The sequence below is a fragment of the Ictalurus furcatus genome, chromosome 13 (assembly GCF_023375685.1).
Source record: "Ictalurus furcatus strain D&B chromosome 13, Billie_1.0, whole genome shotgun sequence".
Taxonomy (NCBI): Eukaryota; Metazoa; Chordata; class Actinopteri; order Siluriformes; family Ictaluridae; genus Ictalurus; species Ictalurus furcatus.
Genome location: NC_071267.1, coordinates 1759057 through 1903235, shown reverse-complemented (window position 1 = coordinate 1903235; position 144179 = coordinate 1759057). Strand labels below are relative to the sequence as shown.

The following is a 144179-nucleotide window of genomic DNA, read 5'->3' as shown; positions in this document are numbered from 1 at the left end:
GGGCAAAATTTCTAAATCCTACATACAGCAGCTTTAATAAGAGAATGAACAATCACCTTTTGCTTTGTCACTGGCTAGTGTGATCTTAGTGTGACTAGATACAGTGCATCCGGAAAGTATTCACAGCGCTTCACTTTTCCCACATTTTGTTATGTTACAGCCTTATTCCAAAATGGATTCAATTCATTATTTTCCTCAAAATTCTACAAACCATACCCCATAATGATAACGTGAAAGAAGTTTGTTTGAAATCTTTGCAAATTTATTAAAAATAAAAAACAAAAAAGCACATGTACATAAGTATTCACAGCCTTTGCTCAATACTTTGTTGAAGCACCTTTGGCACCAATTACAGCCTCAAGTCTTTTTGAGAATGATGCTACAAGCTTGGCACAAATATTTTTGGGCAGTTTCTCCCATTCTTCTTTGCAGGACCTCTCAAGCTCCATCGGGTTGGATGGGGAGCGTTGGTGCACAGCCATTTTCAGACCTCTCCAGAGATGTTCAATCGGGTTCAAGTCTGGGCTCTGGCTGGGCCACTCAAGGACATTCACAGAGTTGTCCTGTAGCCACTCTTTTGTTATCTTGGCTGTGTGCTTAGGGTCGTTGTCCTGTTGGAAGATGAACCTTCACCCCAGTCTGAGATCCAGAGTGCTCTGGAGCAGGTTTTCATCAAGGATGTCTCTGTACATTAATACATTCATCTTTCCCTAGATCCTGACTAGTCTCCCAGTTCCTGCCGCTGAAAAACATCCCCACAGCATGATGCTGCCACCACCATTCTTCACTGTAGGGATGGTATTGGCCAGGTGATGAGTGGTACCTGGTTTCTTCCAGACATGACGCTTGCCATTCAGGCCAAAGAGTTCAATCTTTGTCTTGGTCATGGTCTGAGAGTCCTTCAGGTGACTTTTGGCAAATTCCAGGCAGGCTGTCATGTGCCTTTTACTGAGGAGCGGCTTCCGTCTGGCCACTCTACCATACAGGCCTGATTGGTGGAGTGCTGCAGAGATGGTTCTTCTTCTGGAAGGTTCTCTTCTCTCCACAGAGACACACTGGAGCTCCATCAGGTTTTTGGTCACCTCCCTGACTAAGGCCCTCCTCCCCCAATCGCTCAGTTTGGCCGGGCGGCCAGCTCTAGGAAGAGTCCTGCTGGTTCCAAACTTCTTCCATTTACGGATGATGGAGGCCACTGTGCTCATTGGGACCTTCAATGCTGCAGAAATGTTTCTGTACCCTTCCCCAGATCTGTGCCTCGATACAATCCTGTCTCGGAGATCTACAGACAATTCCTTGGACTTCATGGCTTGGTTTGTGCTCTGACATGCATTGTTAACTGTGGGACCTTATATAGACAGGTGTGTGCCTTTCCAAATCATGTCCAATCAACTGAATTTACCACAGGTGGACTCCAATCAAGTTGTAGAAACATCTCAAGGATGATCAGTGGAAACAGGATGCACCCGAGCTCAATTTTGAGTGTCATGGCAAAGGCTGTGAATATTTATGTACATGTGCTTTTTTGTTTTTTATTTTTAATAAATTTGCAAAGATTTCAAACAAACTTCTTTCACGTTATCATTATGGGGTATTGTTTGTAGCATTTTGAGGAAAATAATGAATTTAATCCATTTTGGAATAAGGCTGTAACATAACAAAATGTGGAAAAAGTGAAGCGCTGTGAATACTTTCCGGATGCACTGTAAACATTTCACAACTGGCCATCGCTCATGAGGAATGGGATAAGATTCTTAAGGAATGCTGCCAGAAGCTCTGCATCTTGTTTGCAGCAGGACATAACAGCAAAATTGTGCTCTACTAAGTACTAAAGATGCTTGCAATGAAGGGGTTGAATAATTCTGAGACTGGAGAAGTCATTATACGTTGCATTTTCACTTTAATTTGGTGAAACCACCTGAAGCATTCGTTGTATTGAACTATTTCAATTGCTTTTGTTTGATTTGTTCATTGCAAACAACTGAAAATCTACAAGTTTTGATAATAAACCTGATTTGCAATGTGGATTGAAAATTTTTGATTGCCATTATATAATTGTTAATATTTAAGCATTCTATGTAGTGTGTAGTATGAGGTTTGTGGAGAAGGTGTGGAAACCCAAATAAAATATTGTTATTTTCCAGTAGTATTGTACAATTGCATTGTTCTACCAGAGAGGGCAACTTTTTAAAATCTTACATTCAGCAGCTTTAATAAGACAAAATTATGATTATCTCCACAATATTATAAATGTATCTGTGGATATTAAAAGTGGAAGTAATGTTCATACACACTGTCAGTGAAACTTTACCTTGTGTTGTGTATGGGACTTGTCATTTCAAGGAAGATACAGAGAAGAGCAGAGAGGGAGAAAGAACAATACAAATGAATGATTCACCTCTACATTGTCCCAATTATTATGAAATATATTGGCGTGCATTTAAAAATGTATCCAATCTCATATGTTGATGGATGATATAATGGGTGGATGCAATGTTTGCACATTTATACATACACATGCTTTCTGATGTTGTAGTAGTTTGTCCTGTTGCCGTTCCACCTAATATTAGAAAGAGAGAGAGAATGAGAGAGAGATGAATGAATTGATGAAGGAATAGGAATATTCATGAATTACCTTTTCCTCACTTTTAAGGAGGCCTTTGTGCCATGTGAAGAGAGCATCATTTAAGAACTCAACTGATTTCTTAGTTGTAGGCTCTGATTGGTATTTCAGCAGATAGGTCCCATGGACTCCCCAAACCACTACTACCATGGGCTGTGCTGCTCACCAGCTGGAGGGACATTTGGACTAAGTGGGATAGACGGTATGAGGAGAGTGCATAAGTCTAGAAGGAGACTCTTTGTTTCCCTCCCACCCTGATCCCACTGAGAACAGCGCCCCTACCCTTCCCTGCTGAGGACCTCACTCGGCTTTCGTGCTCCGCTGAGGACAACGCTTTGCTTCTGTCTTCTGCTGGGGATTCTGCTTGGCTTCTGTTTTCTGCTGAGGACATGGCTTCACTTCTATGTTCCGCTGAGAATCTTGCTCCGCTTCTGTGTTCTGCTGAGGATGTTGCTCCACTTTCCTGTTCTGCTGAGGATGTTGCTCAGCTTTCCTGCTCTGCTGAGGATGTTGCTCCGTTTCCCTATTCCGCTGAGGACATCGCTCTGCGTCCTTGTACTGCTAAGGACCTCACTCTGCCTACTTGCTCGTCTTGGGATGTCTCACTGCTTCCGTGCCTTGCTGAGGACATCATTCCTCCCCTTTGCTCAGCTGAGGATGTTGCTCCACCTCCTTGTTTTACCGTCACTGTTGCTCCCCACTCTGACCTCACCATAGTCATCGCTCCCCCCTGGCCTTGCCATAGTCATCACACCCCCCTCTGTCCTCGCCGTGATCGTCACTTCCCCCCGGCCTTGCTGTAGTCATTGCTTCCACCCTGGCCTTACTATAGTCATCACTCCCTCCCAACCTCACTGTAGTTGTTGCTTCCCCTCTGGCCTTGCTGTAGTTGTCGCTTTCCCTTTGGCCTCACCATAGTCATCGCTTCGCCCCTGGCCTTGCCGTGGCTGTCACTCACCCCCAGCCTCAGTTGCTGATTAAAAAAAACAACTTTGATTGCACAGGTGCAAGTGAATGTTTATCAATGCACCAACTTATTTGTAATCGCAAATGTGAACAGAATTGTCAAAATGTACTGCCCTGTCCAGAACCCCAGTTGGTGGGAATGGAGATGCAGAAATGTAACACCTGTAAAACTATTTAACACCGCTTTTTGCACATTTTCATATGACAGCCCAGCCTGGGTGCATCTTCAGCTAGACTGTCTTTAGCTACCAGAGGGAGGCACAGTACACCGCTGAAGTAATCAGGAGCAAAGAGGTACACCTGTCCGCCTGGCTACTTGTGGCAAGCAGTCTGGGTTTTCCCGCAAATGCTCCTAATTTAAACACTTCCTGGTTAAGCTTGTGCTGTTATTTTCTTCTTGTTTTTTGTTTTTATGAGTTCCCCTGGTTTTGGCTTTAGTTGCCATAAGGCAGGTGTCAGGCTGCATACCTTTTAAGCCATTTCTGATTGCACCCCTCCCCATGGCATACTGGTAACCTGCTTGCTTCTCAATCCAGAGGTTGCAAGTTTGAGGTTTCCCAAACACAGGGGCATGGGTTCGATTCCAACGTAGAGTGAGTCATCACATTACAGAAAGACTGTGTTAACATCATGGACTCAACAGAGCAAGGAAAATGTTCTATAACTAACCAGGTTACTGCTATCAGAAGGCATGAGCAGATATCATCTCAGCTGCAAGGAACTGCTGCAGGTTGTTCAGTCAGTCAGGCCCCACCATTGTCTTCTCAAGCTGCTGGGGTGTTCCACAGTGTTTTATTGATGCGATATTTTATTGATGCTGCCTGGGCCACTTAAGCTACCACTTGTTCTCCTGGAGCATCTGCTACACTTATCAATTATCGATGGGTGATCTCTTCAGCCTTTGCTGGTCTCCCAACAGACCCAAAACCTCACACTCCAAATTGGGCAGTATTCTGAGCCAATCACCCTGTTCCTTACTAGTGCCTCTGATCTGCAGTTGGCGCTGAGGTTCCGCTGGCTGCAGAGAAACAACTCCCATGTGAACTAGTTGACACGGTCAGTAGTAGTCTGGGAGCCCCATGACAGGGTGTCTGTTTTTAGGCTTCCAATCCCCATGCCAGAGCTTCCTCACCCTCCTCTGTGTAGCCCTGACAAGTCTTGGGTCTGTTACCCCTTACCCCTCATGTCCTCCACCTTGACGCATGGCAGCTGGCTTCTGTTTTTACCAACCTGGAACTGCACAGTTCCTACAATCTCATCCAGGTTTAGAGGGGTGATGAATGGAATTTTTCTGTCAGGCCATATTGAGTACCTTATGATGACCTTTGGGTTGATGAATGCACTGGCTGCCTTCCTGTGTTACATCAATAGGTCCTGAGGGAGGCCTTTGACTGCTATGTGTTTGTCTCTCTAGATGACATTCTCATTTATAGTCAGTCAATGGATGAATATATAGTTTATGTCAGGATTGTTCTCCAGTTTCTCCAAGAGAATCATGTCTATGTTAAATTGGAGAAATCACTTTTCAATGCTCAGTCAGTCACTTTTCAAGGGGCTTCTGAGCATGAATCCAGCCATGATTAAACCAGTTGTGGGCTGGTGGGTACTCTTGGGCACTGGTGGGCCTGACCCAGGTGGAGGGCCTCTAAGTAGACTCTATGTTCCCACCTCCATCAGGGCTAAAGTGCTGCATTGGGCAACATGCCTCACCATGTGCAGCTCATCCAGGGGACACATGTATGTAAATAAATTTGTGCCAAAACAAATAAATCTACCATTTCGCAAACAAACACAATCTGCTTTGCAAAGGAAAACTCAAAGCAAACAGATTCTGGTGCAAATCTGCCGCAGATTTTCTCACAAATGCAGCTGAGCAACTTCCTCTTCCAAACCAACAGATGTCAATTTACACCAGTCTCCTGGGGAGAAGCACACATTACATTACATTACACCAGGGATACAGTCGTTGAAATGAGAGCCGAACAGTTTCTTTCTCAGTTAATCAAAAATGAAACCTTTTTTTTTTTTTGCAAAAATGTTAATTCCGTATCTAGACAGCCAGCCACATGTTACCCCCATCACCACTTGCTACCCCCCATCATTAGGCTGGAGCCTATAGGGAAATATAGTGTTACTGCTAGGGCTGCAACTAACAATTATTTTCATAATCGATTAGTTGGCCGATTATTTTTTCGATCAATCGGATGGGGCTCGGCAAACTTTCCATGCCTTTTTTTTTTGGTTATTTAAAATAAAATCCACAAACTGAGTGTTACAAATATAAATTCAGACTAAAACTGTAGACAACTGCTTGTCCAGAACAGAAAAGAATCCAACACACACACACACACACACAAGATTATACATTATTAATTTAGGACTTTAGTTTAATTCGGTGCTTTTTATGAATCCATAAAAAATAATGCATCTTTTTAAGTACTATTTAAGTACTTGTATATAATATAAATATAAACTAAGTAAATAAGATATATATATATATATATATATATATATATATATATATATATATATATATGGGATGCACCGAATGTTCGGCAACTGAAATTATTTGGCCGAAAATAGCAAAAAAAAGCATTTTCGTTGTTTGACCGGATAAGTGAAAAGGCCGAATAAATTTGACCGAACAATGACGTGTTTGATGACATGACCAAATAGCCTAGCAACCAGAGTGAGACGCGCAAATGTCACGACCTCGACGAGGGGGCGCGCGCATGCACGAGCTACGTGCTCTTCGGATGTTTACTGTGGACACGTGCACGTTTGTTTTGTTTCTGTCACGTCGCGAGACGTAAGGGAGTAGAGTACAGAAGCAGGTAAAGACGTATTTATTTAAGGGCAGGCAGACAAATCCTATATCTACTATAATACTCCGCGAGGTGTACAGGGACGCAAGCGGTATAAATCCTCAATATGATCAGCCGTATAGAACCGAATAGAACCATTTATCGCACTCTTGTCAATGCACTTTTTAATGCACTTTTTTGTTGTAGGTTACAGAGTGTTCCATTCTTTCAGCAGTCAGTTATAGGCCTAACATCGGCTATTCAAGGGGCTCAAAGATGACCACACAAAAATATTTTTATTTTACTCATTTATTTATTTAAAGTTATATTGTGCCTTGTTGGTAGCCTATGCCTGCTGGAATGAAAAAAAAATGTTCAGTGTTAAATAAATATTTTTAAATTGTAGTTTTTGTAATTGATTTTTTCTTTGAAAAGCAAGACAAAATAGTAAAAAGCACATTTTGACTATTTAATTTATGCAATGGTGAAAAAATGGCAAAATAAATGGAAAAAACGCAAAAAAAGGTGTTCGGTATTCGGCCTTCGGCCAAGTTTTTCATTATATTCGGTTTTGGCTTTGACCAAGAATTTTCATTTCGGTGCATCCCTAATAAATATCTATATATCTATATATCTATATCTATATCTATCGATCTATCTATCTATCTATCTATCTATCTATATATATATATATATATAGATAGATAGATAGATAGATAGATAGATAGATATAGAAAAATATATAGATAGATAGATAGATAGACAGACAGACAGACAGACAGACAGACAGATAGATAGATAGATAGATAGATAGATAGCATTATTTTTTATGGATGCACAAAACGCACTGAATTAAACTCCAGTCCTAAATTAATAATAAAAACTCCCTTTCACTGCACCTTGTGGTTTCTGTTACTCGCTGCTTTTAGACATATTATTTTACTTTTGATCATAATGTTTTAGACATTACAGATCTTACTCGCGCTACACTCAGTATCACCGCGTTTGCATCGTGTGTGAGGAGCAACGTGGGCTCGTTACTAATACATCACTTCCGTTATAATAAACAACAGAATTTACACTACAAGCGTGCAAATACAGCACATAATGACAATAAACTGGAATTCAATGAAACCTTTTAAGCAACTCGCGACTGCATCACTGTCATACTTCCGTGCTGCAGAAACTCTTCTTTATAAAGTTTATAAATGTTCTCGGCGGTGTTTAATATAAAATGCACCCCTGCCTTAGAGGACTTAGAAGGTCACACACTTTCTTCCTCAGTCACGTGATGATTATGCCTCCGTCTGATGAGGACTGAGGTCATGTTGGGAATAAAAGATAACACTGACAGAAAGTAAACTGAAGAAGGTCAGTGTCGGTGACTCTGAGGCTAAAGCTAGCAGTGTCGTATTACGTGCGTGTGACGTCAAGCTCCGTCGACTAGGAAGCGGATTATACTTCCAGTTAGTAAAAAACCCGCTAGTGTTCCATTTGAGATGATATTATCTTTCTAAAATTCATACACTAGATGGTAGAGTTCTCCGTCCACAGTGTAAGTGTACAGTACTTCATTTGGGACACAACTTTAGTTTTTACTCTCCGAAGCGTGTTTTCAGAACAGAAGTAACGTAATGAGTAAACATGCCCCGTGCCGCGCAGACCAACTAATCCATAATGAGATTCGTTGACAACGATTTTCATAATCGATTATTATCGATTAGTTGTTGCAGCTCTAGTTACCACTAGAGAAAGGCTTCATTTTAATTAACTGCAGTAGTCTTAATGTGCTGCCGTGTAGCACCTTCTTAATTTTTTTACAAACTGAGCATGCATGAAGTTCATGGTACAGGTTTTTTTACAATTCTCTTTGCTGTGGGAGACAGCTGTACTCTAAGTTTAATTAATTGTGCTTACTTTATTTGAAGCTTTCAGATTCTCTTTAACTGCACACTTGCATAATTCCAAGATGGCTACAAGTTACTACACAAGTTTGAAATAACTTGATGACAGCATGTTTTTGTAGACAGAATGTAAACATGAAAACAACATTTCATTACATTGAAAGTATCTTGTCAACTCCCCTATAAACCAGAAACTCAACTCAAAGGGTCACTGGTGTTACAGTGTTTTGGAAGCATGTATGATCTGATGCACATTAAATGATTAATCCATTTTAAAATGTTCTGCTTCTGTTTACAAACTGTACCATCAGGAGCTTGACTGGGAGGATTGTGTGCTTCCCACTGACCCACAACATATAATTATCATTGTTCCCACAGCTGACAACCTATTGAGCCCTGAAGAACTAGCAGCACTACAAGCAGCCATTGATCCCAAGGGACCCTCACCTTCACAGAAGTCTACCTGGCTACCAATCAGTACATACAGCACATACTGGGCCAACAGTAAAGAACAGTTTCATTTATCTTCTTTTTAATCTGTCTATTTGAAAAAAAAAAATTCAAATAAACCAAGTGAAAAAGAAAAGAGGGGAAATTATATCAACATGTCCATCACAATATCCATTAACTTATAATTGAGTGCTGCAGGGAAGATGTATTTTTGTAGGCCAACCCAGAAGTTAGCAACACCCTGGTTTCCTCGACAAAAAGCCAATAGATTTTTCCTCTGGATTAAAAATTTTATGATTCTTACATGTTTTGTTCAAGGTAATCTTCACAAATGAACATAATTTTTTATGTAGTTTGAAGCATTAATATAATCACCATTTTATGTATTTTATGTCATAGAATAAAATATGAAACTATTTTGAGCTTGTGCTAACCATAGACCTTATTTCAGGCGTTTAACCAAATAAACTATTTACTGCACTCTATTGTGGTGTAATGTAATGCTTGTTGTAATGCTTGTTGTAATGCTTGCTGTAATGCTTTGCCCGGGAGACTAGCGTAAATTGACCGATAGTGCCATCTGCCGGTTTGGAAGAGGAAGTTGCTCAGCTGCATTTGTGAGAAAATCAAGCCAAGAAAAATGAAGTCATGTTTCTCACAAACATAACAGAGAGGTATGTGTTTGTATAGATTGGATCTTTTATTTGCTCAGAGATTTGTAGAATGGCTTGTATTCATTTGTGAAATATGATGTAGGCTCATACTATATATATATATATATATATATATATATATATATATATATATATATATATATATATATGTGTGTGTGTGTGTGTGTGTGTGTGTCTGTGTGTGTGTGTGTGTGTATTAGAGATGCTAAAGTACTATAGATACTAAATTTCTCAGCCGGTACCGATAATCGGTTATTCAGAGTGCTATCAGCCGATACTGATAACCGATACTGATAGTTCTGCCTTTTATGCCTTCTTATATATTAATAATGATTAATTTAAAAGAATTTTGAAAGAAATGCAAATAAAAACTTTATTCTCTCCATTTCAACAAGTTGTTTCACAGTAAGTGGTCTCATGAACAGAAAACACATTACTCAAATTAACATTAACACATGATCTAAATTCTGAAGATTAAAGTAAGATTTCTAAACTTATTGAATGTTATTAATTCATATTAACATTGACTGATTTTTTTTTTTAAAAAAACCTCCTGTTAGTCTCACATTCACTCTCCACAAACACAAGCATTTCTACTTCATCATTAACATCAAACTGGTAATATATAGGCCTAATATAAATCTTTTTTTGATGATATTAAAACTTTTTTATATTAACATTAATTTGATATGAAATATACTTTTCTACATATATATTTTTCTGTGCAATATGTACTTTTTTGTCAACTCATCTTCATTTAAATCTTTCAACGGTGTACTGGCCCTTTAATTCAGCACGAGGGCGAGGGGGCAGCATCATAAAATTTACATCCAGTGTAAAATTTTAGTGGTGAAGAGGTTACAGAGATTACAAACTGCAGTTTTGTCACATTCGTCATGTGTTTTCCCGCTCTCTTTTGATTGACAAGATACAATCGGCCCTGGTCAACGGATGTTTTTAAACTTAAGACTTACTCATAAAGAGCAGGACGGCCAAACACAGAAGTAGACACCCCATGAAGAACAGTGAATCTATGGATCTGAGAAAAAAAGACATTAACAGACATATTCTCTCTCTCTCTCAGGAGAAAATACACACAAGAACACATTAACACATTTTGCTTCTGATATTTACACAAACATTTTGATAATAACCCAAACGAGTGCCACGTAATAAAAGCACTCAGGTTTGCCTCATTTTTAGTGCATAAATATTGACTTTTTTTGCACAGCTGTAGGAATATTAGCCATTTGAGTACCTTTTAATCCGCCGTAGCCAAATAAAGAGAAACTCAAGGGAAAAGTTTCAAAAATGCACATCCATTGTTACCATTTATCCGTGATTAAATTATGTTGTTGTTGTTCCATGTACAACAAAATTGAGCCTTTAAATATATATGTAATTAATAAAATAACTTAATTCTATTCAAATAACAATATCCTTTACAATTTTAATAACATTTTAAAAACAGCAGTAAAAAACCTTTTTAGAAGTAATGTTGCATATTTCAGCACTAAATCTGTCAATCTTTTATTTAAAACAGAAAATTACATTTTCATTTACTTTGCGTCTTTATGTACTCGTAATTGTAGCTGCATTGTAACCTAACCAAACAGACATTTATTTTTAAATGTCTGGGTTGTTTTTTTTTTGTTTGTTTGTTTGTTGTTGTTGTTGTTGTTTTGTGTGTGTGTAGATATTTCCTTTTAAATGTATGATATTTTTCTACAGACATTTTCATCTTTTCTACTAAAATGCAAGAGTGCAAGGACAAAGCATCATTTAAGGCACTGAGTGGAATATGTGGAAGCTGTACTATGAATGCACATTCATTTTTCTCCATAAACAGGAAAAATGTTAAAGATAATAAAAAAAACTGAGAATTCTTCACAAAAGCCTGATTATATATATATATATATATATATATATATATATATATATATATATATATATATATATATATATATATATATATATATGTAGACGCACAATAAAAATTTCTTAAATTAAATGAAATTACATTTACAGCTTACCAGTATGTAGACCACTTTAATTGTTTCTGCAGGACGTCTGTGCAGCAGTGTATCTGACAATTGTATCACTGGGAATCTATATAGACACCATAACAGGAAATCAATGCTGAAATATGCAGCTGTCAAACGTGATTGTTCTCATTCTTGTCGTGAGAATACTTTCTGTTTTGATAATAGACATTGTCCGTGTCTCTACCAACAAAGAATAATCAAGTTTCTGTTTCGACAGAGAATATTTTAAATCTGACTCACCAGTGTATTGCTGTGGAATGATTAAGATGATAAATACTTTTACATTTGAAAGTTATACTGTACAATTTTATTTTAATAGTGGCATATCTAAATTATTAGTGTTGTGTTCCGCAACATTAAATGCAATTATGAATGCATAAAATTGAATGGTGTGAAATAATAATAATAATAATAATAATAATAATAAAAAAATTGGCAAATTGGTTTGTCATGAGAGGAATAAAACACTTGGGGATGTGCTGGCATAGAATAAAAGGTGTTGTGATCCTTTGATGATCTGTGATGATGTGATTGTCATTTAATTAATTTTAAAGAATTACTCTCACAGTAAGGTGATTCGATTCTGTTCATGCCCGTTTGCCATTTGCCTGACCTTTTGCCTGTTCTGGCCACGCCTATGTTTCACGATATGGATTTGTTTGTTTATCTCTCATATAATACAGCTCTTATCTGCATTTGCATCTGTCCTAACCTCCATTCGTGACAGTTGGGGAATTCAAACATGATTTATTGCTAATGGACAGGACAAACACACAATAGATTTAATGATAATGATAATGATAATGAGTCTTTATTGGGCACGTACAGCACAGTGAAATTCTTTTCTTCACATATCCCAGCATGCCAGGAAGTTGGGGTCAGAGCACAGGGTCAGCCATGATACATTGCCCCTGGAGCAGAGAGGGTTAAGGGCCTTGCTCGAGGGTGAAACAGTGGCAGCTTGGCAGGGCTTTTACCACCTCAACCTCAACCTTGGTGTTGATTATTAAAAAAAGTTTAGGATTAGTTGTATGGAAGTTCTCGGTTTGACAGAACATTTTAAAACCTTGGAAAAGTGTTTCTGAAGTCTCTGGCCTGCTATCCTGTCTCAGTAACATTACAATATCATTTATACATTTTCTCTTTGAATGCACTGCTTAAATATGAGTGAGTGTGCATTTAAAGAGTCCTTCAGGGTGTGGTCAATGTAGAACCAGACTGAGAATGGACTCAAATTATTTAACAGCCGTGATGTTTGATGTTTTATATAATTAATTTCAGTGGTAGCATAAAGTGTCTTGTTTGCTTCTCAGGATGTAAATGTAAAGTATGCACAACTGTAGTCATATGACAGTGGCATGCACTCCTGTAGGTTTTGTTGAAAGTTCCTCATGACTTGAACATCATGCAAGATTTCTCAAAGAAACATTTTGAGCTAAAACTTTGATCACTTTTCAAAAGTGCCACATACCTCACCTCTGTGGACATTTACAGGGATCAAGGAAATTCCAAATTGAAAAATGTGTTCTGCAAATTTGGCATGCAAGCATATCTTCACTTATCATGGACCCAATTTGGACATTTTCACTTAGGGGTGTACTCACTTTTGTTGCCAGCGGTTTAGACATTAATGGCTATGTGTTGAGTTATTTTGAGGGGACAGCAAATTTACACTGTTACACAAGCTGTACACTCACCACTTTACATTGTAGCAAAGTGTCATTTGTTCAGTGTTGTCACGTGAAAAGATATAATCAAATATTTACAAAAATGTACTCACTTTTGTGAGATACTGTATGTCTTTGCTGAGAGTCTCACTTACAGATCTACTGTGGATGCATTCTGAGTCTGTCTCTTTCTCTCTGTGCAGAAATCCTGACCTCTCAAGTTTCTCCATCATCTCGTGCCTTCATGAAGGCTTCAGTAGCCTCTACCTGAGAACTAAATAAGAAGAAATAAGTGTTTTTCAACTACAGCATAGTAATAAACTGTCTTCAGGTAAAATAGCTGAAACTAAACAGTATCTATCTATCTCAGTAAATTAAAAAAAAAAAATCCAACCACTGTTTAGTAAATATCAGCTAGCTCGCAAGATAATTAGCTGCATTACTGTACATAAACAAGTTTTGTTAGTTCGAACCAACTTCTGACAATCTAAACGGACAAGTCACTCTTACGGTTGCACTCAAAATTATTCGACCCCAATTGCAAATTAGATTTATTGTCAAAATTTACAGACTATCAACTGTTTGCAATGAACAAATCAAACAAAAGCAATTGAAATAGTTCACGCAATGAATGCTTCAAGTGGTTTCCCCAAATTCAACCTAAAATGCAACTTGATTTCTCCAGTTTCAAAATTATTCAACCTATTCATGGCAAGCATCTTTAGTACTTTAGTACATCTCTAGTATTTCTCATGAGCAGTGGCCTCCAGTTCAGTAATATTATTTGGTTTGCGTGCTGCAACCACCTTCTTCAAATCCCACCACAGATTTTTTGTGGGGTTCACGTCTTCAAGAAGAATCTTCCAAGAGTTCTTCTGCAACCAAGCCTTGGTGGAATTTGAGATATGCTTAGGATCACTGTCCTGTTGGAGGTCCAGGGACCCAAGCTTCAGCTTCCACACAGACGGCATGAGGTTTTCTCCTAGGATTTCCTGATTCTTCAAGTAATCCATCTTGTATTCCACATACTGCTGGTTTCCAGTGCCAGAGGATGCAAAGCGGCCACAGACCATCACAGAGCCACCACCACGCTTTACTGTGGACAGAGTGTTCTTTTTACATTTACATTTACATTTATTCACTTAGCAGACGCTTTTATCCAAAGCGACTTACAAATGAGAAAGATACAAGCAAAGCGATATATCAAGCAGAGAACAATACAAGTAGTGCTACCATACAAGATCCATTAATTGAATTCCAGAAGAAGCAAAGTGCAGAGTAGAGGTGTAAGTGCAATTTTTTATTTTATTTATTTTTTTTTATTATGAGTTGGTTAGGTGTTCATGGAAGAGGTGGGTCTTTAGCTGTTTTTTGAAGATGGTGAGAGATTCTGCGGTCCGGATTGAGATTGGAAGTGCATTCCACCACTGAGGAACAGTTAGTGTGAAGGTTCTGGAAAGGGACCTTGCGCCACGCTGAGTTGGAACTACTAAACGTCGGTCGCTAATCGATCGCAGATTGCGAGAGGGAACGTAAGCCTTCGGGAGAGAGTTGAGGTAGGAGGGTGCTGTTCCTGACAAGGTCTTGTAGGTGAGCATCAAGGCCTTGAACTTGATGCGGGCAGCTTCAGGAAGCCAGTGGAGGGAGATGACGAGAGGTGTGACATGGGTTCTCTTGGGCTGGTTGAAGACGAGGCATGCTGCAGCATTCTGAATCATCTCAAGGGGTTTGATGGAGCTGGCTGGGAGTCCTGAAAGCAGTGAGTTGCAGTAGTCCAATTTAGAGATAACAAGAGCCTGGACTAGTATCTGTGTAGCCTGTCCGGTGATGTAGGGTCAGATTTTCTTGATGTTGTAAAGGATGAACCTACAGGACCTTGCAGTTGCTGAGATATGGTCTGTAAAGGTCAAGCTGTCATCAAGAATCACCCCAAGGTTCCTGGCCGTCCTGGTTGGCGTGAGTGTGAGTGAGCCGAGCTGTACAGTGAGGTTGTGGTTGATTGAGGGACAGGCTGGGATCACGAGAAGCTCAGATTTTGCCAGGTTAAGCTTAAGATGGTTTTCCTTCATCCAGACCGAGATGTCCGAAAGGCAAGCAGAGATGCGTGCAGAGACGGATGGATCATCAGGCTGGAAGGACAAATGGAGCTGGGTGTCATCAGCATAGCAATGACATGAGAAGCCATGACACTCAATCACCTTCATTCTTCTTTCTTCAGACATACCGCTGTCATGCCAAAAAGCTTCAGTTTAGTTTCATCGCACCACAGAACAGAATCCCAAAACTTCCGTGGCTTGTTTATATGATTTTGAGCCAAATTTTCTTGTGCTTTTCAGACAGTAGTGGTGTACGTCTTGGAGTTCTGGCATGGAAACCTTCTGCGTTTACTGTGCTGACTGAAACCTCAGTGCCTATTGCCACCAAGCTTTGCTGCAGGTCTTTTGCAGTCACTCGAGGGTTTTTCACAACCTGCCTTTGAGACTGGAGAAATCATTAAAAGTTGCATTTTCAGTTGAATTTGGGTAAACCACTTGAAGCATTCGTTGTGCTGAACTATTTCAACTGCTTTAGTTTTATTTGTTCATTGCAAACAGCTGAAAGTCTGTAAATGTTGACAATAAACCTGATTTGCAATGGGGGTTGAATAATTTTGATTGCAACTGTGTATCTTTTAAAAATAATGCGGAAAAACAAACTTCAAAGCAAATGTTTTACTTACATTTGTAGATTGAGTGATGGAACGGCAGCCTTCTCTGCCAGGTTTTTGGCCAATTTAAAAAGAAACAGGTTGAGTAAAATGTAATTCACTACAAAAGCTTGAAAAGTTCAAGGGGGTGAATACATATGCACAGCACTGTAAATGTAATTATATAGTCAATACTTGTAGTTTAAAGTAAAGTGATCCAGTACAGAATTTCTATATCCTATAGATACTATAGACAAATACATGAATACTATAATATATAGTATGTACTACAGCAGAGGTTCACAACATTTTTGCTAGCTAAACCCCCTTTTCAACATAAATTATCTGCTTTATGTCCCCTCTGAGAATTTACACGGGCTAATGTGAAAAAGGTGAACACTTTGCAATATGGCAAGGTAGTCTTAAACATTTCCTTATTTAATGAAACTATACACACCACTTCAAATATGGGAGTGAGATGAGCATGAGGAGCTGTAACGAATGTTCAACATTGAGCAGGGAAGGTTTATACTATGCATTCTCCCCAGACACTGACACCTTACTGAGCTTATACAGATTATCACATTGTCCAGAGAAACTTACATTTATCTCATTTATACAACTGAGCAATTGAGGGTTAAGGGTGTTGCTCAGGGACCCAGCAGTAACAGCTTAGTGGTGCTGGGATTTGAACTCATGACCTTCTATTCAGTAGTCCAACACATTAACCATTACCACTGCCCTCCTAAGACTAAGCCACTGAGGAAAGTAAATAGGCCTTTTCTTCTTGACAAACTGGGAGTTAGTAAGTGTAAAGGTTTCTATTTTTCTGTACTGGTTATTTAGTAAAAATGAAACCATGTTAAAGGATCCTGTCAAGAACAATAGCAAGTTAGACTAGTTTGACAACAGCATATTTAAGCTTTAAGATGTTGTCTAAGTAGGTAATGCATTTTTAGTTTTGTTCTTATTCTTCTACTTCTTTTTGTTATGTTGACAGAGCAAACACACCTGTTCTGTGAGAATAGGGCAAGCACCACTCACTTGATTTCCAAATACTTTTTCTTGATTGTATTGCATTTACTTTTCCTTTTGGCTGATGTACAGCATTAGGCGCTCCTCCCCCTCCATCACTTGGGACAAAATCCAGAGGAAAGAAAAAAAAAAAGTAATCTCCTAGCCAAATGTTTCTCCTAGCAAGAAACGAGGTTACATGAACACCAAATGGAGACTTATTCTTAAGTCTCCTGTTTCTCAAGCTTTTCTCCAGAGAGAAAAAAAAACTTACACTCTCACATTTGTCTCCTCTTAAGTTTCAGAAGAGACTTCAACAACATCACACACTGTGCATGGCAAAGGTCTCAATATGAACTCAAACATTTTTTAATATTGCTGTATAATATTAATTAGTTATAATTATTAATAATCAATAATATTCATGGACCGAGTCATAAGTCATCATCATTGTCCCTTTCAGCTAAAAAACCTCCAGGGTGATTGTTCCTCTAATAAGACTTCTGTACATCACTTTAAATAAAGGCATCTGGTACACATCTACTGTCTTACTTCCAAGTACAAAGTAGCTGCCCTATGCATATAAACTGGCCCAATTTTATTACTGTATGTCAACATTTATGCTTAACTTTAACCCTATATCCTCCAACCCCACACTAAGAGTTCCATCAAGGTTAGTTCCTTTCACCCAGGACTGGAGAATGAGACTCCATCTTGGCAGGAATCTCCAGTTCCCTAGTGAGTTCACCAACACTAGTCTGTGCTCTGATACTGATATAGTGACATGGTCCAGCAGCATCAAGACAGTGCTCTTCACTGAGCTAACTGTCCCATGGGAGGAAGGAGTAAAAGCTGCCTTTGAGAGGAAGAGGCTGAAGTACTCAGATCTCGTCACTGAATACAAGGAGGCTGGCTGGAGGACCATCATCTACCCAGTAGAAATAAGATGCCATGGCTTTGTTAGAACATCAACTGTTCGCCTCCTGAAGGATATGGGAGTAACTGGAGCAAGCCAGATGAAGGCCCTGATAGACCTGGCTGAAGAGGCCGAGAAGAGCAGCTTTTGGCTTTTAGTTGCAGGGGTGGCAGGGAAACATTAAAAGAGCAAAACGTCATTGAGCAGTGGTACCCGGCTGACAACTCTGCACCTAACCTATGCCAGGTGCAGGGTCCTAGTCCATAATAACTGTTTAAAAAGTAAAGTGATCCAGTACAAAATTTCTATATCCTATAGATACTATATACAAATACATGAATACTATAATGTACTACAACAGAGGTTCACAACATTTTTGCTAGCTAAACCCATTTTTCAACATAAATTGTCTGCTTTATGCCCCCTCTGAGAATTTACATGGGCTAATGTGAAAAAAGGGAACACTTTGCAGTATGTCAAGGTGGTCTTGCACATTTCCTTATTTAGTGAAACTATACACACCACTTCAAATGTGGCAGTGAGATGAGCATGAGGAGCAAGAGGGGCTGTAAGGAAGATGTGTGTTAAATGTGTGTGTTTCAATATAGAGCAGGGAAGATTTATACAATGTATGCTCCCCAGAGACTGATACCTTACTGAGCTTATACAGATTATCATATTATACTGCTTCATCGGTATTATAGATATGGGGAGATGATGTACCACTCTAACCTTGTATGTGTAATTTATGATTTATCCACAAATCCTGAGATTGAACTACATATCCTGAGATTTTCTAAGCTAGTGTTACAGTAGTAAAACACTGAGAAAAGTAAATAGGCCTTTTCTTCTTGACAAACTGGGAGTTAGTAAGTGTAAAGGTTTCTAATTCTCTGTACTGTTACTCAATAAATTCCCACTGGTTATTTAGTAAAAATGAAACCATGTTAAAGGTTCCTGACAAGAATGACAGCAAGTTAGACTAGTTTGACAACAGCATATTTAAGCTTTCCTATGTTGGCTAAGTAGGTAACATATTCTTAATTCTGTTCTTCTTATTCTTCTACTTCTTTTTGTTATATTGACAGAGCCAACACACGTGTTCTGTGAGAAATGGTGCAAGGACCGCCCACTTGATTTACAAAATCTCTTTCTCGATTGTATTGCACTTACTTTTCCTTTTGGCTGATGTACGGCACTGGGCGCTCCTCTCCCTCCACCATCTGGGATAAAACCCAGAGGAAAGAAAAATGAAAATAGATAAATATTTATTTATTTATTTATTTATCTCTGTTGCCCCTTCCTGCCTTGACTTTACCCCTGGATTAGCCAAGGCCTTCCTGTATCCTAGGCTGGATTAAATTCCTAAGGTGCCTACATCTGCTGCCCATCCTTTGGAGAATGCACCTGCTGTGTCCAGTAAGGGCTCTCTGTACTTACGTGCACCGCTCCGGCCAGTGGCATAAGTTAGAGCAGCTGCTGGTCTGCTTGGTGGTGAAGGTAGAGGTGATGCTGGGTCAAAGCAACGCATCTCTAATTGGACAGTGGAAGCAATCTCACTACAACGCTGGGCATAAGGGCTCATTCCACTAGGGGGGGTCACCTCCTCGAAGGCTTTGTCCATCGGGGTATCCTTACAGGAAGTGTGTGCTGCTGCAGGGAGGTCTACGCCACACACATTCATTCATTATTACAGCCTGGATATTCATTCCACCCCGGGCTCGAGTGTCTTGCAGCGACCCTCCGGCTTGGGTCTTTTGGAATAGGCCGTACCCTCGGTATGACGGAGTGGGTATTCTCGTTCTCATAGAGTTATGCAAAAAGCAACATGGAGTTCCCTTTAAAAGGGAACGTCTGGGTTACGCATGTAACCCTGTTCCCTGAGAAGGGAGCAAAATGTTGCTTAGCTCTGTCATACTGGGGTATGCATATGAATTGTGTCTTCGCTTCAGATAATAGAGGCTGATGGTGCGGTTCACAGGTGCCATATATATATCACGCGACGTGCTTAATTGCCACGTCACCGAATCATGTCAGGCCTATAAGTAGGCATGATTTTACAGAAGCTTCAGATGCCGGTCGCATGCAAGGGGCGCTCCCAAAGTGTTATGCTAAATTCAAAGTCTCGTTCCCTTCTCAGGGAACAGGGTTACATGCGTAACCCAGACACTTTCAGTATACTTCACTAAAACCCACAGTATGAAAAAAGAGCTAAATAACTCATATAAGAATCATATAACACTCAGTAAACCTTGAGATTATCACTTGTCACATTACAAAATATAGCTATAATATGAGAACATGTATAAAACTAAACAACCTAATTTTTATTTTATTTTGTTCATTTCATTAAGATTTTTATTAACCAAGGACCTTTGCTTTCATTAAATAGACTTATTATTTATTGTAGGCTCATTTAGTAAATTATGATTATGATATGAATTTAGGTCGCACAGTGGCTTAGTGGTTAGCACGTTTGCTTCACACCTCCTGGGTCGGGGATTTGATTCCCACCGTGGCCCTGTGTGTCCGGAGTTTGCATGTTCTCCCCGTGCTGTGGGGGTTTTCTCCAGGTACTCCGGTTTCCTCCCCAATTCAAACACATGCATGGTAGGCTGATTGGCATGTCCAAAGTGTATGTGAATATGTATGAATGTGTATGTGATTGTGCCTGGATTGGCAATGTGCGATGGATTGGCACCCTGTCCAGGGTGTACCCCAATGCTTCCTGGGATAGACTCCAGGTTTCCCCGTGACCCTGAAAAGGATAAGTGGTATAGAAGATGGATGGATATGAATTTTAAAAAAAAAATTTTAAAAAATCATGAATTTCCATGAATTTTGTGCCATCTGGCTATCTCTATGGTCCCGCATAGATGGATCATAAAGAAGCCTGTACAATCGTACCTTTAAGCAAGAGTCGCCATGAAGTCATTCATTTTCGGATGTGGCGGTCTCGTGTACACTGCCATGTGAAATGAGGCCTCGCGCACTCAACGTGCTCGACCGCAATGAGATCATTTTTGCCGCACGCTCCCTCGCGCTATTGCGGACGCGTCGAGTATAAACCAGGCTTAATGCTGCCTAGCATTAGTGTTTGTGTAGGGTGCAGGTGTGTAGGTTTTCTCAATCTTCAAAGGGTGCCAGGACTGAAAAAAGGTTGGGAAGTGCTGCAGTAGTGTATTTTTAATACACATTAAAATCTGACATCACTGTAAATTACATTTACTTAGACACAAAGCATGTCTTGTTATGCCCCAGGCAAAAACTGACAAGACACTATTATTTGTTTAACCTTGTTTATTTGTCTTTGGTGCTCACACTTGGCTCATTAAAGTAGGAATCCTGTCTGACAGGTATTTATGTTCAAGTTCACAACAATACATTATGCCATCTTTGTCACATATCCATGTAATGAAGATTAGGACGGATGCAAATGTAGATAAGAGTTTATTAGGAGAGAGGCAGGAAGACAAATCCAAATCATGAGACGATAGTGTGGTCGAAAAAACAAGCAATGGGTCAGGCGATCAACAAACAGGCATAAATGAAGCAAGGCAAGAATCGAGAACAAGTAACAAGAAGCTAGATTTAAAAAACCCACACATCAATAAGAGGACCACAGCACAACCACTTGGTATGGCGATAACACTCAATACTGTGCACATCCATGGTGTTAAAAAGTCTCTTTTATAGCGTGGCGTGAGTGAGCGTGAGATTGGCAACAGGTGTGTGTGATTACAATTGTGGTGAATGTGAATGAATTGAAGGTGAATGTGTCTCTGTGTGTTTGTGTGGGTGGGTGGGTGGATGGGTGGGTGTAGTCCCTGACAGCCATGTTTGTAGGCCTCAGTGCAGGATGGGAAATGTAGTCACTGATTTGCTGTGATATAACAATTTTACTTCTCATGATGTGTTCATAAGACATTCTCTCACAAGAGAATCTCATGCTATTGAAGCAGAAGTGCATTAAACAGCTACTAAATACATTGTGTTTCATGTCATCATTTATATTCTTACTGTTCTGATTTTTTTTTAGATCAAAGGTGGCTATGGATATAAACTTTCTGTCTGTAGCGTCCTGCCTTACCAACAGCCTAAAACAGCTTAAATCAGATTTAGATTTACAATACTTACTGGGGTCAATTTCAGGATATTTTCTGTGTGGGGTTTCCTCCAGGTTTTCTAGTATCTTCCCACCTCCAAGAAACATGCCAGTAGAAACATGAAAGAAACATGCCAGTAAGTGGAACTGCTAGGGTAAATTGCCCCTAGGTGAGAATGTGTGTCTGGTGCTCTGTGATGGACTGGCATCCTATTCAGTGTGGGAACAGTGTGCCAGTGGTATAGCCCCTAAGATATTTCTTTTACAGTCCTGCCATAAACCATATCAATGAAGGTGGACACAGGTTTGAAAGGATCCTGGTAGTAAAGCACTAAAATATACTTTGTTTATATAACTCAACTTTCTGCCTGCCACATATGTAGGATAGTCATAAAATAATGTTTGAACCTTCTTGCAAGATACGAGTCAACCAGAATAGCAGCATAGCCAGCCATCTACAACACACAAGACTCCATGTCACTCTGCCCCAAGCGTGCAAAGCTACAAAGATAAGACTGTATCTTCAATAAAACTTGGACAATGAGATAGAATGTTATCCAAGACCACAAATTATTATTTTGGTAGCCAAATATTTCATGAAAAACATTGTATTTTTATGCAAAAAGTTGTCCATGAAGTTTTGAGATTTGCTGGGGGGGAGAGTAAGATATGGCTGAAGGATTTGAGTCCAATGCAGGACTCAATACCCAGTCTCAAGACACTTTCTGTATTGACTTGGACTTGTCACAGACTTGCTGGCATTTGTACTCAGACCAAGGTTTGTAAAATAATGTTTTGTTGTTATTGTTGTAATTAAAGTTTTACTAGGGATTTAATTTTTACTTAAATTCTTAGTGTGGCTTTTGTTCCATGGAGCACACTACTGACTGTTAACAAGACATAGGGTATTGTGGCTATGTAGATGTTTGATGCTAAGCTGGTGGCATTGTGTTTCTTTTACTGCTGTAAAAAATTTTGACACATTTGGGAGTATCTGGCCAACAGGGCATGAATTATTTGAATGTGACATTGACCCCTTTGTCAGTCACGTCTGACCAGAAGAGAGGGCACTGGAAACGGTGTGCGAGTCTGCGGAAGCGCAGAAAGAGAGCTGGCGTTCGTGATACGCTAAAGGCTAATCTAAGCCATCCATCTGTACCATCCAGAGTTTGCTCTCCTGACAATAAATTGGACTTACTCAGTCTACAGCCAACTGCCCAGTGTGAAATCAGGGACTGCTGTGTTTTCATTTTTGTGAAAACATGGCTCAACGACCGCATTCCGGATGCAGCCATTCAGCTAGCCAGGCAAACCACACATCACGCCAACAGGATAGAAACACTGTCCAGTAAGACTCGTGGTAGTTGTGGTCTCAAGCTACTGTTCGTTGCTGGTGGAGTTTATGACTGTGAAATGCTGACCATATTACCTGAAGAGAGTTTACCACCGTGTTCATTGTCGCAGTGTACATTCCACCTGGTGCTAATGCTAGGGAAGCACTTAGTGAACTGTGCAGGGCTGTAACGTATAGACACCCCAATGGATTTTTCATTGTCACCAGAGTTTTTAACCACTCGAATCTGAAATCACTGCTACCAATACTCCACCAGGATGTTTTTGTAACCCATGGTACAGCCACTTTAGACACTTTTTAAACACTTTAAACGAACATTCACGGTGCTTACAAGGCTGCACCCCACCCCCACCTTGGCCACATCTCTGTTATGCTAATCCCAGCAAACAGACCACTTCTGAAATGTGCCAAACCGGTTCTGAAACAGGTGAGAATCTGGTCTGAGGGGGTCATCTCACCACTTCAGGACTGTTTTGAGCGCACAGACTAGAATATGTTCAGAGAGATTGCTAAATACCGGATAAGTTTTATGGCATGATCTGTGTTTCAATTCTGAAAGGCTCCTGTTTGTGTCATGATGTACAAGAACAGATTTCTGTCTTCTGTTCTTGGAATGTGTTGTTTTGTGCATTCCTAATCGCCCCCCACCTTTCGTCCTCATTCTTTCTCTGCTCTTATTATTATTATATGGTAGAATAGACGTCTTTAGTATCACTCGAACCTACGTAATAGATGTTTTGAGCCTATCTATGACCTGTTTCAATTGACATTTATGATTCTTTATCAATATTTTCTGTGTGTATATACAGGTGCATCTCAAAAAATTTGAATATTGTGTACAAGTTAATTTTTTTTTGTAATTTAATTCAAAAAGTTGAACTTTCATATATTCATTACATATAAAGTGAAATATTTCAAGCCTTTTTTTTTTGTTTTAATCTTGATGCTTACAGCTTATGACTCCTGGAAATCAAAAATCAAACATCTCAAAATATTAGAATAAAGAATTTATAATATAGAAATGTCGACCTGGGAATCATCTAATTACCTCAAAACACTTGCAAAGGTTTCCTGAGCCTTTAATCTCTCAGTCTGGTTGAGTACACACACCCACCTGAATGCCAACTGGCCTGCTGCACTCACACCCACAGTGCCCTCCATTAATATTAGCACCCTTGGTAAACATGAGCAAAGAAGGCTGTGAAAAATTGTCTTTATTGTTTAACCTTTTGATCTTTTGCTTAAAAATATATTTTTTAAATATAGATGTGCAAGAATTATTGGCATCCTTTTTAGTCAATACTTTGTGCTACCTCCCTTTGCCAAGATACACTGCATGAAGAGAGCTGTAATCGGACCAGTAGACTCCTTTGTATGCCACTGAATTTCAGACGTATTCAAAAATGTACTGGCTGGGAGTGTCACATTGCACACGTATGTGTACACCCGATTATATCCCATTTCGGGTGTATAGAGACTGACGTAACCTTCCATACTATGTCCATGTGTTGCCATGGAAGTTAATCCTGTCAGGGGAGGTTATCACACAAGTGATAATTAATTTCTCACCTATTGTTCATTCATCTCAAACTGGATTAGTTGCCCTTAGGTCCTGTTTACACTAGTGCATTTTCATTTTAAAACGCTTAACTTTTGCTATGGTTATGCCTGTCGTCTACACTACTCTGGCATTTTCGACCGCTGAAAACGGAAACTTTTGGAAACACCAAAGACCCTGTTTTAGTTTGAAAACACTGGGCTCGCGTTTCAGTGTAAACAGACCAAAACGAAGACTTTTCAAAATGAAGGCGTGGCTGCCCACATTTGCCCCCTGATTGAGCCTTCTGGATCATTGCATACCCTTCCCTGATTCATCAAGCCCCTACCATATGACCATAACGCTACCTTGATCGTATACACAACAACATGGAGACTGAACCAGCTTTGCTGGCTTTGTTGTCATTCTTAGCGGCCATATGCTAAGATTATGCAGTTAAATTCAGTATTTTATAATACTACAGCTGCTTAAATGCGCAAAAGGCAAGCTATGATTACAGTTATTGGCAACAAATCTCATTTCAAGCGGCGTAAGTCCTACATGGAACGCCGGCAATCATGCTCATTGTTGTGCCTGCCTGTGACTAGCAATCAACTTCCTGTTTACACTTGTATGCGCATGCCCAGTGTGCATGAATAGTCATGTGACATGCTTTTTCGGTCGTGTAGTGTGGACGGAGATCGTTCGGAAACACAGTGGAAACACCAGTGTGGACTAGGATCATTTTCATTTTTAAATGCCGTTTTAAAACAAAAAAGCACTAGTGTAAACAGCGTCTTAACCTTAACCTACCCTAAAATCTTGATAGCTATTGGGCCACTGTATGCACTGGCATTCATTTAATTGGTTACACTCAATTTAGCCCATACCAAATTCTTGACAGATCACTGCATGCATTGGTTCAAATTTTATCGGTTAGACTTAAAATTCAGCCTACCCACAGCCTTAGCTTATACACCCTAAAATCAATATTGTTCACAATATAAACTGGGCCTTAAATATCTTAAAAGAATATACAAAATAATAAGAATAGCATGGAATGTCCAAAATATAACAAGAATAATATATGAAATAATAACAACAATAAAACTGGGCATCATGTCCAAAGTTGCTGTATCCCACAGTTCTCTTTCCAAATTTGTCTGCAGGACCTTAGACCTGGACTCCAGCCACTGCATAACATAACAGTAACTTAACCACTGACAACCACTGAAAGGCTAATAGCATTTTGATCTACATCAATCAAATTATTTAAATTACTCTTCTCTTTCTTTGCTTGTTTTTTTTTTTTGCCACAGTTTTAACAGAGTTTCTCAGCACTGCTTTTTCATCCTGGGTCATCGATGGTTTCCTCCTTAGAGTTTCATAATATGTCTTGCAGGATGTTGAACAGAACAAAAATATATTATTAGTAACAGAAGACACTTTATTAAATGTGCAATCCAATGTCTAAAAAATATTTTTTTAAAGAATAGTTTAAATTGCTACATTTTATAACTTCTGGGTCAGCATTAACAAAACTACTCGTACACAACACCTGCAAAAGGTGTCTAGTCAATTTACCCTGTAAAGAGGAGAATTCAAAAATGAGTTTGTAAAAATACACTATTGGTCTTTAGGGCGCATGGTGGCTTAGTGGTTAGGACGTTTGCCTGCGATGGATTGGCACCCTGTCCAGGGTGTACCTCGCCTTGTGCTTGATGCTCCTTGGGATAGGCTCCAGGTTTCCCCATGAACCTGAGAAGGATAAAGCGGTATAGAAGAAGGATGGATGGATGGACTATTGATATTTAGTGCACAATACCAAAAAGTCATTACATAATATTTGTATTAACAGTCTTACCCAGTTTGTGCATCATATTTGTGATGGTTGTTGTCTGAATTGCGTAGGCGTCGTACTGCTCTCTGTAAAAGGTGAAATTTAAAAAGGTTTGAATGGATTTTGCCAACTTTTCCAGCAAGAGAAAACTCAATAAATAGCAATGTCTGTTAGTTAGTTTCCTTATGGGATTACCACACTCCATCACATTACTTTTTTTTTTAATGAAAATTGTGTCACTGTCCAAATACTTATGGACCTGACTATATAATGTAAATGGTGCTTTTTGCACTTTGGAGAGAGCTACTTCCAGCTCAGAGATTTTAGAGTAATGGAAACTCTCAGTGGTTTTCCTTCAAATAATCTATTTTTCAAACTGTCATTGTATTAGCAACAATTCATGTTAGCACGTAAATACATAAAAGTGGTCATAAATGTTTGTAAATTAACATTAAATGATTTAGTAAGCCAATTTTTTTATATTTTAGAAATTAAATGCTTAGGTGACACACAACTTTTGTACATGTGAATAGTAAACTTTCATTAAAAAAAATAGTCATACTGTATGTTTCAAGGTAAAGTTGCATAGTTTGAAACAGCTGCAAAAGCTGATGAATAAAAAAAAGTCTTCATAAATTATCAGGAGGTGCTTAATTTGGGTTTTTTTTTAGCTGGGGTTCAAGATAGCAAAGAACTTGGAAACACCTAGTGTAGTACATACTGCATATTTATAGTAGTCATGTCTAAAGTGTCTATACGATATGGAAATTTTGTATTCAGGTATTTTACTTGTTAAACAATTATTATAGACTACTACAGCATAAACTATATAATGTCGACTATGTAATTACAGGTACAGTGCCTTGGATAAGTATTGACCCCCTTGAAGTTTTCAACTTTTCGCAGTGCATTTTACATTTTACTCAACCTGTTGAGTTTTAAATTTGGACAAAAACATGGTGGAACAGGCTGTCACTCCAACAGAGGATTTCGTCTACAAATGTATGTTATACACTCCTTCTAATTTTTAAAAGACATGAGTGACTTCTGTAGATTGTCAGAACTCAGTCCAAGCTAGCACAGCCACAGTTTAGGTAGCTAGCTCATGCAGCTACTTAATATCTTGCGAGTTAGCAGATATTTACTGAACAGTGGTCAGATTTTTATTTGAATTTAAGACAGTTACTGTTTAATTTAATTTATTTTGCAGTTTATTCCTATGCTGTAGCTGAAAGACATGAAGCCGTCATGAATGCACAGGCTGAGGGAGAATAATGAAATCAAAGGTCAGGATTTCTGCACAGAGACTCACATGAATTTGTGACATATGATAACTGAAGATATGGTTGTGTACCAAATGTGCAGAACAACCTGTTTAATCTGGAATTTCCTTGCAAGTCCTTTGATTCCTGTATGTGATGTTCACAGAGGTAAGGTATGTGACTTTTGTTTTCTTTGTGTTTTTGTTCTCAAAGTGTTTCTTGAAAAAGTCTTGAGTAATGTTCGTCATGCGGAAGTTTCAACAGAACCAACAGGTGTACGGACTACTGTCATATGGCTGCAGTTGTTTATACATTAACATCCTGACAAGCAAACAAGCCGCTTTACGGTACCACTGACGGGATTTGTCTAAAACATTAGACATCACTGCTGTTGAATAATGCGAAAAGTCCATTCTCAGTCTAGTTGGCCCCACACTGAATTACTCTTTAACTTCACACTCAGTAATCAGTCATATTTAATTTAATTCAATTGAGACAGGACAGCAGGCCAGAGTCTTCAGAAAGACTTTCCCAAATATTTTAAATGTTTTTTTTTTTTTAGTTAATCCTAACTTTGTTTCCATTCAACACCAAGCTTTTGTTTTGTGTCATCATTAGCTATTTTGACCAGTGCACAGCAAGATGTTTTCTTTCTTTAGTTCCTTAATTTCTACCAAAAAACGCCACTGAACAATTGTACTTCTCATATGTAGAATGATCCAAGTTGATACAGTACCTTCTACATTTGTAAAAAGTTCAAAATAATAATAATTAATAAAATATAATATACTGCCATCCCCAAGAACTGACTCATCTTATGACTTAGCCCTGTCTACCTTATGGACTCACAGACTGCCCAAATATACTGCATATGCTGCTGCTAATGGTTATTATAGACTATCATGTCATACGTTGTCAACTGTCTAAAAAGGCTGAATAAAACGCAATTTTTCCTTTGGATTTTTGTGATTTAGACATTTGCCCTCGGTCAGATCCAGGGGTGAAAAAAATAATTGTGGCACCTAACACCGCCAGAAGTACTGCAAATTGCAGACATTTATGCAGAAATTAACTGTCCATCCAGCTGGGGTATAAGCACAATGGTGCTGTTCTGACTGTGTGTCTGTATTCCTCTCTTGTCTAGCATTTTACCCAATTCCTCCTAAACCACATTTCTTTTGAGTTCAGGAAAGTGTATTTACTTATCCGTTAAGAATGGCCATATGTTTCTTTAAGTAATCAGTCTCATAAAATTGCTTGGATGTTAATATTCAAGCCTTTAGTTATCAGTAAAATAGTCAACTACAATTGTATTATTATTAATAAATTTGATAAATATGAATTGCGTGTGTGTGGGGGGGTGCAATGTAAGTGCATGTGTTGTCTTGGTATGTGACCAAGCATGAACAAAGGGCATGCTCGTGCTTGGCATTAAAAAGGAAATAAATGCTCCAACATGATTTGTGATCTGAGGAATTATACGTGTCAGTGGGATTTGAATCTGTTCAGTCAACTGAAAAAAAGTCAAGATCTCGACTGAAATCTTGGTGGCCGTTGGGTTTAAACAGAGGGTGTCTCTTTTCAAGTCACGTGGCTTTTTAACATTTCTCTATATAGCTTGTACACATTGGAACAAAATGTTGTTTCTCTAGCACCATGGTGCAACACATAATACGTAAGCATGTGTAGTGGAGGACAATAAATACATAGAACAGAAAATAGGGCTAGGGTAAGCCTTTAGCTTAGCATGGATGCTGGTTCGCTCATCGTGCTTACACTGACCGCCCACCATTTTCAGCACTCTCCATCCCAGCTGGCAGCATTGGCCAATACTGCAGTCCAGGGCCTGGTTTATGTAGCAGCCCTAGTTCCATAGTGCATCATTTATTTCTCCTCAGCCTTGTTTTTCAATGTTCAGCAAAAGTTTCAGATGATAGACATGTTCACCAGACATGCTACCACATCTCTGGTAAAAGTTTTCTAATTGGTGTAGACTACACGTAACATGCACCTTATATGTGGACCCAAAGTGGCTGCTGCTTGCTACCACACCCCCATCTTCAATAGGTCTAAAAAAAAAAAACAACAACAAAAAAAAACTATCTTTTCAGAAAACCTATTATTTTCATTTATTCATTAAGATGCTGGACATGAGAGAGTGTGAGAAACTGTCTCTTGGGGGCTTTTTCACAGCAGGTCTCAGGTGGATCTTCTACTTTCTTCCATAAAATGTAGGTATGGGTGGCACCTAATAGTGGTTAGTGGCAGCTTCTTCAGTTTAATTAATTTCAATTTTATTTGTAGAGCACTTTTAACAATGGACATTGTCACAAAGCAGCATTACTGAAATAAATACATCCCAGATATAAATTTTAAATGTATGAATTTATCCTTATTTGACAAATTTGAACTTAGGTACCTACAAAGGTAATATGCTGCACACAACCATTTCACACAAGTTTGAAAATTTTGCTTGCCAATGATTTTCACTATTTGCACAAGGACTATATACAATTTTGCACAAGGGCTACTTGCACTATTCTACACAATGGTACACACTAATCTACACAATAAATATATTTATATTTATATACTATTTTGCACAAGTATTGTTTACATTATTTATTGCACAAGGATTATTTATTTACACAAGTATTGTTTATACTATTGCACTATCTGAAAAACTGTTACAGTTTACAAGTGCGACTGCTGTCCATAATCGTGCACCTTACGTCTACTGTAAATACTTTATTTAAATTGTCATATTTATTGCTATTTGAATTTCTGATTAGAGGCTAACTTCAGTTCATCGTGTCTGTACATGTACACTCATCTCATCTCTGCCACTATTTTAAAAGAGTGTACAGAGTAACTTCTGACTTTTTTTTTTTTTTTTTAAGTTGAATGGTCATGCCAAAAGAAACAGGTCAATCAGAGTCAAAATATTCTTTTTCAGAACAGAAGCCTGAATGACTTGTCAAAAAGAATGTAGTTTCCTGGCAATTAGGACAAGTAAATCTGCTGCATATTTCAGTTTTGTTTCCTGTTGCGATGTCTATATAGATACCTGGTGATTCTTTCCTCACATAGACAGTTGCAGTGTCATTCTGCAGACACAATACTATTGAGGTACAGCCTGGTAAGATTGTAATTAACTTAAATTAATTACAGGGGGCAGTAGTGGCTTGGCGGTTAAGGCAAGGGTTACTGATTGGAAGGTTGGGGGTTCAAGCCTTAGCACTGCCAAGCTGCCACTGTTGGGTCCTTGAGCAAGGCCCTTAACCCTCTCTGCTCCAGGGGGGGCTGTATCATGGCTGACCCTGCACTCTGACCAGCTGGGGTATGTGAAGAAAACAATTTCACTGTGCTCTACTGTATATGTAATCAATAAAGACTCATTATCATTAAGTCATCATTGAATTTATCTGTCTATTAATTTATGAATGTATTAAATTGTTAATGAATTTATTTTAAAATATGCAAATTATAAGGAAGTAAGATTGATAAAATCAGGATTTGGGGAAGAATTCTGGACATATTCAACTAAACATTCTCTGTTATTTTTACTTAATATAATCAAGTGGGTCAGCAGCTAGATTAATCATCTTTATCTTTACTTCTGTTTATGAAGACAAATAAATCTGCCGTTGCACTAGAGCCTACACAGTGCATTTTCCACCCAGTACCTTAAACAATGCAGTTGTTAAGCTGCCGAGAAAGGAGAAAAAAATATTGAGTAAATTTTAAAGCTGTGAAATCATTTAAATATTCCTTATGAATTATGAGTAAATCTAAGTAAACAAATTAAGTAGATCTGAATAACTACATTTAGTGCATGACATATAAAACTGAGTAGATATAATTAAAATCCTAAGTCAGTGCAATAGTAACCCTAACTGGAAAAAAACTAATATGATTATGTAATTTTTGAAAAAATTAAAATTAAATAAAAATTAAAGCAGTGTCTTAAAGGGGGAAAAAAGTAAATATATTTGGTCTGTAATGTGTGACAAAAATATTTTAAGTCATTTTTGTTCCAACAGTAGGCTAATTCATACGCATCAGTAGGTGCACAGGCAACATATCTGTCTTATTTCCACGGACACCTGTTTTGAGGGTGTTATTCTGCACCATGTATGTTTCATCCATGCATTTACAAATCCCGTCTGGTTAGATACAAAAGCTTACTGTAACGTTACCTAGCAGGGAGACAAGCACGGGCAAACAGCAGCAGGAAAACGAGGAACACAGCGGAGAACACGGTCCAAAGCAACAGACGATGAACAAACAATGCAACGAGATAATCCAAAGGGGTGTTCGGGAAATCATGAATCAGAGACGAAGTGTACATCTGTAAACCAGAAAAGTCCAACATGTAGACAACGGCTTGGTAGAACGACAGCGTTTGGGATACTGAGCGTTTACTTCGCGCCGCGCTGTCAACCTTAGATGGAACACAGGTGTTGGCACTCAGTACTCCGGCGAACTCGAGCGCGGCTGGGAAGTGTAGTTCTTGTCGGCTCTGTGGCCGCGAGTTCGCCGTGGCATAACATTGCCCCCCCCAAAGGGCTCACGCCGGGAACTGGATTCCTCCGACGCCGTCCTCTCCTCCGGGGTCCTGGTCTCTCTGGGTGAGCAGCGTGGAAGTTTTCGCGCAAGTTCCAGGTTCCAAGATCCAACACTGCTCCTCTGGGCCGTGTCCCTCCCAGTCCACTAGATACTCGAGTCCCCCTCTCCTACATCTAGAGTCCAAGATCTCGTGGACGCAGTAGGCTGGGCGGCCCTCGATCTCTAGCGGTTCCGGTGGAGAATCTTCCGGAACCGCTGTGGCCAAGGGACCCGGTGTCACTGGCTTGAGGATTGAGACATGCTTGGGCAGGTTCAGGCGGTACGTGACCTCGTTAACCTACTTCAGGATCCGGAAAGGGCCGGTATACTTGGGTCCCAGTTTACTGTTCGAGAAAGGCGACTTTAGGTTTCTCGTGGAGAGCCACACCCGGTCCCTGGGTTGATAGTTGGGGTGACACCGCCAAACAAAAGGCGGACAGGCACTGTGGGAGGCTTGCACCAACCGTTGATGGGTGCGTTTCCAGACCTGTTCACTCCGGCGAAACCAATGGTCTACTGCCGGTGAGTCAGTGGGGAGGCGTTCCAGGGAAACAATGGTGGCTGATAACCTAAGATGCACTGGAACAGGGTTAGCTGGGTGGCAGAATGTCGCAGCGAGTCTGTGCGTATTCCGCCCACGGGAGGAAGTGACTCCAGTCCTCCGGATTGGTGGCGCAAAAGGTTCGGAGGAATCGGAGGATTTCTGATTGGCACTGCGGTGGTAAGCGGAAGTGAGGTTAACGATGACTCCCATCTTCTCCATGAAACTGGCCCAGACTCAGGACGTGAACTGGGGACCCCTGTCACTCACAATTTCCTCTGGGATGCCAAAGTAGCAAAACACATGCTGGAACATTAGGTTGGCTGTGGCAAAGGCAGAAGGAAGTGCCGGAAGTGGAATCAGGCGTAGGGACTTTGAAAATCGGTCCACGACCACCAGTATCACCGTGTTGCCTTGTGACTCCGGCAGGTCCATTATAAAGTCCAGAGCCAGGTGAGCACAGGTGGAACATGAGGACACGATGCGCTGTACCTCCCTAGGCATGTGGAGCCACCAATATTTTTCGGCCAGCATTTGGTAAGTGCGATGGGCTCCCGGGTGCCCCGTCGCTAGCGTCGTGTGAGTGCAGGTGACAAGTTATAGACGGTAACGTCTTGCGAACGGCGTGGGTGTTTTTGCCGCATAGAAGCATAGTGAGTCTCTGTGTCATCTCTCTCTCTCTCCTCCTCACGGATCCGGGCCCGGCCGAGCTGCATGGGTTCCGCTGGAGGTAGTGGCTCTGGTGGCAAGGGGCTCCACAGTGCGGGACGGTTCGTACGGTGAAGGTGGTCCAACCGTACTGCCAGGTCAATGAGATCATCGAAGGTTAACTGTTCGCCCCAGCACTCCAACTCTTGAACCAGCTCGGGATTGAGCCCCTGACGGAACGCGGTCTTCAGTGCCGGCTCATTCACGCACTCCTTGCAGCAATGGTGCAGAACTCCAGAGCGTAGTCCACCAGGTCACGGGAGCCCTGCATAATCGCAAGGAGCTCTTGACCGGTCTCCCAGCCGTCAGGGGAATGATCAAAAGTACATTGGAAGTGGGAGAGGAGATCTGCTAGCGAGGATCTTACCCCACCTCCTCGTGTCAACTCCGCCGTGGCCCACTCCAGGGCGCATCCGGTGAGTAGCTCCATGAAGTGCGTCAGCTTGCGAACTTCCGGCATTTCCGGGTGGCTCTCAAAAATCAGTGTGCACTGAAGCATGAAGCCCTTGCATCTTTCAGGCACGCCGGCATAGCGCTCCGGTGTGGGTAAGGGTGGATAGTGCACAGCCGGCGTGGCTGGAGCAGGCGCCGTGTGCGCTGATGGAGCATACGCGAAGGGGGGGCGATGGATGCGGGAAGGCAGCAGCGGGAGGAGCCACGGTCTGCCCCCCGGAAGCGCTTAGATGCTCCAATTGTTCAGTCAGGCATGATATCTGTTCCTGCTGCACATTTATCACTCGGTTCTGTTCGTAATAGGCGCGTGGCCATTCCGGGGCGCCCGCTGTCTCCATAGTAAGGCGAAGTAATCTGTAACGTTACCTAGTGGGGAGACAAGCGTGGGCAAACCAGCAGCAGGAAGCCGCGAGTTCGCCATGGCGTAACACTTACAAAGGTGGAGAATTTGAATCAGTGTTATATGTGAAAGTCTTTACCACTCATTGAGTTTCTGTGATGTGGCTCTGTTGAGGAGTTCCTCCCTAAATGTAAAAAAAAAAAAAATACATAAATAAAATAAAATAAAATAAAATCATTTACACAGTGAAACTGTATTTCAAAAGTCTAACAACAATGAGGTTTAAAATTAAAAACACACTAAAAGTTATTAGAATGTAAAATATTTTATTTACACTCACCATTACCTTTATTAGGAACAACTGTACACCTGCACATTCATGTAGTTATCTAATCAGTCAATCATGTGGGAGCAGCACAATGAATAACAATCATGCAGGTACAGATCAAGAGTTTCAGATAATGTTCATGTCCCGTGACATGGTTGTTTGTACCAGATGGGCTGGTTTGAGTACTTCAGAAATTGCTGATCTCCTGGGATTTTCACACACAATAGTCTCAAGAGGTGCGAAAAACCAAAAACATCCTGTGAGCAGAGGGTCTGCAGGCTGAAACACCTTGTTGATGAGTAAAACTGTAAGATCTGTTTAGAGTTATACGTTACCACATAACTGGTAGACTTTTCAGTCTCAATATCATAAAATTGATGTTACATGTCAGATATCATTTCTTTAAAAATAAATAAATAATCTCTTTTTACAACAATATTTAAAATGACATTATAGGATATTGTTTTAAAATAAAGTTACGCCCACTAAAAACAAAATAATATTTAATTAGGTATATATGTACATAATTAGGTATATAAGTCCTTTTTTGTTTGTTTGTTTGTTTGTTTGTTGTAACATTATTACAGAAAGGTGTTGAGTATTATATGTCATGAATCTACACAAAATAGCCCAAATAAAAGCCCTTATAATATGACAGGGCTTTTGAAAGGTTTTAGCAGACAGGGAACCAAAAATAAATTAATAAATAAAATCCAAACAGCCTGTCAGTATGGTGTTTTTTTATTAGCGTAATTCAATTAATTCATGGAACTATTCAAATATTAGGAGAAATGATTTAAATGTTATTGGAGCCATATAAATTTTCATATAATTTCCATAATTATGCATCCTTCAGGGTCCCTGGGCCCCACTTTGGGAACCGTTGTGATACAGAATTTATCCCTTATTCTCATACACATCATTTTCATACATGCACTAAGCCTTCAAAGAGGTGAATAAAACACAATGGTGAAGAAAAAAAAACAGAACAAAAGAAATAGCTCAAAATCAGTGGTATGAGGTAACGGAAACTCAGTCTCATAGGTCCTAAAAAGGTACAGGTGTGAAAGTTAGATGGGATGTTAGATAGACTTTCCTGCCTGTTATTTACGATTATGATTCCTTGCTCTGTCTCATTTGGATTGTTCGCCTGATTGCCTGACTTTTGCCTGTTTCCTGTGTTTCCTCTTTCGTTGCTTCTGTACACGCCACCCTGCCCATCCGCGCTTGTCTCCAGCAGGTATCGTTTCAGATTACTTCGCCCACTATGGAGGCAGCGGACACCCCCGAGTGGCAATGCAGGATTTATGAACAGAATCGCACGATCGTGTTGTAGCGGGACCAGATATCGCACTTACAAGAGCAAGTCTCACGTCTGAATGTTGCCGCTTTTCCGTCTGCTACAGCTATGCACCCCAGCGTTTTCCCAGCCCGCACCGGCTGTGCAGGTTCAGGTCGCGCCAGCTGCGCACATTCAGGTTGCACCGGCAGCGCATCACCCACCGCTGCCTACACCAGAGAGATACGCTGGGCAGCCAGTTCTTTGAGAGTCACCTGGACATGCCGGAGGCCCGCAAGGTGACTCATTTCATGGAGTTCCTCACCTGACGCGCCCTGGCATGGGCTACGGCGGAATGGGAGCGAGGAGGCGGTGTCAGACCCTCGCTAGCTGAACTCCTCACCCGTTTCCAGCGAGCCTTTGATCATTCCCCCGATGGGTGGGAGACAGGCCAGGAGCTCCTGAGGCTCAAACAGGGCTCACGTGATGCGGTGGATTACGCCCTAGAGTTTCGCACCATCGCGGCACGGAGCGGTTGAAATGAACCAGCACTCAAAACCGCTTTCTAGCAGGGGCTGAACCCTGAATTGGTGTGAGAATTAGCCTGCCGGGGCGAACAGATGTCACTCGATGAGCTCATAGAGCTAGCTATATGGCTGGACCGTCTCCGCCATACCAACCTCTACACACTGGGCCATCCACTGCCTACAGAGCCGGTTCTGCCAGCCAAACCCATGCAGCTAGGGCGTGCCCAGACTCATGAGGAGGAGAGGGAGAGATGCTGGCACAAATCGTGGTGCTTCTATTGTGGCAAGGACACCCACGTCATTCATCAGTGCCCCCACAAGAGGCCTCGAGGGACCTAAGGGAGTAAGGACAGCCAACCTCTGCGTCGCCGGGTGAGTCTTAACCAATCTTATTCTGTTCAGACATTTGAGTTATCTATATTGCTAGAACACTCCTGCCTGGCTTTTGTTCTTTCCGTGCTAGTTGACTCCGGAGCGGCCGAAAACTTTATAGATGAGAGGATTTCACAGAAGCTCGGCCTCCCTGTATGTCCCCTGCTCCGACCTCGAGAACTGCAATCCATAGACGGGACCCCCATCGGTGGAGGAGTGATTTCCCACAGCACGTGGCCCATTAGCATCCAAGTCAGCGCCCTCCACCATGAAACCATCATTTTATGCCTTACTGTTTCCACCAGACATCCCGTCATTCTCGGCCTACCCTGGCTAGCGCTGCACAACCCCCAAATCTCTTGGGCGAACCAACGAATTACCCACTGGTCCTCGTATTGCTTACACAATTGTCTGAGGGGCCTTACGGTCCTTGTGACCACGACGACGGTAGAGAGCCCCCTGTCGCATGTCCCGGTTAAGGTCCCCCCTGAATATAGTGAGCTTCAAGAGGTGTTCAGTAAGGAGAGAGCCAGTAACCTTCCATCTCACCGACCCTACAACTGTGCCATCGACATCCTACCCGGGGCCAGTCTACCTCAGGGCCGTGTGTACTTGCTCTTTCAAGCTGAACAGCGGGCCATGGAGGAATACATCCAAGAGGCTCTCCAGCAGGGGTACATTCGACCCTCCACATTTCCCACGTCGGCCAGCTTCTTCTTTGTGGAGAAGAAAGGAGGGGGCCTTCGTCCATGTATAGATTATCAGGGACTCAACCAGGTGACAGTGAAATACAGATATCCCCTGCCTGTCGTTCCCTCAGCCCTGGAACAGCTACGGTCTGTGACCATTTTTACAAAGCTGGACTTGCGTAGTGTGTACAATCTGATCCGCATTAGGGAGGGGGACGAGTGGAAAACAGTCATCAGTACTACTGCCGGACACTATGACACTATATGCACAGGTATGTTTTCCAACAAAAGATGCTTTGGAATAATTAGCAAACCCATGCAATTGTATTATACATTTGTGTTTCATGCAATATCTCCTCTCATTTCCTCTCTCAGCCATGCGATGGACAATTGTTCAGAAGACGCCGATCTGTAGATGTCTACGACTCAGATGCAATTAGCATGGGATTCTGATCTGTTTACAGTTGATGTAACAGTACTACTTTTTTCTTCTTCCGTTTTATTCTAGGACTAATCAAAGTACTGCTTTGCATTTAAAAAAAAAAAATCATGAAGGCAAGTGGTGTTAAAATTAAATTACAGGTATAGTTAATAAATATCCTGAAAAGTTGCATATGTGATTTCAAATATGCTTTCTTATCATTAAAAATGTTAATGAATTATTTTTTGTACTGCCTTTATTTTTCTATCTAATCATTGATAATAAATGTCTCAAGCATTTTATTCTTAGTATGGTTATTATTACAATATAATTCATGATTTAAAAATAAAGTTTTTGTTAAAATTGCACTGTGATACAACAGCATTAATCAAAATGAAACACTTAAAAAAACTGCATTTGACCTGATACATATTGCAAGTGCTTAAGGGTTAATTCTGGTCCATAAGTATTTGGATGGTGACACAATTTTTGTCATTTTGCCTCTGTACACCACCACAATGGATTTGAAATGAAGCAATCAAGATGTGATTGAAGTGCAGACTTTCAGCTTTAATCCAACGGGTTTAACAATTTAACACTTAATTGTCTCCACATAAGTCAATCCTTCTGCTATCTTCATATTTTGTACCTTGACAGCATTTATTCTTACTCGACAACCTCCATACCCCGCACTATGTTTTCCCCTGCAATTGCAACATTTAGGTTTCACTCCTTCCTTACACTTTCCATATTCATGGTCCCCTCCACATCTTGCACAACAGTGTTTTCCTTTACATACTGACACCAAATATTAGTACTTCTGACAGTTAAAGCTGGGGTGGAATATATGGCCTAACTACATAACTCATTACTCCAAGAAACACTTTTTCCTCTTCAAAATGTAGCATAACTAAGAGGCTATCCATCCTCTCCTTATTTTGAGTGTATTTCAGCCACCTAGAGTCTATTACTGTTGCTCCCGAAACACTTTTCTTAATTACATCAGTAGAAACGTTAGTGGGCATTCCTGTGATAACTCCTCTCACCCATTTCTTCTGTCCCGCAACAATACATGAAACATTTAGTCCTTAAAATTAAAGAATTTTAATCCTAGTGCTGCCTTCTGTTGTTTGAGGCCTTTACAAAACAAAGTATCTTACCATCTCGCAGCATCTTAGCACTTTCGATGCTTCCTACTGTTTCTGTCAGCACTTTTGAATATTTCAAAGATTTCAAGTTGTTTACTGTTTCTGCCATGAACTTTACAGATGTTTTTCTGTGAAGTTCTGATGATTTTCTCTCTCACTTTCTGTTCCTGAAGTTTGACTCCAGTCTTTCCTTATTTTGCATTTTGCTACTAAAGACCACTTACTCTTCTTGTTTCTTTCATTTTCATTTTCCCTGCCACATAACTCTTCTTCCATGTCCGGATCCCTTCCTGAATCTATGCAACTTCCATTCACCACAACTCGAGTCACAACCCACTGTTGCCAACCACCAGCCGCAACCTGAGGCAACACAAGCCTCCTACCAAATGCTACCTCACTTCTTCTGTTAAGATACCTGTGTATATACCTGGGCATGTGGTACACAAGTGTCCCCTGGTGGCAGGTAGTAAAATTATCTTACAAAAATCTGTTTCAACATCAAATGTCAGAATATACTTCACAAATCTCAGTATATACTCCTAAATAAAATTAACTTTAATAGTAATTAATGGTACGTATTTATAGCTTCCAACTTCTAAAGTATTAGGAGGGAGACGAAGAAGCTTGCACAAAGGATAAACGTACAAAGCTTTAACTAGTAGGAAGCTACACTGTGCCTGAAATTATAAAAAAAAAAAAATTCACTAGTAGAACACTCAACATACAACATATAACATGAACACAGATAATCCCTAACATTTTCAAACACTTGGTGACATGAAATTATTTGCGGTTGCTTGGTAAATAACCTTTTTTATTATTATTATTAAACGAACGATGTTTTTTGTGTGTATGTGTGAACAATGTGTATTTTTTATTTGTATGTCATGTGTTCACTTAATATATTTGTGCTGTAATTGTTCTTAAGTTCTTTGTTTGCTTTGGAAATGTTAATTTTTTAAAAATGATTAAATATTATATTTATTAGTAATGACAAAATTGTAAACACAACTTAGAGTACATGAGGTGTAAAGATAATAAAAACAATAAGAATAAAATGCTTGAAAGATTTATTATGACAGATTAAGGCAGCACAGATGAGTACAATCACTTACAAGATGTAAGTTTATGAATTTTAAAAAGCTGAATTTTTATAATTTGCATTTATGATTAAAGCAAAGCAATACTTAATGATTAAAGATAAAACAAAAATGAAAATAAAATGATAGAAAGTTTAAAGCGAACAAATCAGAATTCCATGGAAATGGCAGCTGAATCGTAGAAATCTACAGCTCGGCGTCTTCTGTAAAGACCTCCAGTGCATGGCTGAGAGAGGAAATGAGAAAATAAATGCATGAATTGCAAATGAAAATGGAATTCCTAATATTCCAAAGCATGACTCTTAACATGTCTTCATACCTGTGCACAGCTGCCTGTCTCTAGCAGACAGAGATGGACCTGGCAGTGCAGGTAGATCTTGTTGGAGAAGCCGGTGAATGTGAACATCCTGAAGGAGAAGTAGCTGGTCGTGGAGACACCATTCTGCAACACCGCCACCGTGCCATCATTGGGGTTCGGACACCTGGAGAGAAGAAGACGTTACTTTTCCGTAAGTTATCTGATAGGTACAAATAGGTAACATTTTTCGTCTCTTTTTTTTTCCACGTACTCGTTACTGATCAGGTCCCAGCGGATGTAATAGTCGATCTGGTTGATGGGCGTGGCCCAGCAGCTGTCCAGCACAAGCCCGATTTGAGTGCTGTCGAACTGATCCACTTGCACAGCTATATACATCTGATGGTTCACATCCAGGGTCACATTGCCAAAGAGTGGAACCTGGAATGTATCATCGGTATACGGGGTCATGGTGATCTGGTACGAGCCCTCGGTAGACAGATACTTGCTGATTACACTGTGAACAGAAATAAATGCATTTAACATCTAAAATAATAATAATAATAAGAAGAAGAAGAAGAAGAAGAAGATTAGTTATATTTTTATGGTACCTTTCATGTATTAATTTCATTATTAATTATTAGCAATTATAAAATGTCAAATGGAGTTAAAATGAGTTAAATGAGAGAAAAGCTAAAATAAAATGATGTTTAAAGCTGCTTTTGAAAACTGCAGAAGATTAGCATAGCATAAAGTATGTCTGCTTAAATTGTGACACTGCTGCTAGATTTACCCTCCTTTGCCTTCAATAGCCGTGGGCATGGAGATGCTCTGGATGAGTGGATACACACAGGAAAAGTTGATGTTGAGGCCGCCGGAACGACTGATCACACCTATACCATCAGTTGTCCCAACGCTGTTCTTGAAGCTGATGTGTGTGCTGTTATTCTAAAGAAACACACATAGAAAGACAATAATTGCCTGAATTATAGGGCTATTTGATGTCTGCAATATAACATACTGCAATGTTTCTGTTAGCTTAGCTAATAATACAGACAATATGAGTGCCAGGCCATGAGTGAAATTTATTTTAGTCCTCAGATTAACACACCATTTTGTGAGATACTTCATCTGACAAAGGTGAAAGTGCATTCACATGTTATGTTCTAAAATTGCACATATAAACCTAAGTAAACGTGCCGACATAAATAAAACCACATGTGAATAATTGATGTGGAAAACAGCGGTATTAAAGGATATCAAAGGCATTCTCAGTTAGTCTTGCACTTTATTACAAATGCTTTACTGTTTTATGCTCTTGCAAGTTGATCTCAAAATTAGTTTCAATAAATAAACAAACAAACCAACAATAATGAACATAATATAAAAGAGTGCTGGTTTTGTACCTCCAGAGTTGTGCCACACATGTTGAAATTACTGTCAAAGCTGAACACCAGCCTGTTATCTTGGAGCTCCCCTTTGCAGTTTTGGTCGTTCATGTGGAGATTATCTGCAGAATATCCGTCTTCAAAGAGTTCACAGCGAGAAAGAGACAGTGATCCAGTACTTCCTGAACATGTCTCAATGGCGTCTGAGGGAAAATAGAGCCAACAGTCAGAAAACTGCCTAGTTACTTCTCAGAGAAATTCATAAAAGGAAACTGTAACATTGGTTTATATCCTGGATTGGCTCCTAAACACAGGATTCACTGTAACATTCGAAAGATTAGCAATAGGTTAATGTTATGTTATTTAAATAAATATGTTGTTTAATAATCTATTATTGTTTTTTAAAATTAAATATTATTTAATTAAATATTCTCTAAAGCTTGTACCAACATCTAGCCACTAAAGGCCTTAGTATATTCCACACAGAGAAGAAGTTTGGGTGGTTTCCCCATGCAATGTGATGTAAATGTGGAGACAACAGACATCATGTAGAGGCTTTGTTTGACTTTTTGTATACATGGGAGACAAACATGCTACATGACCAGTCTGTTACTGATCCTCTCGGACAAGGTGTGTCCAAACTGATTTATACCAAAGATAGATGACGTTTATTTTAACAGCTTATGAATGTGGTTTTGTCTTCTCACAACCCTTTCAAACATATGATGCTACATTAGCATGCTACACTGATGTTGGGGAGAAATAATAGTAAAATGAGAAAAGTACCGTAAGGATTTGGGCCGCGCGTTGTAATGTACCCACAGGCACAGCCATAATCTCCATTTATCTGACTACAGACTTCATCCCAGGAGCAAATCATACTCCCACAGAGTGCTACAAAGAGAGACAAGCAGAATGACATAATCACACTATAATTTTATTACCAAACTGGGGTCAGATATTCATAAATTAAACTACCCAACAAAGCTTACTTACTCAGTTCTATAGTATAATTATAATAGTACAGTATAACTGTAAAAAAACAACAACAACATAATATGGTGGACTATTTTCCTATAACAGCATGTCACAGAGTGTTTTGGGTGGGACATTTAGGCAGTGGTTGATTGATTGCCACGTCAATCAGCTGTGGTTATTGAAATCCCATGCTCTCTCGTCTGATTACCATGCTGAGGGGGAAAATTGTGTCACTTAGTTGCTATTCGCAATGCTGTGATTTTTAGTAAGAGACAAAATGGAGGTCAACATGTTATCTCAGGCCTTTGTAGCCTTCTAACCTTGTTAATTTAGTATTGCTTAGACTGCATTGAATATCCGTACTACCCTACTAAACAGTAGGCGAAAAGCAGAACGCCAAAAAAGTAGTATGTCTGACTTCTCAGTATTCATAAAACAATACGCAAGAAATACCCAGATGACCTACTGCTTTGGTCAATATTCTGCAGTATGGACCCACTGGACATTGTGTATACCGCGCTATCCCAAGCAGAGCATCTGGATTGTATTTATGCCAAACACTTATACTGATCGGTATCTAATGTATCAACCGCCGAGCAGTAGGTACTGAATCAAAGGCAGTAGGTACTGTCAAAGTATGTGAAAGTACAAAGTATGTTCCTCAAACGATATGCGTCCTAGTAATGCTACATATCTCAGCTGCAACGTCATCAAGCACCATCAAAGGCTGTCTCAATTTGAAGGATCCTTGGAAGGTAGCCTTCTTTCTGTGGCCTTCATTTTGAAGGATGTATCATTGTATCCTTTGCATCCTCCAATCACCCACAATCCTTTGCATACATTCCGAAATTCACGAAAAATATGGTGTGCCAGCACTGAGCTCCCCCAAGTTTGTTATGAAATGTAAGACAAAAATGTCTTCCAAGATGAAGGCTTTCATGCTTTCTTTTATTTTGTTGTAAATTGAATATTGCCCATGTTATAAACCATAGACATATAAATACATAGATGCCTCATGTATGTCAACATCACTGCCATATTGGTCCGGGAAACTTGCCATTAATATTATAACTGGATAGGAGAAAAGATGCCTGACTCGTGTGCAGCATCCTCAATCCGGACGGAAGAATCTATCACTATCTCCAAAAAAAGGCTAAAGACAGACCTCTTTTTTGAACACTTAACTAACTTTGCCCCCTGAGGTGTTTAATGAAGCAAAGTGACTGTTATCACCAAAAAGTTGATAATTTTCCTATACCAATAATTTGTAATTATTAAAGAACAACATATATTTTTTAAACCGTTTAAATTTACATTTGATGTTGTGGAACAAACAGAAGAAAGTTAGTGTCTGACCAATCAGAATCCAGATTTCAACATCACTGAGAGGTAAAAATGATTCAACTCTACATTGTTACAATTATTATGACATATATTGGTGTGTATTTAACAGTGTATCAGATCGCATATGATTAAGGATAATATAATGTGTGGACGTAATGTTCACATGTTTATATATACTGTAAAGACACAGTAAGTGAAACTTTACCTGGTATTGGTGTTGGTGTTGTTGTTGGTGTTGTTGTATCTGTATGAGAGAGAGAGAGAGAGAGAGAGAGAGAGAGAGAGAGAGAGCGAGAGAGAGAGAGAGAGCGAGAGAGAGAGAGAGAGAGAGAGAACAATACAAATGAATGATTCATTTGTACATTGTTACAATTATTATGAAATATATTGGTGTGTATTTAACAATGTATCAGATCGCATATGGTTAAGGACAATATAATGTGTGGACGTAATGTTCACATGTTTATATATACTGTAAACACACAGTAAGTGAAACTTTACCTGGTGTTGTTGATGTTGCTGTATCTGTATGAGAGAGAGAGAGAGAGAGAGAGAGAGAGAGAGAGAGAACAATACAAATGAATGATTCATCTGTATACTGTTCCAATTATTATGACATATATTGGTGTGTATTTAACAATGTATCAGATCGCATATGGTTAAGGACAATATAATGTGTGGACGTAATGTTCACATGTTTATATATACTGTAAACACACAGTAAGTGAAACTTTACCTGGTGTTGTTGATGTTGCTGTATCTGTATGAGAGAGAGAGAGAGAGAGAGAGAGAGAGAGAGAGAGAGAGAGAGAACAATACAAATGAATGATTCATCTGTATACTGTTCCAATTATTATGACATATATTGGTGTGTATTTAACAATGTATCAGATCGCATATGGTTAAGGACAATATAATGTGTGGATGTAATGTTCACATGTTTATATATACTGTAAACACACAGTAAGTGAAACTTTACCTGGTGTTGTTGATGTTGCTGTATCTGTATGAGAGAGAGAGAGAGAGAGAGAGAGAGAGAGAGAGAGAGAGAGAGAACAATACAAATGAATGATTCATCTGTACACTGTTCCAATTATTATGACATATATTGGTGTGTATTTAACAATGTATCAGATCGCATATGATTAAGGACAATATAATGTGTGGACATAATGTTCATATGATTATATATACTGTAAACACACAGTAAGTGAAACTTTACCTGGTGTTGGGGTTTTTGTATCTGTATGAGAGAGAGAGAGAGAGAGAGAGAGAGAGAGAGAGAACAATACAAATGAATAATTCATTTGTACATTGTTCCAATTATTATGACATATATTGGTGTGTATTTAACAATGTATCAGATCACATATGATTAAGGACAATATAATGTGTGGATGTAATGTTCACATGTTTATATATACTGTAAACACACAGTAAGTGAAACTTTACATGGTGTTGTTGATGTTGCTGTATCTGTATGAGAGAGAGAGAGAGAGAGAGAGAGAGAGAGAGAGAGAGAGAGAGAGAACAATACAAATGAATGATTCATCTGTACACTGTTCCAATTATTATGACATATATTGGTGTGTATTTAACAATGTATCAGATCGCATATGGTTAAGGACAATATAATGTGTGGACGTAATGTTCATATGATTATATATACTGTAAACACACAGTAAGTGAAACTTTACCTGGTGTTGGGGTTTTTGTATCTGTATGAGAGAGAGAGAGAGAGAGAGAGAGAGAGAGAGAGAGAGAGCGAGAGAGAGAGAACAATACAAATGAATGATTCATCTGTACATTGTTCCAATTATTATGAAATATGTCGGTGTGTATTTAACAATGTATCAGATCGCATATGATTAAGGACAATATAATGTGTGGACGTATTGTTCACATGTTTATATATACTGTAAACACACAGTAAGTGAAACTTTACCTGGTGTTGTTGATATTGCTGTATGTGTATGACAGAGAGAGAGAGAGAGAGAGAGAGAGAGAGAGAGAGAGAGAACAAAACAAATGAATAATTCATTTGTACATTGTTCCAATTATTATTAAATATATTGGTGTGTATTTAACAATGTATCAGATCACATATGATTAAGGACAATATAATGTGTGGATATAATGTTATAAAACCTTATTTTAGCTTTAATATATTGGCATCCTATGTACGGTGTAATATGTTTTTCAGGGAGAAGGCGCAGAAACCCAAATCAAAAAAATAATTTTCCATGAGTTGTGTTTAATTGCATTGTTCTAACAGAAAGGGCAAAATTTCTAAATCCTACATTCAGCAGCTTTAATAAGAGAATGAACAATCACCTTTTGCTTTGTCACTGGCTAGTGTGATCTTAGTGTGACTAGATACAGTGCATCCGGAAAGTATTCACAGCGCTTCACTTTTTCCACATTTTGTTATGTTACAGCCTTATTCCACAATGGATTCAATTAATTATTTTCCTCAAAATTCTACAAACCATACCCCATAATGACAATGTGGAAGAAGTTTGTTTGAAATCTTTGCAAATTTATTAAAAATAAAAAAACAAAAAGCACATGTACATAAGTATTCACAGCCTTTGCTCAATACTTTGTTGAAGCACCTTTGGCACCAATTACAGCCTCAAGTCTTTTTGAGAATGATGCTACAAGCTTGGCACAAATATTTTTGGGCAGTTTCTCCCATTCTTCTTTGCAGGACCTCTCAAGCTCCATCGGGTTGGATGGGGAGCGTTGGTGCACAGCCATTTTCAACCTCTCCAGAGATGTTCAATCGGGTTCAAGTCTGGGCTCTGGCTGGGCCACTCAAGGACATTCACAGAGTTGTCCTGTAGCCACTCTTTTGTTATCTTGGCTGTGTGCTTAGGGTCGTTGTCCTGTTGGAAGATGAACCTTCACCCCAGTCTGAGATCCAGAGTGCTCTGGAGCAGGTTTTCATCAAGGATGTCTCTGTACATTAATGCATTCATCTTTCCCTAGATCCTGACTAGTCTCCCAGTTCCTGCCGCTGAAAAACATCCCCACAGCATGATGCTGCCACCACCATTCTTCACTGTAGGGATGGTATTGGCCAGGTGATGAGTGGTACCTGGTTTCTTCCAGACATGACGCTTGCCATTCAGGCCAAAGAGTTCAATCTTTGTCTTGGTCATGGTCTGAGAGTCCTTCAGGTGACTTTTGGCAAATTCCAGGCAGGCTGTCATGTGCCTTTTACTGAGGAGCGGCTTCCGTCTGGCCACTCTACCATACAGGCCTGATTGGTGGAGTGCTGCAGAGATGGTTCTTCTTCTGGAAGGTTCTCTTCTCTCCACAGAGACACACTGGAGCTCCATCAGGTTTTTGGTCACCTCCCTGACTAAGGCCCTCCTCCCCCAATCGCTCAGTTTGGCCGGGCGGCCAGCTCTAGGAAGAGTCCTGCTGGTTCCAAACTTCTTCCATTTACGGATGATGGAGGCCACTGTGCTCATTGGGACCTTCAATGCTGCAGAAATGTTTCTGTACCCTTCCCCAGATCTGTGCCTCGATACAATCCTGTCTCGGAGATCTACAGACAATTCCTTGGACTTCATGGCTTGGTTTGTGCTCTGACATGCATTGTTAACTGTGGGACCTTATATAGACAGGTGTGTGCCTTTCCAAATCATGTCCAATCAACTGAATTTACCACAGGTGGACTCCAATCAAGTTGTAGAAACATCTCAAGGATGATCAGTGGAAACAGGATGCACCCGAGCTCAATTTTGAGTGTCATGGCAAAGGCTGTGAATATTTATGTACATGTGCTTTTTTGTTTTTTATTTTAATAAATTTGCAAAGATTTCAAACAAACTTCTTTCACGTTATCATTATGGGGTATTGTTTGTAGCATTTTGAGGAAAATAATGAATTTAATCCATTTTGGAATAAGGCTGTAACATAACAAAATGTGGAAAAAGTGAAGCGCTGTGAATACTTTCCGGATGCACTGTAAACATTTCACAACTGGCCATCGCTCATGAGGAATGGGATAAGATTCTTAAGGAATGCTGCCAGAAGCTCTGCATCTTGTTTGCAGCAGGACATAACAGCAAAATTGTGCTCTACTAAGTACTAAAGATGCTTGCAATGAAGGGGTTGAATAATTCTGAGACTGGAGAAGTCATTATACGTTGCATTTTCACTTTAATTTGGTGAAACCACCTGAAGCATTCGTTGTATTGAACTATTTCAATTGCTTTTGTTTGATTTGTTCATTGCAAACAACTGAAAATCTACAAGTTTTGATAATAAACCTGATTTGCAATGTGGATTGAAAATTTTTGATTGCCATTATATAATTGTTAATATTTAAGCATTCTATGTAGTGTGTAGTATGAGGTTTGTGGAGAAGGTGTGGAAACCCAAATAAAATATTGTTATTTTCCAGTAGTATTGTACAATTGCATTGTTCTACCAGAGAGGGCAACTTTTTAAATCTTACATTCAGCAGCTTTAATAAGACAAAATTATGATTATCTCCACAATATTATAAATGTATCTGTGGATATTAAAAGTGGAAGTAATGTTCATACACACTGTCAGTGAAACTTTACCTTGTGTTGTGTATGGGACTTGTCATTTCAAGGAAGATACAGAGAAGAGCAGAGAGGGAGAAAGAACAATACAAATGAATGATTCACCTCTACATTGTCCCAATTATTATGAAATGTATTGGCGTGCATTTAAAAATGTATCCAATCTCATATGTTGATGGATGATATAATGGGTGGATGCAATGTTTGCACATTTATACATACACATGCTTTCTGATGTTGTAGTAGTTTGTCCTGTTGCCGTTCCACCTAATATTAGAAAGAGAGAGAGAATGAGAGAGAGATGAATGAATTGATGAAGGAATAGGAATATTCATGAATTACCTTTTCCTCACTTTTAAGGAGGCCTTTGTGCCATGTGAAGAGAGCATCATTTAAGAACTCAACTGATTTCTTAGTTGTAGGCTCTGATTGGTATTTCAGCAGATAGGTCCCATGGACTCCCCAAACCACTACTACCATGGGCTGTGCTGCTCACCAGCTGGAGGGACATTTGGACTAAGTGGGATAGACGGTATGAGGAGAGTGCATAAGTCTAGAAGGAGACTCTTTGTTTCCCTCCCACCCTGATCCCACTGAGAACAGCGCCCCTACCCTTCCCTGCTGAGGACCTCACTCGGCTTTCGTGCTCCGCTGAGGACAACGCTTTGCTTCTGTCTTCTGCTGGGGATTCTGCTTGGCTTCTGTTTTCTGCTGAGGACATGGCTTCACTTCAATGTTCCGCTGAGAATGTTGCTCCGCTTCTGTGTTCTGCTGAGGATGTTGCTCCGCTTCCCTATTCCGCTGAGGACATTGCTCTGCATCCTTGTACTGCTAAGGACCTCACTCTGCCTACTTGTTTGTCTTGGGATGTCTCACTGCCTCTGTGCCTTGCTGAGGACATCACTCCTCCCCCTTGCTCAGCTGAGGACATCATTCCTCCCCTTTGCTCAGCTAAGGATGTTGTACCTCCCACTTGCTCAGCTGAGGATGTTGCTCCACTTCCTTCTTTCACCATCAGTGTTGCTCCCCCCTCTGACCTCACCATAGTCATCGCTCCCCCCTGGCCTTGCCATAGTCATCACACCCCCCTCTGTCCTCGCCATGGTCGTCACTTCCCCCTGGCCTTGCTGTAGTCATTGCTTCCACCCTAGCCTTACTGTAGTCATCACTCCCTCCCAACCTCACTGTAGTTGTTGCTTCCCCTCTGGCCTTGCTATAGTTGTCCCTTTCCCTTTGGCCTCACCATAGTCATCGCTTCGCCCCTGTCCTTGCCGTGGCCGTTACTCCCCCCCAGCCTCAGCATGGTTGCTGATCTGGGCCCTTCTGACTTTTAGGTGCTTCAGGAGCCACACCTTAAGAGGGACTCTGTCATGGCCCCCAGTGGCAGTTCTACCCTGGGCCACTAGAGTGCACCCTGATTGTCTTTGTAGTAGTGTTAATTTCATTAACAAGATCTATGACAAAACATGTTCTCAACCTTTTTTTCCATGATGAAGACAAGACGATGACAAGAAGACACCATTGTCATTAAATACTAACTGTGACTATATTAACATGCAATATTATTGACAAAAAAAGATGAGACTAAAATGTAGTTTAAAACATAAAAAACATTATCAAAATCTCTCTTTTCTTGTTGACAAAAAACGAGGAGACAAAATATAACAGACACTCTTTTTTTTTTTTTTGCAAAAATGTTAATTCCACATCTAGACAGCCAGCCACATGTTATCCCCATCACTTAAAGTCTAATATAATTTACTACACAATATCTAATATAACACTTAATAGCTAATATAAGTTACTACAACTAATATGGTTACGGTTTCCTCGACAAAAAGCCAATAGGATTTTTCCAATGGATTATTGCAGTAAATAAGCTCTGTGTCCAATAAAAGTTTAGGATTCTTACATGTTACAATCTTCACAAATGAACATCATTTTTATGTAGTTTGAAGCCTAAATACAGTCACCATTTTATGTATTTTATGTCATAAAACAAAACATGAAACTATTTTGAGCTTGTGCTAACTACAGAACTTATTTCAGACGTTTAACCAAATAAACTATTTACTGCACTTTATTGTGGTGTAATGTAATGCTTGTTGTAATGCTTTGCCCGGGAGGCTAGTGTAAATTGACCGATAGTGCCATCTGCTGGTTTGGAAGAGGAAGTTGCTCAGCTGCATTTGGGAGAAAATCAAGCCAAGAAAAATGAAGTCATGTTTCTCACAAACATAACAGAGATGTATGAGTTTGTATAGATTGGATCTTTTATTTGCTCAAAGATTTGTAGAATGGATTGTATTTATTTGTGAAATATGATGTGGCTCATATTATATATATATATATATATATATATATATATATATATATATATATATATATATATATATATATATAAACAGGACATTTGTAACTCTGTGTTTTCTCTCAAATTGCCATTTGTATTTGTAAATTGCTTTCTCATGGGTTTTTTTTTTTTTTTTTTTGAGGGTTGAGTTTACCTTTGTAAAGCAGATTTGTTTGTGAAATGCGTAGGTACTTCTGGTAGCCACATTTGGACCAGGATTTTGGGCCTATATAGCAGCCTGTCAGGTCTGTGCTCACAATAAGGAGCCCAGAACAAGACCCACAAGCCTACTCCACCCTTTGCCCAACCCCTGGCATCTGTGGTCCCACCTCTCCCTAAACTTCATCACCAGGCTGCCTTCTTCCAAGGGCAGCATGGTGCTATTTGTCATGTTCATCTGGTTCTCTAAGGCCTGCAAATTTGTTGCACTGCCAAACATCCCAATGGCAAAGGAGACAGCAAGACTACTGCTGCGGAATGTAGTCCAGGTCCATAGACTGCCTTCAGATGTGGTGTCAGACTGAGGTCCCCAATTTGAAAGTCTGTCATTGGGCTTTCACTCCAAGTCAAATGGCCAGACAGAGAGCGTCCAACAAGATTTTGAATGACTCCAGGTGGTCTTTAATGTGTGTTCATTTCCTTGCTTTGCACTCGGGTTCTACTATTAAGCATTTGTTGGAGGCTCATTCAGTTTACTCAGGTCTCCCAGACAAGAAGGCCTGTGTTTGTATCTGACATGGGGTGAGTCACTATGTTCTAATTTATTTAAAGAAGTTAGGTTTGATCTAATAATTTTACATAAATAAAATTAAACCTAAAATCTAGTATTTGGATGATGTTAGGATCAAAATATTTATTTAAATATTTAATATTATTTCATTATTTTGTTTTTTTTTTTACACAACAATTTGCTCAAAGACCATTTTTGAATTATTTAACAAAAATACTTTGGAAAGTTTCCCTCAGTGGGAATGAAAATTCTCATCTAGAAACTGAGATTTTGGATTCTAAATATACAAAATTGTATAAAATATTTTGAGTTTAAGAAAAAGAAAAGAAAAGAAGAAGCAACCAGGCCAAGGGTAACCCACACCACCACCATACTGCAGAGTGGGGGTGGTGTGTTTTAGAGCGATGAGCGATTTTGGTTGTTGGATGTTTTTTGGAGTGTCCATGTTCTGATTTTCCTGTGAACAGTTTCTCCCATCTGAGTCCAGCTCCATCAGTGTTCTTCTTTGCTTCTTGGTTGCTTCTTTGCATCTCCCCTCTTTACCCTGCCACAGATTTTTGGTGGACCGAGTCCATTCAACTAATTATGTTGAATTCTGATGGTGCCTAGTTCCACCAGAACTAATTTAAATATTTCACACCAGTGGGCGTGAGTACTTATGCAATCGCAAATGTTTTAGTTTTTGCTATTTTGTTTACATTTGTGACATATAATCCTCAACATCATTCTCTTGTAATGCTCAAAAAGACTAAAGACTTACTCATAAAGAGCAGGACGGCCAAACACAGAAGTGGACACTCCATGAAGAACAGTGAATCTGTGAATCTGAGAAAAAAAGACATTAACAGACATATTCTCTCTCACAGGAGAAAATACACACAAGAACACATTAACACATTTTGCTTCTGATATTTACACAAACATTTTGATAATAACCCAAACGAGTGCCACGTAATAAAAGCACTCAGGTTTGCCTCATTTTTAGTGCATAACTACTGACTTTTTTGCATAGCTGTAGAAATATTAGCCATTTGATTACCTTTTAATCCGCCGTAGCCAAATAAAGAGAAACTCAAGGGAAAAGTTTCAAAAATGCACATCCATTGTTACCATTTATCCATGATTAAATTATGTTGTTGTTGTTGCATGCACAACAAAATTGAGCCTTAAATATATATGTAATTAATAAAAAAGACAATTCTATTCAAATAACAATATCCTTTACGATTTTAATAACATTTTTAAAACAGCAGTAAAAAACTTTTTTAGAAGTAATGTTGCATATTTCAGCACTAAATCTGTCCATCTTTTATATAAAACAGAAAATTACATTTTCATTTGCTTTGCACCTTTATGTACTCGTAATTGTAGCTGCATTGTAACCTAACCAAACAGACATTTATTTTTAAATGTCTGGGTTGTTTTTTGTTTTTTTTTGGTTTGGATTTTGTGTGTGTGTGTGTGTGTGTGTGTGTGTGTGTGTGTGTGTGTGTGTGTGTGTGTGTGTGTGTTTGTGTAGATATTTTCTTTTAAATATATGATATTTTTCTACAGACATTTTCATTCTATCTTTTTTGGCAGTTTTAACTAATGTGCAAAATAAATGCAAAGAGCAAAAAATGAAAGAGGACAAAGCATCATTTAAGGCACTGAGTGGAATATGTGGAAGCTGTACTATGAATGCACATTCATTTTTCTCCATAAACAGGAAAAATGTTAAAGATAATAAAAAAATAACTGAGAATTCTTCACAAAAGCCTGATTTTATTATTCTTACTTACTGATATGTTCTGATATATATACACACACACACACACACACACACATGTATATATATATATATATATATATATATAGAGAGAGAGAGAGAGAGAGAGAGAGAGAGAGAGAGAGAGACACAATAAAAATTAATTAATTTAAATTAAATTAAATTACATTTAAAGCTTACCAGTACGTAGACCACTTTTATTGTGTCTGCAGGACGTCTGTGCAGCAGTGTATCTGAGAATCGTATCACTGGGGATCTATATAGACACCATAACAGGAAATCAATGCTGAAATATGCAGCTGTCAAACGTGATTGTTCTGATTCATGTCGTGAGTATACTTTCTGTTTTGATAATAGACATTGTCCGTGTCTCTACCAACAAAGAATAATCAAGTTTATGTTTTGACAGAGAATATTTTAAATCTGACTCACCAGTGTATTGCTGTGGAATGATTAAGATGATAAATACTTTTACGTTTGAAAGTTATGGTGTACAATTTTTTTTAATAGTGGCATATCTAAATTATTATTGTTGTGTTCCGCAACATTAAATGCAATTATAAATGCATAAATAGAATGGTGTGAAATAATAATAATAATAATAATAATAATAATAATAATAATAATAATACATTTTAAAAATTGGCAAATTGGTTTGTCATGAGAGGAATAAAACACTTGGGGATGTACTGGCATAGAATCAAAGGTGTTGTGATCCTATGATGATCTGTGATGATGTGATTGTCAGTTAATTAATTTTAAAGAATTACTCTCACAGTAAGGTGAGGTCATGCATTTCTTCTGGAGGATATGGACAAGATTGTTTCTTTTAAAAATCTACTGGCAGGTTGTCAAGCACAGACAAAAAGAAAACAAGGATGAAATTAAAAAGCATCAATGGGTATCGTGGTGGATTTTTTAAATGGTGTTCGAAGTTTTCTGCTGTACTAGAGAGAATAATTGTGAATTAAATCTGATGGTCTGCACTTATATAGCGGTTTTTTAACCTTAATGGTTCTACAAAGCGCTTTACACTGTTTCTCATTCACACACACTCACACACACACACACACACACACACACACACACACACACACACACACACAACAATGGTAGCAGAGCTGTCATGCAAGGCGTTAACTTGCCATCGGGAGCAACTTGATCATTTGTATTTATGCCAAACCCGTGTATATCCATGGTATGTTTAGAATTTTTGAGGCTGCCTCAAAATGACTGTGTTGTTCTTGTCAAGAAAATATTTTCTGTTTCGATAAAAAGACATTCCCCTTATTAGGGATGCACCGATACTGATACCAGTACTCAAGTGTCGGCCCGGTACTGTGCTCATGTACTCGTACTCGTACTTGTAAAACTACCCTGATACAACCGCACCGATACCACTTTATGACAACCTGACATAGCCTAACCTCTCGTCAGTTGAGCAGGTAGTCGGAAGTGGAGCAATGTCAGCAATTTGGAGATATTTTAAGATAAGTGATGATGATAAAAGTAGAGCAGACTGCAACCTATGCTCTGCTAAACTGTCAAGAGGAGGGGTAAAAAAAATAGCTCATTTAACACAAGCAATTTGATCAAACATCTAAAGAACAAACATAATGCAGAGTGCAAAGAGTTTGCTAATGCTAGCAACAGGAAACAGCAACAACCAACTTTGCAGCAAATGCTGGAGAAGTGAGAGAAAATGTCCAGAGACAACCCACGGGCAGTAAAAATAACAGAAGCTCTGACCCAGTTCATTGCTCTTGATGACCACCCGTTGTCAGTTGTAGATAATACAGGATTTCGTCATCTTCTTTGTGTACTTGAGCTGAAGTATGAGATTCCCAGCCGTCACCTCATTACAGATACCGCATTACCAAAGCTGCATGACAGTGAAAAAGCACATCAGACTTCAGCTTCACCACTGATATTTGGACTAGCAGTGTCAGCCCAATGTCTCCTATAAGTTTAACAGCACAGTGGATTGATGAGGATTTTACTCCCCAGAGAGTCGTTTTACAAGCAACGCAGTTTAAGGGTTCGCACACTGTCCAAGCCATAGCAGGTGCGTTTGATGACATGCTTCAGACATGGGGGATTCCGAAAAGTGTGAAGTACTCATATTGGTACTTGGTATCGGCAAGTACCCAAATGTAAGTACTTGTACGTGTACTTGGTCTGAAAAAAAGGGATATCGGTGCATCCCTACCCCTTATGATGTGCACCATAATGAGCTTATAATTTCACAGCAGCAAGAAAGAATACTTTTGCGTTAAGAATAAGTTTTATGTTTTATTGATGAATTAAATGCACAATAAAAGTAGTGCCTGTCTAGCACTGCATAGTGTAATTGTCTATAATAGTAATTTAACACCTAAAATTATCCTCTACAACGTTACCAACAACAAGAGTCACAGCAATTTAGTCTTGTCTAACAACTGCATAATGAAGCTTTATTTCCTGTTGTGTTGCTTATTTCAATACTGTAGGAGAAAACAAACTCTGATGGCACAAATACGTAGGTACAGGCAAAGTTTAAATATACAGTGTACTTAAGTTTAAATATATAGTGTATTCATTAATTACAGAGATATTTTATTTCACTTTGTCATTTTAGTTTATAAGGTTCGTGTAGCTGATTCAACAATAAACATCTGTTAAAATGTCACAGTCCCCTCTGAAACTATTGAAACTAATTCAATTGTTTTTACCGTAGACTGAAGACATTTGGGTTTAAAATGAAAAGATTTTTATTTCCTGATATTTACATGCAGATGTGTTAAACGACATAGAACATAGCACATAGTGTATCAGACAACCCAATTTGTAGGCAAGCAAAAATATTGGAACATGTGACTGACGTGTGTTTCTTGTTACGCAGGTAAGTCTTGTTAGATTGACTGTTTAAACAGTAAATAGCTCTGAACATCTAACAGCTTTATTTTTTAAAGAATACTAGAGAAATGTTTCCTTCATTTTTTTTGCAGCTCAAGGAGATCCAGTCCACATGTATTATTCCATACCTCTATCGCAAAATTACTTGCACGGAGTCACACAGTCGATTGGTGTCACGAGTTCCTCTCACGCAAATCGCTGGAGCACGCAGCCCGCTCTGAAATCCAGAGCTCGCAGCACGACCTTGACTTTGTTTACTTTCTACATGTACATTGGTATGATTTCTGTCCTGTCTCTGTCATCGTACTGTCATTGACTAATCTCCCTTATGTGTTATCATTAGTCTCAGGTGTTTTGTGTTCATCTTTGATTATGTGTGTCATTTAAACCCCTTGTGTCATATTGTTTGTTGCGAAGTATTGTGTGAGTTTTCAGTATTCCAAACCACTGCTCTTTGTTTCTGTGCCATAGTTTTGATCTTGTTCTCGCCCTCATTCTTCGATTCTGTTTTGCCTCGTTCATGCCCGTTTGTCGTTCACCTGACCTTTTGCCTGTTCTGGCCACGCTTATGTTTCACGATATGGATTTGTTTGCTTATCTCTCATATAATAAAGCTCTTATCTGCATTTGCATCCATCCTAACCTCCATTTCGTGACAGTTTGGGAATTCAAATATGATTTATTGCTAATGGACAGGGCAAAAGCACAGCAGATTTACCACCTCACCTCCTGAAACAGTGGAGAACGATTGCACCTGACGCTCTGGTGACACTGGAGGCGGAGAGACGAAGATTCCTCATCATACCAAACAGCAGATTTTGTCCATTTCAAGCCAAATTTTCAGACTTGTGCGAAATGGTTGTGTGCAGCATACTGTATCATTTTCCTGAGCACAAAAGAAAGGTGGTTCAGGAGGAATTGGGTAAAATGACATAAATGAGAGGAATACAGAAATCATTCAGCCCCAGTGTGCTTGTACACAAGCTGGATGGGGCAGTTCAAAATAAGTGTCTTACTTACATTTGTAGATGGAGCGATGGAGCAACATCCTTTTCTAACATGTTTTTGGCGAATTTAAACAGAAACAGGTTGAGTAAAATGTAATTCACTACAAAAGCTTGAAAAGTTCAAGGGGGTAAATACATATGCACAGCACTGTAAATGTAATTATATAGTCAATACTTATAGTTAATGTTATAGTAGTCCATAATAATTGTTTAAAAAGTCAAATGATCCTGTACAAAATTTCTATATCCTATATTATAGATACTTTAGAAAAACACATGAATACTATAATATACAGTATGTACTAAAACAGAGGTTCCCAACATTTTTGCTACCTAAACCCCTTTTTCAACATAAATTGTCTGCTTTATGCCCCCTCTGAGAATTTACACGGGCTAATGTGAAAAAAGGGAACACTTTGCAGTATGGCAAGGTGGTTATGGACATTTCCTTATTTAGTGAAACTATACACACCACTTCAAATGTGGCAGTGAGAGGAGCAAGAGGGGCTGTAAGGAAGATGTGTGTTAAATGTGTGTACTTCAACATAGAGTATGGAAGGTTTATACTATGCTTTCTCACCAGACACTCTTACTGATCTTACTGAGCTTATACAGATTATCATATTATAATGCTTCATAGGTATTATAGATATGGGGTGATGATGTACCACTCTAACCTTGTATGTGTAATTTATGATTTATCCACAAATCCTGAGATTGAACTACATATCCTGAGATTTTCTAAGCTAGTGTTACAGTAGTAAAACACTGAGAAAAGTAAATAGGCCTTTTCTTTCTGACAAACTGGGAGTTAGTAAGTGTAAAGGTTTCTATTTCTCTGTGTTGTTACTCAATAAATTCCCACTGTTTATTTAGTAAAAATGAAACCATGTTACAGGTTCCTAAGAAGAATCACAGCAAGTTAGACTAGTTTGACAACAGCATATTTAACCTTAATTATGTTGGCTTAGTAGGTAGCATATTGTTGTTATTTTTTCTTATTATTATTCTTCTACTTCTTTTTGTTATATTGACCGAGCCAACACACCTGTTCTGTGAGAATAGCGCACGGATCACCCACTTGATTTCCGAGAAATCTTTCTTGATTGTGTTGTGGATAAAAATGACATGAAATAAACATGAGGGAGACTTAGTATGAATAAAAAGTAATTTTATTGGTAATTCACAGGACGGGTGGGTGCGTAGTCTGGAGGAGAGCGAGAGGGGGAAGAAAATGGGGTGCGTCCTGGGGACATGGGGAGTTCAGCAAAGGTGAAGTGAGAAGACCACTGAGAGTTGGGCGGACTGGTAGGTGAGAAGAGGGACGAATGGTCGGGGCCCGGATCAGCGAAAACGACATCATCCTCGGACTGGAAGCTGGAGGAGGGTTCTGACTGTGCAGAGGCGTCAATACGCACGTTCACGAGGCAGATTCTGTATCGAAGGGGAGGGGGGAACCCCGCATTTCCATTCCTGGGGGGGGGGGGGGTGCTGCGAAGATAGTTGAGTAGCACCATGATATCAGCAGTGAGATGCACAAGTTGGTAATGAGTGTCCAGATCGAGATCCAGATCCAGATCCAGGTCCAGTAACGGGGAGAGGAGGGACTGATGACGGGCACCTAGACATACAGAAGCGGTATTAGTCAGATGTGGATAAATTGGAAAAACACTTTAAAGATCTTTAAGAGTAATGAGTAATACACTATGGTTGGTAGAGTCAAAAAGTCAAAAAGAAGTATAAGTATACGAGCTGAGGAGTGCTACCATACGCACACACACACACACACATACCCACACACTCTCGTACAGTCAAGGGCGGGCAAGTAGACATAACACACATACTATTATAACTTTATAAGAATAATAAAAAGGATATTATAAGGGTAATATCGCATAATAATAATAATACATATACATGCTCTTTATAAAAAACAGAATAATAGGATATGTGGGACAGTAGAAGGGTAATATAATGGTATTAAGAAGTTGGAAGTACAGTAAACCAGTTTTTCAAGCAGTATATATATATTAACAGATATAGAGCAAATATGAAAATAAAATATAAACTAGGAATACAGGAAAATATAACTTACTCATGATTCAGATGGTGAAGAGTGAAGATTCTTGTAGATTAAAATTCTTGTCTCGCAGGGAAGGCCTTGATTTTAGGAGAACCGTGAGGAGCCAGTTATAAGGGTGGCTGGGTCAAGCTGCCCCCCCTCGAGATAACAATAAGACCAAGGTCTCATTAGAGGTCCACTTTCTATTCTCTGGGTAAATGAAAACTGAAGTTTCTGATTCTCTGGGTAACTGAAAACTCTGGTTTCTGATTCTCTGGGTGACTGAAAACTCTGGTTTTTGATGTTCTAGGTTATTAGAAATCCCTGGGTTCTGATTTTATGTGTAAATTGAAACCCCTGGTTTTGATTCTATGTGTAAGTGGAATAGCCCTTTTCTGGAACATAAGAGTGAGGTAGGTGAGCTCTTTTTTAAGCCCTATTGGTAGTGAGATCATAGTCTTCTTGAAACATATGGGTTATTTACTGTGTAAGTACAGTATAAATACTGGAGCTTAAGCTCAGGGTATCAGATCACTTCTGAGAATTCTCATCTGTGTGGATCTCGTGTGGTGGAATGGAACAATAAAGCTGGACCCTTGCTTCTTCTCACTCACGGCTGGTGTATTTTTTTCTATCTCCAACTGGGCTCAGAGGTAGATGTGAGTATTGGCTTCTATGTTGAATTTTAAGTGTTTTTCGGTAATAGGCTAAATTTGAGCCAACAATTGTATTGCACTTACTTTTCCTTTTGGCTGATGTACAGCACTAGGCGCTCCTCCCCCTCCACCACCTGGGATAAAACCCAGAGGAAAAAAAAAAAAATTAAATCTCCTAGCCAAATGTTTCTCCTAGCAAGAAACGAGGTTACATGAATAGTGGACCTAGAGGCGCTGGTGAGAACTCTAGCTGCTGAATTTTGAATACATTGTAATCTGGTTATGGACTTTAATTGTAGTCCAGTAAAAAAGGCATTGCAATAGTCAAGACAGGACACGATAAATGTATGGACAAGAGTTTCTGCATCTTTAAGACTGAGAATGTGATGGAGGTGAGCTATGTTGTGGTTCGAATGAGAGGAAGGGATCAAAATTAACACCAATGTTCCCTAACAGTTTTAGAGAGTTTGAGAGGACTACCATCAATATCTATACAGAAATTATATATATATATATATATATATATATATATATATATATATATATATATATATATATATATATATATATATATTTCAAAATAAGCATCTGGGGACCAATAAACATTACTTCAGTTATGCCATGTTGTAAGTTGTTTAACACATATAAGTGTAAATATCAGGAAATAAAAGCTGAAATTCTGATATATAATCTCATATTCATCTTTTGCTTTCAAACTCAAATGTCTTCAGTGTATAACAAAAACAAAATGACCATCAGTTACCATTTTTTTGCCTTCTTCTGTGTCTTTATTCTCACATATACTTCTCTATAAATAATAACATATTCTGTTACCCTCAACCCTAACCTGGGCCATAGCAAGACATGCTTTGTGTCTAAGTAAATGTAATTCACAGTGACATCAGTAGATTTTAATGTGTATTAAAAATGCTTTACTGTGTTTTAAACAGTACATGCACTGTATGTAATTCTTATAACATTGGCCTGGTTAATAATTAACGGTCAAAATGCCAGACCCCTAATTACAAGAAGCTGCAAGATGTCTGCACAATTCATAAAATATTCATCATAACTATGAGTCACAGACTGGGTAAGACTCACTCTGGACAAGTGTTTAACTTATATTATTTTAACTGCACAATACGTATGTAACTCTTCATATGCTTTGCAGATACTGAGCTTATATAAAGATACATTACTTGCAATACTGGTCAAAAATTCAATAAATGTTGAAGCACAAATCTGTCATTTAAATACTACTCAAGGTCTAATTTTGATACTTTTTTTGTTTGCATCCTGCAAGACATGTGCCGCATGATTGCTGTGAAAAACAGCAGAGAAGGCAAACAGTAAGTTAAAGAACTATACAGTTTATAATTTCTTGCAAAGGTATTCACCAACTGAAAACCTTGTAACACCACCTTTTGTATTGCTACAACCTGGAACTGAAATGAGCTTAATTTTCTCTCCATTTTGCTTTGCAGACAGACACTCCAGGTGGTGGAGGAGGAGGAGGAGGAGGAGCCTGCTATACATCCATAAGCTCTCCATAAGGGAGAGCCAGTATGATGTGTTTATTGCAGTAAGGCACCGAAAAGCTGAAACAAGAGAGATGATGTTGAGCTTATCCAAAAAGAGGGGTTTCCAGACAACTAAGCCTGTCTGGAAAAATCTCTTGCCAAGCCCCCCTCTCACTTTCTCTCTCTGTCTCTCTCTCTCTCTCTGTCTCTCTCACTGGGAGTGTGTGCATGGGGAGGACAGAGCACGGTTCTGAGAGCGACTGCGAAAAAGTTTATTTACCTTTTCTTTTTTCTTCCTCTGTTATCTTCTCTACTTTTTCCCTTTGTGTTTTTTCTTTTCCTTTTTCCCATGTTTATTTGGTAGAAGCAAGAACAGAGGTAACAGTTTCTATCGTGTGCCCGGGAAAGTTTAGATGCCGCAATGGCGTCCACTACCGGGCAAACACCACCAAACCTATCTCTCCAAAATGTGTGCAGGTGTGTACCAGAACCCGGAGTGACGATAGAGTAGCTACTTGTAGCTGTGGGAGAACAGGTAGGGTTCGACAACATAGTTTCGGCTTCTAGAATGAACAAAGCAGTTGTTGTGTTTTTAAAATCCAGGCGCTGATTACCCAGCTGACTGTGAGTGGAATATGGGTTAAGGAAGTGTACATACAGATCACCCCTCTATCCACTCCAGCAACTAAGATTACCATCTCGAACTTTCCACCTTTTATCAGTAATGACGCAATCACAAAAGAGTTGCAAAGATTTGGGAAGATAGCAAGCCCAGGAAGAATGATTCCTTTAGGCTGTAAAAACATGGAGCTTAAACACGTTACCTCTTTCCACCACCAGGTTTTTATGTTTTTGAATTCGCCGGCACGCACTATAGAAATCTCGTTCCAAGTTAAACAGGAAGAGAATTCTTACATGATTTATGCAAGTACTGAAAATCTGAAGTGTTTTGTGTGTGGTGAGCGAGGACACAAGCGTTTTACATGCCTACATAAATGATCAGCGGCCGTCTACATCACGTGGAAATGTGGAAAGTGAGAATCATCTTCAACAGGACCCGGAAAAACAAAGCACTGAGACACAGGAGGAAGGTATCTCAGAGGAGGTGAGTGATGCTAATGTAGATGTTAGGAGTGTTGAGCAGCCGGATAGTGGCGCTGAGACTGTAACTGATGAGACTGATAAGAGTGAAGTACAGGAAGGTAATGAAGGAATGTGTGAAATTAAAGAATCACAAGCAGGAGACTCTGAAGATAATGCGCCTGATGAGATAGATGAAATGTCCTAATGTGCAGATGATGGGTCGAGAGATGAAGAACACTGGTCAGATACAGATATGGGAAGTGTGGCTGAACAAGATTTGTATACCTTTGAAGAGATTAACTACTTTTTAGACGAGACAAAAGGAAAAACAGGTGTAGAACTCAGTGACTTTTTTTCAGATCCTGAAAAATTCATTGCACCTGTTATAATGGCAAGGAAAACTAGTAACTACGATGAGCTCTCACAACAGAAGAGATATCGACTAAATAAGCTTCTGACCGCTATTAGACATAGGAAACAAACAGGGAATGAAAGAATAACAAGGGCAAAGGCAAAGGAAAAACGCAAACAAAATGATGATGACTAACTTTCTCTTATTACGTACTTTCTCTTTTTTCATCTCCCTTTTCTTTATGGAAGTCTTGTGGGTAGGATCTCTAAATATCAATGGGATGAGGGGAGGAGGAAAGAACAGGTTACTTTCTGAGATAGTACAGCTAAAAGACATAAGTGTGATCCTGTTGCAAGAGACTCACAGTGACCTAAGCAAAGAGGCTGAATGGGGCCTATGGTGGGAAGGAGAAATGGCCCTCAGTCATGGGTCCAACCTGAGTGCCGGAGCAGCAGTTCTTTTCTCTCCTACTGTCAAATTAAAAATTCTGTCAAAAAACTAAATTGACCCAGGGAGACTATTGATTGTGAGGGCAGAAATCAGCAAGCGTAACTTTCTCTTTGTGAACATCTACGCCCCAAACATACGTGTAGAGAGGATACGTCTATTTAACAAATTAGAGAATTTTTTAAGACAACAACAACATGCAGAAGACCTCATAATCTTAGGAGGAGATTTTAATTGCACTTTGGATTTTACACAGGACAGGAATAGTGAGGAACCTTACGCACAGAGTGCCACTCGTTTAGACAATATGATCAAAAACCTAAACCTGTCTGATGTATGGAGGGAACATAACCCCTCTACACGTCAGTATACATGGGTAAAAATCAGTGATGGAAAGGTTTCTGCTGCAAGGTTGGATAGGTTCTATAAATCACATGATATGAGGAACAGAGTCCTAAAATCCAACATCTGTCCCACCCCAATATCTGACCATAAACTTGTCACCATGGAGTGTACCTTACAAACAATAAAACAAAAAAAGTTATTATTGGCGCTTCAATATCAAGTTACTAGAAAATAAACATTTCTGTGAGATTTTTAAATTTTTCTGGGAGTCTTGGAAAAGTGAGAGAATTTTTTATGAAAATTGCATACAATGGTGGGAGATAGGGAAAGTACAAATAAGGAACTTCTGTCAACAATACCCATCATATTCTACATTTTTTATAAAAAAGTCAGTGGAATATCTTGAGAGATAGATTATTGGTATAGAACAAAGCATGACAAAAAATGATTCTGCACACCTTAAAGACCTATGGACTAAAAAGTCTAACCTGCTGAGCTCGATTTTAAATGAAAGAGTAAAAGGAGCTCTTGTAAGAAGTCACTTTTTAACAACACGAGACATGGACGCTCCCACTTCTTTCTTTTTTTTTTTTAACTTAGAGCATAAAAAAGAACAAGAGAAAATTATGTACAGTATAAAAGACTGCAATGGTCGAGACACCTCAGGCCCTACTGAGATGCGAAAGATTACTGTGGATTATTACTCAAGCCTATATACTTCTGAAAATTCTGACAAACAATGTAGGAATTAACTGCTTTGCAACCTTCCAGCTCTATCGTCAGAGCAGAAAAACTCCATAGAGACTGGACTGACCTACGAAGAAGTCACAGCCACGGGAATGGGATTCTCTGTAGGCCGAGCACCTGGAATAGATGGACTGCCTGCTGAATTCTACAAGGCATTTTGGCCTTTTCTCGGACATGACTATCTCGAAGTTCTTCAAAAAAGTATCACCGAAAAAAACCTTCCAAAGAGGTTCCAAGGCTTTTCAACATTGTGTTTTTATGCAAAAAGTTATCCATGAAGTTTTGAGATTTGCTGGGGGGAAAAGAGTAAGATATGGCTGAAGGACTCGAGTACTGTAGGACTCAATACCCAGTCTCAAGACATTTTCAGTATTGACCTGGACTTGTCACAGACTTGCTGGCATTTGTACTCAGACCAAGGTTTGTAAAATAATGTTTTTGGTTATTGGTGTGATTAATCCATCCATCCATCTTCTATACCACTTATCCTTTTCAGGGTCACGGGGAACCTGGATCCTATTCCAGGAAGCATCGGACACAAGGAGGGGTACACCCTGGACAGGGTGCCAATGGTGTGATTAATTTTATACTTAAATTTTTATTGTTGCTTTTGTTCCATAGAGCACACTACTGTCTGTTAACAAGACATAGTAGTGTGTTGTGACTATGTAGATGTTTGATGCTAAGCTGGTGGCATTGTCTTTTTTTCACTTCTGTAAAAAGTGTCTCATATTGAGACATTCAGGGGTATCTGGCTGACAGGGCATGAACGGCAAGTCAAACTATTTTAAGATTACATGATTTGAATGTGACAGTGACCCCTTTAAGTCAGGAAATTAGCCTCTCCCGGACATCTGTGTTGCTGTAACATTAGGTACCAGCACTCAAGTGCAGAAAAAAGGAAAAGATGTATAGTTTGATATTAGCAAATTCATGATATCAGTATTTGTTGCATGGGAGCTGTGAAATGCAAACCCCTCCAACTGAATAAACTAACTACTGCTCACACAGACAAATTAATTAGATGAACATTTCTCTTGGAAAGAATTAGTCTGCAACATAGAGCTAAATGAGGTCCATTTACAGGATGTTTATTCACAGGTATGATAGAGTCAAACCAATCAATGTTGGCAAAAGAAAGTGTTGGAAATAAAATAGACATGAAATAAACACGAGGGAGACCAAGTATGAGCAGTATGTAATTTTATTGAGAATTCACTGGGCTGGTGGGACTGTAAGAACTGACATTCACCTAAGACAAAACACACACAGATAAGCAACGCGCAGGGGGATAACAATACATGTTTTGGTTAGTGCGGCAGGCCTCAGAGCGTAGGTGGAGTACGTCTGCACGCAGGCAGAAGTTCAACTAAGAGACACACACACACACACACACACACACACAGAGGTCTGGTGTATATGCAGAAAACAGAAATAAACTATTATAGGGTAATGTACATGCAAGCACTATAAAAAAGAAATACAGAACAAACATAAAACTTACTCATAATGTAGAGATGGTGTGTTTGAAGGTGTGGAGAATCCTTTCTCAACGAAAATCCAGTCAGGAGTGACACAGACGAAGGTCAGGTTATTTTTTAAGAGTGAAACCAGACAAAATATAAGGGTATTGGAGCCGAGCTGCATCTGCGAGATAAGGGGCTCTGGGAACGGCGAGGGCCGCGAGATAAGGGGCTCTGGGAACAGTGAACTCCATGGGATCAGGGTCGCACAAAAATGCTGATTAACGTACGTAATGGTGTTCTGGGACAGCTAACTCTAAACATATTGGTGTCTGGGTCAGCCTGACCCTAAGAAAACCGTATAAACAGGAGAACTTCAGCTCTGGGTTTTTTAGATCACCCTTGGGACGTCTCAACTGTGTGGATCTCATGGAACAAATAAACTTGGACCCTTGCTTCTTCTCACTCACTGGCTCTCGGTGTCTTACTTTCTACCTTCATCTGGTTAATATATGTGAGTATCTGTTTCTATGTTAAATATTAATTGTCTTTGGGTAATAGGCAAAAATTGGTACAACAAAAGACTTGAAAAGGCTGACAAATCCAAAACACAATCCAAAATCATAATCAAGAAATAGGGCAATGTCACAATACCAGGAATCAGAGGCAGCATCCGAAACAAAAGGGTAAGGCAAAGGCAGAGACATGATAAACAAGGCAGGGTCATACACACAACATGGCTATCCAATACAACAATGGCTTGGAATTTATGAAATTTTTGGGGCAAACTACAAGGCTTTACAGTGGGTTTGTGAGTCCATGTGGTTCCTATAGTGTATAACAGAATCTTGGATCCGAGATGGCGGCGTGCTAAAACACAGTGGCCACTTTGGGTTTGCTAATTTGGTGCATGTTACATGTAGCTTACACCAATTGGGAAACTTTTTAAACAGATGTACATCGGAAACACCAGTGTACATGTCTATCATCATCAAATTCTGCTGAACTTTGAAGAACAAAGCTCAGGAGGAATAAACAATGGACTGTGAGATGAGCTATGTGACCTCGGGCTACTACTAAAACCAGGACCTGAGACTGCGGTATTGTCTGATGCCGCTGGCTGGAAGAGAGTGCGCGGGACACATTGTGTGAGGCAGCAGAAGCGCGGAAAACGAGCTGGCATTCATGCTAGGCTAAAGGCCAACCCAAGTTGTCTGGCTCTACCATCCAGAGTTTGCTTTCTTAACAATAAACTGGACTTACTCAGTCTACAACTAACTACTCAGCATGATATCAGGGACTGCTGTGTTTTCATTTTTACAGAAACATGGCTCAATGACAGCATTCCGGATGCAGCCATTCAGCTAGCCAGGCAAACCACACATCATGCAGACAGGATAGAAGCACTGTCCAGTAAGACTCGTGGTAGTGGTCTTTGTGTTTACATAAACAACAAATTCTGCAGGAATGCCGTTGTGGTCTCAAGTTACCGTTTGTCACTGATGGAGTTTATGACTGTGAAATTCTGACCATATTACCTGCCTAGAGAGTTTACTACCATGTTCAGTGTTGCAGTGTACATTCCACTTGGTGCTAATGCTAGGGAAGCGCTTAGTGAACTGTACGGAGCTATCAGTAACTTATAAACAGCACATTGTTGCCAAATATTTTAACTGCTCAAATCTGAAATCACTGCTGCCAAAACTCCACCATCATGTTGTTTTTGTAACCCATGGTACAAACACTTTAGACACTTTTTAAACACTTTAGACGAACATTTGCGGTGCTTACAAGGCTGCACCCCGCCCTAAGTTAATTTCTTTTTGTAATTTAATTAAAAAAGTGGAACTTTCATATATTCTAGATTCATTACACACAAAGTGAAATATTTCGTGTGTATGGTGACTGACGTAACCTTCTGTTATGTCAGTCACAGTGCTATGTGCTGCCATGGAAGATAATCCTGTCAGGGGATGTTTTCACACCCAAGTGATAATTAATTTCTCACCTATTGTTCATTCATCTCAAACTGGATCAGTTGACCTTAGGCCCTGTTTACACTAGTGCATGTTCATTTTAAAACGCTTAACTTTTGCTATGGTTACGCCTGTCGTCTACACTACTCCGCCATTTTTGACCCCCAAAAATGGAAACTTTTGGAAATGCTGAAGATCCTGTTTTAGTTTGAAAACACTGGGCATGCATTTCAGTGTGAACAGATCAATGTGAATACTTTTCAAAATGAAGGCGTGGCCGTTGACTCATGTTGTGTCCTTTTTCTGCCAATAAATCCTGAATCATCAGCACGTCTGTATTATAATGTTGTTCTTCAGTCTCAGAAACCACTAATACATTGTCTACATTATTCATGATGGCTGACGACATCTCGGGTGCTCCTCTGAGGTAATAGCAGAGTGCCATGTGATAAACTTTGGGGCTGCTGTGTTGACCTTGAGGCAATATTGTCCAGGTGTATTGTACTCCATTCACCATAAATGCCAGCATGTACATCCTAAGCCAGCAGCACAGACCAGAAGTCATTGTCACTTACAGTAGAACACTGATGTTCTGGCTTGAGAACATTTAACAATCTCTAAATGTCCACTACCAATAGTATTCTTTTTTTCACTGGGAAAATGGGACTGTTGGACATGCTGTGTGTCTTTACCAGAATGCCTCTTTCCCCCAACTGCTGAATAATGGGAAGAATTCCATCTATTTCAGTCTTGCTGAGGGGATTTTTTGTGTGTTAGGAGGAACTTGGCCTGTGAACATCTGCAAGTTTCCACAACTGTTTTTGTCTTTGGACTAAATGATCAGATAATCATGATGTTTCTCTAACTCTGACCTTTCCAATTGTCTCAATTTCAATTTCATATAGAGGTCTCTCATTTTTATCTTTGATGGCTCTATGTCTCACTCAAGGTAGATGATGTCAGCTAGTAAATCAGCATAGGTTTCTACTGTATGGTTCCCACTTTCAGGGTTTGAGAGCTTGTAGGCATTTGACAATTCAAATGTGGCTCCAATAAGAGAGCTTGTATCAATATTCCATGATTGCTATTGTTTATGTTGTCATTTCTGATGATATCAATGGATGAATAATTTCTCCAGGCTTGTCTGAATTGTGCTTCATATGCTGCGAATGGTTTATTTACACTTAAAAATCACAGCCTGTGATTTTTCTCCAGCAGACAGATGCATTTTCTTGATTATGGATCTACTCCTCTAGTGCAGCCCATGCGGCATTGCTATGTTTGTCTTCACCTATGGCTTCATCCAGAGCGCTTGTGAGTTAAGTTTGTTCTCACAAAGTCAGTAAAGCATTCAGATTCATCACTCCATCATATGGATGTAGATTGTAGATAGTTGAAGTTCATGTCATGTCTTCAAACTATCTTCTCTAGGATGCATCATGTCTTTACTGCACTTATCAATTTTATGTCAGCTGGAGCAGGCACTTGATGTTGATGAATCGTTGCTCCGTTTCTGACTCTTGTTTATAAAGGTCACAGCTACATCACTTCCTCTTCTTCTGATTCATTAGATCTTTCACTCTCACCCTTCTCTTGTCCAAGGCAATTTGCAATCTCAGACAGCAGATGGTGAACTTGTTCCATTTTTTCATTTCTCCCTAAGCTTATTACGGGTCATCAATTTTGCCTCTAGAGGGCAGCTGTGCTCTAGACTCACCTTGGAGTAAGGAGGAGCATAAGAAGGGAGAGTGGGGAGCCTCACAAAAGCAAAACCAGTGCTTTTTGACTTTTTCTTTGTTCTCTTTGGGAATTTCTTATCCTTGCTTGTAAAAACTGCATCAAGCCTGTAACTTATTGAAATCACCAAATTGCTGGTTTCTTCTTTTGTGATGCTTTTCCAGGTTTTTACAGCAGCTTTGTTTAGTTGTTGTTTGTTTTGTGTCCCCCCCCCCCCCTCCCCCGTTCAGCCTACTCTTCAGGAGGTGAAATGCTGCTCAATTGGGTTAAGGTCTGGTCATTGACTTGGCCAGTTTACAAACCCCCAACCATGCATTTCTCTGTAAATTGACAGACAAAATGTTTCTGTAAACTTCTGAATTCATTCTGCTGATACCAGCACGAGTTACATCGTCAATAAAGATTAGTGAGCCTGTTCCAGAAGCATGTTTCACAGGTGAGCTAGTATGTTTTGGATGATGAGTAGATCCTTTCTTTCTCCATACTTTGGACTTTCTATCACTCTGATATAGGTTAATGTTGGTTCCAGAACTTTTGTGGCTCGTCTCTATAATTCTTTGTGAATTCCAGTCTGGTTTTCTGATTCTTACTGCTGGAGAATGGTTTGCATCTTGTGGTATGGTCACTATATTTCTGCACTTGAAGTCTTCTTTGAATATTGGACTGTGATACCTTCACCCTTGCCCTGTGAAGGTTATTGGTGATATCACTGACTGTTGTTTTTGGGGTTTTCTTCATGGCTCTCACAATGTTTCTGTCATCAGCTGTTGTTTTCCTTATCAGTGTCTGTTGCTCAGTACACCAGTCATTTTTTCTTTTTCAGGACAAGCCAAATTGTTGCATTGGCTATGCCCAATGTTTGTGCAATGCATCTGATTTCCCAGAGAACAGTCATGTGATAATTCATTAATGCATGTGTTTCAGTAGGTGGCTGTGTTTGATGGGGAAATTACCTAGTTATTAAACAAACATAACTATTAGGTAACTATATGATGGTAACTGTATTATTAAAGGGTACTTGTATCCTCTTACTAAAGAAGTGACACTATAAGTCTGCTCCTCCTGTAGAACAGATGTAGCAGCTTAGCTGTCTGCTCCTCAGCCCTCAGGTACAGTTCTCTTTTCACCATGGCTGCTACCAGCACCTTTTCCTGCTCTATTTAGGGGTCAAGCCCCAAAGGGTGAAGACCCCTATTGTTTTCGTTAGTTTTCTCATTATTATTATTAGGGGCTGAGCACCGAAGGTGCGTAGGCACCTATTGTAATCGTTAGAGTTCTTATTATTAGGGGTGAAGTCCGAAGGGGTGAAGACCCCTATTATTTCTTGTTAATATTCTTCTTCTTTTTCTTCTTCTATTTCTTCTTCTTCTTCTTCTTCTTCTTCTTCTTCTTCTTCTTCTTCTACTTCTTCTTCTTCTTCTCCTGAGTCTATGGCAGCCCATAGAACTGCTTGTGGGAAAGTTATGAAATGTGGCACACAGACAGTCTAATGTGTTAATGTGTCTCTAACTCAACCCCTATAGTGCCATCAACTGTCCAAATTTGCACTTCCATTTATGTTAATAACTTTTGAACCATGAGGCCTAGAAATGAAATTCATCAGATTTTGATCAGATACCTTTGTCGTGGCACCCTATGATGTCATTTTCTGTCATGAAAACTTTTCCGCTATGTTGAATTTTCTGAAAACCCTACTTTTTCATCTTAGGCGTTTTGTCCAATTTATACGAAAATATGGCTCCATCATTTCTAGACACTTACAAGAAAATGTTTTTCACAGAATTTTGATGAACTATACCCTTTTCCAATGGCGCTTCAACGAGTTTGATGGCGAACACGCCAAAATGGACGTGAGGGTATATCTCTGTAACGCTTTAGCGTTTGAATACCAAACTTATTATTTTTCATAGCCATCATGACTCAAGGGTGCCTGCCCAGTTTTGGAACAGTGCCCCTTAGGGATGTCACGGGAACTGATACTTCGGTACCAAGTCGGTACCAACATTCTTAAAACGTGACGGTACTTGTTTTTCTGGAGTAGCATTGGAACCGTTTCTAATGGAGGTACCGGGGTTGCGATTCTTCCTGACCTGAAGGGGGCAGCAAATACATGCAAGTTTTTTAGTCGGCCCACAAGTGGTAAAGAAAAATAGGAAGGCCTACAAGCACACGGGAAAAACTACAGAAGATTAGCTTAGCTTAACAAGTTTAACTCTGCCTGACTCGTTGAGAGGAAAGGTGGTATGGAATATGGAAATACTTCGCATTCGAGGCGGATGACAACAAACATATAATTGATGGCATGAAGCTGGTGTGCAACCGATGATATCGTTCATTTCAAACAAAGCGAGGAAACACCTGGAATTTGCGAAGAACCTGAAAGACTGTCCCCATATTATGTTTGTTTGAGGCAGCTGCATTGTAGCCATGTTCATGCATTTAATAAATCTTTTTGGCCTGCCACCAAATCAGCAAATTGTGCTTATAAGTTTTGAACAGTTTGTCATACAATCATCAAATTGATATGATCTCATCAGATTCAGTGGGGCATATGGACTCCAAGGATATGAAAAATGTCGGCCATTTTGGATGTTGACCATTTTGAATATAGATATAAAATGCTGTCTTTTATGAAAGACTTGGCGTATCATCACAATACTCGGTATGTGACTTTGGAACGATGCTCTGAAGGGACTGAAAAAGTTTCAGCACAGCTCCACCTTGTTGTCAAAAATAATAATTCTATTTCAAAAAATGCTAATAGCTATTGACTCCTTTTGCCTACTGTCATGGGGCTGGTCTTGATAGATTCCGCGGTTCAAGCCGAGAACAATGATACCAATTTTGTCATGGTTGACCAAACTTCCTGTCCGCTATTTTTAAATGTTTTGAAAACCTACTTTTTTCACAAAAAAATGGCCTGCACCATCTACATGCACTCACAACAAAAATTATTCATAGAATTTTGATAAACCATACCGTTTTTGATTGGTGCTTCAATGAATTTGAAGAACGCGCAAAATTTAACTTGAGGCTGTGTCTCCGCAATGCTTTGAGGGATTATGAGGAAACTTATGTGTCATTACCATTTGGCCCTGAGGTTACCTGCAGAGATTCGGCTCACTTCCCCCTGCTGGTCAGGAGATAGCAAAAACAGCTTTTTTGGCTTATAACCCTTGAACATTTTCCTATATGATAACCATTATGCCCAGATGCTACCCGAAATGTTTCAGAACAGCACCACATACTGGACAAAATTTCTAAGAAGAAGCTATTTTTAGTTATTTTTTAAATAAATAGATTTTTTTTTATCATTGAAAGTTAACTTTTTCTAACTCCTCATACACTGTTCATCCCTCTCTAACCAAAAACATGTCACAAAGCTTCTTTTGCTGCTCATGGTGCCAATAATTGGCTTGACCCCGGTATTGCTGCTTGCAGCTATATTAATCTTACTGTTACTGTTACATAAATTACACAAGTGGTTACACAAAGTCACTCAAAATATTGTCTTGATTACTACTTATTTCCTTTGTCATTACATAACGAAAAATTTCACAGGCAGCACAAATATTTTACACAGAGGCAGTATCTGTTTTAGATAATTAGATAATGTAGACTCTTGTATTTATTAATGCTTTATAAAAGCGTTCCATGTAAAATATTTTAAATCTTAAACCAGCCCATCTGTCACCAACAACAATGCCATGGTTAAAGTCACAGAGATCACATTTATCCCAATTCTGATGGTTGATGTGATCATTACCTGAAGCTTTTTACCCGTATCTGCATGATTTTATGCACCGTGCTGCGGTGACATGATTGGCTGATTGGATAACTGCATAAATAAGCAGGTGTACAGGTGTTCCTATTAAAGTGGACAGTGAGTGTATATCTTGATAAAAGAAAATCACAAGGAGCATCCACTCAACCAGACAACTTTCTAAGCAGGAAGCATTCTGTAAGTACAATGAGGAGTATTTAGTATTTTTATTTGCATGTGTTGGCTCAAATTTAGCCTATTACCCAAAAACATTTAAAATTCAACTTAGAAGCCAATACTCACATCTACCTCTGAACCCAGTTGGAGATAGAAAAAAACACCAGCCGTGAGTGAGAAGAAGCAAGGGTCCAGCTTTATTGGTTCCGTTCCACCACACGAGATCCACACCGATGAGAATTCTCAGAAGTGATCTGATACCCTGAGCTTAAGCTCCAGCATTTATACTTTACTTACACAGTAAATAACCCATATGTTTCAAGAAGACTATGATATCACTACCAATAGGGTTAAAAAAGAGCTCATCTACCTTACTCTTATGTTCCAAAAAAGGGCTATTCCACTTACACATAGAATCAAAACCAGGGGTTTCAAATTACACATAAAATCAGAACCAAGGGATTTCTAATAACCCAAAAAATCAAAACCAAGGGATTTCTAATAACCCAGAAAATCAAAACCAAGGGATTTCAATAACCCAGAGAATCAAAACCAAGGGATTTCAGTAACCCAGAGAATCGAAACCAAGGGGTTTGAATAACCCGTAAAATCAAAAGTGGAGAGACAAAACAATCTAGAGTGACCTCGCTCTTACTATTATCTCGCGGGTGTCACCAACCTCGAGACGGTACGGAAGCAGGAGCGGGAGGCGGGCAAACAGCGTAGGATCGGGAAGTTCAAGAAGCGTAGTCGTAGAGTAGGCAAGGGTCAAGCGATCGGGTGAACAATACAAATGGGGATATCCAGAAAGCGTAGTCGAGACAGAAAGCAAGGGTCGAGGATCACAAGAAACAACGAACTAGATCGGCTTGGTAACGCAGCAAACTAGGCTACTGAGCGTATACTTCGCGCCGATTCTAGGTGGATGTCTTCTCTAAGTACTAGTGTGTGATTGGTGCCAGGTGTGTCTGATCAGAACTCCGGGGATGGGGAGCGCATGTGTGCCTGAGAAGTGAGTATTGCATCCTGGGAATTTGAGTTCTGATCAGACCGAGCTGTGACAGAACCCCCCCCAAAGGGCTCACTCCGGGAGCAGAGTTCTTTCTTGGCCTCCCCCGGGGTCGTGGACCTGGGAGATGAGGATAAGTTGTGTGAAAGTCCTTGGTAAGCTGTGGATCAAGTATATCCTGCCTGGGAACCCAGCACTGTTCCTCAGGTCCGTAACCCTCCCACTCGACCAAATACTCCAGCTTGCCCCTCCTGTGTCTCGAGTTGAGGATGTTCCTGACGCGGTAAGCCGGTTGTCCATCAATTTCCAGAGGGGTCGGGGGAGTTTCAGCTGGTACTTCGGTGGCCAGAGGACCGTTGACAACAGGTTTGAGACGTGATACGTGGAATGAAGGGGAGATGGTACTCGGCCCATGGCAAGAACTTGCTCCAATCCTATAGGTTATTGGCACAAAACGTACGGAGAAATCGCTCCAGTTCCTGATTGACTCGTTCGGCTTGCCCATTGGCTTGTGGGTGATAACCCGAGGTGAGATTCACTGTCACTCCCATCTTCGTCATGAAGCTGGACCACACTCTGGAGGTAAACTGCGGGCCCCTGTCACTGACAATCTCCTCAGGAATGCCGTAATACCTGAACACATGCCGGAATAGAAGTTCGGCTGTCCTGAATGCAGTGGGGAGAGCGTGTAAGGGAATGAAACGTACGGACTTGGAGAACCGGTCCACTGCGACTAGAATTGTGGTATCTCCTTGGGATCTAGGCAGGTCTGTTACGAAATCTACAGATATGTGTGACCATGGGCGTTCGGGGATAGGTAAGGGCTTGAGCCTCCCAGCGGGGAGGGTCCGAGGTACTTTATTCTGTGCGCACGATGAACAGGACTTCACCACCTTGTGTATGTCTTCTATCATATTGGGCCACCAGTATTTCTCTTCCAGGAGATGGTGTGTGCATTGTGTACCTGGATGTCCCGTACCGAGTACCATGTGTGCCCAGATGATGAGTTCTTGGCGGTACTCTTCGGGTACGAAGAGTTTGTTAGGAGGACACTTTACCGGTACTTGGGACTGCGGAATCTGTTCTAGTTCAGCGTCCAGCTCCCACTCTAGCGCACTGATAACACATGAAGGACGAATGATGTACTCCTCCTGCTCGTTGACCCGTTCCGTCTGATCGAGACGAGACAGAGCATCCGCTTTTGTGTTCTTGGACCCGGGTCTGTAGGATAACGTGAATTGAAATCTAGTGAAGAATAGGGCCCATCGGGCCTGGCGGGGTGTGAGTCGCTTTGCAGTGTGAAGGTACTCCAGGTTCTTATGGTCCGTGAAGATGACAAATGGATGTGTAGCCCCCTCTAACCAGTGTCTCCACTCCTCCAGCGCTAACTTAACTGCCAAGAGTTCCTGATTTCCCACATCGTAGTTTCTCTCGGCTGGGGAAAGTTTTCGCGAGAAGAAGGCCACTGGGTGAAGTTTTGGCTTCTCTCCAAATCGTTGGGACAGAATAGCTCCTACCCCGGTCTCTGATGCGTCCACCTCCACTATAAACGGTCTGGATGGGTCTGGATGTTTGATGAGGGGTGCCATAGTGAAGGCTTTCTTGAGCTTGTCGAAGGCGGATTGGGCAGTTGAATTCCATGCCAGACGTTTGGGTTTCCCCTTTAGCAGGGATGTGAGGGGGTTGGCGACGGCACTGAAATTCCTGATAAATCTCCTGTAGAAGTTCGCAAACCCCAGAAACCACTGTAGTTCCTTGATCGTCGTGGGTGTGGGCCAGCTTACTACCATCTGGACCTTTTCTTGGTACATGGAGATCCCCTCGGGGCTGATGACGTATCCCAGAAACGTGATGGTGGCTCTATGGAATTCACACTTCTCGGCTTTAACATATAACTGGTGACGGAGCAGTCGCTGTAGCACTCGGCGAACGTGGTGAACATGTTCTTCCCGGGAGTCAGAGTATATCAGTATGTCGTCGATGTAGGCGATCACATGGCGTCCCAGCATGTCACGTAACACATCGTTAATTAAACATTGGAAGACCGAGGGGGGGTTAGAAAGCCCATACGGCATGACCTGATACTCGTAGTGGCCTGAAGTTGTGCTGAACCCAGTCTTCCATTCATCTCCCTCTCGGATACAGACCAGGTTGTATGCACTGCGTAAGTCCAGTTTCGTGAAGATGGTGGCCGTGCGTAATTGTTCCAGAGCGGCTGGTACTAGAGGGAGTGGGTAGCGGTACTTGACGCAACATTGGTTTAGTCCTCGGTAGTCGATGCACGGTCGTAAACCTCCTCCCTTCTTCTCCACGAAGAAAAATCCCGCGGATGCTGGAGAAGTGGATGGTCGTATATACCCTTGGTGCAACGCCTCCTGAATGTACTCTTCCATGGCTTTTTGCTCAGTGATCGTTAACGGGTAGACCCTCCCTCGTGGTGGTGTAGTGCCTGGGAGCAAATCAATAGCTCAGTCGTAATCACGGTGGGGAGGTAGTCCGCTCGCCTTCTTCCTACAGAATATCTCTATGAGGTCGTGGTAAACACTGGGGATCTGAACGTTATCTGCCTTATCTGGGCTTTCAATGGAGGTAGATGCTATGGGGATCACAGGGACTTGCAGACAGTGATTAATACAGTGAGCTGACCAGCGCGTGATTTCCCTTTGGTTCCATGAAATTTGGGGATTGTGATGTTCGAGCCAAGGGAGACCGAGAACCACTGGGTGCCGAGCCGTCACTATGACATGGAACGTGATCTTCTCCTGATGAAGGGCACTGGTTCGGAGGTTAACAGGTTCAGTGCAGTAGGTGATTAAGCCATCTCCTATGGGGGCCCCATCAATGGCTTGGACACGGCGGGGGGTGCAGAGAGGACGAATGGGGATGTTATATTGGCGTACGGTCTCTTGGTTAATGAAATTCCCCGCCGCTCCCGAGTCGATCAGCGCTTCTAAAACACAGGAAACACTTGAGTAACCCACTATAACGGGCAATACGAAGGCAGACTGAACAGAGTGCTGGGTAATGGGTTCGAAACTCACCCCTGCCTGAGATGGTCTGGCAGTTTTGGCTTCCCCTCGGGTAGAGCCCTGTTTGAGAGGGCAAGCCAGAGGACAGACAGAAGCCTAGTAAAGCTGAGGATTGTGTAAAGGACATTAGACATTGGATGTTAACTAACTTCCTTCTACTTAATTCTGATAAAACAGAAATACTTTTATTAGGCCCACGTGTAGCTAGAAGTAATCTTTCTGATCACATGGTTACTCTGGATGGTCTTTCTGTTTCATCATGTGCAGCAGTTAAAGACCTTGGAGTGATTATTGACTCCAGCCTATCATTTGATGCTCATGTAGATAATATTACTAGGATAGCCTTCTTTCATCTCAGAAATATTTCTAAAATAAGAAACATATTGTCACTACATGATGCGGAAATACTAGTTCATGCATTCGTCACCTCTAGATTAGATTACTGTAATGCCTTACTGTCTGGATGTTCCAGTAGGAATATAAATAAGCTCCAGTTAGTCCAGAATGCAGCTGCTAGAGTCCTAACTAGAACTAGAAGGTACGACCATATCACACCGATATTATCAATACTGCATTGGCTCCCAGTAAAATCTCACATTAACTATAAAATACTTTTATTAACCTATAAAGCACTAAATGGTCTCGCGCCACAATATCTAAGCGACCTTTTGGTTTTATATAATCCGCCACGCCTACTTAGATCAAAAGATGCAGGCTATTTGACGGTACCTCGAATAGTGAAGGCTACAGCAGGGGGAAGAGCTTTCTCTTATAGAGCCCCACAGTTATGGAACAGTCTTCCTATTAGTGTTCGGGACTCAGACACAGTCTCAGTGTTTAAGTCTAGGCTTAAAACGTATTTGTTTACTCAAGCCTACCCTGACTAGATTCTGTTCTACTACTTCGCAGTCATAATTATCTTTTTTCTCCCTCTCTCCTTTCGCCGAGCCCCACATGAATTTATGGAGATACTAGAGATCCAGATCCTTTCTGCCTCTGGATGGAGCTCAAATCTTCTCTAATTCCAGACTGCTGGGACTACGGCTGCTCCTAAGGCCATACAGACTTCATATAAATCCATAATGAACTTTTTCACACTATCTGTTGTTACCCAGATGAGGATGGGTTCCCTTCTGAGTCGGGTTCCTCTCAAGGTTTCTTCCTCTTAAAACATCTTAGGGAGTTTTTCCTTGCCACCGTCGCCACTCAGTGGCTTGCTCAGTTGGGATAAATTCACACCTTTAATATCTGTATACCATGTTGATATTTCTGTAAAGCTGCTTTGAGACAATGTCTATTGTAAAAAGCGCTATACAAATAAAATTGAATTGAATTGAATTGAATTGAATTGTTGCACGAAGTGGCCCTTCTCACCGCAGTAGAAACAACAATGTTCACGGCGCCGTCGTTCTCTTTCCTGCATGCTCACCCGAGTCTGTCCCAGCTGCATGGGTTCACTAGAGTGCTCAGGTGTCAGTGCTTCCGCCTCACTGCGTCCGGGGCGGCGGCTACGTAGTAGACGATCCAGGCGGATAGCTACGTTGATGAGTGAGTCAAGGGTCAAAAGATCATCGCGGCACGCCAGCTCCGTTAAGATGTCAGCATTTAATCCCCGGCGAAACATGGCTTTTAGAGCGGGGTCATTCCATCCGCTCCGGGCGGCGACCGTGCGAAATTCGAGGGCGTAATCCGCCACACTCCGTGATCCCTGCGCCATGGACAATAAGTCCTCCCCAGTCTCCCGGCTGTCTGGAGAGTGATCAAATACCGTGCGGAAACGTGATGTCAGCTGCTCAAACGTGCTGATACGGTTCCCTTCCTGTTCCCATTCCGCGGTAGCCCAGAGGAGAGCTTTCCCGGTTAAAAGTTCCATGAAGTGGATGATCTTCTGACTCTCCGTCATGTCTGGGTACGTGGAGAAAAACAGGGAGCACTGGAGTAAAAAACCCCGGCAGCGTGCGGGATCTCCATCATACTTCTCCGGCGCTAGAGTGGGAGGTAAGCGTGGGGTCGGCACCGTAGGAGGCTGTGCAGCTTGATTTAACCGAGCTACCTGCTCAGTTAGGTGGGCGAGACGGTAATCATGTTCGCTAAGCATCCGGCCATGTCCCTCGATGGCGTTCGGCCAACGATCTCCCGCTGCCTCCATTAATAGGCGAAGTATTCTGTCACCAACCTCGAGACGGTACGGAAGCAGGAGCGGGAGGCGGGCGAACAGCGGGGGAAGTTCAAGAAGCATAGTCGTAGAGTAGGCAAGGGTCAAGCGATCGGGTGAACAATACAAATGGGGATATCCAGAAAGCGTAGTCGAGACAGAAAGCAAGGGTCGAGGATCACAAGAAACAACGAACTAGATCGGCTTGGTAACGCAGCAAACTAGGCTACTGAGCGTATACTTCGCGCCGATTCTAGGTGGATGTCTTCTCTAAGTACTAGTGTGTGATTGGTGCCAGGTGTGTCTGATCAGAACTCCGGGGATGGGGAGCGCATGCGTGCCTGAGAAGTGAGTATTGCATCCTGGGAATTTGAGTTCTGATCAGACCGAGCTGTGACAGCGGGGGGGGGGGGGCAGCTTGACTCAGCCACCTTTATAAATGGCTCCTCATGGTTCTCTCTTAAAATTAAGGCCTTCCTTGCGAGACAAGAATCTTCACCATCTGAACCATCTGAATTATGAGTAAGTTACATTTATTATAATTTATTTTCATGTTTGCTCTGTATTTCTTATTTTATATATATTTATACTACTTGAAAAGCGATTTACTGTACTTCCTACTTCTTAATATCATTACAGTTCTACTGTCCTGCATATCCTACTATTCTGTTTTTTATAGAGAGTTTCTCTATTACTATAAGATATTATAATATCTTATTACTCCTTTTTCATTATTCTTATAAAGTTATTCATGTGTGTGTATGTTGTGTCTACTTGCCCGCCCTTGACTGTACGAGCGTGTGTGTGTGTGTGTGTGTGTGTGTGTGTGTGTGTGTATTAGCACTCCTCAGCTCAGCTCGTATACCTCTTTTTGACTTTTTTGACTACTACACCACAGTGTAGTGCTCTTAAAGATCTTTAAAGTGTAATTCCAATTTGTCAATGTCCGCCTAATCCCGCTTCTATGTGTCTAGGTGCCCGTCGTCAGTCCTTCCCGTTACTGGATCTGGATCTGGACACTCATTATCAGCTTATGCATCTCACTGCTGATATCATGGTGCTACTTAACTATCTTCGCAGCACCCCCTCCAGAAATGGAGATGGAAATGCGGGGTTCCCTCCCCCCCTCCGATACAGAATCTGCCCCGTGAACGTGTGTGTTGATGCCTCTACACAGCCAGGACCCCCCCTCCGGCTTTCAGTCTGAGGGAGATGTCCTCTTCTCTGATCCGGGCCCCGACCCTTCGTCCCTCTTCTCACCTACCAGTCCGCCCCACTCTCAGTGGTCCTCCCACTTCACCTTTGCCGACTTTCCCATGTCCCCAGGACGCACCCCATTTTCTTCCCCCTCCCGCTCTCCTCCAGACTACGCACCCACCAGTCCTGTGAATTACCACTAAAATTACATTTTACTCATACTAAGTCTCCCTCATGCTTATTTCATGTCATTTTTATCCACAACACATGCATAGATAGTGCAAGCGGAAAGCTCTCCTCAAGCGTGTGATATGTTTGAAGCAGAATTCTAATGAAGGCTAACAGGAATGAGCATACTACTTACAGCCGGGTCCATAAGTATTTGGACACTGACACAATTTTTGTAATTTTGCATCTGTGCACCACCACAATGGATTTGAAATTGAACAGTTGAAATTTAGCTTTAATTAAAGGGGTTTAACAACAATATTGAATTAACCGTTTAGGAATTGCAGTCATTTTATACATCATCGATACATAAAGCATTCCTCTATAGACATAGAAGAATATAAAAAGCAGATGAAGCAGCAATACAAAGTAAAATTGAAAAAAAAATTAGAAATATGTGTACTGTCATATCACAGCAAACCAGTGACTACATTTCCCATCCTGCACTGCGGCCTACAAACATGGCCACCATGGACCACAATTCCCAGAACACTCACCTTCATTTTAATCACGCACTCCTGCATCCAAAATTGTGTCACTGTCCAAATACTTATGGACCTGACTATATAATGTAAATGGTGCTTTTTGCACTTTGGAGGGAGCTACTTCCAGCTGAGAGATTTTAGTGTAATGGAAACTCTCAGTGGATTTCCTTAAAATAATCTATTTTTCAAACTGTCATTGTATTAGCAACGATTCATGTTAGCACGTAAATACATAAAAGTGGTCATAAATGTTTGTAAATTTACATTAATTGATTTAGTAAGCCAAAACTTTTTACATTTTAGAAATTAAATGCTTAGGTGGCACACAACTTTTGTACATGTGAATAGGAAACTTTCATTAAAAAAAATAGTCATACTGTATGTTTCAAGGTAAAGTTGCATAGTTTGAAACAGCTGCTAAAGCTGATGAATAAAAAAAAGTCTGCATAAATTATCAGGCGGTGCTTAAAGCAGATAATTTTGGGGGATTTTTTTTAGCTGGGGTTCAAAAACAAAACAGTCATGTGACCAGTCCGGAGCCGTGCCACAGTGCCCTCTGCTGGCCGTGATGTAACAGAACCCCCCTCCAAAGGGTGCTCCTCCCGGACCACCAAGAACCCCCCTCCAACGGGGGTCCCGGGCCCCTGTGCGAGCTGTCTCTTGCTGCGACAGAAAGCGAGGCAGCCTCCGTCGGACAGCAGAGGGGCGGAGCAACACCCCCACCGGGGTTGAAAGTCGACGTGGCACCCCTGGCGGCGCTGGAAGTGAAACGCAGGGCGCCGCCCCGGGCGGCTCTGGAATGCAGGGCGCCGCCCCCGGCGGCTCGGGAATGCAGGGCACCGCCCCCGGCGGCTCTGGGACGCTGGGCGCCGCCCCTGGTGGAGCTGGGATGCTGGGCGCCGCCCCCGGCGGCTCTGGAACCCTGGGCACCAGCTCTGGAACGCTGGGCGTCGCCTACGGCAGCACTGGAACTCTGGGCGCCGCCTCTGGCGGGACTGGAGGGCTGGGCGGCATCCCCGGCGGGACTGGAGGGCTGGGCGGCCTCCTTGGCCGGGCAGGGCAGTGGGACGGCCTCCTCGGCCGGGCAGGGCAGCGGGACGGCCTCCTCCGCGTGCATGAGCTCCACAGTCGAGACCTCCCCGTAGGCCTCAGGTCGCCATGTTGACCTCAGGCAGGAGCCCCACAGCTGAGGCCTCCCCGTAGGCCTCACGCTGTCGCTCTGCTGTCACCCTTGCCCCCCCAAAAAAAAGTTCTGGGCTAGCCTTCTGCTCCAGACTAGGCAGCGTGACTGGACCTCCCTTAGGCAGCAAGGTGGAGTGTTGTTCCGCTCCACGAGACGGGGGCGAAGCGCTTCTTCCACGCCACGGAGCAACCGGTCTACTTCTTCCATCCGCTGCTTAAACCGCAACTCCTCCTGCTGCCTCCATAGCGCAGCTTGGTGTGCCTCCTGCTGCTTGCGCTGCCAGGCGTAGTACTCCTCCCTTGTCGGGAAGTTCCAAAAATAAAGAAATTTTCGGACTCCGGGCTCTCCTGCTACTTCCATTGTGGGCGCGATATTCTGTTACGAAACAGAGGGAGAGGCAGAAAACAGGACATGAAAACAAAGAGCGTTTAGCATGCTAAACATAGATGCTACACCGTTCAGACTGATCCTTCTCACACAGATATTCTAACTATGTCACGAATCGTGACGGAGCAGAGATAGGACGGATGCAAGTGCAGTATGAACGGTTGTTTATTGGAAAGAGAGACAGGCAGACAAATCCAAAACGTGATCCAAAACGTAATCCACAAACATGCAAGAGGTCAGGCGATTGGCAAACAGGCATACACGGGGCAAGGCAGGAATCTAGGTTGATAAACAAAACAAGAAACGAACTACGATGAGGGACTGGAAGCGGATAATCCAGCACGAACTATGACTATGATACGAGCTAAACCAACTCCAAACATTTAATCTTCTGCGTTGTGTGCTGAGAGGCGCGCGGTATATATGCGGACATAATCAGCGTCTAAACTGCTAGCAGCTGTGAGCAATACAGACCCACAAGAAATCCCAGCCAATGACAGAACAGGGAGGAGACATGACAGAAACATAAACAAAACACACGTGTCCAGATGTCACTACGGTCAACAACGGGAAAGCAGGTGCTCGCGCATTCGCACTTAGAGCACGCTGCTTAAAGGGGGAATCGTGACAGAACCCCCCCCCCCAAAGGCACTCCTCCCGGAGTGCCATGAGTAAGGTAAGCACACAGCGTGGTATTTCCACTCCCAGCCCCTCTACGCCGTGTGTTTCTCTGTGCAGGGACCGTGCACCTTTCCCAGCCGTGGTCTCCGTCACGCCGGCGCCAACACACCTCGGGCCTTGGGTGAACCAGCGGCGGAAGGCGCGGGCTGGACCCTCTCCACCTCCGGTGTTCGAGATTCCAACCAGGAACCGCTTCGCCCCTCTCCGCCAGACCAGACCCAACGCTGTGATCGTCGGGGACTCCATTGTGCGGAACGTCCGTGTAGCCTCATCTAAAGGTAAGGTGCGCACACACTGTTTTTCTGGTGCTTGTGTCCTTGATGTCGCTGCGCAGGTATCCGGGATCCTGAAGAAGGACGAGCGCATTGGAGCGGTTGTGCTGCACGCGGGGACGAACGACACCAGGCTGCGGCAGACGGAGGTTCTGAAGAGGGACTTCTCCAGCCTGATCGAGACGGTACGAGGCAGATCACCCACCGCGAAGATCATCGTCTCTGGACCTCTTCCCACATACAGACGTGGAGCAGAAAAGTTCAGTAGACTTCTAGCATTAAATGATTGGTTAGTCTCTTGGTGTAATGAGCAGAATCTGGTGTTTGTCAATAACTGGAATCTGTTCTGGGAGCCTCCTAGGTTGTTTCGTCCTGATGGCCTGCACCCCAGCAGCCTTGGAGCGGAACTGCTATCAGACAACATTTCCAAGGCGCTACACTCCAAGTGACTGCCTAGCGTAAGTACATCTTCCAATAATAACAACATTCAGTATAATCAATGTTCAATTAAAAATCCGGCACCGGTAGTACATACTATAGAGACTGTGTCTGTTCCCCGAGCTATACAAATATATAGAAAATCTCGGAAAGTCTATCTTCGTAACCTAATTAACATAAAATTAAATCATATTGAATGCACAGCCAGCACTTTTGATCTGAAGCTAGGACTATTAAACATTAGATCTCTTGCGTCTAAGGCTCTTATTGTTAACGACATCATTACTGATCAGGAATGTAATTTAATGTGTTTAACAGAAACTTGGATTAAACCAAACGAGTACATAGCATTAAATGAAGCCAGTCCTCCTGGATACAGTTATGTACATCAGCCTCGTTCAACTGGTAGAGGAGGAGGTGTTGGTCTCATCCATAGTAAAAATCTAGTCATCACACAAAAACCTAAGCATAAATTTAATTCTTTTGAAATTCTTTATACCAGTATAAGTTATGTAGCCACAAAAAATAAGTCAATTCCTCTAATTATTATTTACAGACCCCCAGGGCCATATACTGAATTTCTTAGTGAATTTGCAGACTTTGTCTCAAACCTGGTTGTGTCTGTAGATAAAGCATTAATCGTCGGAGACTTTAATATTCATTTTGATAACCTGGAAGACCCTCTAAGATTAGCGGTTGTGTCCATCTTAGATTCAGTAGGGATTAATCAGAACGTAATCGGGCCTACTCATAATGGTGGTCACACTCTTGACCTCATACTAACATACGGACTAAGTATAGAAAATATTATCATTCTTCCGCAGTCTGAAGTTGTCTCAGACCATTATCTTATCTCGTTCATAATACGAATTGATCATAATATTTCCACCTCGCCTCGCTACCGCGTAAAACGTACCTACACATCAGCTACTGCACCGAGCTTCATAAATAACCTCGCAGAAACATCAATTAGATTTGGATCACCATCAGATCACATAGAACTCGATCAGGCGACTGAAAGCTTGGAGTCAACACTCCGCTACACGCTAGATAGAGTGGCTCCACTCAAAAGGAAAATAATTAGAGAAAAAAAATTAGCACCCTGGTATAACGATCAAACGCGAACCTTAAAAAGACAACTCGACAATTAGAACGTAAATGGTGTCAAACCAAACTGGTGATATTTCAAACAGCATGGAAGGAGAGCTTACTGAAATATAGGAAATCTCTTGGCGATGCTAGAAAAATCTATTTCTCCACCTTAATAGGAGACAACAAAAACAATTCTAGATTCCTTTTCAACACAGTAGCAAAATTAACTAGGAATAAAACCACTACAGAGAGAAACATTCAATCATTACATAGCAGTGAAGATTTCATGAAATTTTTCATCGATAAGGTTGAAAATATTAGACGTGAAATACAGGCCATTAAATTAAAACCGGACAGTACTGTAACAAACCCATTACATGACAATGTAGCAATATCAGATCAATGTTTAGAGTATTTTGTTTCGCTTAGAGAGACCGAACTAGCTACATTAATCTCTTCAGCCAATTCATCAACTTGCATACTAGATCCCGTACCTAAATGTTTGTTTAAACAGATTTGTCCAGGAGTAATTGAACCACTTCTAAATATAATCAATTCTTCCCTAAGCACTGGCCATGTACCTAAATCACTTAAATTAGCAGTTATTAAACCCTTGATTAAAAAACCTGATCTTGACCCGTCTCAATTGTCCAGCTATAGACCAATATCAAATCTCCCCTTCATCTCTAAGATTTTAGAAAAGGTTGTAGCAAAGCAGTTATGCTCGTACTTAGATAGGAATAACATTCATGAAATGTATCAGTCAGGGTTTAGACCTCATCATAGCACAGAGACAGCATTAGTTAAAGTAGTAAATGACCTTCTACTGACCTACGATCAGGGTTGTGTCTCTCTGCTTGTGTTACTCGACCTTAGTGCAGCTTTTGATACTATAGATCACACTATTCTCCTTGATAGATTAGAAAATGTTGTTGGTATTAAGGGAACAGTCCTCTCCTGGCTCAGGTCTTATCTGACCGATCGTTATCAGTTCGTAGATGTAAATGGTGAATTCTCCATGCGTACTGAGGTTACTTTTGGAGTTCCACAGGGTTCTGTTTTAGGCCCACTGCTCTTTACTTTATATATGCTACCCCTAGGTCAAATTATTCGTAAACATGGAATTAGCTTCCACTGTTATGCTGATGATACACAGTTGTATGTTTCAGCGAAGCCAGAGGACAGACAGAAGCTTAGTAAAGCTGAGGATTGTGTAAAGGACATTAGACATTGGATGTTAACTAACTTCCTTCTACTTAATTCTGATAAAACAGAAATACTTTTATTAGGCCCACGTGTAGCTAGAAGTAATCTTTCTGATCACATGGTTACTCTGGATGGTCTTTCTGTTTCATCATGTGCAGCAGTTAAAGACCTTGGAGTGATTATTGACTCCAGCCTATCATTTGATGCTCATGTAGATAATATTACTAGGATAGCCTTCTTTCATCTCAGAAATATTTCTAAAATAAGAAACATATTGTCACTACATGATGCGGAAATACTAGTTCATGCATTCGTCACCTCTAGATTAGATTACTGTAATGCCTTACTGTCTGGATGTTCCAGTAGGAATATAAATAAGCTCCAGTTAGTCCAGAATGCAGCTGCTAGAGTCCTAACTAGAACTAGAAGGTACGACCATATCACACCGATATTATCAATACTGCATTGGCTCCCAGTAAAATCTCGCATTAACTATAAAATACTTTTATTAACCTATAAAGCACTAAATGGTCTCGCGCCACAATATCTAAGCGACCTTTTGGTTTTATATAATCCGCCACGCCTACTTAGATCAAAAGATGCAGGCTATTTGACGGTACCTCGAATAGTGAAGGCTACAGCAGGGGGAAGAGCTTTCTCTTATAGAGCCCCACAGTTATGGAACAGTCTTCCTATTAGTGTTCGGGACTCAGACACAGTCTCAGTGTTTAAGTCTAGGCTTAAAACGTATTTGTTTACTCAAGCCTACCCTGACTAGATTCTGTTCTACTACTTCGCAGTCATAATAATCTTTTTTCTCCCTCTCTCCTTTCGCCGAGCCCCACATGAATTTATGGAGATACTAGAGATCCAGATCCTTTCTGCCTCTGGATGGAGCTCAAATCTTCTCTAATTCCAGACTGCTGGGACTACGGCTGCTCCTAAGGCCATACAGACTTCATATAAATCCATAATGAACTTTTTCACACTATCTGTTGTTACCCAGATGAGGATGGGTTCCCTTCTGAGTCGGGTTCCTCTCAAGGTTTCTTCCTCTTAAAACATCTTCGGGAGTTTTTCCTTGCCACCGTCGCCACTCAGTGGCTTGCTCAGTTGGGATAAATTCGCATCTTTAATATCTGTATACCATGTTGATATTTCTGTAAAGCTGCTTTGAGACAATGTCTATTGTAAAAAGCGCTATAGAAATAAAATTGAATTGAATTGAATTGAATGAGTCATCCCATTTAATTGGCGGACCCGGCCCCCTGGACTGAATGTCCCAGGCAGAGCCAGGAAACTGCACGGTGTTCTTGGCGGCGCAGGGAAGCGGAGCGACGTCCTCGGCGTAGCAGGGAAGCAGAGCGACATCCACAGCCGGGCAGGCAGGCTGAGCAAAGTCCTCGGTGGAGCATGAAGGCAGAGCGACAACCACAGCAGGGCAGGCAGACTGAGCGAAGTCCTCGGCGGAACATGAAGGCAGAGCGACGACCACAGCCGGGCAGGCAGGCTGAGCAAAGTCCTCGGCGGAGCATGAAGGCAGAGCGACATCCACAGCAGGGCAGGCAGACTGAGCGAAGTCCTCGGCGGAGCATGAAGGCAGAGCGACATCCACAGCCGGGCAGGCAGGCTAAGCAAAGTCCTCGGCGGAGCATGAAGGCAGAGCGACATCCACAGCAGGGCAGGCAGACTGAGCAAAGTCCTCGGCGGAGCATGAAGGCAGAGCAACATCCACAGCCGGGCAGGCAGGCTGAGCGAAGTCCTCGGTGGAGCATGAAAGTGGAGCGATGACCCCAGCTGAACTGGAAGGCAGAGCGAAGTCCCCTGTAAGGCCAGGGAGAGGAGCGTGGGTCTCCTCGAAGCAGTAGGGAGGAACGACGTTTGCCATGGAGCCGGAAGGCTGAGCGACGACCTCAGCTTAACAGGGGGGCTGAGCGACGACCACAGCTGAACAGGGAGGCTGAGCGACGACCTCAGCTGAACAGGCGGGCTGAGCGACGGCCTCAGCTGAACAGGCGGGCTGAGCGACGGCCTCAGCTGAACAGGCGGGCTGAGCGACGGCCTCAGCTGAACAGGCGGGCTGAGCGACGGCCTCAGCTGAACAGGGGGGCTGAGCGACGGCCTCAGCTGAACAGGGAGGCTGAGCAACGTCCTCAGCTGAACAGGGAGGCTGAGGCTCTGAGGTCACCAGGTGAACCTTGGGCATGGGCGGAGCTTGGCTGGCCGTGTCAGCAGACTCGGGCGCAGGCGGAGCTTGGCTGGCCGTGTCAGCAGACTCGGGCGCGGGCGGAGCTTGGCTGGCCGTGTCAGCAGACTCGGGCGCGAGCAGAACTTGGCTGTGCGTGTCAGCAGACTGGGGCGCGAGCAGAACTTGGCTATGCATGTCAGTAGTCTTGGGCGTGGGCTGAACTTGGGCAACCGTGTTGGTAGACTTGGGCGTGAGCAGCATTTGGTCATTAGGCTGAGATATTAGCAGAGCTTGGTCAACTGGATCAGCAGGCTTGAACGTGAGCTGAGGGACGTGAGACTTTGCTTGGACCTCAGGGACGTGAGACTTGGCTTGGACCTCAGGGACGTGAGACTTGGCTTGAACCTCAGGGACGTGAGGCTTGGCTTGGACCTCAGGGACGTGAGGCTTGGCTTGGACGTCAGAGCCTGGAGGCTTGGCCTGGATGTCACAGCCTGGAGGCTTGGCCTGGACGTCAGAGCCTTGTTAAACAATTATTATAGACTACTACAGCATAAACTATATAATGTCGACTATGTAATTACAGGTACAGTGCCTTGGATAAGTATTGACCCCCTTCAACTTTTCAACTTTTTGCAGTGAATTTTACATTTTACTCAACCTGTTGAGTTTTAAATTTGGACAAAAACATGGTGGAACAGGCTGTCGCTCCAACAGAGGATTTTGTCTACAAATGTATGTTAAACACTTCTTCAAATTTTTAAAAGATAAATGAGCGACTTCTGTAGATTGTCAGAACTCAGTCCAAGCTAGCACAGTCACAGTTTAGGTAGCTAGCTCATGCAGCTACTTAATATATAGTTAGTTATATATTTACTGATATTTACTGAACAGTGGTCAGATTTTTATTTGAATTTAAGACAAGTACTGTTTAATTTCATTTATTTTGCAATTTATTCCTATGCTGTAGATGAAAGACATGAAGCCGTCATGAATGCACAGGCTGAGGGAGAATAATCAAATCAAAGGTCAGGATTTCTGATGTTTCAGAAATCCTGATGATTGATGTTTCGTGGCACTCCGGGAGGAGTACCTTTGGGGAGGGGGGGAGGTTTCTGTCACGAGTTCCCCTTTAAGCAGCGCGCTGTGGAGCATGTGAGCGCACGCACGAGCAGGTGCGCGAGCACCTGCTTTTCCCTTGACATTTCGACACGTGCATTTGTTATGTTTCTGTTATGTCTCCTCCCCGTTCTGTCATTGGTTGTTGTTTCATGTGTGTCTGAATTGCCCTCAGCTGTCAGCTATTACAACGCTGATTATGTTTGTATATATACCGCACGCCTCCCAGCACATGGCGCGGAATATTATAGATAGATAAGATATATTATAGTAGATTAGTTTAGAGTCCTTATGATAGATAACCACAGTCACAGTCATAGTTCGTGTTTCATGTTTAGATTCGTCTGTTTAGTTCACGCTGGTTTCTCCGCTCCCAGTCCCGCGCTATTGTTCATGTTTCTTGTTTTTTTTCTCGACCCTGTATTTCCGTGACCACGATCTTGATTCCTGCCTCGCCCCTTTATGCCTGTTTGCCGATCGCCTGAACTTTGCATGTTACTGGATTACATTTGTGGATTACTGTTTGGATTTACCTGCCTGCATGTCTCTCAATAAAACTGTTCATACTGCACTTGTATCCTACCTTATCTCCGTTACGTCACGAAATGTGACAGAATATTCCGCCTAAACATGGATGCAGCAGGAGAACGGAGAAAACGCAGAACCCGGAAGTCGACACCAACCATCCCCGCTATGGACTCAGTCCAATTCCCACAATGGACATTTATGGAGCTTCCTGATCCATTTGATGGATTTTTCGGTGCCCCAGAATATTTTCTGGTAGACTGTCAATTCTATTTCTCCATCCTGTTAGACCCTAAGCCAGAGGAGAAGTGCTTCATGTGGTCCCGGTTCTTTGGACCGGCCCGTCATTGGGTGTAGCTCCAACTGGATAAGCACTGTAGGAACCTGGACAGTGTAGAACAGTTTGTGGGGGAGTTCATGATGCGGTTCGGGAGTCCGGAGGCGAGGGTCGAGCTAGAACTTTTCGGGGGGGTAAGTCTGGCAGGCAAACCTGCCCTGCCGTTTACCCACTACTACAGGCAAACTCATGCAGAGCCACAGCCGGAGGTTAACCTTGGCCACCTCTGAGCTCGAAGCTGAGACCCACGAGGTGGGCTCACCTGCCGAGCTCCAGCTAGAGGTCAACAGGGAGGCCCCAGCAAAAGAGCCCCAGCCGGAGGTTAACCTGGTGACCTCAGAGCTCAAACCCTTGACCCATGAGGTGGGCTCACCTGCCGAGCTCCAGCTAGAGGTCAACAGGGAGGCCCCAGCAAAAGAGCCCCAGCCGGAGGTTAACCTGGCGACCTCAGAGCTCGTACCTGAGACCCACGAGGTGGGCTCACCTGCCAAGCTCCAGCTAGAGGTCAACAGGGAGGCCCCAGCACCAGAGCTCCAGCCTGAGGTTCAGGAGGGGGTCTCAGCTCCACAGAGCCACTGTAAAGCCCAGTTACTGTCCCAAGTGTCTGTTAACACGGCCAAGTTCTGCTCAAGCCAGAGTCTACTGACACGGCCAACCAAGTTCTGCTCAAGCCCAAGTCTACCGACACGGCCGACCACGATCTGCTCAAGCCCGAGTCTACTAACATGTACAGCCAAGTCCTGCTCACGTCCAAGTCAGCCGACATGACCGATCAAGCCCTGCTCCCATCCAAGTCAGCTGACATGACCGACCAAGCCCTGCTCACATCCAAGTTAGCCGACACCGACAGCCAAGTTCTGTTCACACCCGAGTCTGCCGACACCGACAGCCAAGTTCTGCTCACACCTGAGTCTGCCGACACTGACAGCCAAGTTCTGCTCACGCCCGAGTCTGCCAACACTGACAGCCAAGTTCTGCTCACACCCGAGTCTGCCGACAAGGACAGCCAAGTTCTGCTCACGCCCGAGTCTGTCGACAAGGACAACCAATTTATGTTCAGGCCCAAGTCAGCCGACGGGGACAACCAAGTTCTGCACACGCCTAAGTTTGCTGAAACAGACAACCAAGCTCTGCTCACGTCCACGTCTGCTGACATGCACAACCAAGTGTCTGTTGACACGGACAACCAAGCTCTGCTCACGTCCCAGTCTGCTGACATGACCAGCCAAGTTCAGCTTGCAGGCTAAGCTGAGTATGTCGCTCTGCTCTCCTGCTCAGCCGAGGACGTCGTCTGCTCTCCTGCTCAGCCGAGAACGTCGCTCCGCTCTCCTGCTCAGCCAAGGACGTCACTCCGCTTTCCTGTTCCACTGAAGACGTCGCTCTGTTTCCCTGCACTGCTGCGTACATCGCTCTGTTTCCCTGTCTGGCCGAGGACGTCACTCTGCCTTCCTGTCCAGCCGAGGATGTCGCTCTGCCTTCCTGTCCGACTGAGGACATCGCTCTGCCTTCCTGTCCAGCCGAGGACGTCCCTCTGCCTTCCTCTTCAGCCAAGGACGTCCCTCTGCCTTCCTGTTCCGCCGAGGACGTCGCTCTGCCTTCCTGTTCTGACGAGGACGTCGCTCTGCCTTCCTGTCCAGCCGAGGATGTCGCTCTGCCTTCCTGTCCGACTGAGGACATCGCTCTGCCTTCCTGTCCAGCCGAGGACGTCCCTCTGCCTTCCTCTTCAGCTGAGGATGTCCCTCTGCCTTCCTGTTCCGCCGAGGACGTCGCTCTGCCTTCCTGTTCTGACGAGGATGTCGCTCTGCTTCCCTGCTCCGACGAGGACGTCACTCTGCTTCCCTGCTCCAACAAGGACGTCGCTCCAATTTCCTGTTCAGCCGTGAACGTCGCTCTGCTTTTTTGTTTCGCCAAGAACGCCGTGTGGTCTCCTGGCTCTGCTTGGGACATTCTGCCCAGGGGGCCGGGGCCGCCAATGGAGATGGATGTTTCATGGCACTCCGGGAGGAGTGCCTTTTGAGGGGGGTTCTGTCACGAGTTCCCCTTTAAGCAGTGCACTGTGGAGCATGTGAGCACACGCACAAGCAGGTGCGCGAGCACCTGCTTTTCCCTTGTTGACAATCGTGACATTTCGACACGTGCATTTGTTATGTTTCTGTTATGTCTCCTCCCTGTTCTGTCATTGGTTGTTGTTTCACGTGTGTCTGAATTGCTCTCAGCCGTCAGCCATTACAACGCTGATTATGTTTCTATATGTACCGCGACCCTCCCAGCAAATGGTGCGGAATATTATAGGTAGATAAGATATATTATAGTAGATTAGTTTAGAGTCCTTACGATTGATAACCATAGTCACAGTCATAGTTCATGTTTCATGTTTAGATTCGTCTGTTTAGTTCACGCTGGTTACTCCGCTACCAGTCCCGCGCTATTGTTCATGTTTCTTGTTTTGTTTCTCGACCCTGTATTTCCATGACCGCAACCTTGATTCCTGCCTCGCCCCTTTATGCCTGTTTGCCGATCGCCTGAACTTTGCATGTTACTGGATTACGTTTGTGGATTACTGTTTGGATTTACCTGCCTGCGTGTCTCTCAATAAAACTGTTCATACTGCACTTGCATCCTACCTTATCTCCGTTATGTCACGAAACGTGACATATATATACAATTTTGCACAAGGACTACTTGCACCATTCTACACAATGGCTATATATTTATATACTATTTTGCACAAGTATTGTTCACATTATTTATTGCACAAGGATTATTTATTTACACAAGTATTGTTTATACTATTGCACTATCTGCAAAACTGTTACAGTTTACAACTGCGACTGCTGTCCATAATCGTGCACCTTACGTCTACTGTAAATACTTTATTTAAATTGCCATATTTATTGCTATTTGAATTTCTGATTAGAAGCTAACTGCAGTTCACTGTGTCTGTACATGTACACTCATCTCATCTCTGCCACTATTTTAAAAGAGTGTACAGAGTAACTTCTGACTTTTTTTTTTTTTTCAATTGAATAGTCATGCCAAAAGAAACAGGTCAATCAGAGTCAAAATATTCTTTGTCAGAACAGAAGCCTGAATGACTTGTCAAAAAAGAATGTAGTTTCCAGGCAATTAGAACAAGTAAATCTGCTGCATATTTCAGTTTTGTTTCCTGTTGCGATGTCTATATAGATACCCGGGGATTCTCTCTTCACATAGACAGTTGCAGTGTCATTCTGCAGACACAATACTATTGAGGTACAGCCTGGTAAGATTGTAATTAACTTATTAATTCATCATTGAATTTATCTGTCTGTTAATTTATGAATGTATTAAATTGTTAATGAATTTATTTTAAAATATGCTAAATATAAGGAATTAAGATTGCTCAAATCAGGACTTTGGGAAGAATTCTGGACATATTCAGCTAAACATTCTGTTATTTTTACTTAATATAATCAAGAGGGTCAGCAGCTAGATTAATCATCTTTATCTTTACTTCTGTTTATGAAGACAAATAAATCTGCCATTGCACTAGAGCCTACACAGTGCATTTTCCACCCAGTACCTTAAACAATGCAGTTGTTAAGCTGCCAAGAAAGGAGAAAAAATATTGAGTACATTTTAAAGCTGTGAAATCATTTAAATATTCCTTATGAATTATGAGTAAATTTAAGTAAACAAATTAACAGATCTGAATAACTACATTTAGTACCACGACATAAAATTGAGTAGATATAATTAAAATCCTAAATCAGTGCAATAGTAACCCTAACTGAAAAAAAAAATTAAAATGAGTAGATATATTTGAAAACCTACATAGATGTAACAGAGAATTAGATTTTTTTTTTTTACCAAAACAAATGTGCTGCATTTACTCAAAGTTTTTAACTGAATTTAATTCATATTGGATTTTCAATTATCAAAATTAATGTTACATTTACTTATTTTTTTTAAATGTATTTACCCTTTAGTCCAGGAGTACTTTACTTCAGTATATCTAATGAAACCAAATGATAAACATAAAGCAACTGTATACATGTTAACATTTTATTTAAACATTTATGTCAAATTTCACCAGTGTAACATGATATTAATTCTAAATTCAACCTGGCTTACTTTGCAAATGAAATTTGTAGGCGATTCATAAAGAACTGCTACCCTTGAAATAGAGCACAGAGAAATATAGTACATAAATAGTTTTCCTTTGCAATTAACATTTATTTCTGAAGTAAGGAAAGCTCTTTGCTCTTGTGATATTCCGTTGGTTATGTCCCCTTTTTAATGTTTCCATACATCTAATTCTGAAAAGAACTTGGTGATAGTCACCCATCCAGACAAAGCAGTAAGAAGTCTGGTGTGGTGTAGGTAGGACTGGAATAGACGTCTATCCAGGCTGACAGGTTAAAGCCAACATCTGTAAGTCTTCAAATGGGGCTATAAATATAAATACCATTCAAAAACACTCATACCCATTACAAAGAATCTCATCTTCTCACAGGAGTATTCCCATCACTGTAACTCTTATGATACATATAAACTCCAACCAAGGTTCTGAATATAGTCCACTGACCTTCTCTGACCTATGATGTAATTTTTGTAAAAATAAAAATTAAAGCAGTATCTTAAAGGGAAAAAAAGTAAATATATTTGGTCTGTAATATGTGCCAAAAAACGCTTACAAAGGTGGAGAATTTGAATTAGTGTTATATGTGAAAGTGGCTCTGTTGAGGAGTTCCTCCCTAAATGTAAAAAAAAAAAAAAAAGAAAGAAAGAAAGAAAGAAAAAACATCAATTACACAGTGAAACTGTATTTCAAAAGTCTAACAAAAATTAAAAACACACTAAAAGTTATTACAATGCAAAATATTTTCATTTACACTCACCATTACCTTTATTAGGAACACCTGAACACCTGCACATTCATGCAGTTATCTAATCAGTCAATCAAGTGGGAGCAGCACAATGAATAACAATCGTGCAGGTACAGATCAAGAGTTTCAGATAATGTTCATGTCCCGTGACATGGTTGTTTGTACCAGATGGGCTGGTTTGAATATTTCAGAAACTGCTGATCTCCTGGGATTTTCACACACAATAGTCTCAAGAGGTGCGAAAAACCAAAAACATCTTGTGAGCAGAGGGTCTGCAGGCTGAAACACCTTGTTGATGAGTAAAACTGTAAGATCTGTTTAGAGTTATACGTTACCACATAATTGGTAGACTTTTCAGTCTCAATTTTATAAAATTGATGTTACGTGTCAGATATCATTTCTTTAAAAATAAATAAATAATCTCTTTTTACAACAATATTTAAAATGACATTATAGGATATTGTTTTAAAATAAAATTACACCCACTAAAAACAAAATAATATTTAATTAAGTATACATGTACACACAAACAACAACAACAACAAAAACATTCTTTAGCCACCGGTAAAAAGTAATAATTTTCCCTTGAAGTACTCTTTATTTGGCATTATGGACTAAAAGGTATACAAATGTCTGTCCTACAGTGGTGCAAATATATAAATAAAAATTCAATAGTAGAGACACAAACTGAATTTTTCTCACCGCAGTTGCACAGCACTTACTCTAGATAATGTCAAAATTTTTTGTGAAAATATGAAAAGCAAAGGTATTACCCTGTTACTCAATTGTGTTCTCATATGTGTTAACTTTCTCCTTTGTCAGCGATAATATGTGAGTTAATATGTCTCTTTTTCCCATTCCAGATTCAGTGCTATTCATGGGGTGTTCACTTCTGCCATGTCTGGCTATCCTGCTCTTTATGAGTAAGTCCTTTTTTGTTTGTTTGTTTGTTTGTTGTAACATTATTACAGAAAGGTGTTGTGGAATATATGACATGAATCTACACAAAATAGCCTTTTGAAAGGTTTTAGCAGCCAAGGACCCAAAAATAAATAAATAAATAGATAAAATCCATACACCCCATCATTATGGTGTTTTTTATTTGCATAATTCAATGAATTAATTGAACTATTCAAATATTAGGGGAAATAATTTAAATGTTATTGGAGCCATATAAATTTTCATATCATTTCCATAATTATGCATCCTTCAGGGTCCCTGGGCCCCACTTTGGTCCCTGGGCCCCACTTTGGGAACCGTTGTGATACAGAATTTATCCCTTATTCTCATACACATCATTTTCATACATACACTAAGCCTTCAAAGAGGTGAATAAAACACAATGGTGAACAAAAAAAAATCAGAACAAAAGAAATAGCTCAAAATCAGTGGTAGGAAGTAACGGAAACTCAGTCTCACAGGTCCTAAAAAGGTACAGGTGTGAAAGTTAGACGGGATACAAGGTCAGACATGTCCATTAGAATGAATACAAGTCAAGCCATACAGTTTAGTATGAAGCACACGGCAGGTGATAATGTCAGAGCGGTTCAAAGTTAGGATTATTTAATAGTTTTATTTTTATATTATTCATACATGTGATAGTTTACATTCTTTCAAGTGTTAATTTACAGGTTAAAACATCTAAATAACCATATCAATCGATTCCTTATATTAAAATGACTAAAAATGTTTTACTCTCTTCCAATTGAGATGTATACATTTGTTGTTATTTCAATTGAGCTCTCAATTAGATTATTACCAGATTATTAGGCTGCATGTATACTTAGCTAATGACAGAATGTGAGATTGTTTACAAAATCATTTTGGTCTGTTTCAATAACTTTGTATGAGTCTGCACTGCTTTAGTTTTGTTTTTGAACATTCCTTTGTGCTTGCTAGCACCATGACTACTGCCTAAGAAGTAAGGTACAGCCCTGGTTCCAGCTCAGAGTACTGGAGTGGATGCTTGTGGAGTGGATGATTATATTCTGAAATCAAAATGAATATTTATGAATTCTCTCTCATATATTAGGTTTGGAGGCACCAGGATTTATTGCACATCCACTAATAGGTAAAGTTTCACAAACTGTGTGTGTCTCCAAATGGCGCAATGACTAATGTCCCCCAAAAGAGCGAGAACATTTTTAATTAATATTCATGAAAATTATCTCTCTCTCTCTCTCTCTCTCTCTCTCTCTCTCTCTCTCTCTCATATATTAGCTGAGGAGGGATCAGGAGAAACTGCATATATGCAACCAGTAATAACAGGTAGAGATTTGCTGAGTTTTGCTGTTTATATATAAACATGTGAACATTACATCCACCCATTATGGTGGTGTACTGTGTTTCTCTCCAAATGGCGTGATGAAAGATGTCTCTCAAAAGAGCGAGAAAAATTTTAATTAATATTCATGAAAATTCTCTCTCTCTCTCTCTCTCTCTCTCTCTCTCTCTCTCTCTCTCTCTCTCTCATATATTAGCTGAGGAGGGATCAGGAGTAACTACAGGTATGTCACCAATAATAACAGGTAGAGTTTTGCTGACAGTGTGTTTATATATAAACGTGTGAACATTACATCCACCCATTATGGTGGTGTACTGTGTAGCTCTCCAAATGGCGTGATGAAAGATGTCTCTCAAAAGAGCGAGAAAATTTTTAATTAATATTCATGAAAACTCTCTCTCTCTCTCTCTCTCTCTCTCTCTCTCTCATATATTAGCTGAGGAGGGATCAGGAGAAACTACAGGTATGTCACCAATAATAACAGGTAGAGTTTTGCTGACAGTGTGTGTGTATAAATATATGAACATGTGAACATTACATCCACCCATTATGGTGGTGTACTGTGTAGCTCTCCAAATGGCGCGATGACCGATGTCCCTCAAAAGAGCGAGAAAGTTTTTTATTAATATTCATGAAAATTCTCTCTCTCTCTCTCTCTCTCTCTCTCTCTCTCTCTCTCTCATATATTAGCTGAGGAGGGATCAGGAGAAACTACAGGTATGTCACCAATAATAACAAGTAGAGTTTCACTGACAGTATGTGTGTATAAATATATGAACATGTGAACATTACATCCACCCATTATGGTGGTGTACTGTGTAGCTCTCCAAATGGCGTGATGAAAGATGTCTCTCAAAAGAGCGAGAAAATTTTTAATTAATATTCATGAAAACTCTCTCTCTCTCTCTCTCTCTCTCTCTCTCTCATATATTAGCTGAGGAGGGATCAGGAGAAACTACAGGTATGTCACCAATAATAACAGGTAGAGTTTTGCTGACAGTGTGTGTGTATAAATATATGAACATGTGAACATTACATCCACCCATTATGGTGGTGTACTGTGTAGCTCTCCAAATGGCGCGATGACCGATGTCCCTCAAAAGAGCGAGAAAGTTTTTTATTAATATTCATGAAAATTCTCTCTCTCTCTCTCTCTCTCTCTCTCTCTCTCTCTCTCTCATATATTAGCTGAGGAGGGATCAGGAGAAACTACAGGTATGTCACCAATAATAACAAGTAGAGTTTCACTGACAGTATGTGTGTATAAATATATGAACATGTGAACATTACATCCACCCATTATGGTGGTGTACTGTGTAGCTCTCCAAATGGCGTGATGAAAGATGTCTCTCAAAAGAGCGAGAAAATTTTTAATTAATATTCATGAAAATTCTCTCTCTCTCTCTCTCTCTCTCTCTCTCTCTCTCTCTCTCTCTCTCTCTCTCTCATATATTAGCTGAGGAGGGATCAGGAGAAACTACAGGTATGTCACCAATAATAACAGGTAGAGTTTTGCTGACAGTGTGTGTGTATAAATATATGAACATGTGAACATTACATCCACCCATTATGGTGGTGTACTGTGTAGCTCACGAAATGGCATGATGACCGATGTCCCTCAAAAGAGCGAGAAAATTTTTAATTAATATTCATGAAAATTCTCTCTCTCTCTCTCTCTCTCTCTCTCTCTCTCTCTCTCATATATTAGCTGAGGAGGGATCAGGAGAAACTACAGGTATGTCACCAATAATAACAGGTAGAGTTTTGCTGACAGTGTGTGTGTATAAATATATGAACATGTGACCATTACATCCACCCATTATGGTGGTGTACTGTGTAGCTCTCCAAATGGCGCGATGACCGATGTCCCTCAAAAGAGCGAGAAAGTTTTTTATTAATATTCATGAAAATTCTCTCTCTCTCTCTCTCTCTCTCTCTCATATATTAGCTGAGGAGGGATCAGGAGAAACTACAGGTATGTCACCAATAATAACAGGTAGAGTTTTGCTGACAGTGTGTGTGTATAAATATATGAACATGTGAACATTACATCCACCCATTATGGTGGTGTACTGTGTAGCTCTCCAAATGGCGCGATGACCGATGTCCCTCAAAAGAGCGAGAAAGTTTTTTATTAATATTCATGAAAATTCTCTCTCTCTCTCTCTCTCTCTCTCTCTCTCTCTCTCTCTCTCATATATTAGCTGAGGAGGGATCAGGAGAAACTACAGGTATGTCACCAATAATAACAAGTAGAGTTTCACTGACAGTATGTGTGTATAAATATATGAACATGTGAACATTACATCCACCCATTATGGTGGTGTACTGTGTAGCTCACGAAATGGCATGATGACCGATGTCCCTCAAAAGAGCGAGAAAATTTTTAATTAATATTCATGAAAATTCTCTCTCTCTCTCTCTCTCTCTCTCTCTCTCTCTCTCTCATATATTAGCTGAGGAGGGATCAGGAGAAACTACAGGTATGTCACCAATAATAACAGGTAGAGTTTTGCTGACAGTGTGTGTGTATAAATATATGAACATGTGACCATTACATCCACCCATTATGGTGGTGTACTGTGTAGCTCTCCAAATGGCGCGATGACCGATGTCCCTCAAAAGAGCGAGAAAGTTTTTTATTAATATTCATGAAAATTCTCTCTCTCTCTCTCTCTCTCTCTCTCTCTCTCTCTCTCATATATTAGCTGAGGAGGGATCAGGAGAAACTACAGGTATGTCACCAATAATAACAGGTAGAGTTTTGCTGACAGTTTGTGTGTATAAATATATGAACATGTGAACATTACATCCACCCATTATGGTGGTGTACTGTGTATCTCTCCAATTGGCGCGATGACCGATGTCTCTCAAAACCTTCTACAGCTCGCCCTCAAGTGTTTTATTACTTACGAATAACGCATGACAATACATCTCTAACTAGCTAACACCTTTATTCAATCATGACTTTCATTATTAATGGAAATTAATCTATTTTCATATTAATATCAATAAATATCATCATATCCTCTCTTTATCATTATCATCAATATCATTTATTATCAACAATATCATTTATTTCTTGGATTATTTTTATTTTTTTTGATTGCTGACTGACACTGCAATCCACAGCCTAACAGTCCCACCCAAAACATTCTGGGATATGCTGTTATAGGAAAATAATCCATTCATTATTTTTTGTATTTATACTATAGAATTGCATAAGAAAGCTTGGTTGGCTAGTTTATATTATGAATATCAGACGCTCCCCAGTATGGTAATAAAACTGTCGTGTAATTGTCTTTCTGCTTGTCTCTCTTTTTAGCACACTGTCAGAACCTCAACTGTGCTTCGGATGAAGTCTGTAGGCAGATAAATGGCGTTTATGGCTGTGCCTGTGGGTACATTACAACGCAAAGCCCGAATATTTATGGTACTTTTCTCATTTTACTATTGTTTTTCCCTAACATCAGTGGAGCATGCTAATGTAGCATCCTATGCACAAGCCTAAATGTACTATGCAGTTTTTGGCAACATACAAAGTGCAGTTCAACACGAAACCAGGTAAAAACGACTGTCAAAAAGACAAAACCACCTTAGATGGTGACACAAGCTTTATCCAAGATTAACCTGTCCACATTAAAAGACATTATGTCCGTGCCTGTAATAATAAAGTTTAAGGACCAATCAGGGAGATTAACCCGTGTTACAGTTATTATTATTTTTACATGATCCTTTTCCTTTCATGCATTTCTCCGAGAACTAATGAAACAGTTGCTTCTATTTTCCCTCAGACGCCATTGAGACATGTTCAGGAAGTACTGGATCACTGTCTCTTTCTCGCTGTGAGCTCTTTGAAGACGGATATTCTGCAGATAATCTCCACATGAAAGACTCAAACTGCAAAGGGGAGCTCCAAGATAACAGGCTGGTGTTCAGCTTTGACAGTAATGTCAACATGTGTGGCACAACTCTGGAGGTACAAAACCAGCACTCTTTTATATTTACTTTAAACTTTGCACTTAAAAGTTTACATTTAAAAAGTGTGCTGTTCATCAATCAATAATACATTGCAATTGGCTAAATCACTGCAGTATTTGGAATAGTCTTATTTATTTATTTATTTTCCTTTATATATTTAAACAAATTTTGAGATCATTTTGTAAGAGTAAAGCATGTGTAATACATTTTTTTTTTAAACATTTATGGCATTTGGCAGACACTCTTATCCAGAGTGACTTACATTTATCTAATTTATACAACTGAGCAATTGAGGGTTAAGGGTCTTACCCAAGGGCCCAACAGTAATAGCTTGGCAGTGCTGGGGCTTGAACTCGTGACCTTCTGATCAGTAACGCAGAGCCTTGAACCACTGAGCCACCACTGCCACTTAATAAAGTGCAAGTTGATACCGCTGACTGTCATGTACATAAATTGATGTTTTTCAACTGATTTCTATGGAGTTTACGTTTCACTTACGCACACGTAAAATTGTTTACATGTGGTTTTATTTATGACATGATGGCACATACATCATAATTCACGAGCTCATATGTGCAACATATGTTTTAGAACATAATGTGAATGCACTTTTGTCAAATGTACTGTAGTAACACATTACTCACATTGTCATGTGATTTATTTCCAGACAAAATAGCAACATGACATTGTTAACCTGCAGATGACGTTTTCATGAAAATAAAGCTCTTAGCGAGTTGCATTTTTAGCAGAGTTAATAGAAATATTGTAGTCTGTTGCATTATTTGACGTATTGCAAACGTCAAATATCTGACTTTATGATTAGGTCAATTTAGATTTAAAAATACATTAAAGTTTTATGATGGAATTATGCAGTGCAGAATCTCAATTCTCATATAATTCTGTACTTTCTGTTTTTCTTTAGAATAACGACACACACATTATCTTCAGTAACAATGTTGGGACGACTGAAGGGCTGGCTGTGATCAGTCGTGTTGGCGGCCTCAACATCAACTTTTCCTGTGTGTATCCACTCATCCAGAGCATCTCCATGCCCACGGACATCGAAGCCATAGGAGGGTATAAATCTAGCACCAGCATCTTAAGCAACTTAAGCACATTTTCACTATTTTTTCTCCCAACTAAAGTTGCTGAACAGCCTTCTACACGTCCATTTTCAAAAGCATATCATTTTATTTGAGCTTGTTGTATTGTTTGACATTTTAAGCATTATTATTGAATTACTAACAAGTCATTTAATAATTCAACCAAGTAGCTACATTTTGTGTGTTAAATATTATTACAATAGTTTTATTATAATAGTATAATTTATTTAGAGATTACTTTTTAAAAATGTAATTAATATTTTATGGTTACTTTATTATTATTATTATTATTATTATTATTATTATTATTATTATTATTTATTTATTTATTTATTTTAGAGCTGCATTTTAATATATGAACCCTACAATATAAATAAATGTCTTGTTATTAATATAATAATAATAATAATAATAATAATAATTATTATTATTATTATTATTATTATTATTATTTTAGATGTTAAATGCATTTATTTCTGTTCACAGTGTAATCAGCAAGTATCTGTCTACTGAGGGCTCATACCAGATCACCATGATCCCGTATACCGATGATACATTCCAGGTTCCACTCTTTGGCAATGTGACCCTAGAAGTGAACCATCAGATGTATATAGCTGTGCAAGTGGATCAGTTCGACAGAACTCAAATCGGGCTTGTGCTGGACAGCTGCTGGGCCACGCCCATCAACCAGACTGATTATTCCGTCCACTGGGACCTGATCAGTAACGAGTATGTGGGGAAAAAGAGACTAAAAATGTGACCGTAGCTTTCAGATAACTCACGGAAAGGTAATTTCTTTCTTCCTCTCTCCAGGTGTCCGAACCCCAATGATGGCACAGTGGCAGTGTTGCAGAACGGTGTCTCCACGACCAGCTACTTCTCCTTCAGGATGTTCACATTCACTGGCTTCTCCACCAAGATCTACCTGCACTGCCAGGTCCATCTCTGTCTGCTAGAGACAGGCAGCTGTGCACAGGTATGTTTTCCATAAGACAAGTTAAGAAAGATGTTTTAGAATATTAGGAATTCCATTTGCATTTGCAGTTCATGCATTTATTTTATCATTTCCTCTCTCAGCCATGCCCTGGAGATCTTTCCAGAAGACGCCGAGCTGTAGATTTCTATGATTCAGCTGCCATTACCATGAAATTCTGATTTGTTTGTTTGAAACTTTTTTTTGTCTTTGCTTTATGTTTAATCATAATCATTAAATATTGCTTTAATAATAAATGCAAATTATATCCAAATTAAAGTTTTATCATATATAACATTTTCTAAGTGATTATACTCATCTGTATTGCCATAATCAGTTATAATAAATCTTTCAAGCATTTTATTCTTATTGCTTTTATTATCCTTATACCTCAAGTACTGTCCCATAATGGAGGTTGAGACAGATGCAAGTGCAGATAAGTGCTTTATTAGACGAGAGATAGGCAGACAAATCCAAATCATGAAACACAGGCATGGTCAGAACAGACAAAGTCAGTTCAGGTGAACGGCATACGGGCATTAACTAGGCTAAACAAGAATCAAATAAAAAGGGCAAGAACAAGCTCAAAACCATGATCCATGAAACGAGGAACAAAGGCTTGGTATACGGAAAACACACGTAATACTTCGCCATGAACAATGGAACACAGGGGGTTTAAATGATAAACGTAACACAAAAAAGCTGAGAACAATGATGACACATAAGGGAAACAACCAATGACAATACAGGGGGCAGAGACAAGACAGAAATCATAACAAAACACATGTGTCAAAAGTAAACAAAGTCAATGTCACTGAAAAACCTGGAAGCTCACGCTTTGAGATTCAGAGCGCGCTACATGCTCCAGCGCGAGCGTGAGGGGAAATCGTGACAGAACCACCTCAAGGGTGCTACTCCAGGAGTGCCAAAAAAATACTCCCCCCCTTGGCTGTCCTGGCCCTCTGTGAAAAATGTCGTTCAGTACGTAACAATAAGATCTGGGTTCCTTTCCTTCACTCTGCTTACGAATAGTCCATCAGCTTGTTTTGAAGTGATGGGTGTTTCGTTTGGAGATGGCGTTTAAGCTTGCTTGGCACCATGGCGCTGTTGGACAGCTTCTCGACAAACACCAAGCATAATGGAGTCGGTGTCGTCTCATCCCCGGTGAAAGTAAATCTGAACGAAAGATAGCTTTCGCTGTATTGCCTCGAGCTCACCGTCTTTGCTTTCTTTTTACCACCACTCATACTAGGGTCTTCACCTGGGTCAGAATCTTGTCCAGGGCCCAGTTCGGAGTTTACATTTTTCCTTTTTAAAAACTTCTCCATCACTGTCACCAGGACCTGTTGCATGTGTCACTAATTCTCTTGTCTCTAAGAAGGAACGAGGCAATTAGCTACCTGCTGCCACACGGACGAATATTACATTTCTCTTTCCAGTCCACACCTGGAAAACATCACAAAAGAAGAAACCAACAGTTCGGTGATGTCAGTGACTCATCCGCTTGAAGCGGTTATTGCAAGCAAGCAATATGTAACCAAATATTAAGTGTTATTGTTTTTCATTTACTTTAAGACTATCTGTTCCTATACTTTTGCTCACCTAAACATTGGCTGGTCTGCCACCATAGGTGCCATGTTCTAAGTTGTTTAACACATCTAAATATGGGGATATGAAAGCTGATATTCATCTTTTGACCTCAAACCCAAAAGTGTTCAGTGTATAGCAAAAACAAAAGAATTGGCCTTGCTTTACCAATACTTTTGATGTTTTAACTGTTTATAGTTACAGTTGGGGAAATAAGTATTGAACACGGCAAAAAAAAATTCAGTAAATCTATTCCCTATGAGGTTATTCACACGAAATTTTTAGCAGACATCAGTATTAACTCAAGGAATCCGGAAATATACAGAATTCACAACATTAAAGTCCATAAATAAAGTTATGTGTAATAAAGTGGAATGACACAGGGGAAAAAGTATTGAACATGCTAAGAAAAAGCAGTTCTCCAAGGCAAGGTAACGCAAGGAACCATCTGAAATCCGTAAGTAATTATACCTCTTATCTGTACAAATTAATATCAGCTGTGTTAGTAAATTGATGGTCTATAAAAAGGCTTTTCATTACCAAGGTGTCACACAAGAAACAACTCATGATGGGTAAAAGCAAAGAGCCAACACAAAGGTGTGAATTATGGTAGAATGCATTTGATGATAAACTTAGTCACATTGTAATGAACAAGACAACACAATTATTATTAATGTATCATTATACCATAATACCCATGATAAAAGCTTTTGGTAATTCAGCTCTTTGTTAAATATTCAAGAAAGTTTAGATATTCTAAAACATTTAGAAAGAACTGTTGAAAACATTTATAAGAAAATATTTAGAGATCCGGTAACAGTGAAAATATTTTAAACAGTATTGCGGCAAAGTTCAGTGAGCCTATGATCCGTGGCGACAGCAAGACCCGGCGTGTTACCCAAGTTCAGCAGTGCATGGCTGCCAAAGAGCCGTCCGACAACGTAATCTTCTCTTACGAATCAGCAGTGACTTTGGAGTGCTTTGTTTTGATGTGCTATAAGAGAAAGGGTCGGCGTGTCGTGAAGCCGAAAACTCAGCATCCTATTAAACTTCACGTTTGGGGGCCCATATCCCATCAGGGAGCGGGACTACTAGTTGTCTTCGAAGGTCAGTTCAACCCAGTACAACAACGTTGAATCATTTCGTGCCAACAATTGTAATTTTATTCATTTACAACTGCATCTTTATTTATTTTAATTATGGTCCATGAATTTTACCATGAATGCATCTAAAATCTAATTTGGCATCATACATGGGAATAAAACTCCACTAAAGAGTCCAGAAGCTCAATAAAATGCTTATTATGCTTAAGAAACAATAAGAATATATTTCCAAAGAATCTGATGCAAGGGCAACTCAAGTAGCATGACCTAAAATCACAGATACATTACTTCATATACCTCAGAATTCTAGCACATGATTTGTTATGGTGGGTGCGTGGTGGTTTAGTGGTTAGCATGTTTGCCTTGCATCTCCAGAGTTGGAATTTAAATCCAGCCTTTGCATGTTCTCCCTGCGCTTCGGGGGATTTCCTCCAGGTACTCCGGTTTCCTCCCCAGTCCAAAGACATGTGTTGTATGATTGGCATTTCCAAATTGTCCGTGTTGTGTGAATGTGTGCACGATTGTGCCCTGCGAAGCGTTGACTCCCTGTCTAATTTGTGAATTATAGTGCAGTCTAGAGGTGAATTTAGAGCATACATCTCGATGTCGTTTATGTTCCCTGACTTCTTGTCTACTGACTTCACCGCCAAATTAGTTTGTGTGTTAGGTACAAACGTGAAGAATACATTGATAGAGTTGATAAATATGCAGTTTACTTTACTTTCAAGTGGGAAAATTAAGTTGAGAAAAAAAAAATTGTAATTTGAGATGGGGTAAGAGGGCAGGCCTTTCAAGTTAAAATTGGAGATTTCAAAATACCTACACAACTATGAATCATTCCATATGTTGAGAAACCAAGCCCAATTATCTTGCTTCTCAGCACAGACTGTTCTCAGAAATCTGTTGATCCCTTGGTTGGCATGCTCCACCTGCTCGTTAGCTTGTGGGTGGTAATTTGAGTTTAGGCTAGCCATGACTCCCAGCATTTCCATGGAGCTGTTCCACACATGGGACGTGAATCATGAATGACATTAGACATGAATGAATGGATTTGTGAGCCGTTTCAGCAGCAGTCATAAAAAATCCCAGAATTGTGCTTTTCTAAACAGAACAATTTGTTGTATTTGTACTTATTTGTAAAATAATTCAGAGGAATGGATGTACATTGGGTCTGTACTTTGTTCTAATTCAGAGAGATGATGTGTATGTAGTTATGATGTTATGGGTTTTTTTTTTTTAAATGCAAGAAGTGCTTGTCCTTCTTGCTCAAGCCTGTAGAGCCAACGGCAAACAAGGTATGAATTGCAAAATGCATATAAAGCTAACTGAACAAAGAATTACACATAAATGTATGTGTATCTCCAGCTGAACAATTGTCAGGTAAGTATCGTAGGTGTATAATTACACTTAAATATACACATATAAACATAACATCCACTCCATTATAATTATACAGACAATAAAACAACTCTAACAGTATACCTAAATAAAAGAAATAAACATTTAACAACAGCATAACATATTTCCGTAATCCCCTTTTAAGACAAACCATAGACTCCACTTTCGGTTCCTTCACACTGGTGCACCGTGACACTGGCTCAATTTGGCACACTGCCCAGATTTACAACAGCAGACCTGTTTTGCTTTGTAATGAGTTCTCTTTAGTTTTCCAGCTGACCATCACTACCAGCGTTAGCTAGTTTTTTATGGGAGTTACATAGTGCTATATACTTTTCTGTAAAGTTTATTTTTTTCGCATGGCATTTTGCTCACTGTGAAAATATCTGGCTGCAGGTTACAGCATGTTGTGGCATGAAAATACATTATGGGCATGTCTAATTTAAAAAAAAGACAAAAGACCTAAGACAATACTAATCTTAATTCGGCTCTGGAATACAGTTTTCAAACTGGTTTCCTCTGACACTTAATACACTCATGCTGAGGCAGTTGTTCTTGTTTCTTTGTTTGCTTTTTACACATTAACCTTTAAAAGAATTTCAGCCAAAAAAACAGAGCTTTTTTTTTTGTTTCCTGAATTACAATTGAAAGTCTATACCATACTTATGGACCCAACTGTGTACAGTATATAATATATACTACACGGTCCATACGTATTTGAACAGTGACACAATTTTGAACATTTTGCCTCTATACACCAATCAATCAAAATGTGATTTAAATGTAGAAATTCAACTTTGACTCAATGAGGTTTAACAAAAAATATTGCATTAACCGTTCAGGGTTACAGCCGTTTCCCCTCCATTTTCACAGGCTCAAAAGTAAATGGACAAACTAACAATTATATACATAAAGATTATTTTTGGCATGCATTCCATGATTACAGATATTACAAAAGTCCACAATTAAAAGAAACTAAATACTAAATAGTGACTACTAAAATAGCATTTAAGTTAGGTTACAGTAGGAATACATTAGTGACATCAGTGTGACTTACTATGGTTGATAAAAATATACTGATATCCAAAATATCCAAAACAATTTAAAACAAGTAATAAAAAAGGGAAATTTATAGTATCAAGATTCTGCACTATTTGTAGGTTACTGTTTAAATGTGAAGCTCGTGTTCAGACGGCACGCTAATAGATTTGATCATTTGATCAGATTTGATCAAACTTGTGGAGTCCATGTCAGCTCTGTGTCATTAAAGAAAAATGGTGAAAAAAAGGTTATTGGTATCATAAATTGTAAGGAAATTGTAATAAATTGTAATTTTCTAATTAGTAAATTAGGAATGCATCAATACCATTTGTTCAGACTTGAGTAGGTTTATTTGTTATTCTTCAATAACATTCATTAAAATCACTGCTCATTTGTCTGTGAGAGCATCATGGTATTAATCTCTGTACAATCTGATTTCATTTTCTTTTCTTTTGTCTGTGTGTGACAACCGCACTGCAGTGAGCCAGGGTTAAAATATTCTTTAGCAAAACAAAAGGAATTTTCCCAACCGTCTTGTTAGTCTGGTTTGACAGCTTCGTACGACAGCTTTATTATTTTTTAATTGTTATCCTCTCCTCTTATACAGTCAGCAGCTGCACTGACCGTCTCCCGACATAGTACAAGAGTTCTACAGCCTGGTAAGCTTTTTATCTTTTTTTTTAAAAAATGCATTTCTGCAGGTATTTCAATTTCTCAAAAACTGGACTTAGAACTACACTGAAAAATCTCAGCTATTTTTATTCAGTTCTTGCGTGTTAAAAATTAACTAATAAAAATGTTTACTTAAAAATAATTAAGTATTTTTAAATGCTTTATTTTGCTCTTGTGAATGCAGAAAAGTAATGAAAAATAACAAATACACTTACTTGATTTAAATGATTTTTTATTAAGTGTTATTTGTATGTGTGTATTTTCTCCTTTATGATTATGAATTAAATGTGTGTGTTAATGTATTTTTATTTTCAACTTCAGATTTTCTGTTCCCCATGGGGTGTCTACTTCTACTGTGTTTGGCAGTGTTGCTCTTTATGAGTAAGTCTTTACAACAGAAAGGTGTTTCCAAATTTCTTCTCTTATTGTAGCCCATCCACCACGAGGTTTGATGTTTTATGCATACAGATATGGTATTTTTTGCTCACCAGGGTTGTAAATAGGGATTATTCGTGTTGCTATGTCCTTATAGAAACTCGAACCAATTGAACCATTTTCCGCTGACTTCTCTTATCGATAAGGCAATAAACGAATCATGCTTAGAGCTAAGAAATCACTGCTCCTTGAGACGACATGAGCAAGAAACCTTTAGAGGAAGCAGACTCAAAAGGTTCACCAGATAGTGTGATTATAAATCATTACTGTACACAGTGTAGAATATATGTACAAATAAAATATAATGATCAATTAATAAACATTGCACTTTGTCTTAATAAGTTTGATGTATATACATGATAAATAAATGAGGGAAAAATCGGTGGTGAATCTCAATATTTATTCATCTCTCTCTCTCTCTCTCTCTCTCTCTCTCTCTCTCTCTCTCTCTCTCTCTCTCTCTAATAATAGGCAGCGTGGCAACAGGACAAAGCACAGAACCAACAACAACAATTCCAGGTAAAGTTTAACTACCTAAATGTGTAAATATTATTTCCGCCCATTGTATTGTCCTCCAACATCTTTAATCGTATTCAAATGTGTGAACATTACAGCCATCGCTTTACTGCATCATATTTAATTTGCATATTCGAGAATTGTACACATTTTTATTGAAATGTTGCTTGTCGTTCAAATCAAGACTTACTGTTGAGCATGTACATGGAAAATAAGTGGTCACCTGTCGCATGCTAGTGTGAGCACAGGGATATTCTTATAGTTGGAAGGCAATTAAACAAGAATTCAGACACTCCTAAATATGTATATTCATAAAAGTATCACGCTTGCATAATTCATATAAAAGCTTGCAAGAGACAACGTACAAGTGGCTTTTCTTTTAATTTACCATAATGAGAAAGGTGAATTAATGTTAATATGAAATATTATTCATTCTGAACACCCCCCCCCCCTTCTCTCTCTCTAAAATTAGGCACCGTGACAACAGGACAAAGCACAAGCCCAATACCATCATTCCTAGGTAAAGTGTAACTGTATAAAAGTGTGAATATGATAGGATAGTATCGACACTGGAGCAAATGCTGCCCTCGAAGTCCCAGAATGCAATGGTGCCGAGTTATAACCTGAGCGCATGTGATGATGACGACAATACGCTATGCAGCTGATTGCATTATTAGCATAAAAGTGTATGTGGAAGAGGGTCGGATAGTGTTTCATATGTATTTTGTAATCTGAGCAATTAACCTTTCTCCCATCAGCTCAGTATAAAATTTTCTTTCTAAAAAATAGAGTGGGTTACATATGATGTATCTCAAATGTTTGGGGGTTTTTTTTCCCCTTTTTTAAATGAATATATTATTAATGATAATGAGTCTTTATTGGTCACATATACAGTAGAGCACAGTGAAATTGTTTTCTTCACATACCCCAGCCTGTCAGGAAGCTGGGGTCAGAGTTAAACTGTATTACACACTACAGCTTTCATTTCCATTGATGGTGAAGTGTATGATTGGGTTTCACTTATAGATTTTAGTGTCATGAAACAGTGGTGGAAATATAATGTAAATATATGCCAGTAAACTTTAGCATACAGTAAAAAATAAAACATTTTTGACTTCGCTGTCCTTATGCAGGACATTAAACGTAGAATCTCAGTGTCACTTGCTGGGAAAAAATTAATACCTAGAATTACGATGTAAAATTTTTTTTTATTATTTGTTCCAGGTTCACCTTTTTTCCCAGTCGGACCTGAAGCGATAACCCTTATTCAGAGTGATGGAAATTATGAACAAATTCTGCTGGAGCAACCATTCTTGTACGCTGGAAAATTGTACTATGAGCTCTATGTAAGTATGAAAACAGGACATCTGTTTAGTCCAATCTTCACGCTAGTCATCCCCTAAAGATCACGTGAATTATCACATGGTTCACATGTGAAAATTTACACGTGGTTTTTAAACAATTCACACGTCACACTTCAAATTTTAACGTGTTATATTTTTCCCTTTGTGTGTGTGTGTGTGTGTGTGTGTGTGTGTGTGTGTGTGTGTGTGTGTGTGTGTTTTACACATGATAATTTACTTTCACAAGTGATTTTTAAAATTAAAAAAATTATTTTCACATTAGCGAAAGGCAGATATCAAGCATTTTAAGGTAATTGGCAACCTGTGAGCACGGCTGATTTATGAAGCTGCTCGAGCCCCAAAATCCAATCAATACACCCCCTCGATCAGCTGTAGGTTTAGACATGGGTTTCATAAATTCTTCTGCACTACTAAAATATTTATGCAATGCTTATGAATGTGTTATGAACGCACTACAGAGGGACTCTTCAAGTAAAGTGCTACCCAAATCTTAGTTGTATTTTCTACATGTTCTCTGTTGGTAGATGAATAATTCATATCTTTTCTCTCTCAGCTGAGTATGGATGGTTATGTGGCTTTCTACATTCCAAATATCGATGATGAACTTCCCAATCCAGAACTCGGCAAAGACGTCATCGCTCCACTGTGGACCGATATAGAAGCTGACGAGGGAGGAAGATGGACCTACGAGCAGGCGACAAACGGCTCTCTTATAGAAGTAGCTACGGCTGAAATTAACAACATGTTCCCCGGTGTGAACTTTTCTGCTTCCTGGGTTTTTGTCTCCACTTGGGAAAATGTACCACTTGAAATGGCTTCAGGGGTAAGGGTCGATACACGTTGACTCAGCTAAACATTTGTAAAGTTGATGGAAATTTGTATTTCGGTTTGGTCATGAAAGCAGTTACACACAACTGTAGTAAAAGATTGATAAATAAGGCCCAATGTCTAAATATCTAAAAAATCTAAAATCTTCATTCTCCGTCAGGTTGTGTCACTTCAAGTCGTCTTGGCCTCGAATGCTGGAGGTGTCTCTTTTATCCTCATGAACTATGGGACTATTCCCTCTATTCCCTCTCCTTACTGGCTGGTAAGAACTTTTAAGTCATCAAGACATTATGGCTAAATAATGGGAAGAAATTCACTCCTCACATATTTCCCATGGGGTGTGGAATGGATGTACTTGATTTGTATTTATTTATCTTTTATAGGCCGGTTATGACATGGAAAACAGTAATTTTGTCACCATTTCATTAAACGATTCCTCTGAGCTGTCTTCAACCAGTAACGTCTATATCCCTGGTCGCTGGGCTTTTCCGGTTCACAGTGCATCTATAGGTCATTATTTGCTCCTTTTTCATCGCGTTGACAATGTCATGTGTGCTGTAACTCATGTATAATGCAGAGGTGTAAAGCAGTATATTTACAGCAGCGTTATTTGATAATCATCTCGCTTTATCATACAGGTCCTCCTGTTCCTGAAATTTTCTATCCATACTGGCATGGCACAGAACTTGATTATACTGGAAGTGTCTTTCAAATTCCACTTCAGCAGGCATTCCGGTTCTTTGGATCCTATAAGTACACAATATACGTAAGAAACCTGATATATATATAAAATAATATAAATTAAAAAAGAAGATATACTGTATATTACATTTTGGTTTTCATAATAAATAAAAAAAATCTGCAATCATAGAACATAAATATTTTCAATAATAAATTCAATAATACATTTATAATCAAAGACATTTTCAGTTACAAAGAATCACTATTTTAGTTTCTCATTTGAATGTTTTCTTGATTTGATGTTGTTGTTTTCTTTTCTTTTCCACTCATTTCTGTTTTAGGTGAATAAGAATGGTTTACTGACTTTCTCTGAGCCTCTTGATGAGCCCAGTAGCAATAATACTGCCAATATTAACACTGACTTCATCGCTCCACTCTGGACTGACTTTGAAACTGAGAACAGTGAAAAGATCGTCTATCAGGAAGTCACCAGTGGTCCTCTTCTGTCCCGAGCGACACAAGACATTAATAATATGTTCCCAGGGAATTATTTTTACGCTTCATGGCTCGTTATAGCCACTTGGGAAACGATGTCATTTGAAAACAACACAGGGGTGAGAAGGGATTACTGTTAAAAATTTTATTTCCTTACTTCACATTCATTTATCATCACGCGTGATTTTTACTTATGATTAATATATTTTATTTAAGAATGCAACATTCCAAGCAGTCTTGGTTTCGAACAGTGCAGATGTGTCTTACGTCATGCTGAACTACGGACCAATTGATTCTACTGATCAGTTCTGGATGGTGAGAATAACATGCTCATCTATTTTCCTAATGTTGTAACACATCGCAAGTTGTTTGAATATGAGGAAATCCAAAATAAATTGTATTCACCGTGTTGTTTGGTTACTTTTTAAAGGCTGGCTATGCGTCAACGGACGGTAACTCCTATTTCATTCAAGAAGCAGACACCTTTAACCTTTCTTCAAGTAGTAACGTCCAGATTCCTGGTCGCTGGGTTTTCCAAGTCGCCACGCCACAAACAAGTGAATATTCTGTGAAAATTTGTTCTTTTTGTTCTTGTGCTAATACTCAAACCAGGTTTTAGAGCAGGAGTTAACTGGGATATGTTTTAAATGGCAATTATCTTTTACACTAATTTTATAGGTCCTTTGTACTTTATATTATTTAAGTTCCATAGCGACAACCATCTCCGTCTATAATACAATTCCCAGGTTTATATTAACTCATAATTTAAGACTAATAACAGTCTTTGTAACAGTCAGAGGTCAAGCTGTAACTTTTTAAGTTTTCTGATATCTTCTGGGCATTTTAATATAACAGCATGCCCCCATCATGGTTTATTCCTTACTTATTACAGTTATAATATAGAATTTAGTAGAACGAGCCTGGTTGACTAGTTTAAATTATGAATATGGGAGTTTAGAAATATTATCGATTAGAAATATTAATGATTATGTCTTTCTGTTTGTCTTACTTTGTAGCACCCTGTCAATATTTGAGCTGCGCTTGGAATGAAGCTTGTATGCCGATTAATGGAGCATATGGCTGTGGCTGTGGGGACTACAATACAAGGCCCAACCCGGACACTTTTGGTATATTTTTAAGTCTCCCACTGCAGTCAGTTTGTCCCAATGGACAATGGTTGGTCGTCAATGGAATATGCTTCCTACCAAATCAAAAATAAGCAAGCATAAGGCAGCAAGCATACTTAATGCAGCTTATTAGAGTTATCGAACTTTGCATGAATTGACTTGGGCATGCCTTGTTTGTATCACATACTTGGCTGTGTAGTGCAATAGTAAAAGTTATGATTGCATACAGTATGTGTTCACTCCCACTGATGTGAAATTTAGTTTTGGTGCAACCAGTTACCATCAGAATTACATAATTAGTCAAATGGATTCAACCTGTGAAGCGGTGTCACATGATTTCAATCTCAATACAGCTGTTACTGGGTTTTAAAAAAATCATGTGGAGGAAAAACATGGTGCAGCCATGACTCTGTACACCAAAACATAGTGATGAGGGGATTAGTCAGAGAAGCAACGACTCTCAACATGATGCGACCACCACCATGCTTCACAGTGCAGACGGTTCACAGGGTGGTGAATAGTTTTGGGTTTCTTTCAATCTTATCAGACCAAAGAACCTTTATCCAGACGACTGCCGAGTCTCTAACATGTATTTTGGCCAACTGCAAACAGGAATACTTATGCACGTCACTGTATATTAATTTCCCCCACAAAGCAGCTTAACACATTAAATAGTGTATTTGACATTTTACTCATTTTCCAAATACAATACAGTTTCTAACTGTGAAAGTAATTTCATATTTCTCTGACCACTACATTTTCAGACGCCATTGAAACATGTTCAGGCAGCACTGGATCACTGTCTCTGTCTCGCTGTCAGCTCTTTGAGGCCGGATATCCTGCAGAGGTTCTCCACCTCAACGACCGAAACTGCATTGGGCAGCTCGACTATGACAGGCTGGTGTTCAGCTTTGACAGTAATGCCAGCATGTGTGGCACAACTCTGGAGGTACAAAACCAGCACTCTTTTATCACTTTAAATGTACATAGTTATATTACTTACCCCTAGTTTAGACATATCCAATTTGGGATATATTTGGATGTCTTTAGTTTGTATTCGATGCACCTCTTGATTAATTTCATCATCACAGCACACCTGTAAAAATAAGGTGTAAAGGCTTCGTCATACTTCATGCATGTTCGAGTGGCTTCCACGCACAATATAATGTAAATTGGAGCAAATGGATGTTGTGCAGTGTCTTTACTCATAGGGCCTTGCACACGCTACATTATGATTACTATTTGAAAGGCAATGATTGATTACCTGAATTTGATACATTATAATACACTTTGATTTATTTGCCCCTGATAAATATGTGACCGACTTTGTTCAGAGTGTGTTCAATCAAAATCAATCCAGTGCATCAGTCCAAATTGTCAGATCGTTGCACTTCTATTCAAGTCATGTACATGGCAGCTTGGCGAACTCTAAAGAGCAAGGTGTGCCCAAGCCGACTGTACTGACTTCATACCCAGTAAGCTAAACACTTTCACTCAATAATGCTTGAGACCAGGAATCATTGTTAAGGGAATTTACTGAGCAAAACATGTAAAATTGCTAAATAAGATGCAAGCGTTGTATAAATAAACCGTTCACATTGTATAAACAAGCACATTGTGCTCTCAGCAATGCATATAAAACAATTACCGCTTTTCTGAAATCCTTTTAAACATATTAAATGAAAGGAAACATCAGTTTTAAGTAAACAATCTTTACTTACAGACAGTGCCTCGTTAAGTGCTATTAAAGAGCAGGACTGGCATGGAGAGTAAAAAACATGTGCAAATTCACCAGGCTGCAACACTGAACTGAGGGGTGCCAAAACCCTAAAACCTTGATCAAGCCAAAATACAGATTCGCATTAAAACAAGCTTGATTACGGTGTATTAAGGATTGTAGATTGAGGTCTGGTTACAACCCAAGTCCACCCAGCCTTGATATGTATTCCCTTGGATATTCACACAGCACATTCCAACTCAATCAGGGAAGGTCTGAGGCACATCAGGGATCCAGACCAGTGTTCCTTTTATAAAGGAACACTGGTCCTGGAAATCCCTGGCTTCCCCACAACACAAACATACGTGCCCAGGCATTGCTATGGTCCTCGTGAGTATGGGAGATACCACATGTGTGGAAAGAGATGGAGCAGGGGACGCTGCCAGATGGATGGCTTTGTCGAGTGACACCAGGCAGTGGCACTCGACCCACTCTGCACTCTAGCACAACCAGCTCGAGGGTGCCCTCAAGGTCCCCCTACTTGGCAAACAGCTTCCTCGTCCATGTCTGTAGTAATTAAGCTGCTGCATGAAGATGAACAGTGAACTCCATGAGTTGTAAGGTCTGGAAGCGTCACCGATGTTCTTCTGGAGTCTTGTCGACCAACTGCAGCACCACCTTCTTTGTGCTTTTGCCTTCCTAACAGCAAGGGGAGGAAGCGAAATAACCACTTAAGCCACCCACATGCAGCTGCTGCACACTTGGAGAGCTCGACGAAGGCCTGTGGATCTTCATGAGGACATGAGCGTCATGAGTATCACATGTATACTGGCTGGCATGGCCACAGATGGAATCACTGCTGTTGGAGTAGTAGTAGTCTTAGTAGTCTTTGACCATCAGTCTTTGGCCTGCTCCTTAGGCTGGTGAGGAACATCATCTCGATGAGTGGGAAAGTTTATTCGGTGGTGTCTCATACCTCTCCCAGATTTCAGCACCTCTGTAGAACCTGGCAAATTTGCACTGGCAAATTTCAAATGTCACATTACCTTTAATTAATTTATGACCATGAAAATATCAAGAATGTGCAAACATAATAGTTTAGCTTGTGCCTAATAAAAGCAGTTACACGCCTGCATTACCCTCTGAATTATGTTTTGTGTTTTGTGTTCAAGGGGAAAATTGAGCACTTAGTGTCTTAGAGGAGTAAAAGGCAATGTTTTCTATTTCAGTTCACTGGCTGGTCTAAGTATTAAATTTAGATAAATTATACTTTTATGATGTAATTATGCAACACAGAAACTCAATACTTAGAAAGTTCCTATGATTTCCTAATTTCTGTAAATCTGTTTGTGTTTCTTTAGAATAACGGCACGCACATCATCTTCAAGAACAACGTTGGATCGACCGACGGAATGGGTGTGATCAGTCATGTTGGAGGGATAAATATCGCCTTTTCCTGCGTGTATCCACTCATCCAGAGCATCTCCATGCCCATGGCCATCGAAGCTTCTAAAACGTATAAATCTAGCAGCACTGTCAAAAATTCATTTTCAATGTTTGTTTTTTTCCACCAAACCTTCTGGAGTGGTGAGGCTGCTTTTGCTGCTTATATTATACTCACAAACTCCCATTTTAACACCCATTTAACATCTTTTTACTTTAGATTTGATTTATTTTTAATTTTTTTGTATCTGTACATTTGACTTTTCATTGTTTAGTGAGCTTTTATTTCAATTCGTATAAAATATTTAGTTTATATCTACTCCAAGGTACAATACTCTGCTGTACACAATCGATTATTACTATTTTTATTAATATTTTATAGTTACTTTATTATTAATTTATTCTTAGCTTTTTTCCCCTCTATATTCTGCTTTTCCCCTTATGCTTCTTCCCTCTTTTTTATTCCCTTCACAGTGTATTAAGCAAGGAACTGTCTACTGAGGGCTCATATCAGATCAGCATGATCCCGTATCCCGATGCTTCATTCCAGGTTCCATACTCTGGCAGTGTGACCCTAGAAGTGAACCAACAGATATATGTAGCTGTGCAAGTGGATCAGTTTAACAGCAATCAGATTGGCCTTGTGCTGGACAGCTGCTGGGCCACGCCCGTCAACCAGATCGACTATTACATCCGCTGGGACCTGATCGTTAATGAGTAAGAGAAAAAAATTCAAATGTGACTGTGGCTTTCAAATCCATTATGGAAAAGCCATGTTCATTGAACATGGGATCATCACCATTTTATACCTGGAGTTTGCATATGTGAATTGAAGTAAACACAAGTAACATGAATCAGTGAATAATGTATAAAACTCACACAGAAAAATAAACAAATCTTGGGTACAAATCACATATGCGCTAAGTGTGACATGAGACGACTACACTCTCTTTCTTTCTCTCTCTCTAGTTGTCCAAACCCCGCAGACGGCACGGTGGCGGTGTTGCAGAACGGTGTCTCAACATCCAGCCACTTCTCCTTCAGGATGTTCACATTCACCAGTTTCCCTAACCAGATCTACCTGCACTGCCAGGTCCATCTCTGTCTGCTGGAGTCAGGCAACTGTGCACAGGTATGTTTTCCAACATGCTTTGGATGCTTTGATGCTTTGGAATAATTAGCAAACCTGTGCAATTGTGTTATACATTTGTGTTTCATGCAATATCTCCTCTCATTTCCTCTCTCAGCCATGCGATGGACAATTGCTCAGAAGACGCCGATCTGTAGATGTCTACGACTCAGCTGCAATTAGCATGGGATTCTGATCTGTTTACAGTTGATGTAACAGTACTACTTTTTTCTTCTTCCGTTTTATTCTAGAACTAATCAAAGTACTGCTTTGCATTTAAAAAAATTATAATCATGAAGGCAAATGGTGTTAAAGTTATATTACAGGTATAGTTAATAAATATCCTGAAAAGTTGCATATGTGATTTCAAATATGCTTTCTTATCATTAAAAATGTTAATGAATTATTTTCTGTACTGCCTTTATTTTTCTATCTAATCATTGATAATAAATCTCTCAAGCATCTTATTCTTAGTATGGTTATTATTACAATATAATTCATGATTTAAAAATAAATAAAGTTTGTGTTAAAATTGCACTGTAACACAACAGCATTAATCAAAATGAAACACTTCGGGGGGGAAAAACAACTGCATTTGAGCTGATACATATTGCAAGAGCTTAAGGGCTAACTCAGGTTCATAAGTATTTGGACGGTGCCACAATTTTTGTCATTTTGCCTCTGTACACCACCACAATGGATTTGAAATGAAGCAATCAAGATGTAAGTGAAGTGAGGACTTTCAGCTTTAATCCAATGGGTTTAACAAAAATATTGCATCTACGTGGTCCCTCCATTTTCACAGGCTCAAAAGTAATTGGACAAACTAACATAATTATAAATATTAGGATTATTTACTTGGATGCAAGTCATTTGCAGTCAATCACTGCCTCAAATCTGGAATCCATGGACATGACCAAATGCTGAGTCTCCACCCTTGAGATGCTTTGCCAGGCCTTTTACGGCATCTGCCTTCAGTTGCTGCTTGTTTGTGGGTTTTTCTGACTTCAGTTTTGTCTTCAGTAAGTGAAAAGCTTAGCTTTTTGTCCCCCAAGGGCTCACTCTGGGAGCAGAGTTCTTTCTGGGTTTGCCCTGGGGTTGTGGTCCTGGAAGTTATGTAGGGCATGAAAATCCCTACATAGATTAGGATGTAGTATGTCTTGTGAAGGCACCCAGCACTGTTCCTCTGGCCCGAATCTCTCCCATACAATGAGGTATTCTAGCTTAACCGTTCTGCGCCTGGAGTAAAGGATGTTCTTTGTCAGGTATGCCGGCTGGCCGTCAGTGTCTAACAGATCAGGAGGGGCGTCAAGTGGCACTTCAGTGGCTAGCGGGCCAGGGTGACTGATTAACTTGTTTGTTTTTTTTTACTTGAATAAATAAATATTAATTAATTTGAAAAACTGTAGTGTGTATTTACTCAGGTTGCCTTTGTTTTATGTTGTATTTCATTTGAAGATCATTCTCATGAGAACATCAGAGCACCTGCATCCATGTGGTCCAGCCTGATCTGCTTATAATCTATTCCATTACCTAAAATAAATCTTTATGGTGATGAAACGTTTTTGACAATTAAATTAGTTGTGAATCTCACAAGCAGCATCACATTAAAACTAAAACAAACATTATTTACACAGGAAGGAGCCACAAAATAATAAATAGCAATAAATATTGTAGGGGAATTAGCCAGGGGGAGGGCAGAGCACAGACCCACAAGAGACAGGTTGCAGTCAAAACGAGTGTTTTATTTGTCTGTGTGGGAGCTGTCTGTAGTTAGGAGGTGAGGGTGTGTGAGTGTGAGGGGTTTTGTGGGGGTGTGGCTGGCGTTGTGACGTTCTCGAGGGCGTGTCGGGGTTCCCGAGACGTGTGCGTGGGTTTCCCGTGCCGTCATCCACCGTCGAACGCGATCTCACCACCCAGCGGTCTCGTCTGCACTCGCACCTTCGGGGAGAGAAGGAGAGAGAGCGAGAGAAAAAGATTAGCGAGAGGATACCGTCGTGCTAAAGGTTGGCGTGCCTCTATGCAGCTGAAGAGCGCGCATGGAGTCTGTCTCTTAGCCGTTCTCCTCGCACGGGCGGAAGCGCGTCCTTTTATCCTCTTCCGCCGTCGCCTGAGTGGTGGAATTTCCCCGACGGACTCCCCAATCGCTGGCCGGTGTAGCGTCGACGGTCCCACCCCACCGTGACGGTCCTTCTGGCTGATGGTGTGTTTGGCACGAGGCTGTCCGCTTTGTGCCGGTGCGGCAGTCGGGGAAGGAGCGACTTTCTTATTATGTGCGCCGGCTGTCGGTCCGTCGCGACAGTACCCCCCCTCAGCTCCGAGCCTACTGCCGCTCGGTGGTGGGCCCAGAGTGCGTCTCGCCGCGAGAGCCCATCTGCATTACCATGTTGGGCCCCCGCCCGGTGCTGAACCTGATACGAGAAGTCCTGTAAGGCGAGGAACCAGCAGGTTACCCGGGCGTTTGTGTCTTTGGCCTTGGCCATCCACTGTAGGGGGGCGTGGTCCGTTACGAGGACGAAGTGCCGGCCAGCCAGCTAGTACCGCAGCTCCTCGATGGCCCATTTTATTGCCAGGGCCTCTCGCTCGATGGCTGCGTATTTCCTCTCAGCGGGGGACAACTTCCGGCTGATATAGAGGACCGGTTGTTCTTCTCCATCGAAGTTTTGCGATAGGACGGCGCCAAGCCCGGTCTTGGACGCATCGGTGTGCACCGTGAATGGGAGGGCATAGTCCGGGTTGCGCAGTACCGGCGCGCTGGTGAGGGCACCTTTCAGGGCTTGGAAGGCCCTCTCTGCGTCGGCTGACCACCTAACCCGGTCTGGCTGGCCCTTCTTTGTGAGATCTGAGAGGGGGGAAGCTACAGCAGAGAAGTTAGGCACGAACCTCCGGTAGTACCCCGCCAACCCCAAGAAGGCACGTACCTGTTTCTTCGATGTGGGTCGAGGGTAGTCCTTTACGGCCTCGATTTTCTTTGTCTGTGGCTTCAGCATCCCCCGGCCAATGCGGTATCCCAGGTACTGGGCCTCAGTCAGCCCTAGGTGGCATTTCTTGGGGTTGGCTGTCAGGCCGGCCTCCCGGAGCGCCTTCAGGACCTCCCCTAGATGAAACAGGTGGTCGGCCCATGTGGAGGAGTGGATGACTATGTCATCCAGGTAGGCAGCTGCAAACATGCGGTGGGGCCGCAGGAGGATGTCCATCAACCTCTGGAACGTTGCGGGTGCCCCATGTAGTCCAAAGGGGAGAACCCGGTACTGCCAGTGGCCGGTGGCCATGCTAAAGGCCGTCTTAGGTCTTGCGTCCGGCGCTAGCGCAACTTGCCAGTAGCCTTTGGTCAGGTCCGAGGTAGATATGAACCGGGCTCTCCCCAGTCTCTCCACGAGGTTGTCCACTCGGGGGAGGAGATAGCTGTCGAACTCCGATACGTGGTTCAGCTTCCGGAAGTCGTTGCAAAGCCGCATGCTCCCGTCCGGCTTCGGCACGACGACGATGGGGCTGGACCAGGGGCTGCTGGACTCCTCTATGATGTGATCCTGCAGCATTCGGCCAATTTCTTCCTCGATGGCTTTGCATCGGGCCTCTGGAACACGGTAGGGCCTTTGTCTCACCACTACGCCGGGAGGAGTTTTGATCTCGTGGTGGACCAGCTGTGTCATCCCTGGGGAGGCCGAAAACACATCAGAGAATTGGTCTACCAACTCAGTGAGCTCCTGTCTCTGGGCGGGGGTAAGGTCCTCCCCCAAACCGACCAAGGTACGCTCGCCATGGTCTGTGTCCCTGGCCGCGTACGCCGACACTACCGGGGCCGGTTCCACCCACTTCTTTAGAAGGTTCACGTGGTAGAGCTTCTCCTCCGTGCGCTTACCGGGCTGTTGCAGGCGGTAGTTGACAGGGCCCTGGCGCTCGAGGACTGTATACAGGCCTTGCCACCGGGCCAGGAACTTACAGGCGCTGCTGGGCACTAACAGGAGGACTCGATCCCCCGGCTGGAATTCTCGGGGTTGTGCTAGGCGGTTGTATACCCTTCGCTGCTCCTCCTGCGTGGCGCACATGTGCTCCTGGACTATTGGAGCTACCTGGTCGATCCTCGCTTGCATCTCCTGCACATATTCGATGACTGAGCGGAAGGGGGACGGTTGCTCCTCCCAGGCTTCACGGGCCACGTCCAACAGTCCCCGCGGGCGCCGTCCAAACAGGAGCTCAAAGGGGGTGAAGCCCGTGGATGCCTGGGGGCACTCTCGGACGACAAAAAGCACGTAGGGGAGGAGGAGGTCCCAGTTCCTCCCCTTCTCGTCCACCACCCGGCGCAGCATCCGTTTGAGCGTCTGGTTGAACCGCTCAACCAGCCCGTCGGTTTGCGGGTGGTAGACCGACGTCTTAAGGTGCTTCACCTGTAACAGTCAACACAGATCGGACATTAATTTAGACACAAAAGGCGTACCTTGGTCGGTCAGCACGTCCTTTGGAATCCCCACCCGACTGAACAGGAGTACCAGCTCCCTGGCGATGTTCTGGGAGGTGGCTTTGCGCAGCGGCACCGCCTCGGGGTACCGGGTGGCGTAGTCAACAATGACCAGGATGTACTCATGGCCCCGGCAAACTTGGGAAGGGGGCCCACGAGGTCCATGCCCACTCGCTCGAACGGGACACTGATAATGGGCAGAGGGATAAGGGGCACCGGGGGGGGGGCCTCCGTGGGGCAGTGCACTGGCACTGCGGGCATTGCTGGCAGAAGGCCCGGACCTCCGCATCCATCCTGGGCCACACAAAGCAATCCCTCAGCTTCTCCAGGGTGTTTCGTGGCCCCAGGTGGCCGCCGAGGGGATGGGTATGAGCCAGATGCATTACGGTTGGAGTCTTTGGTTTGGGCACCACCAGTAGGTCCACCTGCTCCCCGCGGCGGCACGCCCGCTGATAGAGGAGACCGCTCCGGACGAGAAAGTACGAGGTAGGGAGTCTCAGGTCAGGGCTCTGGTCGACTCCCTCTATCACTCGCACCTGGGCCCAGCAGTGCTTCAGGCGGTTGTCCTCCTTCTGCTCCCGTCCAAACTTCCCCTCCCGGTTCACCTGGTGAAAGACAGAACACAGAGGGTTAGTGTGTTGGGGGGCCTTACCTTCCGTGGTGGGGTCTCCGTCGTCCTGGGCCAGGTAGGCCTGCCGGGCCCGGGTCCTCTTCGTGCGTCGCCGCGGCCTGCTGGACTCGGCTGCCGGGCCCATCGGGAATCCTGGCCAGTCCCTTCCAAGGAGCAGGGGCACCGGGAGCTCGGGGATCAGGCCCACCTGGAGGGGCCAGACCCCGGCTTTGCCCCGGATCTGGACCTCGGCTGCGGGAACTTCCCGGGTGTCCCCATGGACGCAGCTTATGGTGAGAACCCCCCCCCGGGCAACGCCCTTTGGGTAGAATGGAGGGCTGGGCGAGGGTCAGCGTGCTCCCGGTGTCCAGCAGGGCGGTGACCGGGTTCCCCTCGACCCACACCGTCAGGGTGGGGGGCCTCCGGCGGCTGTTGTAGATGGAGGGCGCAGCACGCTAACCATGGCTTTGGAAGCGGCCGGGCAGGTTCCATCTCTGGCTCCGTAGGCATGGGCTCGTCCACGGGGGTTACACGAACGGGTGATCTCTGGCGAGCCCTCCAGGTGCCGGGACGGGGCTGGCGGTCAGGCCGGGGGCCAGGGGCACCAAAGGGCATGTCGGGGAGCCGCTGCTCACCTTGGCCGAGCTCAAGGGTGGCCATGGTTCGCTCAAGGGCGGTTAGGAGCTCCTGGGGTGTTGTCGGTGCTTGCGCCCCTACGGCCTGGCGTTCTGTGTGGGGCAAGGACCTCAGGAAACAGTCTGTGGCCACTTTTTCTGCCACCTCCGCGGCGGTATGCCAATCCGGCCGGAGCCACCTTTTGGTTATCCGAATGAGGGTGTTCAGCTGGCCGCATGGTCGGGCCCCCGGTCAATAAGCCCAGTGATGGGACACTGTCGCTGCCTGGTAGGGGGTTCGCCCACACCATGCCAGGACTCCCTCCTTCATTGCCGCGTAGTCGGCAGCCTCCTCCGGCTCAAGGGTATAGTAGGCCGTGCGTGCCTCACCCGTGAGCAGTGGGCCGAGGGCGCGAGGCCAGTCGTCATGGTCCCATCCCTCCCAGCGGGCAATACCCTCGAAGGCCTCGAAGTACGCCTCAAGATCTTCTTCGGGGGCGAGGGGGGGAAGCAGGCGGCGGATCTCGCGTCCCGGGTCGGGGAGGGGTATGGAGGTGGCGGGAGTCTCAGTCCTCAGGCCAATCAGCGTCTGGGTTGCGACCTGAAGGCTTTCGGCGAGCTGCTGTGTCACTGCTTGCTGCTGGATGCTAGTCTCCAGCAGGTGTTTCAGTGCGGGGTCCATGGGTTTTTTAATTTTTTTAATTTATTTTTTTTTTGGTTCGGATTTATTTTTCTCTCTCTCCCGTTTTTTTTTTTTTTTTTTTTTTTTTTTTTTGCTTGTTTGTAGGCGAGTCTGTACTCTATGCCTGCATCCTCCACCAGTGTTGGGGAATTAGCCCGGGGGAGGGCGGAGCACAGACCCACAAGAGACAGGTTGCAGTCAAAACGGGTGTTTTATTTGTCTGTGTGGGAGCTGTCTGTAGAGAGGAGGTGAGAGCAAACCAGAAGAGCAAATACAAAGTTGTTTTTTTAAAAAGGAAAAAGTCAAGTGCTTCCAGGGTCAAAGTTCAGAACAATGAGTAGCCAATTTAACCAGTTTCCCTCCATGCACTATAAATGATAAATTGACTCGAATTTCTAGTTTTTCTTGTGGAAATTTCGATGTCTCGTTGAAGTGACACCTTTCAATCATCCTGTCAAATTATTTTCACAAAACAAAAAGTATTTAAGAGAATAATTTATCATTGTAGGGCGCACGGTGGCTTAGTGGTTAGCACGTTTGCCTCACACGTCCAGGGTTCGATTCCCACCGGGGCCCTGTGTGTGCGGAGTTTGCATGTTCTCCCTGTGCTGTGGGGGTTTTCTCCGGGTACTCTGGTTTCCTCCCCCAGTCCAAAGACATGCATGGTAGGCTTATTGGCGTGTCTAAAGTGTTGTTACTGTCACCCATGTCTTTCTTTAATGGCACCGCATTGAAGAATATTATTCATTCACAAAGAATTTCATTACGGTCACAATTTCCAAATAAAATATTTTTTAAAAAACCTAATTTACAACTAATATATATATATATATATATATATATATATATATATATATATATATATATATATATATATATATATATATAATGGAGGCTGAGACGAATGCAGTTGCAGATTGCATGTGGCACAGCTTTAATGGAAGACAATCCAAAAAACACCAGGCAGAATCAAAGGCAAAAACAGGCTTGGGTCAGCTGATCAATAAACAGGATATGCAAGGCATGGAAGAACACGTAAAACAGGGAACAATTTACAGTTCATACCAGGATATCGAAGGCAAGCAAAAACAGGCTTGGTAACATCATAAAAAAAAGTAAACTGGGTGTATACTTTGTAAACTGTGAGTGAGTGGAAGTATCTATTTAAAGGCTGCTCGTGTGCTCAGTCAACATTCCGATGACTAAGTGTATCAGTTCTGGGAAGTATACTCTGGGGTGAAAATGCCTGTAGGCCGTGGTTTGTGTTGGGAACTGGAGATCGCTGACTGCGTTGACCTGTATATAGATAAATGTGTGAACATTGCATCCACCCATTAGATCACCATTCAAAATATTAGATATTAAATATCAGAATACAACTGGGGACATTTAACTGGTGGCGTGTATACAGTATATACATAATGTTGTGAAAAGTGTAATGGGAATATACGGTCCTTCTCAATCCAAAATATTAGAGCTGATATGTTTTTATGGATGTGAATTATTAATCTATATCGCTCTTTTCCCTCTCTGTTGTTCTCTGGGGGGTTTTTTTGTTTTGGTTTTTTTACACAGAGATAATAACACTACCAGGTAGAGTTTAACTCCTAGCATGTGCATATAAAAATGTGCGCGGATTACATCCACAGTTTGGTAATGTGAGCGTCTGTCTGCTTGTCTCGCTTTGTAGCATCCTGTCAGATGCTGAACTGATCTTGGGATGAAGTCCGTAGGCAGATCTACGGAGCTTCTGGCTGTGCCTGTGGGGAAAACAATCCAAAGCCAAACCCAAGCATTTATGGTATATTTTTTGGTATGGTATGGTATTTTATAGTCAGTTCATCTCCAACATCACTGTAGCATACGAAAGTAACATCCTATGTACACGCCAAAATGCAGTTTTTTGCACAAATTTACTGTTAGGAACAAGGCCTCATCATACTTACTGCGGTGACAAGGTCTATGAGAGTTGAGCAAAGAAGAAACCACCTTCTGACAAAATGAGTTCTCCGGTACTGCAGGTGGTGCTATTAAAATTTCATGATAATAAAAAATTTCACAACTACAGGAGGAAGTTGAAATGATACATCTTTTAATGAATCGGCTCGGGCACACCTCATTTGTAATGACCAATCGCAGGCTTGGTTGAGTAACATGTTTGTAAAATGTTTAACCCCTTAATTAGTTCTGGGCAACCAGAGACCACCAGAATCGCATAATTTGTTGAATGGAATGAACCTGTGTGTGACGTGATCTCAATAAGAATACACCTGTTCCTGAAAGAACCTAGAGTAACCTAGAGTTTGTTATATCCAAGGAGCTATCAAAACAAGTTCTGGAAAGGTCAGTGACCGGGTAAAGAGGGGCTTAGTCAGCAATGCAACCAAGGAGTCCAAGGATAACTCTCAACATAATGCCCCAACTACCGTGCTTCACGGTGTGGATGGTGTTTTAAGGGTGCTGAGCAGTGTTTCCGCCAAATGTAGCATTTTGAGTGGAAGAAATTTTCTGCCTGTTGGCTCCATTTTCCCGGCAGATGCCCTTGAGACATGTTCAGGCAGTAATGGATCACTGTCTCTGTCTCGCTGTCAGCTTTTTGAGGCTGGATATTCTGTAGATGTTCTCCACCTCAACGACCAAAACTGCAAAATAACAGGCTGGTGTTCAGCTTTGACAGTAATGGCAACATGTTACATTCCTGGTTCCTTACTCTGGCAACGTGACCCTAGACGTGAATGGGTATTCTAGTGACGTCACATGCACGTTAACCCCCAAAATAAGTGGAATTACAAAAGTACCCCAACATAGGCATGTGACATATCAAAACACTCAGCTTAATGAGGATAATTGCATCATGTGTATTCTAGTGACATCACGTGATGTCACATGACGTTAGTTAACCCTGAAAATGAGTGGAATCACAAAACTACCTCAACACAGGCATGTTACATGTAAAAACACTTGCCTCAATGAGGAGAATTGCATTATGCGTATTCTAGTGACGTCGCATGAAAGTCACATGACATCGCGATGTACAGGAACCCCGAAAATAAGTGGAATCACAAAACAACCTCAACGTAGACATGTGACATATTAAAACACTCAGCGAATCGCGGTATGAGAATTCGGACTGCCATAAAGCCTATAATTTTTTAAAAAACGCACGTTAAATACAGTCATTACAGATACCGATATATGTCAAATTTGTTATGCTTCAACAAACTCATGCACACATGTAGCTCCCACTAATGGCTAGCATGTGCAGCTGCATCACCACTCACGTTTTCTTCAGAAAATGTAAATTCTAATTATTATTATTATTATTACTATTATTATTATTATTATTATCGTTGTTGTTGTTGTTGTTGTACACAATAATAATAATAATAGAAATAGTCATTTAATTATGATTACATCATTACAAGTAAAAATCATATTTACAAAACAGCATTTATGAAGCAAACAAAAGAGAACATTTGAACAATTAGAGTGAACACAAATATATTAAATAAAAGGAAACAAAATTGCTAGAAAAATTTCCATTTAAAAAATGGTGCACTGCCAAGCAAACAAGCATAAGTACGTATGAGCGCACTAAAACAGGGCTCAAATATATTTCATTTGAAATTTAAATATTTAAACTGCAAAAAAAGATTCGTTTTCATTTGCAGGGATGCTCACTTGATGGTATTGGTCTCTTTTGAGAGTTGTGTTATGTGTGTGTGGTTAGGATTTTGGAGGGTTCCCCCCTCTGGATAAAAACCTAACATAAATCAAACAGTTATCAACATTTTGGGAAATTCCTCTGTAAGTTCATGTTTTTAATGAATGTAGGATCTAAAAAGGCTTTTCAAAATGCAGTGTGGTTTAATGTGTGTGTGCTCTATTTAGTGAGGTCTATACAGGAAATTGTACTGTGTATATATCAGGAAACAAGCTTTTCATGTATATTTGACATGGTGTGATTGTGAACTTCAGATAATGCGGTTGTCAAGAGTGGACATAAACAGTGAAAGAAATATATTTATGTTTGGTTTTGATATCTTTATTGATATTATATAAAAGAGAAAACATGCAATTTATTTAATTTCGGCGCAATTTATCCAAACGTCTGAAAGATTATTGACCAAATTGTCAAAGAAAATAACCAACATTGTAATTTCTATGTACAGTATCTACAGTATGTATTGTTTCTAGGCATCTGTCATGACTTAATGCCTCATACCAAAACCCAGAACAGTGAAAATGGACATGGTTCATGGCATCATTTTTTATTTTATTTTCATCTTGTCAGCCAACATGCCTTTCATGCTTCAGCATTGTATTTTGAAGCCTTGCCCTGTTCCCATGAAGCACATAAGACATGCACTGTCAATCATGCTGCTTATTATGAAGACTAAGATCAAGAATAACTTGCTGAAGCAGGGTAAATATAGATGCACAGAAATGAAACTGCAAAAAGACTCGTCAAATGCACAATAAAATGTACATGTAACTAAAACTCACGCAAATCCATTAACAATCCAGGGAACTATAGCATTGATCAGTTCAAAATAAGGGAATACAGCAACAGGTACACTAGTAAAATAATGAGACCATTTGCATCAATCGTTTGAGAGCAGAATTCCAGCGTATGGATATCTTGTTAATTATTCTAGTTTTAATATGTACGCAATTGAGAAAAAAACCCTGTAAATTCATACATTCAAGTTCTCTTTATAATAGTACACACAAATAAAGCTTTTTACAGGTCTGAAGATGACCACAGCAAATAATAATTTACATTATTATTATTATTATTATTATTATTATTATTAATACTGTTGTTTTTCTACAATGATCCAGACTACTTAGAGTAGATGTCATTCAGCAAAATGTACAAATTGTCATTTGACTCGGATCTACGTGCTTACAGTTCCGCAGTTAACCATAAGTAATTATGGGTAATTCATTTGTTAAACAAGTAATTAGTGCAATTGTGCATGTTGTGTAAATTTGTAGGTTTAAAGCAGCTGTAGCTGTAATTTGTAACCAGGAAGCAAATTTAAAGAGAGAGAGCGAGATGTTCTGTTTGTCTAACTGGAAATACTGAGAATATTGAATGAAATCCTGAAACTGAATACAATCTGAATATGTGTGACTGAATTATTAAAAAAAAAAAAACTACCTATTTGCGTCAATTCAGTTTGTAAGCTGGTTTTAAAAATAGACATAGCAGCAATACAGAAATTCAGGTCTCGATTTACACTGAACACTAAAAAAAACAGAGAAACTGAGGTCTTTACCAAATGCCACAGGTTTCATTTACAGCTACTATTATGAGACACATTATCCAAAGCAACATACAAATGAGAAAATACAAGCAAAACAGGTTTCATTGTAGTTTACTGACTAATGCATGTACTCGTTTCCTCATGATGGCATCATGCAATGGCATGATGGGGGGGGTTAAATACTTCTCCGCCTACATAGTCTTCCCAAAAGTTTGTTCTTTTGTTCTGCATATTTGTCAGATTTTGTGCTTATGTTTAGCCATTAAAAATATCAGGGCAAGGAACCTGAATGCCTGGTAATACACCAGAGTAAAATTCACACCAAAACATCACATCACCTTATTTTTTTTTTGTTTCTCCTGAACATATTCCTTTATATTTGACTCCACTCTGTATTTTACACCTGCACCTCTGTTGGACCTTTTTTTGTGAATGTTATCAAGTTTCCACATTTTTTGCACACTCAAGGCCTAGACACTCTGACTTGAAGGTGGCCATGTGAAACGAACTACTCATCTTTTTCTTCCTTTTGCCTGGCTTTATGAATTCGGTTTAAAATATACTTGATGATTCCATGTGTCCCATAGGCCAAGTAACGTAAATGTAATGCAGTTGTCTTATCCTCTTGTCGGCGTCCTACTGTTGCTAATGGTCACTTGTAATCTTTGGGTATTTCCAACGTAAGGTGAAAACATTGTATGTGAAAAATGTCTCTTATGAAGAAAAGGAAGGTGGATTCTGAATGGTGTATATTCCAAGAAAAATGGACAACAAAATATTTCTTCTTGGGGGAAAAAAAATTAATAACCAATTTGTTTAATTTGCTCCTCAAAGAATTTAATGTTCGGCAGCATTACGATACATATCCTGCGAAGAAGCACAGATGGTATACGGGCCAGGCACGGACAGATAAGGTAAGTGACTTGTCATGTCAATACGTCTTGACTTTCAAATGAACATTTCATTAAAATTGAGGATGAAGTACTTTTGAATTACAGTTTCAATGTGATGTGGTGAAATCATAGGTCTGGTCTTGTATCAGTTTTATCCTTCATGTTGTGTCTTAGCCTAATCCTGCCTGTTATATGAAAATTTACCTCAGAATTCCATTTTGGGTGATAAATACGCGTCAATTTTAACTGGTCTGATTGTTCTCGGCCCACCTAAGGGGATATTTTAGCCAAGGTGTACCCCAAATGAGTTCCCCAGCCCTGATTTACATTACATTTATGGTATTTGGCAGACGCCCTTATCCAGAGCGACTTACATTTATCTCATTTATACAACTGAGCATTTGAGGGTTAAGGGCCTCGCTCAAGGGCCCAACAGCGGCAGCTTGGCAGTGTTGGGGATTGAACTCACGACCTTCTGAGCAGTAGCCCAAACACCTTTAACCACTGACCACCGCTGCCCTGATTTAGAATAAAGCTGTTAAACAAATAAGTGGTGCTGTTTTGAAACTTGGGGATTTAATGGCTTTATAATATCAATAGATGTGTAAGTCTATGCTCTTTTCTCTAAAACGAGAACGCCATGCCTTTGCTTCTGAAACATGAAGGTCACTGCTCTAAAAACTAATCCAGTGAGTCAATAGCCAGGAGAATGCTCTCACGCCAATGGCTTTTTTTTTTTTTTTTTTTCTTTTAGAAGTTTTTAAAATATTTTATTTACTGGCATCCAAAAGCCATCATATGATGAGACTTCTCATGAGGGACTGACTGAGATTGATACGACCCAAAAAAAAAAAAAAAACAGTCAATTGTTTTTATAAATCAACCATGAGTCATATGTTGTTTTCATAAGTGCTGCGAGAACACTCCGGCATGTCAAAGATGACTCCTGTTCCTAGCAACCAGGCTTGTTTAGGTCCACAAAATATATCATTTCTTTTTATTTTTATTTTTTGCTGAGGTCTTGGCTGAGTTGTGTGTTGGTATCAAGGGCAAGAATGTACTGAATTACCAATTATCTTCTAATTACAGTGTGAAATTTGTCCAATCAGAACATTCTAAAAGTTATTACACCATCTGTGAAATCTTCCAGACTGTTTAAAGAGATCGTCAGCTTGGTGTATGTAAACTTTTGACCCACTAGAATTCTGATACAGTGAATTAAAGCTGTCTATAATCGTTTGTTTTGAAATGAGCTCTGATTCAAACAAAGTAGATGCTCTAATTATGGTATCACGACGTGTGGAGTTGTGGAAAAAAAGTGGAGATTGTATATCATTAACCTCGGTGTATGTAAACTTCTGGCCTCGATTATAAGTAATAAATAAGAAAGCATTTGAAGCTTCTAACGTAATACGGTAAAACACATCATGTCTGCATGAATGAGCATTTTCTCATGAGAATAAAGTTCACTAGAACTCAGAATCTAATCAAGAGTTCCCATGAAGAGGGAAAAAAAATAGTTGTGTGCCAATAAAAAAAGGGGGGGGGGGTAAGTGGAGTGTTGAGTAATTTTATTTTGAAAGTGAAAACGGATATTCACTTGGTGACCTGCTCCAAGCCCCTGTAAAATGATTTACTCTGTAAACACACAGGGCGATGAATTCTTGATGATAAGAGAGGAGTTGTGATTGTGGACTTCTTGAAAGTTTTCACGATTCAGATAATGCGGTTGTCAAGAGTGGACATAAACAGTGAAAGAAATATATTTATGTTTGGTTTTGATATCTTTATTGATATTATATAAAAGAGAAAACATGCAATTTATTTAATTTCGGCGCAATTTATCCAAACGTCTGAAAGATTATTGACCAAATTGTCAAAGAAAATAACCAACATTGTCGTTTCTATCTACAGTATCTACAGTATGTATTGTTTCTAGGCATCTGTCATGACTTAATGCCTCATACCAAAACCCAGAACAGTGAAAATGGATATGGTTCATGGCATCATTTCTGCTTTTATTTTCATCTTGTCAGCCAACATGCCTTTTATGCTTCAGCATTGTATTTTGAAGCCTTGCCCTGTTCCCATCAAGCACATAAAACATGCACTGTCAATCATGCTGCTTACATGTAACTAAAACTCACGCAAATCCATAGAAATCCAGTGAACTATGGCATTGATCAGTTCAAAATAAGGGAATACAGCAACAGGTACACTAGTAAAATAATGAGACCGTTTGCGTCAATCGTTTGAGAGCAGAATTCCAGCGTATGGATATCTTGTTAATTATTCTAGTTTTAATATGTACGCAATTGAGAAAAAAAACCCTGTAAATTCATACATTCAAGTTCTCTTTATAATAGTACACACAAATAAAGCTTTTTACAGGTCTCAAGATGACCGCAGCAAATAATAATTTACATTATTATTATTATTATTATTATTATTATTATTATTATTATTATTATTATTAATACTGTTGTTTTTCTACAATGATCCAGACTACTTAGAGTAGATGTCATTCAGCAAAATGTACAAATTGTCATTTGACTCGGATCTACGTGCTTACAGTTCCGCAGTTAACCATAAGTAATTATGGGTAATTCATTTGTTAAACAAGTAATTAGTGCAATTGTGCATGTTGTGTAAATTTGTAGGTTTAAAGCAGCTGTAGCTGTAATTTGTAACCAGGAAGCAAATTTAAAGAGAGAGAGCGAGAGAGAGAGATGTTCTGTTTGTCTAACTGGAAATACTGAGAATATTGAATGAAATCCTGAAACTGAATACAATCTGAATATGTGTGACTGAATTATTAAAAAAAAAAAACTACCTATTTGCGTCAATTCAGTTTGTAAGCTGGTTTTAAAAATAGACATAGCAGCAATACAGAAATTCAGGTCTCGATTTACACTGAACACTAAAAAAAACAGAGAAACTGAGGTCTTTACCAAATGCCACAGGTTTCATTTACAGCTACTATTATGAGACACATTATCCAAAGCAACATACAAATGAGAAAATACAAGAAAAACAGGTTTCATTGTAGTTTACTGACTAATGCATGTACTCGTTTCCTCATGATGGCATCATGCAATGGCATGATGGGGGGGGTTAAATACTTCTCCGCCTACATAGTCTTCCCAAAAGTTTGTTCTTTTGTTCTGCATATTTGTCAGATTTTGTGCTTATGTTTAGCCATTAAAAATATCAGGGCAAGGAACCTGAATGCCTGGTAATACACCAGAGTAAAATTCACACCAAAACATCACATCACCTTATTTTTTTTTTTATTTCTCCTGAACATATTCCTTTATATTTGACTCCACTCTGTATTTTACACCTACACCTCTGTTGGACCTTTTTTTGTGAATGTTATCAAGTTTCCACATTTTTTGCACACTCAAGGCCTAGTCACTCTGACTTGAAGGTGGCCATGTGAAACGAACTACTCATCTTTTTCTTCCCGTTGCCTGGCTTTATGAATTCGATTTAAAACAATCTTTGGGTATTTCCAACGTAACGTGGGTATGTGAAAAATGTCTCTTATAAAGAAAACGAAGGTGGATTCTAAATGGCGTATATTCCAAGAAAAAATGGACAACAGAATATTTATTTTTTGGGGGGTATTAATAACCAATTTGTTTAATTTGCTCATCAAAGAATTTAATGTTCGGCATATGTTGTTTTCATAAGTGTTGCGAGAACACTCCGGCATGTCAAAGATGACTTCTGTTCCTAGCATATTAATATTCACACCAGACAAATATACTAGCGTTAAGAGTAAAATGATATGACGCTCACGTCTTTTGCATTTTAGAAATAGCGCCACATCATGTATAACAATGAAGCAGCAGAGCGTGTATTGAATTATAGAATCAAATCTGCTCAAATATACGGGTGCATCTAAAAAAAAAAACAAAAAAAAAAAAACAAAAAAAAAAACTAAGTTAATTTCTTCTGTAATTTCATTCAAAAATGTGGAACTTTCATATATTCTACATTCATTACACATAAAGTGAAATACTTCAATGCTTTTTTTTTGTTTTAATCTTGATGATTACGGCTTACAGCTCAAATAAGTGTCCAAAATTGTCATGTTCTAATTTGTGTAAACATCTAGATATAAACATCAGGAAACGAAACTGAAATTCTGATCTCTTGTCTCACATTTATCTTTCGATCTCAAACCCAGCTGTCAAAAGAATCATCCTTATCACTCCAATACATTCTCTGTACTGTATTATTCTGTATACCTTTTTCGGTCTGCTTGTCAAAAGTTGTGCTTCTTGTATTGTCACTCATTTTTTTCCACCCTCATCTTTTTAAAGTTCTGCCCAGATTGCTGATTTCTGTGATAGTACTTATTTTTAAACGTAGTTGTTATATACATGTTAAACAAGAAATGAGCGCAAGTTTGCGTTCTCATCATCTTGTTCGGTTGGCGCGGTCTTCTAACAATTCCAAAAATGCCACTGTGCCATAGTCAGTGCACCATTCTCTAGCCTTATTAATAGATCCGTGAATGTTACTTCACAGCTGTTTACATACATAAATACATAACTTTTATTATTTGATTCGGACAGGGGAGTAAACAGACTGTTGACGGCGAATAGTTAATTTGGAGCAATAATGTGTGTAATGGCTCTACACATCAAAGCTTCTGTAAATATATACGCCTTATTTCTAAATCCCAGTTTCTGCATCAGAGCTTGTGTACACACATTTCAGACTTTTTTTGTGTGTGTGCCTGTGTAAAATATATATACGGTAAATGATCTGAGAGGAAAGCCCAGCAGCGTCTCTACTTTCTGCTAAGCCTAAAAAAAAAAAAGCCCATCTCCCACCCCTCATCCTCACAACATTCTACAGAGGAACTCTTGAGAGCATCCTGAGCAGCTGCATCACTGTCTGGTTCGGAAATTGCAAAGCCATCAGCATTGTGGATAACCCCACACACCCCTCACATACACTCTTCACCCTCCTGTCATCTGGAAAAAGGTATCGAAGTATTCCCTCAAGCCTTCAGACTCCTCAATGCTCAGAAACTGGACTGAATCACACACACACACACACTGAAGTGAACACCATCCCACCCCCACTGCAATATTGGCACATTCCTGCATTGACTCTGTTGCATTTTTGCTGCTGCTGTATTTTTAAAATATATACTATTGAATTTCTTGTCACTATTATACACTTTACATGGCTGCTACTGCAAAAACTGCTATGTCCATATTTGATATGAGCTAATCTTCTGAATACTAAGTCATACCATGTTATTGGCACCTATCTTCTGCAATACCTGTTATATCAGACACTTCCACACTAAAACTGTGTAGTGTTCAGCGCTACTCTGTCACCTACTGTGCCTAATGTCCTGTTTTAGTAGTATTGTACTGTCCTGCGTTGATAGCACACGTTTGCACGTGCACTTTATGTGAAAACGTGTAGATCTTATTTAGTTCCATGTTGTCTCATGTGGTTAGTGTGTTGTTTTATGCAGCACCATGGTCCTGGAGGAACATTGTTTCGTTTCACTGTGTATTGCACCAGCTGTATATGTTTGAAAAGCCACTTGAACTTGAACTCTATGCAACACTGGCACCTACTGTCCTCAAAATACTACTGTCATTCAGAATGTGTCTGACAAAAAAAAATATCCCACACCTAAATCTAGATGTGTTAAATTAACTGTACTGTTAATTCATGACCTTGGAATGATCAAGTTCTATCAAAGTGAAGACATTCCCCATGGAGATTTGGCTATCAACCAAAGATTTCAGAGTAGGACATGGATGCCAAAAGTTCACACACTAGTATATCCAAACTTTCTAAAAGATCCTTTACAGCACCAGTGATGTCACCTACAAACTTGTCCGTCCATGTCACAGCTGTCTATCCCTGTAAGTTCATGTGTCCAGGCTAAAACCCATGATTTGAGGTCCCCTAGTAGAACAAACTCTTTTCCGGTCTCCTAACAGAACGGATACTTTTTTTTATGGAATTATTAGTCACGTAATAAGTGTTAAGTTTGACAAAGGCAATGGCTGTTGCTGAGTCTTTAATAGCAGACACAGACTCTAAAGAAAGTTTTTTTTTTCTGAGATCTCAAAATCTTCTTAACATCTGGAAGCAATGTGGTGAATAGAAAACAACAGTACGTATGGCAGTAGTCTATAGCTCTGTAAAATCAGCTGTAATGAAAATTCTTCCATTTACAGTTACCTCATGCATAAAATGCACAAGCTACTGTATATCTGTATAAAAGTCTTTTATTACAAGAAAACAGCATCACCGGACAATCCCACTTCTCACCACCAGAGGTCACTATGAGCAAAATATTACAACAGTTAATAAACTCTTAGCCCACTTTCCCCAATTACCCCTCAAGAACCAAAAGTCAAGGCGGTGGAATCGTGGGCCAGACAGACAGAAAGACAGACAGACAGACGGATAGTCCCCTCCAAAATTATTGGAATGGCAAGTCCAATTAATTTTTTATTTTTTTATTTTTTTAATTTTTTTATTTTTTTGCTGTACACTGAAGACAGTTGGGTTTGAGATCAAAAGATGAATACGGGAAGTGATTTTAGCATTTCATCTTTTTATTTCCTATTATATTGGAACATGTGATTGACAGGTGTTTCTTGTTGCCCAGCTGTGTCCTGTTAGATTGATTGTTTGAACAATAAATAGCTCTGAACACCTACTCTTGGTTTATCCTTCAGTTTCACCTGTGAAGATTTCATTTGTTGTTAAAAAGATGAGCATAAATAAAGACCAGAGAGCTGTCTATGGGCGAAAAGTAATACACTTTGCGTAGCCAATCATGCACATGCACATGCACAGATAGACCCCGGTGGTACTCAAGCACCTGCCCTTTTAGCTTCTGACTAGATACGTATGCTTTTTGCAAGACATTTTTATTTCTTTTTTGAATCTTATATTTTAGTTTTTATTTAAAGTTGGCCCATTGAATCAGTTCTCAATTAAGAGTGTGTCCGACAACTGCATTCAAGTTCTAATTCTGCGAGAAGGCAGTTGTCGGGCACACTCTTAATTGAGAATTAAGAAGCAACTTCAGAAGCAATTCTGCTCCTACTATCCAATTGGTGATGGACTGTTTTGACACAGCATCATCACTGCTGTCGCTGCCAAAGCAGACCAGTAACTGTGCCGACTTACGCCACTGTCTGGAGCGGTGGACATAAGTAAGGAGAGCCCTTACTGGACACAGTAGGTGCAATTTTTCTTGTTGCGGAGTAAGGAATGGAGGAGGGCAGAAAGCCTGCAACACCACCGGCTACAATATAATCCAGCCTAGGATATAGGAAGGTCTTGGCTAATCCAGGGACAAAGTCAAGGCAGGAAGGGCCAACAAAGAGAGCTTGTAGCTATCCCACTCGCGTGAGAGATGTCTGGGCCAGCAGAAAAGCTACCTTTAGAGTTAGAAGCTTCTCTGAGACGGACCCTAAGGGCTCAGATGGGACACCTGACAAACCTTCCAGGACCACAGAAAGGTCCCTGAAAGGTAGGCAAAGTCCGCATAAACCATGATGTTAGAGGATGTTGCCCAACAGAGCCTCCATCAATAAGGGTGTGGCCGGCCACATAGATCGTAATTATAGAAGGAGCCAATCCTGCTGAGAAACATCCCTGTGAGAACTCCAGGACTGTAGCTATTGTGCAGTTTACTGGGTCTAGCTGACTCCACACACCACAAGACAACAAGTTGCCACTTGAGCTCATATAATTTTCTTGTGGAAGGTGCTATAGCATTCAACATGGTCTCTACAACCACAGTTGAGGGCTTTTTGTAACCCTCTCCTGATTGATATTTTTCAACAATGAGTTCCCATACCTACTTTGTAAGCTCTTTCCAGTCGGATGTTGGCAAGAAGGTCCTACAGGAACAGCTGTACTTTATTTGGGGGTAATCAATGATCAAAAACATATTTGGACAATGATCCAAAACCTACATCAAAATCAACATAAAAATGGTTTACTGACCACAAAACCAAGGTCCTGCCATGACCCTCCCAGTCCCCTGACCTGAACCCCATAGAAAACCTGTGGGGTGAACTGAAGAGGAGAGTCCACCAGCATGGACCTCGAAATGTGAAGGATCTGGAGAAATTCTGTATGGAGGAACGTCTCAGATCCCTCGCCATGTATTCTACAACCTCATTAGGCATTATAGTATATTTTTTATTTAAAAATATACTATAATGTATATTATTATTATTGTTGTTGTTGTTGTTGTTGTTATTACAATTATTTAAAAAAAAAACCTGTAATAAATATAATAAACCTGTGTTGTGTTTGCAATTGTTTGATATCCATGAGAGCAGAGAATCTTTGTGAATTTTTTTTAACAAAAGATCAAAATGTTAAACAATAAAAGACAATTCTTCTTTGCTCATATTTACCAAGGGTGCCAATATTAGTGGAGGGCACTGTATGCATAGCCTATATATATATATATATATATATATATATATATATATATATATATATATACACACACACACCAAGAAGCACACGCTCATGTGAGCCATGCATCACCAAAAAGAGCTTTCAGAGGATCTACGATCAAGAATTGTTGATTTACATAAAGCTGGCAAGGGTTACAAAGTGATTTCAAAGACTTTAGAAATTCACCAGTCTACAGTTAGGCAAACATTCTACAAATGGAGACACTTTGGGACTGTTGCTACTCTACCAAGAAGTGAGCGTCCAGTCAAAATTACACCAAGAGCACAACGAAGACTCATCAATGAGGTGAAGAAACAAATGACAGCCAAAGATTTGAAGGCATCATTGGAACTGGCTAACATCTCTGTTCACGAGTCTACAATACGTAAAACACTGAACAAGCAGGGTATCTACGGCAGGACACCACGAAGGAAGCCACTGCTTACTAAAAAGAACATTGCTGCACGCCTGAAGTTTGCAAAAGAGCACACTAACACTCCACAGCTGTATGGGTAAAATGTTTTGTGGACTGATGAAACTAAGATTGAACTATTTGGAGAAACCACACAGCACTACATCTGGCGTAGAAAGGACACGGCATATCATCATGAAAACATCCCAACCGTAAAGTACGGTGTAGGAAACATCATGATTTGGGCCTGCTCTGCTGCATCAGGGCCTGGCCAGCTTGCAATCATTGAGAGGAAGATGAATTCCCAAGTACATCAGACAATTCTTCAGGATAATGTGAGAATGTCTGTACGTCTGCTGAAACTGTGTAGAAGTTGGGTGATGCGACAGGACAACGACCCAAAACACCGGAGCAAGTCCACAACAGAACGGCTTCAGAAAAACAAAATCCACCTTTTGGAGTGGCCGAATCAGAGCCCAGACCTCAACCCAATAGAGATTCTATAGAATGACTTGAAGAGACCCATACACATGAGACGTCCAAAGAATACGACCGAGCTAAAGCAGTTCTGCCAGGAAGAATGGGCTAAAATTCCTCCTGAACGATGTGCAGGTCTGATCCACAGATACAGGAAGCACCTGGTTGAGGTTATTGCTGCCAAGAGGGGGTCAACCTGTTATTAATTCTAGGGGTTCACTTACTTTTTCCACTGCCATTTTGAATGTTGAATGATGAAGATCAGATCATATTTTATGACAAATTTATGCAGAAAACCATGAAATTCCAAAAGGTTCACATACTTTTTCTTGCCACTATATATATATATATATATATATATATATATATATATATATATATATATATATATATATATATATAGTATAACCATCATGCTAAAAACAAAAAGCAGAGCACACTTTACTTCCCAGTTAGCTGAAAATCCAGTTCAAATAGAAATGCAGTTGTAATTGCTCCATGCAGAACTGTACCTCTAATGTACTTTGCTATTATAATTTATCATTTCTTCCCTCCACACCACAGAAATCATACTACCACCTGTAATATCTCGAGAACAAACTTCTTGAAAGCCTATTGCATGCAGTTCTCACTATCAACACTAGGTGGAGGTTTTTTTCAATTTATTTTATGCGTCCATGTACATATACAGCAGCTTGTAGTTCAAATATTAGAGGAAACTTTGTTTGTATGCACTAAGGCCTCTTCAAATGATTTTTAATCATTTTTGTGGAGACTATTCACAGTCAAAGACGTGACATTTTGTGCTATCGGTCTGTGCTCATCTGCAAAAAGAACGGGGACAGAAGAGAGAACAATTTCTTAACGTTGTTATTGTTGTTACCGCTGTAAGAAATGATATTATAGAATGTTAATATGCAGCCTAGTCAATGTTGGTGAAGTCTTGTTATGAATAGCTACAATATGCTACAATTAAACTGAGCACGAAAGTAAAGACTTATACACTGAAAATCTGTCCCAATTGACCAAACACCTCATTAAAGTGGTTTACAGTCTTTTCAGTTCAGCCAAAAAGAGAAAATCCATGCTTTTTTATAGTATGATCTATGATATGATTTGTCTTCACATGTAGTGTAGATAGTCAATACCATGAGGGTCTGAGAAATAAATCATGTTTTGGGGTATTCCAGTATATTTCTGCGAAGAAAGCTTATGTGGAAATTCAAAAACGTTGTCATGTTGTGAACTGGGTTAGAGTCTAGATGATGTAGATGATAGATCAAAACCTTAACCCTACCGGAAGACCCAGTTTTGACCAACTTCTAACTTTCTGGCTGATGTCTTGAGGTGTTGCCTCTGTATTTCTAGATCATTCTCTTTCCTCATGATGGCAGCTATTTTCTGGAGTGCACCACCATGCTTCAAAGATTGGTGTTCTTCACACTTTTTCCTCAATACATAGTGCTGATCATTATGCACAGCAGTTAAAAAAATTTGTCGCATCTGACCAAAGAACACTCCTCCAAAAGGGTAGGTCTTCATTCAACTTCAGTCTGACTTTTTTTTATGACCGTCTTGGAGTCAGGGCTTCTTTCTTGCACAACAGACTTTCAGACCATGTTGATGTAGGACCCTCTTAATGGTGGATGTGCATATTTTGGTATGTAATGCCTCCGACTCATTCACCAGTTCCTTTGTTTTTGTCTTGGGTTCAGTTGAACCTTTTGTACCAAACGTTCATTCATCCATGGGAGTTTGTGCCTCTTTACTGAACAATGAGATGTTCTGTGTGGTCCCAGGAGTTTTATAACTTGCCTACAATTTCTGGACAGATGCTCATGGTACCTTCAGTGGTTTGGAAATTGTTCTTAAGGAGCAACCAGGCTTGTTTAGCTCCACTATATATATATATATATATATATAATGTATTTATTTATTTATTTATTGCTGAGGTATTGGCTGAGTTTGTGTGTTGGTATCAAGGGAGAAAAAAATG

The 144179-nt window shown here is 40.6% G+C and overlaps 4 protein-coding genes and 1 long non-coding RNA gene across 60 annotated transcripts; 3 read left to right on the top strand and 2 right to left on the bottom strand.

Moving 5' to 3' along the window:
* Positions 1-40311: 40311 nt before the first annotated feature.
* On the bottom strand, positions 40312-121513 carry LOC128616688 (pancreatic secretory granule membrane major glycoprotein GP2). Of its 4 annotated transcripts, XM_053639428.1 has the most exons (15): positions 121442-121506; positions 46309-46328; positions 46061-46081; positions 45816-45839; positions 45586-45606; positions 45343-45366; positions 45100-45123; positions 44865-44888; positions 44569-44607; positions 42828-42935; positions 42060-42244; positions 41447-41601; positions 40928-41170; positions 40678-40840; positions 40312-40584 (listed from the first exon to the last, which is right to left on the bottom strand). In XM_053639428.1, exons 1-15 carry the CDS (start codon positions 121489-121491, stop codon positions 40507-40509), a joined length of 1179 nt encoding a protein of 392 aa, XP_053495403.1. In that variant the 5' UTR covers positions 121492-121506; the 3' UTR covers positions 40312-40506. The 4 variants fall into 4 exon arrangements, with proteins under 4 accessions (XP_053495403.1, XP_053495405.1, XP_053495404.1 ...); XM_053639430.1 differs by lacking the exon at positions 44865-44888 and having other exon boundaries at positions 121442-121513; XM_053639429.1 differs by lacking the exon at positions 45100-45123.
* On the bottom strand, positions 48941-54035 carry LOC128616691 (uncharacterized). Its single transcript, XR_008387467.1, has 4 exons — positions 53960-54035; positions 52772-52836; positions 49151-49195; positions 48941-48964 (listed from the first exon to the last, which is right to left on the bottom strand). It is a non-coding gene; the product is annotated as an uncharacterized LOC128616691 (long non-coding RNA).
* Positions 84335-88761, top strand: LOC128616690 (uncharacterized). Of its 4 annotated transcripts, none has more exons than XM_053639435.1 (3): positions 84335-84894; positions 84997-85093; positions 88246-88761. In XM_053639435.1, exons 1-2 carry the CDS (start codon positions 84350-84352, stop codon positions 85082-85084), a joined length of 633 nt encoding a protein of 210 aa, XP_053495410.1. In that variant the 5' UTR covers positions 84335-84349; the 3' UTR covers positions 85085-85093; positions 88246-88761. The 4 variants fall into 4 exon arrangements, with proteins under 4 accessions (XP_053495410.1, XP_053495411.1, XP_053495408.1 ...); XM_053639436.1 differs by having other exon boundaries at positions 88238-88761; XM_053639433.1 differs by having other exon boundaries at positions 88211-88761.
* LOC128616685 (pancreatic secretory granule membrane major glycoprotein GP2-like) lies at positions 94709-105112 on the top strand. Of its 50 annotated transcripts, none has more exons than XM_053639376.1 (17): positions 94709-94802; positions 97272-97331; positions 98441-98479; positions 98629-98676; positions 99129-99155; positions 99383-99409; positions 99627-99653; positions 99881-99907; positions 100897-100923; positions 101149-101175; positions 101401-101427; positions 102018-102125; positions 102487-102671; positions 103596-103750; positions 104263-104505; positions 104590-104752; positions 104854-105112. In XM_053639376.1, the coding sequence occupies exons 2-17, from the start codon at positions 97286-97288 to the stop codon at positions 104929-104931; spliced, it is 1254 nt and encodes a 417-aa protein (XP_053495351.1). In that variant the 5' UTR covers positions 94709-94802; positions 97272-97285; the 3' UTR covers positions 104932-105112. The 50 variants fall into 50 exon arrangements, with proteins under 50 accessions (XP_053495351.1, XP_053495355.1, XP_053495356.1 ...); XM_053639380.1 differs by lacking the exons at positions 99129-99155; positions 99627-99653; positions 99881-99907 and adding exons at positions 98889-98915; positions 100401-100427; positions 100641-100667; XM_053639381.1 differs by lacking the exon at positions 99129-99155 and adding an exon at positions 98889-98915.
* Positions 110409-120752, top strand: LOC128616684 (alpha-tectorin). The gene is made up of 18 exons (XM_053639375.1): positions 110409-110537; positions 110872-110931; positions 111457-111504; positions 111974-112021; positions 112726-112847; positions 113419-113688; positions 113854-113955; positions 114077-114203; positions 114332-114459; positions 114716-114988; positions 115086-115184; positions 115300-115426; positions 115886-115996; positions 116761-116945; positions 119075-119229; positions 119631-119873; positions 120126-120288; positions 120404-120752. Exons 2-18 carry the CDS (start codon positions 110886-110888, stop codon positions 120479-120481), a joined length of 2325 nt encoding a protein of 774 aa, XP_053495350.1. The 5' UTR covers positions 110409-110537; positions 110872-110885; the 3' UTR covers positions 120482-120752.
* Positions 121514-144179: the final 22666 nt, after the last annotated feature.

Excerpts from the sequence above, each read along its gene's own strand:
- LOC128616685 (XM_053639376.1), top strand. The coding sequence starts at position 97,286 with ATGGGGTGTTCACTTCTGCCATGTCTGGCTATCCTGCTCTTTATGA. Across the intron at positions 102,672-103,595 it reads TGTGTGGCACAACTCTGGAG|AATAACGACACACACATTAT; the intron begins GTACAAAACCAG and ends GTTTTTCTTTAG. Across the intron at positions 103,751-104,262 it reads GACATCGAAGCCATAGGAGG|TGTAATCAGCAAGTATCTGT; the intron begins GTATAAATCTAG and ends TTCTGTTCACAG.
- LOC128616688 (XM_053639428.1), bottom strand. The coding sequence starts at position 121,491 with ATGGGAGAGATTCGGGCCAGAGGAACAGTGCTGGGTGCCTTCACAAGA. Across the intron at positions 41,171-41,446 it reads GCTATTGAAGGCAAAGGAGG|TGTAATCAGCAAGTATCTGT; the intron begins GTAAATCTAGCA and ends TTCTGTTCACAG. Across the intron at positions 40,841-40,927 it reads TGGGACCTGATCAGTAACGA|GTGTCCGAACCCCAATGATG; the intron begins GTACGTGGAAAA and ends TCTTCTCTCCAG.
- LOC128616684 (XM_053639375.1), top strand. The coding sequence starts at position 110,886 with ATGGGGTGTCTACTTCTACTGTGTTTGGCAGTGTTGCTCTTTATGA. Across the intron at positions 111,505-111,973 it reads ACCAACAACAACAATTCCAG|GCACCGTGACAACAGGACAA; the intron begins GTAAAGTTTAAC and ends CTCTAAAATTAG. Across the intron at positions 115,185-115,299 it reads CTACTGATCAGTTCTGGATG|GCTGGCTATGCGTCAACGGA; the intron begins GTGAGAATAACA and ends TACTTTTTAAAG.
- LOC128616690 (XM_053639435.1), top strand. The coding sequence starts at position 84,350 with ATGAGTAAGGTAAGCACACAGCGTGGTATTTCCACTCCCAGCCCCTCT. Across the intron at positions 84,895-84,996 it reads TACAGACGTGGAGCAGAAAA|GTTGTTTCGTCCTGATGGCC; the intron begins GTTCAGTAGACT and ends GGAGCCTCCTAG.